The 144179-nt window shown below is 39.3% G+C and overlaps 5 protein-coding genes and 1 long non-coding RNA gene across 6 annotated transcripts in view; 1 reads left to right on the forward strand and 5 right to left on the reverse strand.

The window, feature by feature from the left end:
* Nucleotides 1–70722: 70722 nt before the first annotated feature.
* LOC139449640 (cathepsin O-like) lies at nt 70723–88159 on the reverse strand. The gene is made up of 9 exons (XM_071231117.1): nt 87936–88159; nt 86750–86852; nt 85148–85262; nt 82347–82403; nt 80434–80587; nt 78223–78338; nt 75966–76132; nt 75429–75521; nt 70723–71613 (listed from the first exon to the last, which is right to left on the reverse strand). The coding sequence occupies exons 1-9, from the start codon at nt 88098–88100 to the stop codon at nt 71573–71575; spliced, it is 1011 nt and encodes a 336-aa protein (XP_071087218.1). The 5' UTR covers nt 88101–88159; the 3' UTR covers nt 70723–71572.
* A 223-nt stretch (nt 88160–88382) lies between these two features.
* On the forward strand, nt 88383–97000 carry LOC139449901 (small ribosomal subunit protein uS3). Its single transcript, XM_071231490.1, has 6 exons — nt 88383–88431; nt 91133–91357; nt 92722–92816; nt 95293–95480; nt 96122–96320; nt 96936–97000. The coding sequence occupies exons 1-5, from the start codon at nt 88402–88404 to the stop codon at nt 96310–96312; spliced, it is 729 nt and encodes a 242-aa protein (XP_071087591.1). The 5' UTR covers nt 88383–88401; the 3' UTR covers nt 96313–96320; nt 96936–97000.
* Nucleotides 97001–99890: 2890 nt separating this feature from the next.
* On the reverse strand, nt 99891–111850 carry LOC139450563 (uncharacterized). Its single transcript, XR_011652236.1, has 4 exons — nt 111702–111850; nt 104763–104862; nt 103546–103691; nt 99891–100649 (listed from the first exon to the last, which is right to left on the reverse strand). It is a non-coding gene; the product is annotated as an uncharacterized lncRNA (long non-coding RNA).
* Nucleotides 111851–114468: 2618 nt separating this feature from the next.
* Nucleotides 114469–121260, reverse strand: LOC139450265 (uncharacterized). Its single transcript, XM_071231942.1, has 4 exons — nt 121181–121260; nt 118262–118361; nt 116344–116492; nt 114469–115714 (listed from the first exon to the last, which is right to left on the reverse strand). Exons 1-4 carry the CDS (start codon nt 121227–121229, stop codon nt 115650–115652), a joined length of 363 nt encoding a protein of 120 aa, XP_071088043.1. The 5' UTR covers nt 121230–121260; the 3' UTR covers nt 114469–115649.
* A 12111-nt stretch (nt 121261–133371) lies between these two features.
* On the reverse strand, nt 133372–139739 carry LOC139450064 (uncharacterized). Its single transcript, XM_071231702.1, has 4 exons — nt 139631–139739; nt 137772–137871; nt 135522–135658; nt 133372–133909 (listed from the first exon to the last, which is right to left on the reverse strand). Exons 1-4 carry the CDS (start codon nt 139677–139679, stop codon nt 133845–133847), a joined length of 351 nt encoding a protein of 116 aa, XP_071087803.1. The 5' UTR covers nt 139680–139739; the 3' UTR covers nt 133372–133844.
* Nucleotides 139740–142109: 2370 nt separating this feature from the next.
* Nucleotides 142110–144179, reverse strand: part of LOC139450773 (uncharacterized) — a 7278-nt gene continuing 5208 nt past the window's right edge. Inside the window, exons 3-4 of the mRNA XM_071232603.1 lie at nt 143622–143731; nt 142110–142852 (exon numbers count right to left, since the gene is read on the reverse strand). Coding sequence (XP_071088704.1) covers nt 142305–142852; nt 143622–143731 — 658 coding nt within the window. The 3' untranslated portion in view covers nt 142110–142304. The remainder of the gene's footprint in view (nt 142853–143621; nt 143732–144179) is intronic.

Below are 144179 nucleotides of genomic sequence, written 5' to 3' on the forward strand. Positions count from 1 at the left end.
AAACTCTCTCACTCACTTATAATTAAAAGCGACTTGCCATATTCATAAAAATATCTTTGCTGACAGTAAGGGTGATGGCACGATTCCGACTGTCATGAGCATCTTTTTATGATGATGATTATAGTGATGATGTTTTGATGATATCAGGTGTTTGTAAAATGGTGAACATATACTGCCCCACCGGTGGCACCCATCACAAATGCATACAAAGGTAAGTCAATTGTACACCTAAAACAAACCGGAACCATATTCTACAGAGTCAAGATAGGGAATTTATGGAAGATCATTTTTGACACTGATGCTTTAAATTTGGAAAGTATTTAAAAGTTTTGCTGAGGCATTGAATGTTGATCAAGCATGTCCTCCACCTTTGTACCATAAAACTTGAATGTTGTAACCTTGATCAAACAACTCTTGAGCAAGAATCTTATTACCATCTTTGAAATATTCATAAATCGACAGCTATAATTGTAAACGGCACATTGTACCAGATTCAGAACTCCAATTACTAAAATAAATTCAGATTCTTTATTACAGTATAAAGGCCAAAGGCCCATAATACATGCTTGATTTTATTAACATGCACTGCGCTTACGCTAATACAAAGGCAGATGTACAATCATATGCAGGAAAGTGTGGTTCATGTTTCAAATGTTACCAACAGTTGTTTAACATTGAGACATTATGTTTCATTGAACTATGAATATCACTCATCATTTAAGAGTGCAGTTCCGTGTTTATAAACTTTATGTAAATACTGACAAATATCATGAATAACATAATTATCTGATGACCTAATACTTTTGCAAGAAAGTGTGGTACATGCTGTTTAACATTATAAATAGTGTGTTTGAATGAACTATAGATATCATTGAAAATTATGTTTAAATGAACTATGAATATCACTCTTCCTTTAATAATGCAACTCTGTGTTTATAAACTTTATATAAATACTGACAAGTATCATGAATAACATTATAATTATCTGATGACATAATACTTATAAACGCCTGTAATGAGGCTGATCTAAAGTGCTTAACAATGTACATACTTCTTAAGGTATCACACTGTTTACACACAAGTAATACCTGATGTTCATCTTCAATAAATGAAATACCTTCCTTGAGACAAAAAGGGCACAATCGCCTTAAGTATTCAATATTATTATAACGTCCCGTTTCTATTGCAAGTCCATAATTACCACATCTAAATCTTGACATGGCTGTCCTGATAGATAAAGGTAGATTATAAGATAGATACCTTTCAACATTGAGTAATGACCTAAACTGCCTATAATAATATGTCTTTGAAGAACTACCTAGTTCAGCATCCCATTTTTGATGGAGATTATCAAACAATCTCTGCTTGAATGTTGAAATAAATGTATCAATATAACCCACATCCTGTGCAACCCAAATCCAAATTGAAACAGAATATGTTTTATATGTGTGACCCAATTTACTCTTCCACTCTCATCCTGTGATAACATCATGCTATAACATTGAAATTATAATCTATTGTCATTTAAATTAATAAGTTTAGTCCAATATTTAACTGCTCTTGTCATATAAATATATTGGAGAGGAATTCTTCCACATTCCCCTAGAACCATATTATTTGTAGTACTTTAAGTATCCACTTACATAACTTTATCTGTACACTTTCAACTCTCCTACAGTAATTCACACCCCATATCTCTGCACCTCAAAGAATGGGTACAACTGTAGCATCAAATATTTTAAACAAATCTTTACATGATAAATTACCAAATTTCCTGGAATATGTATAAATAGCCAATAAAGCCTTTTGTGCTTGGGTGGTAAGCGAAAGATGTGCCTTTCTCCAAACAAGTTTGGGCGTAAAAAACAGACCCAGATATCTATATGACGATACAACATCAATCTGTTTTCCCATAAAATACCACTTCTCATATGCACGCAAAGGGCCTCCATTACGAAAAACCATTATCTTTGTTTTATTCAAATTAACTTTCATACCCGTTGCATCACAAAAGTGTTCCAAGGCATATATCTTTTTTTGTAATTGTAAACACGAATCTGCCATAGATGACACATCGTCAGCAAACATCAAAACAAACATCTCTTTAAAGGAAGGTGAAACATACACACCCCTGCCACCAGTTTCTGGCATGAAGTACATTTACTTGTTTATAAAAAATAATAAAAAACTGCGGGCTTAAGGTACATCCCTGCCTCGTAACAATGTTACACCTAAAATAATTTGATAAACCACCAGAGAGTCTTACACAAGCACTTAAATTTGAATACATTGAAACTATTATCTTAAAAAAATTGCCACTAACTCCTACTTCATTTAAGCTTTTTAACAAAACGTCATGTTTAATCGAATCAAAAGCCTTTGAAAAGTCTATAAATAAACAATAAAATCTTCAATTTTTCCTATAGGCATATTTTTGGACAATAGATTGCAAACAGAAAATACTATCAATAGTGGAGCGATTAGCTCTGAAGCCAGACTGTGCTTCATTAATGACAATATGTTCGTCACACCAAAGCTTCAGTCTGGAGTTAAGAGTAGAGCAAAAAAAAACTTTACAAATAATATCTATCAAGGAGATTCCACGATAATTATCAATACAGTGTTTATCTCCTGACTTGTGAAATGCTTTCACCATAAGCACCCTGTTTTAGCCTTCTGCAACATAATTTAGCATTGTTTCCACAGTCAATTAAATTTTGTCTCATATCATTCTGGTAAACATATCTCTTAAATCTAAATTTAGATTTAAACAAGTTTCGCAACTTTCTAAATTTACTAAAGTCATCACCCTGGTCTCTATGGGCCCGAAGAGCATTAAACTTTCTATTTTTTAAATCTTCTAAATCGCTATCCCACCATGGAGGTTGATTACGTATAGGGCATCTTTTATATATTCGTTTAAACTGTTCGTTGTTGTGATATATAGGGGAATTTTCCGGAGAAATGTATAGGAATATCATAACCGTATCAGAGTTCCATGAAAGCTAAATATAAGCTACAAAACCCTTTCATTTTCATAAGACGTTCCTGCCTCCACATGTCTACCGTAAAACATTTGAAGGTTTCACTTGAAGCCTTGAATGTTGTAACCTTGATCAAACAACTTTTCAGCAAGAGTCGTATAAGTAGCACGCACCGGACCCAAACAACTAAGACCACGCTAGATTTCAGGACATGTCATGGCATAATTTTAAACATTTATCCCCTCATGTCAATCAATTAATCGAGGATACGTATACACAACCCAATCCGACTGCAGAGGACGTCATAGCGAAAGCGAAAAACATCACCTAAAAACAGTCATTACTTGATAACTACAGCGGCCGTATACTAAGCACATACATATGTTTATATTTAAAAGTAAATAATGTGTAGTTGGAGACATCCAGACAAGATCGTAGCCCAACATACATCATTCGTTGCCTTCTGGTTGATATCAACAATGCCAATCCCCACTTAAATGCCTCCTCCAACTAATCATTAGACTCGCAACGAGTCTCCAACCTTGCTGGGTAAATATGGATCTACATCCAGTCAGTGTGTTAGGATGTAGAAGTATTCTGATGAACTGAATGTTTAAGATGTGAGGTGAAATGGTTTTTAACGCCGCGTCCAATGTTATTGCACTAATATAGCGACGTGCATGCACGTGTGTGTGTGTGTGTGTGTGTGTGTGTGTGTGTGTGTGTGTGTGTGTGTGTGTGTGTGTGTGTGTGTGTGTGTGTGTCTGCTTGTTCTAGTCCGAACTGATGCCGATTTAGCCCACTGAGAAACCATGTCACAGTTTGACATGAATACCTCACTCAGACACAGTATACAGTCTTGTTTTATCCCCTTAATGCCGAGCGCCAGACAGGGTATAACAAGTACCATCTTTTAACATCTTTTAGTCGAATGTTCAAGGAAGGAAAACCATAAATAATCATAAACCATAATATGTAACCGAAACATACTTTTCGTTTCTGTTAAAACGGTACATGTCGAATTGAACAATTGTATTGGCGATCCCGTCGCCGTGATAGGATCCGCTGATATTAGGTTCGAATCCCATTCGCTCCCACTATGGTCCTTCAATCAGAGTTCGAGGCTGTCAACAAATTGGTAAACGTCTACGGCTGGGATCACTTCGAACGTTCCTATAACCAACAATTCAAGATCACTCACTCACTCTTAACAGTAATACTTGGTGTCAAGAGCTAATGAATTACGTACATTATATCACAAATGTACGCAGAAGGTTTGACCCTTTCATCGTGCTAGACGTCACATTGTATTACAGGCTAGACCTATGTGTAATAGGTCCTGTTTAATACCAATAACATTAAATACACGCCTTGGCGTCAGAAACACGAGAACAGGAATCATCTGATGTCTGAAGGTGAACTCTGTATTGTGTGATAATTTGTATTAATGGCACGCTTCACATATCATTGTATTAACTGAAGCTGTGATAAAGTTAATTGAGTTTGAGTTGAGTTGATACACGAGGTGTGTAACTTATCCAGATTTGGACAGGTGGTGTATGTTTACTCATTGATTGCATTGACACTGAAACATGCAGTAAGGTTGTTTCTAAGGCGATACGCATACATGGTACATTTGGACATATTCCACAGTTCCACGTTGATAGAAGCTGTGCTTGTCTTCTCCGGGGGAAATATCAGTAGACAGGTTGTATGTTGAATGACAGCAGAATAATAGTGAAACCGCTCTTTTCTGTGGATGAGAAATATTGTCTTCATCGGAGCCAGTGCCACGGATCTAATATTGCATCTGTTTGAAGATTAAAGACATGTTCCAGTAAGACAATAATGCATGAGTATGAAGCCGTGTCTCATGAAATATGCAATACCTGAAGATCCACAGAGGTGATAGTCTGTGGACAGGAACTGGGGTATGGTGCCATGCATAGCAAACCATGCTGCTAGTCTAAACTTGTGAGGTCGATGTGGTGTTTTTGTGTGCAAGATGGCAGAATATTAACAGAATAACAATTTCATAATCTGCATTTTTTGTCCGATTCCACGCCATATGGTAAACACCATGATTAATGGTAACACAGCAACCGATATATTGGCCGTAGTATGGTGAAAATGATGAATGTCCGGAGTCGAATATTGTTTTTGTAATTTGAAATTTATTACACGGATATTGTGAAAATTAAACTTGTAAATAAATATATTTGTGTTGAAAGGTTACATTGGCATGTAGGCGAATATTCTCATCATATACCAGACCTATATCATACTATCAAAGAAACTCCACTGAGAATGTACTAGTATCTTCCGCTCCTACCTGAGTGGTAAATATAGATCGAAGTCCAGTCAGTCTGTCAGGAGCCTGACGATTTTTATTTCTCTAGCCGTTACGCACGATAAACTCTTTCAGGGTAGCTCATGTCAAACCAATATAGACATCTGGTTCAACTCATCAACATGAACATCTGGTTCAAGCCATCAACATGAACATTTGGTTCACGTCATCAACATGAACATCTGGTTCACGTCATCAACCTGAACATTTTGTTCAAGTCATCAACATGAACATCTGGTTCAAGTCATCAACATGAATATCAGGTTCACGTCATCAACATGAACATCTGGTTCAACTCATCAACATGAACATCTGGTTCAAGTCATCAACATGAACATCTGGTTCAAGTCATCAACATGAATATCAGGTTCACGTCATCAACATGAACATCTGGTTCAAGTCATCAACATGAACATCTGGTTCACGTCATCAACATGAACATTTGGTTCAAGTCATCAACATGAATATCTGGTTCAACTCATCAACATGAACATCTGGTTCAACTCATCAACATGAACATCTGGTTCAAGTCCTCAACGTTAATATCTGGACATTTAATTTTGTCATCAGTAACCGCGTTTTACTCATATACTACCGTTCACACTACCACCAACACCCCACACTCTTCTACATGGCTTCAAATTCAAATTCGATGTACAAGCAATGTTCACAGAAAGTTTCCCACTTCCCTACATTAAATCTAGGTCACATACCAGCCACATTCTTCTGTTCACCGGACATATCCTGTTTAACCAGGCAATGATGATAACAGCATTTCATTCTCATTACAAATCTCTGCTGAACGTAAAGTCCGTTGTACGAATATAATGTATATCAATCACTAGCAGCACAGCAACCGAAGTCATATCTGTTCTGCGCCATCGCCATTTCCTGTGACATATTTAAACGTTCAGGAAATAATACTTAAACTGCTTTGATGTTTACCCTTTTCGTGAACAGCTGGTGTCATTACAGATTTTCAAATGACCTTATAATGTTCAACGCTATTTTACCTTCTATCTGTTTCATCGGATAATCGAGACTGGTTATTATCTGGCCTTGACGTTTTATCTTTAATACGAATAGTGTAACAGTGTAAACATCAGGCAGCAACTGTGATTCAGATAAATGATGCATTCATGCGTTCAGTGTAATATAACGAGGAATTGGAAGTAGATCTGACCTTTAAAGACCAAATGAAAGTGTAATGAGTCCAGAAGCCATCATCTTTCTGATAGAAGACGTGATTGTTTTGGCTTACACTGCGTGGAATTGCGAGCAAGAAAGTGCAAACCCATCAGTGCAACCTTTAGCATCAAAACGTTTCAGAGAGTCGGTCTTCATGGACGTCCGCGGAATTGTGACGTATTAATTGTCTTAAGGAGGGTGTCAATATATTTATATGAGGGTTGTTTATTGAAATGAACGCAATGCCGTTACAGAATGTGAGAAACAGGCTATCGACAGCTCGTTAAACTATTTCTTTACAGGATGGTCAGAGGCCGCAAAACGATTTCTTGTCAAGTCATTGAGTGAGTGAGTTGGTACTTGAGTTTGTGAGTGAATTGGGTTTAATGCCTCTTTGAACAGTTTTGCATTATCACGGCGTGTCAGCTTGAGGTATGGTGCTGACAGACCTAGAAATATAGTCCGCCCACAATAATAGGTCTCTGGCGTGCCCAAGGGACGCATTTTTGCACAGCGAATTGCGGTGCCTTAGACAACTGGGCCAACCATGCGGTCTAATGTTTTATCAAAGAACCAGTGATCAATAATTTAAAGTAATGATACATGTATTCATGATTTAAATTAGGACGTCCTGAACCTCTACCAAAATCATTACATATACATACACTCATCGAAAATAGAAGCGCACATGTAGACTTTTAGTATAATTATTGTACCTAATGAAATCGATATATTTAATTTAATATCATAGATACAAATATGAAATTTTGGAGTCCGATAGTCACATGTTGTCGTGGTACTGACATTGAAAACTGTTCGTTGTCAGGTCACATAAGGCCACATGGTTGCGCTGAACTCGAGTGACTGCCCCGGGCAGCAATCACGGCTCTGCATCTCCTCGGCACTGACTGGATAAATACGAATTCTGTCCTGCGGAATTTTGCGCCATTCTGCTTGTAACGCGATGGCCAGTTGTTGGAGTGTCTGCGGCGTGTTCTGACGTTGACGTATACGTCGATCGAGTTCATCCCAGGAGTGTTCGATTGGGTTAAAATCTTGGGATCTCGACGGCCAGGGCAAACCGTTGATGTTGGCATTATGAGGATAGTCTACCGTGACACGAGCTGTGTGCGGTGGAGCGTTGTCCTGTTTAAACAGCTCACTCTGGGGTTCAATGATTGGACCAAGGTGGGGTTGACGAATATGATTCATGTAGCGATTCAAATCCCTGAACCACAACCAAGTGAGATCTCGTGGTGTAGGATGTGGTCCTCCACACCATGACACTACTGCCACCGAAATTGTCGAATTCATCTACACAATTTTGGGCAAAACGCTTATTTCGACGACGATAAACACATTGTCTTCCATCTCGCCGATGAAGAAGAATCGTGATTCATCGCTAAACAGTACTCGTCTCCAGTTTCTCAAATTCCAAGGCTGTAAGGTATGGCATCAACGCAAGCGTCGCTGTCGATGGATCTGTGGCAAAAGAGGGACGATAAATGGTCTTCTTGGTCGGATTCCAGCCTCGCGAAGATGGTTCCTGACAGTCTGATCCGATATCCTTCTTAAACCAAGGATGCGTCTTGTAGTCTCCGTAGCTGTGACATTGCGATGACGTAGGTGGAACAGTCGACTGTATCGATCCTGTGCAGGGGTTGTAACTCTTGGTCGGCCGGTTCTCGGACTGTCTGCAGTGGAATTGAACTGTGCGCATCGGTCCCAAAGGCGGCAAATGGTGCTGTGGTGGACGTTGAAGTGGCGTGGAACAGACGACTGCGATTCCCCTCTTTGGATACGTTCTGTGGCGATGCAGCGATTGACAGCTCTGAGTCTCGGCATTTTCGAACTTTGTGTAGTCAGCTTCAATAAACTACATAGTACCTGTGCGTTTCTTTTTTCGAAGAGTGTATTTATTTAATCAGTCTACCTAATGTGTTTAAAGGGTAGAACAATGCACAGATATGAACATAAAGAACGAAATACAACTCTCGACAAATTGGTAGTGCTATTTTGTGAAACAAATCAAAATATCACATTTACTGTTGATCAATACTAGTTGTTGGTACACCAAAACACTATACGTAGCATTCACCAAATGTGTTTATCGGAGTGTTTCTGAAAGGTGACGACTAGATACTGGTGTTTCCTTGACATAACCTCTCACTGGAGCCTCATGATGCCCTGGGGCATCCCTCAGTTGACACTTAATATATACTTCCCATCTTAATAAGACAGGAGACTGACAAATACCAGTCAAACTGCAATTAATGGTCGACATATAGACTACCTTCCACAGTGGTGAAAGTTATTAGTTTAATATGATGCTGCTGGATCAACCGTTGTAAAGCAAGTGTGATTGTGTGCTGCAATTTGATAGGTTTAAAGATGTTACTTCTGAAATCATAACCTTTTGGTACTATTCATCATAAAGTTAAACAAATATCTGAAATTGGTTAACAAAGAAATCTGCAAAGCAATATTAATATCACTATCTTAATATTGGGCTTCGCTGTGTAGGTGGGTTTTCCCTGCATTGTGTGCAATTTTAGAATACTTTTGGCCAGTCCAAAAAAGATGACTATGTAAGTGAATTACGCTATCACATCTTGTTCGCTGGGCGTGGATCCTGTTCCATTTAGACGGAACACGGGGGAATGAAGACTCGTATCATCTTCCACTCCTGAAGCACAAGGGCTATGGTAATCGATTTAAGTTTGCATGCAGTCTAATGGGAAAGTCAATAACCATAGTACTTGCTTTGGAAAGGATCCAATTAATTGAATAAAAATGTCAATGGGGCTCTCATTGAACCCAGAAAGAACTTCTAATCCCTCAATTCAAATCAGAAAAACGCAAGTTTTTTATGAAATGGAGATGAAATGTCACTATTTGAGAGATGTAATGGAATCACTAGTTCTATCCTATGGAGTTTAGTGGATATATGGGTATGATAAGACGTCCTATCCAGTGGAGTTCAATGGGTATTTTGGTAGGATCAGACATGTGTGAAGGTAACAAGCATCACTTGCCTTGTGTCATATGCAGCAGTTTCACCCTCGCCCTGGGAGGAAGGGTTGCCCTGTGATTAAACATCCTGTTCCGATTCCCCTGTGGACACACGGGAAATAATGAATGAAGCCGTTTCACTAATTCTCCAATTTCCACACGTCCAATAAGTTCCTCTTTACCAGCCACGCCACCATACCAACATGTTTCAATGTGGACCTGGTGAGACACGGCCCTGTTTGATACACTTATGCGCAACGCTGAGTTATGCACTTTTAATGTAATCAGCAGGCACACACTAGTAGCGAGTGAGTTGGTTTAAAAGAAGCCATCGAACGATTCCAAAAGGTAGAAAGACCTTTAGTAACACCTGAAAAGTGACACAACGAAATTCGTCTAAGTCGCCTAAGGCGCCGCGATTCTCTGTGCAGAGTTGCGTCCCTTGATTGTGGGTTCGAATCCCGGTTCACCCCAATTATGTTTCTAGGTTTGTCAGCACCATACCCGTGCTCGTGGGTTTCACCGAAGTGGTAAACGTCTGAGATCTGCATCACTTCGGGCTTCCTCCCACATTAAGCTGACACGCCGTGATATAACTGGAATACTGTTAAAAGCGGCGTTAAACCCAACTCACTCACTCACTCACTCACTCAGATTAGACTCCACCATAACAATATATTGCTTTATTAGAAATGACAGTTTGTTCACAACACCTCAAAGAAGTGCTTCAAAGGACGGACATGTCACAATAGATAATTATTAATTAGGAGAATATAATGATAGTATGTGTTTTACTTGTAGAAATACATAGGATTAATGGTAAAAATATTCCATTTGCCTCTTGTCCTTAGATCCTAAACAGAACCATGTATCATTGCTAATACAAACCAAAGAAACTCTACAGCGTTTGATATAGTTTCTCTATATTGCCAGTTGTCACAAGACCACACAGTTCGTGGCTATGGCAGTACTGCAGGGGAAACCAGGAATAACGTGTTGGTGTTACTTGATGCTAAATGTCAAACATCATATTCCGGTTAGGCGTTTCAGAAGCCGAACTGTCGGATACAACAAACCTCGATGGATTTATGTAACCTGGGATGCAAATGTCATCTATCTATGTTATCCTTATAAACCAAAAAAAACATTTCCCCAGGGAGATATCGTCTGATCTTAGAGGAGTTACCTGATTGTACTTGCTCTGAATTATTTACGAGATATAGCATAAGAAAGTTCAGGGTTAGGGTTAGGGTTATCAAGCAACTTTTAATATCCTTCGGGAAATTGAGAATATGTCAAGAAACCCAAACCTTAACCCCAACCTCAACCCTAACTCTAAGCCTGGACAAGATCATGGAAATGAAGGAGGCAATATCATCATGACTGCACTGATTTGTGTGCACATGTCGCTTTTTCTAATTTCTAATTACAAGGTAACAGTGAATTAAACTATGACATTGTCAACCATTCCAGGATTCCAAAAAACAACAACCTGTCGGTATAAAATGAAATAACAAGCGCACATAAAAAAAGCATCAGCAATACATGGCCAACTAAAGCATTAATCATATTTATTCAAATGGAATAAATTGTTTGTATGCACATCAAATTAATTTTACAGTTTAGACCTTTTCATGGGTGTCTCATTTAGATTTTTTAAACTCAAAGTAGTACTCTTATACTTATCTGTCTCTTAATTACCATCCATTTAGGGTATCTTTAGTGCTTCAGTCTTCCACCATCTAAACTATTGAAAACATACCTTAGTTACTTTTGACTGAGTTAAAAATCTCCCTGTAGCCTAATAAAATAGGACTCAGTATCAGACGAATATCTACAACCGTCACGTAGCCCCAGGTCCAGCAACACATCCATGGGTGGGTGTGTAACTTTAAATAACTTCAAATGCGTATTCTGATGTGTGGGATGTACGAAACGTGTACTACACAGCAACATTATTGAACATAATTACATGTGGTGTTTGCAAGTGACGTGGTCTAATATGAAATAAGGTGAGATGAAATGGTGTGCGTGTGTGTGTGCGTGCGTGTGTGCGTGTGAAGGTTGGTGTGTGTGCTCTATTGTACTAATCCGGACAGATGCCTGTTTTGTAGTGCTTGCAAATTGACAGATGGCATGCCGCTGTTTAACATGAATAACCCATGCAGACACAGTATACAGCCGACCAGTCTTTGTTTTATCCCCATCGATTTTTAATATGAAGATTGGTTGGTTGGTTGTTTTACACCGCACTCAGCAATATTCAAGCTATATGACGGCGGTCTGTAAATAATCGACCAGACAATCCAGTGATTGATAGTATGAGCAATTGGGATCGACGACATGCTTCAAACAAGTCAGCGAGCCTGACCACCCGATCCCGTTCGTCGCCTCTTACGACAAGCATAGTCGCCTTTTACAGCAAGCATGGGTTACTGAAGACCTATTCTAACCCGGATCTTCACGGGTCTTAATATGAAGAAGGTACAGCAGTCATCAAGAAGTCAATGTTTGGTACTCTAAGACATTTTACCTTACATGTTGGAATATAATATTATTAAACCCACCACGCCAAAGAGACACGGTTACGAAAGAAAGGAAAGGATTTATACAAAATATAATTATATGTGATGTTTGTGCCAGTACCAGTACTCAAATCAAGTATGTACACTGACTCACTGAAGTCCTTTAAGTGTTGTTTTTTTCGTTTCCGGATTCTACAACAGGGATGCTTTACGATGTTGTTAGGCCTGATGTATTGTTTCTGAAGCGTAATTGCGTTTTGGCAAAGGTATTGAACCTTTAACATTTAGAAATATTGGCAATTTGAAATATTGGTAATAAAACAGGAACTGACAGGCTGTTCAAGTGTTATTATGATACATTTAAACAGGATACTACTGCAAACTCTCATTAAATGTCAAGCATGTTCTTCAAGATTTGCGCCATTAAAATGCCATCATCAAAGAAAAGCAGAAGCTTCCTAACTAAACCTTAAAAAGGAGTGGATACTCGGAAATAGTAAGTTTCTATTAATAATTGTTGGATAATAGTGAACGAATTAGGAACACATTGCAACCGGTGGTGAAATATGACAGTAAATGTTATGACCGCCAACGATGTTAACGCACGACAGGAACATTGTATCGCCAGGAACATTTATGTTTGTTGGTACCTGTTCCATAGCATGGGATGTTTGTCGTCAACATTTATCTTTCTTCTAATACTTGGTATTAACATTTATATTTCATAAACCCTACTTATTTTAAGAGTATATATATTCATTGACATTTATAAATGGCATATCATACTGAACCCTGAAATGGAACCCTAATTACTGACGGGACCATCCATTTTCCACAGACCACGTCAAAATACAGAATATACTAATAGAAAAATTTCACCCTTTTATCTTTTATCCCCTCATGTGTGACATTTAGACGACATTTCCCTTATCACTGATATAGAAATACACACTTGTAGATATCAGTGGACGGCAAAATGGAAGCGCAATGCACAAAACTTCTTGGAAAACATTCATTACACAATAAATACAGTGGAAAAACACATAGCAATTCAGCTATATAATTGATCGCGTAACATAAAATAATGTGCAGTTGAAGACACCCTGACAAGAGGTTTGCCCAACATACATCATGGGTGGCTTCTGGTTCATACCAATAATGACATTTACCACTTATGTGCCTCCTCCAACTGATCATTAGACTCGCAAACATGTCTTTAGCGAGGCAAAGACCATGTTCCGCCTTTATTACATGCCCCTTTTATTAAAGCGCAACCATCCTTGTCTCAGCATCAGCCTGTCTGATTTACATCCGATAAAGGTGATGTGTGGAAGGAAGTGTATGCTCCACATCTAATGTGACAAGTATTCTAGGACCATTCAAAATCCATGGAACGATATATGATAAAATTACAACTATTGCATAGGTAAAAGTATGATTATCGTGATATAAACATATCATAGTAGTTTATTGCATTCCCGTGTTTGTAATGAAATAAATAAATGTATAAATCGCCTGAGAAGTCTTGCAATAGTTCCCTGGTGCTATCATAAACCAATACCGAGAGAAGCTGCCATTTGCAATATTATTATTATTGTCATTGTCGTTGTTGTTGTTAATGTTGTTGTTGTTATTATCATTTATTTATTATTAAGGGGAAAATATACCCTCTCTTTTCTCTTAAAATGCTTTATGTCGAAATACCCAATACATAGATGCTTCTCTTAGCCAAGCTATGATCCGATGGCTTCATGTTCGAATCCAAGAATATGATGGTTCATTTGGTTTGTCAACGCCATATTCCTGTTCGTGGCAGGGCTAATGCTGTGCGGTGTCATGCGAAAAACACTTAATTTGTACACAATGTGTGCGAGTTGTTGGTGCTACCGATGAGGCAGGACATGCGTGTATATTTCCCACCATGCGGGGGGGGGGGGGGGGGGGGGGGGGGTCGTCTAAGGCGCCGCGATTCGCTGTGCAGAGTTGCGTCCCTTGGGCACGCCAGAAACCTATGATTGTGGGTTCGAATCCCGGTTCGCCCCGATTATGTTTCTAGGTTTGTCAGCACCATACCCGTGCCCGTGGGTTTTATCGAAGTGGTAAACGTCTGAGACCTGCATCACTTCGAGCTTTCCTCCCATATTAAGCTGGCATATAACTGGAATACTGTTAAAAGCGGCGATAAGCCCAACTCACTCACTCACTCACTCACTCCCACCATGCGAACACGTGGTGTCATTACTGATTGTCGGTGATCAGTTTATATGGTTTTCACCGCTATTTTGCCCTTTAGCACCAGATGGAATCTGTTTCGGTGGACAATCGAGACTAGTTGTTCTCTGGTATTGACATTTCATATTTCAACAAAATGGTATCACTCCTCACCAACTGTTGACGCTCACATATATTATTAATAACACAGTAATACTTTCAGAAGCTAATATGCTGCTTATATTTTTCAACAAATGTAATGGATTTGACCATCGTGTCAGACATTACGATGTATTACAGACAAGACATATGCATGAGCTGTCAAGTTCATTACCAGTAACATCGGCGAAACATCTGGGCATCAGAACACGTTGACAAGAATCATCTGATATTTTGAAGGTGAATTCTGAATTTTGTGATACACGAGGTGAGTAATGTATCTAAATTGGTAGGTGGTGTATTGTGACTCATTGACTGTAGTATGAAACAAGCTATATGTTATGAAGTTGTTATGTTATGTTATATTTCGACATATTCCACACTCCCGCGATGACAGAAGCTGTCTTATTGTGAAGGAGACTAATTGTGACGTCAGCATAGCGTAGCTACTCTTGCCTGTATTGTTTTCATCGGCGTCAGCTCTACTGATCTAATATTAACATTGTAGATATCAGCTGGGAGACGGTAGACATTATCCGAGGGTGAGTTATGCAAGATTATCACCTGATCTCTCTCCTGAAATCTATAATACTTGGACTAGTCCAGTAGAAGTGTGATTCTTGAAGCTATTCATTTCCCGAACAAATGAAGACTGAACATGAACAATGTGAAAAACCATTTACGGTATTGACAATTTGCACAATACATGCCTTCTTGGTTGGACAGAATATTGGGTTCTTGTGTCATATTACAACTGTTTCTCATATCTCTAGTTGTCCGATATCCTAGCAGTGACATACTAGAGGAGTGAGTGAGTGAATATGGTTTTACGCCGCTTTTAGCAATATTCCAGCAATATCACGGCGGGGGACACCAGAAATGGGCTTCACACATTGTACCCATGTCGGGAATCGAACCCGGGTCTTCGGCGTGACGAGCGAACGCTTTAACCACTAGGCTACCCGACCGCCCCTCAGTGACATACGAATTCAGAGAGACAGTGAATCCAGAGTAACCGCACTTCTAACTCTGTATCTCTAGGTAAGTCAATCTTCCCCACCAAACATACAGTTAGTAACGCTTCGTTATCTTGATTCCTTTGCGATGTTGTTCTGTGCATAAAGGTTCAGAGAGACAAGGAAATCTCCATAAGACTGTATGATAAGAGGGACTTCAACTTTCCAAAGGACATCTGTCCCTTTATGTCGAGCAATATAGTCGAACACCTTTAGCTTTTGGTGTCCTCATGAGTGAGTGAGTGAGTTGGGTTTAACGCCGCTTTTAACAGTATTCCAGCTATATCACAGCGTGTCAGCTTAATGTGGGAGGAAAGCCCTAAGTGATGCAGATCTCAGACGTTTACCACTTCGGTGAAACCCACGAGCACGGGTATGGTACTGACAAACCTAGAAACACAATCGGGGCGAACCAGGATTCAAACCCCAAATCATAGGTTTCTGGCATATTCAAGGGACGCAACTCTGCACAGCGTATCACGGCGCCTTAGACGACTGGGCCACCCGTGCCCCCTTTCCACAAGACCACAGAGGGGGATGTCACACTCTTTTATTTTTGACAAATATGCCACAATGCAAACATCTAGCATCAATAATATATCTGTGAGCATGTATGTTTCCAATGTGTAATAACGAGGAAATATGATGTATCCCTGACTTGAAAGTGTAATGACTTCAGGAACCATCATCTTCCTGTAAGGGGACGTAACTGTTTCCCTGCTTGTAATTACGAGCAACATAGTGTGAACCCATTTTGGCAACCTTTAAAACAAAACGTTTCCGACAGTCGGACATGAACATACGCGTAATCGTGATGTATTAATTCTGACATATGAATTTAAGTATTTATTGTAATGAATGTAATGTCACGACAAAATGTGAGGTACAATCAGCTGAATAGATTTTAATCGCCTCTTACCATGGAGCCTAAGACAGATTTAATAAAACAATTTCTGTGAGATGTGACCCGGGTCACTGAGAGCTTCAGCGCAATGACTAGCTCGTTGGCAAATTGCTTCTATATCAGTAACAAACACGTTAAGAAAGAAACGTGTCTCCTGAAATTCTCAAGTGACCAATATTTCTCAATTTCAAATATTGAAAACGTTTCCACAAATTCTTATTTTCTTAATGAATATTTCAGTGAGTTGCGATGACTGCGAATCGGCTTAGATTGTATCATGGCCTCCTTGGAAGACAAACCTCTCCTGTCACCAAGCCACATCATGGCACTGATTGGGTAAATTAACGATCACGGTGTTGGTCACTGGTTTGCATGTGTGATACCTGATTGGCAGTAGCATGATCAAATAAAACCACAGCTGCAATATTGCTAACAACAAGCCTATTAGCAACATTATTGACTGACATCAACCTGATGACTGTTCACAAGCCACGATGATATAGATGTCATGTCTCTGAGTCCTTGCCTGATCATAACTTATGGTGACCACAGGCCTTGTTAACACCTACCCGAAAACAGTCCATACACTGCGATAATATATATGTAGTTATTATTACCGCCATCTGTTCAAAAGTCGCGATGATAGTCTGTAATGGTACTCCGGACCTGAACCCCGATCCGAGGCAACGACAAGACAGCGGTAAAGATATGATGTTGATATATACTGGGTCAAATTAAAAACTTCACATTTTTAAAAGTAATCCTATATATGAAAACAACGGACAAATGTATCAGAGAAGGTAATTTTTAATCATTAATGTCCAAAGAAGGATTTTAATTAACGGTGGTAACCATAATTTGTTCCAAGCCCCTACGGTATTCGGTAATAACATCAACAGTTTAAATCATAAGTCCCCAGCACGAGAATCTGATGGCACACAAGTTCAATAGCGTGTATGGCCACCATTTGCGTTGACAACTGCCACACAACGCCTCCGCATGGACCTTGTGATGCTTGTGAACACATGATTGGGAAGACGACGCCATTGTTGCTGCAAAATGGTGCCAAGATCTTGCAAATTCTGTGGTTGGTTCTGGAGAGTGCGCAGACTTCTGCCAAGAGCATCCCAGACGAGTTCGATGAGATTGAGGTCGGGAGACCTTGACGGCCAGTCCATGACGTTAACTCCCGCATTCTGAAGGAAATTCCTTGTCAACATTGCTGTGTGGGGTCTGGCATTGTCTTGGAAGATTTAAACCGGGTCCATGTGCTGCCATAAAAGGCAGAAGTTATGGTGCCAGTACCTGGTCGTGGTAAGCAGCAGCGTTGAGGTTGCCACGGATGACAAGAAGCCTGGAACGTGCATTGCCACAGAAAGTACCCCACACCATGACGCTTCCGCTTCGAAATCTGTCATCTTCCTGAACACAACACTGGGCGTAACGTTCATGACGGCGGCGCCATACCCTCGCCCTACCATTAGCAAATCGAAGATTAAATCGGGATTCATCACAGAAGACGACTTGATTCAAATTCCTCTGAGTCCATCGTAAGAGTCGCTGTGCCCACAATTGATGTTGACGTCTGTGTAATTGAGTCAGAATCGGCCCGCAGTATGGCCGTCGTGCTTTAAGGTGAGCAGTTCTCAGACGGTTTCGAACAGTTTGCGCACTCAGTCTACCCCTAAATAGTTCATTTCTGGTTGATGTAGCCGTCAAAAATCGGTTACGGAGGTGACGTTATACAATCTGACGATCCTCTGCATGTGACGTCACACGTGGTCGGCCTGGCCGAGGGCGATCAGCGGTGGTACCCGATTGCTGTAGACGTGTCTGTATATCATAAACAGTCCGTCGACTACAACCCCTCGTCCTTGCAACTTCAGCTACGGACATTCCCGTCTGCAACATGCCGATGACACGTTCACGTTGCACATTTGAAAGGCGTGGCATGACAAATGGCCGTAAAGACTTTTGTTTCCTTGTGTTTTTCTGTTTTTGTTAATGGCTGCTCACAAGTATGGCTGAAAACACGTGCGGTATTATGGTCACATGACCAGTTGCACGTGAAAAAACACTTTTGCCACTATAGTGCTGTGCACATGATTTCTATCGATTCACCTGAACAAAAACGAATTTTATCTGAAGACAATACGTGGCCATTACTGTTTAAATACACAATAAGGGCCCACTATGATAACTGGTCAAAATTTTAGGATTGTGAAGTTTTTAATTTGGTTCAGTATATATGAAACCCCAACAGTTTTCACATCCCACGCTGCTGAGGTTGCTGCAGTAATGTACACTACAAAGTTTTATCAGGGGTGTTAATTATCGTGTCTATCCAAAACTCAAAAGTTACGTTTGAACCCGTCATGCCGAAAGGTAAGGTGTGGTTCCATAGAGTTTGCGATTGAAAGCTTGTACGATCGTTCAGGTTTCATCGAGGTTTTGCATATGTGATATGTGCATGTGTGATAGAGTCACATCTAATATTGATGGGAAATGACTACCAATCGTCACATGCCTTTTTGAGTTTGGGTCAGCGTTTAACCGATAATACTTTCAGAAGCTGTTTTGTTGAATAGTCGGATTGTTGTTTTACGCTTCAAATATTAAGCATCAAATAGTGTACGTGAAAAGGTGAACGCATCCTGTCCCTCCGATGGCATCCATCACAAACTCATGCAAAGGCAAGTGAATTGTTCGCCTGAAAACAAACCTCGAACATATGGTACAAGTCAAAAAATGGAAATGCAAAGGACATCATTTTTGTCACTGATGCGTCAAATTTGGAAAGTTTTTGACGATTTTGCTGCGGCATTGACTGTTGATCAAACGAGTCGTATGACGCTCTTTGAAATAAGCAACGTCCCACATGACCCAGCCACAGAATCTGACCGTCCGATCCGATTCAGTCGCCTCTAACGACAAGCAATTGAGGCCAAGCAAAACGCATATGTCAAACACAGAAATATTGGAAACAGAGCTTGGGATTTTGACATGTGGCGCTAGAACGCGACTACTATCACTATACCTTGCATTCAATGCATCATCGTACTGTTCCACTCAGATCTAAGTAGGTTAATCAAAAATAGAGATACCTTTGTCCTACTGAAAACAGAGAGACAGCGTTATAGTCCGCACTCATCTTAGAGAATTCTGATGCACTCCATCTCAAGTAATTCCCTCCTTACCGACATATTACTCATCATTAAGGCTCGTACATAATGTTTTGCCCTTTCTGGTGGAGCTAGCAATCGATACAGTTATCTCCGTTTCTCCTCTTCTCTTGAACAATTATGTTTGGTACCAGACTGGTGCAGGAGGCATATGATAGAAAATGACTAGATGTGGCTCCATTGTTAATGTACAATGGTCAAGATAGCGGCACACGGTTTATTCCCATTTTGTTCACATTTCAAGGAGGGGCATATTTATAACTGAGGTTTTCAATCAAGGTTACATCTTACAAGCCCTGATTCAGTGAATATATATGGTAGATATTCAGAGGTAAATACGACACGTCACTTGTCAATGATGCAACCTATGCTATGCTATGACATATAACTCGAGTTTTACGTTTTTAATTAAACTTGTGTGACCAGCGGGTCCTAATGGTATACCCGGACATGCTTAACCTTTTCAGCGAACACCTGGTGTCATCACAGATCTTTTTTTATGTTTTGAAGTTACATTATTGCTACAGAGGCACATAACAAGACACATTGACCTTTGCAGACAATAGACTGATTTTTATTTAACAAACAATAATTTGAATAATAGCGACAACAATATTTCCAGGATCATCAGAAACCACCAGCTAAAAGCAAACTCAGATAGTTGTTAGATTTCAACTATATCAAAAGCATATATCTATGAATCACTATCACTTAATGATTATACTACCTGTTCGCGAAATTGGTGATCATAATTATACTGTCCCACCGGTGGCATCCGTCACAAATACATGCAGAAGCAAGTTAATTGTTGATCTGAAAAAAACCCTGGACATCTATAAAGTTTGACAATGTCCTCCACATGTCCAGTTCTACAATAAAATATTTTGAAAGCCTTTACTAAGGCCTTGGATGTAGAAAGAGTGAGTGAATGAGTTGGGTACAATTTCGCGTTTGACAGTTATATCATTGCGTGTCAGCTCAATGTGGGATGAAACTCCGAAGTGATGCCGGTCTCAGACACAGGTCCTGACAAAAATGGAAACATAATCGGTGTGAATCAGGATTCGAAACCAGGTTTCTGACGTGCCCAAAGGACGCAACTCTACACAGCAAATTGCGATTCCTCAGACAACGTGGCCACACGTGTCCCCCATATACACGAAGATACCAATTAGCAAGAAAGGAATTGTACAAGAATCTTATGATTGTGGAAGTTAATGATGATAATACGTAATTTCAATGACAGAACAGACGATTTCATTGACAGCTATTCTCTCATGACCCACAGTACAGTAAGCACTGCAGTCAAGTGAGAAATGTGCAGCCAGGTTCTACAAACTGATCCTTCTTCGATTAAAGGCTTGATACATTGGCTCTAAGGCAGCTGAGAATATTTTCCAGGTCAAAAATAAATGACAGGATCACGATCATGATCGCTTTCGCACTTGGCAGCAATTTTCTTACTCTATGTGTACTTCATGAGATGATATCAAAGGATCTTCAAGCATATTGAACTTCTTTTTAATCTTAAATTCCTCACATCGATCACGTCTGTCATTTTGGGAGAAAAGAAGTCCAGATTGTAAGCTGTGATGATCTTTTTGTAGTGTATATTCTCTTTGGTTGAATAAACCTGATCTTCTTCATACTTTTTGTGTTTAAATCCTGATTTCTACTTGAATTTCTGTACCAACAGAGGGGCATGGGGTTATATGGTCATGAGCACGCTTCATTTCATGAAGAATTCTCTCTTAGACTTTTTTCTCTCTAGGTCTTCAGATGGCGTTGATAAAGCAAGCGCATATTTCTCTTTGAATAAATATGATACACTAATTTACGAGACATCCTTCGTGGTTAGGTAGAATTCCTTCCATGATCGTACATTTTTTGTCAGCGGAACAAATGATGTGCCTTTGCATGTGTTTGTGACGGGTGCCACCGGAGTGGCAGGGTACGCTCACCTGGTATCATCATTATTTGATAGCGATTCACAAGCACATGCTCATGATATAGTCTGAATCGTACAATCGAGATTTCTTCTGAATATGGAAAGAGTTTTGTCGCTTTTATTAACATCTCGTATGAAAACGTCTTCCTCCCGACACCTTCAGCTTTTTTTTCGTTATTCTGTCCTCTATGGACTGTCTTACTGAATACGTTAATGTTCTCGTTATCATTCAGAGAGCAAAATACTTTGAATATCGTCTCTCAATCCTTCTTAGAAATAATTTTGAGCACTTGAACTCATATTTTCCCACACAGTTGCTTTTATTCTTAGTTGTGGTACATTTTCGCCTCTGCTACCAGTGTTACACCTGATTGTCTGTGGCATCTAAGTTTGGTTCCAGTTTTCGAAATTTCCTTTTTATCATCTATTGTCTGTATTTCTATTTCATCATGCTCTGTTTCTGTATCGTCATTTCCTAAGATGACACTAAAGAATCTTTGTCTTCGCTGGATTTCCTGTCGTGTTGACATTTGAGAGTGTGAGACCCTTTTATTCAACAGAACTTTAGTCAAAGCAGCCATTTGTAAAACAGGTGTAACCACAAACATACTAGCTTCTTTAGCATTCACATGTGCTTCATCTGTCATCTGCGCTTACCAACGCTAAAACATCGTGGGGATCCAGAAGCCCTGACGTTGTTAATAGTGTTTAGTTTTGGATTAAAATATAAATATCTTTTCTGTTAATGATTCAAAGGAAAAGGCCAAAGAACTGCAGAGATGGGTATGCAGACTGTGACGGATAATGAACGATCAATTTGACAAAGAAATATATTAAGCATGGGCATTTAACTTGCTCCATGTGATGGGCAAGATTTGTGTTTTCATCATTTTTATAATCTGGTTGTATAGAGTTTAACTATAACCATAAACCGTTTCAACTAAACATACTATTAAAAATAAACATAATAAACAATAAGTACCATTAAATATTAAAGTCATTGTCAACAGACATATTAGCAACACACGTGACATCCATTGATAACACAAATGTAGTTCTTACATTCATATGTGAAATTACACTAGATCTAAATCGAACTAGTTCAGTTCGTATATCTAATCAGCAATAAACGCGACTTCTAACTTCTTGTTAACCTAATGCCTACACACTGATCTATTGAGTAATAAATTGTGTAGATAAAAGTATGTAGTCATAGTCCCTAAACTATCGAAACTTTGACACCTTGTTATGTGTTTTGGAAAAGTAAATAAAAATAGGTGGGGACGTGTTAGACGTGGGATCATAGACATATACCATTGAATCTTACAAAAGTTGTTACAAAAGTCAGCTTAAGGATAAAGCTACATTGAAGTCGAATCTACCCTACATCGACGATATAATGTAGTTCCAGAGATACACTTACGACCGAAGAAACTTTACCACTCAAATAAATAAAAGTAAAAATGTCTTCCAAACACAAAAATGATCCCTGCAGAAAGTGATACATCTCCATGGCACTTATTTTTATTTTTATTTATTTTTTTTGTAGACCAAGCGAAAAAGTGGAAAACAGGTGCCGCTTGATCAGCCGAAACTACACCTGCAATAAGGGTATGAATATATATGATACGGACGGCATGTCAGACACTCGCACTGATAAAAAAAAAACGCCACAGAAATGCCTGGACTGACACCCGAACAACGCGTGCGGGCCCTGGGAATGATACAGATGGGAACCAGGCATAACTTCATTGCTGGACCTCTTTTGGTAGCTCTCGTGTTACTGTAACTAACCTGATGCAACGTTACAAGACAGGCCGGACAGGCATCAGACAGGCCAACAACAGGCAGACTCAGGGTAACTACGCCCAATGAAGACCGGTACTTGACCGATTCCTCACAGTGATGTCATAAGCGACGAATGCCTTGGGACATGTGGTTAGTCGACAGACAGTGGCCAGGCTACTCAGGGCTCAAGGGCTTAAAGTCGTCGTCAGAGACAGAGATGGGCCCGGAGTGTACGTCGTGGTCCTGCGACGTGGTTGGCAGAGGGTCGTCTTCACTGAAACCAGGCTTCATCTGTTCAGAGCTGATGGAAGACGGCGTGTTTACCGCCGAAGGTGTGAAGGAACGGCGGTATGTTGCGGGCAGGAGGTCATGCCGTATGGCGGACATTTTGGGCCGGAGAGAACATTATCGTTGACGGTAATTTGACATCTCAGCATCACATGGATGACATTCTTCGCCCAATTGTCCTACCTTTTCGACATGTGGTGTCCTTTATCAGCGTAACAACGCCATACCCTAAACAGCTGCAATAATTGCAGCTAAAACAACGTCAACATGTTGCCGCGGCCTGCACGTTCCTCCGACTTAGAACACCTCTAGGATGTCATGGATCGTCGTGTTCGACAGCGGCCACATCCTCCAGCCACTTTTTTCGTGTCTTGTAGCAGGGGTTGGTCATAGTCGCTATTAATGTACCGTGTTGTTGCACTTGAGCGATTTCAGATGCGTGTGCCCTTCGTCCATTATGTTGAAAGCTTGCTTTTGCTACCCCACCTCAATTCGAGAAAATATCATGCCAATACCAGCTGCTGTATGACTATCAACTATACAAAATGTTGATTTCGTTTTAATACATTTTACCTCATGCATCTTTCGTTTGTGGTTTTAAAACTAGCACGATTTTTTACTATGGTAACGTTCCTTTCGACCGTCAGTTTATATATCCTAGATAATGTTAATGTTTATATCACTTACATGTATTTGAATTCATTAACTATCATAAGGGGGTACACCTGAAACCTATGATCGTGGGTTCGAATCCCGGTTCGCCCCGATTATGTTTCTAGTTTTGTCAGCCGTGCTCGTGGGTTTCACCGAAGTGGTAAACGTCTGAGACCTGCATCACTTCGGGCTTTCATCACACATGCCGCGATATAACTGGAATACTGTTAAAAGCGGCGTTAAACCCAACTCACTCACTCATTGAACTATCATAATCCGATATTGAAAGCACAGAAACGTGAGGATTTGTGATTTTCTATCTAAAATGAAATATAACGATGTCTGAAAATAACAATTTAAGACTATTCCACTCTGGGAAAAGTGTGTTCCAATTTACAGTTTACATAAGTAATGATCTGTCATGAGATACGATTTATAGAAACCAACCGAATTGTAATTGCAAATACGCCACATGCCTGTGCCATAGATGGTTCTATATCATCAAGTGAAGACCGTCCTTTAATATCTAAAGTATCAGCAAGTATGAGATGATTTGCTCTACATAGTCAACGGCCCAACAGTAAATTGGATCTTCCTTCTTCATGAGTGTTCATAAGTTCGCATGAGTGTAAAATCAAAGCATGGAGTGGCTCCATGTGACGTTGACAGATTGAGACGAGGATAAACCTCTATTAGCTCGGTTTCCTGTGACATTGACAGAGCACGTCATTTTGATTGTTTCTGCTTCTTAGTAGGTCTTCAGAAGAAAAGAAACATTTAAGCCGGTTTTTTTGGAACTTGTATTGTCAGTGCAAAGGTAATAACATTTTGAATAATAACGATCTTAGCAAATTGATATTTTGAATATCTGCATTCCCTACTTTGAACTTTAAAAGCCTCATTTATCTTCCTATGCAGATTTTGTGTTTGAAAATATTAATTTCTGTTATCGCGAAGTCTTTATCGCATTTGCTGGAAGAAGGATGTTGGTTTGCCGCTTTGTTTTGTTTAGAGACAGATAGGGAACCACAAACGTTCATTTTAAGCTGTCAAGATACAAAGTCTTATCTCCCCTAATGAGTGCATAAATCATTGTTTGATCTATTGGCTGGAACATCCTCAGAATGAGAATTGGAGTTTCTTATGATTTCTGAAAGCTGTTTAAGCCAATATTGATTGTGGTTAAACGTACTGCATTGGTTGTTAAATAGCATTCGCCGAAAAAATACTCTTAAAAATAGTTTACTTTTCTCTTGTACCATGTATAATAAATGTAACTGTATGTTACATACATAAAGAATACTAAACAAGCTCCCGTGTAATACCAATTTTATGAAACGAGTGAATAGTTGTGGTATCTGACGAGCGAAAACGAGTCAGATACCACAACTATTCACGAGTTTCATAAAATTGGTTTTACAGGGGAGCGAATTTAGTATTTTATTTATTACTTGCCATTTATAACGTTTTTAGAATTATACTGTCGAGTGTGAATAGGCTGACACCCACACGATCCACGGCATAATACAATTGAGTTTAACAGAATAATACTTCAAACACGTCAAAAGTTTAAACGTATGAATTTAATACCATACAACGGTCCACCTTTAGAATTCAGGCTTCTGTTCCGCAAAATTATCGCAGTGTAAAGGTTATCGCAACTCACATACTTTAACTTAGACCAACGACTGTCGTTGCGCTACATTAAGATCGCCTTGTGGAACGGGGCCTTGCACCTTAAGGTAAATTTGTGGAATTTTGTTGCAAGATCCTTCGGCGAAACAATGCCATATGACGTCAGCCTAGCAACAAGGTTGCTGGTGTCATCGAGTGTGCATAGGCTCCTCTCAGTGATCTATCATCTCCACACGCAATGTCGTTGAATAAGTCAAGGGATGTTGAGAGCTTTCAATATTTTTCGTGAAACGTGTTCCGAGAGTACATAAGCACGCGTTTTGGTATTACACGATGTGTAATACAGCTGTATGTTTATTAAAGGGGTGATCTCTTCACGGGCAAGTAATAAATGTAATATAGCATTTTAAGATTGACAGTGGACACCGCTTGATAAACAAGACATAATAATCATGAAATGGCAAAAACTCACAAAGAACAATTGCTGACAAGTGTGATTTGCTGTTTGGTCTCTCCTGCCACACATGGAGTGCATCTTAAGAACAGTTTGCTGGTTCATATCCACAAGGCCATAAACAATGGATTCATTGCCTCTTAAATTCTTACAGAACGCGTTCTAGCAAATGACACCATGGTTTAACACTTAAATGTTGATTTTTCCTTTGTGGAATAAGAAAATTTCACTTTAAATATGAAACTGCAACGTCAGCGAATAATCAACCTCGATTGTCTACCGAAACAGATTCCATTGAACATAAAACTTTAAGGCAAAACAAGGTTGAAAATTATATGAATAGATCGGTGAAAATAAATGATGATACCAGGTGTTGCGAAATGACAGACTATGCCATAGCAATACTATTTTCATCCAGCCCGTATTGATTACCTTGTTAAGTCAGAGGAAATAACTGATTTTCACCCTTTTCATTAATTACTACGTGTACAACATGGCTGGAAATATACATGTATTAGTCCCACACACCGGGCAGGTAGGATGAGGGTTATGCATCGATGATTACCTGGCTATAATCTGTATCAGACTGGTTATTAATATTGCAAATTGTATGTAACTGTTAAGTATTTTTAAAAACAGTAAATTAGTTCGAGTTGTTTCTGCGTTGAAAACTAGTATATAGGCTATAGTTGGCCACTCTGTATTGCAGATACGTGAAACAAAATTTCGGCAAACCTATACCAATCAAAGGACGAGTGGGGCTACACTCTACCCCCTAACTCACACACACACACACACACACACACACACACACACACACACACACACACACACTAACACTAACACTAACACTAACACTAACACTAACACACTAACACTAACACACACACACTAACACTAACACTAACACTAACACACACACTAACACTAAAAACAATGGTTTGCTTCATTGGTTTTCCTGTAACAGGTTCTATTTTGAACTAAGATTAATAAAGGTGGATACATGTGTATCTGTCCCCTGTAATTCCGACGTTCCATTTGTGAATGAAAGAAAACATTCAATCTGACGAAAATTCCACCACTGTTCACCGACGCGTTGTTGATACGTGGCACATGGGACATTCCGAACACATATAAACACGCGTAGAAACACAAAGCACGACACAGACTTCAATAAATGTAAAAATATACGAGGATAAGGAGCGATGCGGGTTACCTAGACAAATAACACGAATCTAAAATACATATATTCTGTTACAACTGGCTCCAGATGGATGTGAAAAACATCATTTCGCTCCCTCAAGACTTAAAGCAACCATTATCAATGAACCGAAAGTAGATTTATCGGCCAAATGTATGTTTTGTGACAGATGAGTGGAAGGAAATGGTGACTGCTTCTCCACTACGAAACTGAGAGGAATATTAAGAATATGTTTTTTTCAACCTACACATCCGTCTTAAAGATTAAGGGCAATGTACGCGAGGAACGCCTCGTTTACAAATGCAGAAATTCGAAATGGTCTTCATAACTGATATATACTATTTCAATATGAGTTCAATAAAAAATATATTTATTCTAAATTTAATCATCCATCATCTTTCAATATATACTCATAAAGACATTCCCTCGACTTCAAGGCTGTGATTCAGAATTCGCATTTCATGTTCATGCACGGCGCACATTTTAGAAGTTTGTGTGTTTGTTTGGAGCGTGATATAAAAAATGTGTTGTTTTTTTAATGTGAACAGAAAACAATGATTTTTGTACTCACCAGGTTCTCATAAAACACTTTTGTTTAACCGTAAAAAACGCAATGCTACGGTTTGCTGAAAATCAACGTCTCCTCGCCGTGGGAATGTTGCGAACTTGTGGCGCTGTGTCAACCAGACAGCCATATTCGGTTGGCGCATATGCGGAATCGATACCAAACTTTCACATTAAGACCTCGGACAATTCCAAGGTTGAGACTAATTAGTGGCAGATCCGTATGCAGTTGGTTGAACGAGCAAAACGTCAGACCCCGACGTCCAACGATGCGCCAAAGTTTGCTTCCACGTCACCGTCAGGCACGCCTACCTTGGTGCAGACAACATCTGATGTTCAGAAGAAAAGACTGGGACAGTATACTGTTATATCGCAGAAAAAAATAGTTCCTCAAAACAAAAGATAACTTGATCATGAGTATGCTTAAGATGTGTTACATTAACATCCTTCGTAGTTTACAAAAAAAATACAAAAATGAGATGTGCATAATATCATCATTAAATGAGATATGTCTGACGACCTCAGTAAGTCAATCACATTGACAGTGTGTAAATACAGTTACTCCTGGACCCGATTGTATCAAACTTTAATCCTACATTAACGTGGCAAATAACCCTCCATTTAGTATTGTGCAAGTAAATTAAGTCAACCTTCAGTACATTAACAGGTCCTTAAAACAATGGAGGTTTGGGGTTGCTACGAACTCATGACTTGACCAAACAATACTTAATAATATGTCTTGATACGTTGATAAAATACAATGGTCTGATCAAAAATCATTTTGTATTTTACATTGAAATATTGAAAACACGTAAAGTACATCACAACATGACCATCGTAAGTTTTCGAGTGAAGATAACTGCTACATGTCATGCCATTAGGCAGAAAACAGGCAGAAGGAATTGTGAGAAACGTATTGGGTATAGCCTAATGTAATGGCAGGTTAATTGAAGTCTTAGGCTTAAAGTATCATTGGTTAATGACCATTCAATGGCAACTTTGTACAACCTTTTTAATGCCGCATTTATCTTAAGAAAAATTAAAAATGTAGTAAACCGTTATGGTTTAATGATCCAATTAGTTGATACTGTTTTGACATAACCGTGTCAAGGGCATCAACATTATCAATGTGATGGGAGGATTTACCCTAGTTGTCAATGAACGCGCGGCGATTAGGTGTTGATTATTGATCTCTGGTCAATCATTCAAAGATTATCAATACAGAGATCTGGCACATATGCGCTGAAATTAATTCACAGCTTGCTGTACAATCTTGTTTACTGTTACTTGAAGTCTCGGCAGGGATCGTGTCGATAATTATGGTGTGCATTTCTCGATTTGTTCACTAGATTGGATCGTAGCGACGATAATGTTTGATTACGGGCAAGCAAACAAAATCTCAGACTTTTTTCAGTGTGCCAGAACCCTGAGAGCAAGATAGTACTGTCTGAATAATCAGAATCAGTGTTCCTGTATCCATTCGACCGGGGAATTCAATGGGATTTCTCCAGGGACGAAGGACTGGGACCCGTCTCTTGTCCAATGGAAAAACTGTGTATCATATAAACTTCATATCGGAAAATAAAATGTATTGAGATGAATCATTATGAATATCACATAACCCTAAAAGGAAATATATATCTTTGGTAACTGGATGAGCATTAGACGTGCGTGGTTGACAGAAAACACATTATGACGATAGAATTACTATTTGTAGGCGGATAACAAAATCAATGTAACATGATATAGACACTAAATAATATATGATTAACAAGAGAAATCCTGTAATTCGATTAACCGGTAAATCGATTCTATAACTGAATCTTGCTTATGAGATGAGACGAAACTTTGTTCATAGATTACCACGCTTTATCTAGTGTATATAACGACGGTATCATGTAGGCGCATACGATAGGTTCACACCATAGACTATAGCTGTGCGCACGATGTGAAACATGCAGGTGTGTCATTACAGGTCCTGTATGTAGTAGACCTTTCAATCGACCGTTCGGTAACGAAAGACAAGACCCGTTGTGGGCAGTAAAAAGAGGAACTTTAGTAGGTATTCAGTCGTACCTCATAATGTAGGAATGTACCAGGACGGCGACAGCAAGACACTGACTAACACAGAAAGTGAAACACGTTTACATCTGGTACCGTCGGATGCCTTTACACGCACACAGTCTCTGTGTGGCAGATATTTAGATCACTGTAGGTAGTTACCAGCGTGGCTCCTTGTAGACTTTTTTCACCAGCATTACTTTAAGGAAATATCCACATTCGCGAGCATAGCATATATAGAGAATACTACTCATTCTCGTTAGATACCATTTTTACGAAAAGAGTTGACTTTCTACGGTATCTGACCGAGCGAAAGTGAGGTCAAATACCGTGGAAAGTTCTCGAGTTTATGGATATAGCTCGATTATATAATGTCTGTAGTAGCTCTTTGCATAACTAATATATTAAGCAATGCGAATTTGATGCGTGTGACGATCTTGTTTGGTTTAATCAAGTGTGTGTAAATGTCTCTCGTTTTCATGACATTCCTTCCATTCCGCCTTGTCGATGTAAAAATGAATGACGTCTCGTGATTTTTTCATAAATGAAAAAAGTAGTTCAGGTGTGACAGATGTCACAGTTATCCAATCAAGACGAATAAAAAGAGGTCAACCTTGTACGACACACGTGTGACGTACGGATTTAGTATCTTGCCACCTGTATCTTCACCACGTGGGTAATAAAGTAAGCATATGTTGGTAGTTGTATGGCTACTATTATGATTGTCCAATCCAAACTGAAGTAGGTATCTCAGGATTGCACACGCATTGTTATTTTCGTATTCAGCAAACTGTTATTTATGGGGCTGAAATGTAGCTGATTTATGCCCAATATTTGTTATCCTCATTTAAAATAGCATATTTCGGTCTGGGAGCAAAGTGAAAAAAGAATCATTTGTACCCAGACGTTCATATGTTGCATCAATGGATCAATTTCATTACAAATGTATGGGATCTGTCAAGTGGATGGTGACTCAGGATTGATACAGAGCTAGTGAATGGCAGTACAAAGAATGTAGATGACAACAGCTTCATTCTGTACAATCTCTCTGACCAACCCCGGAGGGCATTACTTCTGTCTTGTACTTAGTTCTGGCTTGTCCAGGGAGAATAAGCTGCAGGGCCAATGGTTCATTACCAAGAAATCTGGACTTTAATCTGGACAGATCCGAGACCATCTTCAAGCAATATGGAATAAATTACCAGCTTATCTGTTCGTAATGACAGGATTACGAACCACTCAACGAATCATAACTTTACAAGGTCAATGATGGAGGGCATTGATTACTTTATTCTCTATGTAGAGACGTAATATTTACAGCAATATAGGTTTGATCGTATGACCGATGATACCTGTGTGGATCATTATATTTTATTCGTGCTTGCCCTACAGGAAGACCACAGACTACTGAATCGTCTTCGTGAGGACTTCGGTACTTGTAGTCATACTTTGGGCTGGTTCCAGTCGAACCTTTCTCAATGGCCACAGTCTGTCTTTTTGATGGTCATTTTCACGCTCCAGTGCATCTCAACTGTGACATGGATAATGTTATTTGCTCTTATACCAAGAAACTAGGAAAAGTTATTGATCAGATCTTTGCAGATGACATGCAGCTCATCAATACCATTCAGCCAAAACCTTTCCATGCGGAGAGAACAGCCATGAGTACCGGTACATGTTGCATAGAGATGATCAGCTGGATGTCTCTACAAACTATAGCTAAACATTCAGAAAACTGAGTGCATGTTTTTTGGACCACCTGCAAGAAGCACGCAGACTGGACTATTCTCCATGAATTGGAAATTCTCTGATGGACTTTTTGGTGTTGTGTTGTACACAGAGCTCTCAATGGGCAGGCCTGTTCCCCAGATAGTGTTCCTTCTACTTCAAGAAAATTGGTACACCAGGGAATCTGACATCGTCCCTGCCATTTGCCTTCTGACTGGTGCACCAAAATATATAATTAAGGCGATTCAAACTGTTTAAAGCACATCTGCTAAAATTGTCACATGTCCCCTGTATTTTGCAACTTACATTGACTTCCAGAGGATAAGCTACACAATTCGCTGTCTTGTCTACAGATGCCTATATGGTGATGGTCCAACATATTTGTGTGACCTGCTTACAAGATACACTCCTACAAGATCTCTGACACCTGAATCTTAACTCCTCTTGCTCTTGCATCAACCATTACTGTAAACTATGGTCATCAGTCCTCATTCGCCGCCGTCAGAGATCTCCTACAGTCTCCCACGTGACAGTCTTCAAGCTTTTCAATCACCTGAAAATCTTTTCACTATCGCCTTTCACCATTAACTTTTTAGCTGTGATTGCGAAAGATAGAAGTTGTTATTATTATTAATATTAATAATTGATGGCACTGGTTTATTGCACCGATAACACTATGATACATTACATCATTGTCCACATGATTGATGCAAAACGTACCTTAATAGCTGTAGTAAATACCTGATAAGATATTATGCATAATCAGTTTGAGAGCATGAAGATCAAAACACAAAAGAAGCAAAACATTGCCACAAATAACCAACATATCAAATGTCATGTATTTTATTTTGTTACGAAAGCTGACTGGGGCATTCAAAAGATGTTTAAGATGACTGTCTTGTTCCAGAGATCAAAGGAGGATATGATGTTTGACATGACGCTTGCCTCATATCTGTGAAGTCTGCTGACTCTATCAAACCGTTAAGCTAAACGGTTTAAACTTCTTAATGAGCCCTGTGATGTTATGCCCTTGGATAAATATTTTTCGAAGAAGCATCATGTGACTCAAGTCCCCAACATTTGTGAAATGTAAGCCTGATCCTGAGCTACAAAGAGAATATAAATGGACACATACAGATACAGTGTCATGACTCTTTGTTCAGAGAATCCCTGTCTATTGAATTACATCCAAACGTTATGTTATGACAATAATAAATTAGATTGACTACTTCCAATAATCTTTAGATAATGAAAATAAAACAAATTGTTCACAGGATTTGAGAACTGCACAGATGGAGATACTACGTACACCACTGCAAGTAAGACATGTTTACTTCACGTGAGAGGAGGCATTTATCCAGACAATCGATACTACATTCAATTTAAAATAAAGGATTTCCAGTTCCACAAGTGCTTGTGTTCCCAAACTAACAGGCACGGATTAGAATGAGCGCATTATCAAACTATCCCTGGGGCAAGAATCTTACTCGGTCATTGATTCTTACCTAGGAGGATCAAACTTTCTTAAGATTCTATTTCTCACAGGACCGACAACAAACTATTCTGCTGTGCGAAGGGTGATTTGATTTACTCCCTGTTTTATAAGTCATGTTCAAAGGTCAAATATTGTCTTTAATTTGTTTGATGGAGGCCATTGCAAGTAGAAACATGCAATGATACGTTTCGAAACTTCTGTTGAAAAGATTGAATCAATACTTCAATGAAATCAATTCATTACACATCGGACTGATTCAATAAGAAAACAGTGAGCAGTGCTTGGTCACTATTAAAGTGTTAACGTGAATAATGAATCTACAGGCCTTATGAATTATCCCTTTTACAATGATTTGAATGACGTTACTGTTGTCTTCGCAACACGTGATGTTAGGAATGAAAAGCATAATGCATTAAATTTCTAAAGCCTCACTTACTATATAGGCATGACCGGTGCATTCCAAAAATAAGTGTTTTAAAAACTATCGGGGGTGGAGTGTCGTATTAAAGTGAAACCTAAACAATATAATGCTTTTGTGGAGTACTTATAGCAAGTATTAACAGATCACAGTGCATTGACACCTATGCATATGTTAGGAACAGATACCCAAAGGACTAGCAAAGTTTTATTAATCTTCTAGTACAGCTATACAAATCTTGCACTCTATAGAACATTCCAGAAGTGATTTGGACAATATAAGTGGGGTAAGCGCATGCCTCTCTCCTCTCAAATTACATCAAGACCAGCGGTTGTGTCAAGATCACGTTTTCACCGTATCCGTCCTAGGCCTACTTTGGCAGCTTGACCACTGTTACTGCTAGGTGAATAATATTATCACTGACTTTATGCTATAACCACTGCTATTGTATTTCATATTTCCACTGTAATTGTACTGCCATTAAATTTTGTACTGCCACTCTATTTTGTACTGCCATTGTAATTGATGTGCAGTTATTTGTTTTGATTTGTGTATCTAGTTAATATTTTAATGCAATTGTTAATTGTATAAAATTTGGCTGTTGTTAGTTGGTTTTACACTGAATTCGTTTACGTATAAATTTCTGGGTTGACATATTGTTTCAACTTCGTCGACATGCAACACGAACTATACATTTATAGAGGACCTCCAAACTTAACGTGTTGTCGTGTAGGGATGTGACCTCGACCTTCCATTCAAACACGTTTTTCTTCTGTAAAAGACTAAGACTTCAATATTTGTGTAACGCCTCTAGCTATTGCTCCCCACAGTAACACTCCGCTCCCCGTGTGATACCTCAGTAAGCCGTTTACTCTGTCATTATCAAGCACACGCACGCTTATTTAGCAGTTTTCACTCGATACTAACTCGCTTTGGAACAATATTAAAGCGTCGAGTTCACAGAATTACATACACTGATAACGGCCAAAACACCACTGCAACGCCATTAGGTCGGCTAGGGGTAGGAATTGAATTTACCCGATAATGGATGGTTGAGAGGCCCCTGGTGATAACATACTCTGTTTGTGTGTCCATTGCCAAAGTTGGTTAAAGAAAATAGGCCGAACGCTGTGTCCGTCTAACAAGATTAACCGATGTCCGAGAAGAACGATCATGCACTACTCTGATAAGGCCATGAGGCTCCAGGCCACTCGTTACCATTCATGCGCTTGGCTAATTGCAAACATCCACAGATGGCGATGCAGTGGGGGGTGTAGATGGAGACGTGACAGGTTTGGAGTCGAGTGTTCTGGTGGATATAGGGTAACTCGTCGCAGAAATGTATGTATGTGGTATGCGACGTTTTGAGTAAATCTGACTGATTTCGATTCGCGCTTCAACCATGAAAGGATGTTAAGTTAATTCCATCGAATGTCGCTCCGAGGATCAAGATTTAGTTCAGCATGTGTAACATTCTGCATGGTAGTTTAGATGTTTCAAGGAGAAAACACCTATTATTCGTGACCTTCGTATTGTGAATTACACGAAAGGTGGGACAATGATCCTAAAACCTTCATGTTTGGAAACACTTTTGTTGAGATATAAAAATCTTATGAGATTCAACTAAACTATTCACATGTCTGACATAAAAAAACATCTTGCAATAATCTTCAAAATGCTTCCTGAAAACTTCTTAACATGAGCTTTTCACACCTTTTTTCGTACATGTCAAAATCGATTATCGGGAGTCAAGAAACACATATGTAACCTGTCACATGTATGTGCACATTGCACGTGTTCTTAGTATAATCCATCTATGATTTTCCTATGAAACTGAGAGTTCCTTTCGACCTTATTATAGCGTGCCTCTTGTGTAGTAATGTCATCGTTTGGGCCGTATTTTTTCAGTATCTATGTTTGTTATCATTGTATTCAGAACAGTTTTCGACATTTATATCAATACGACTCTCTTCCCGTTCTCACTACCGGGAGAGCTACACCTGACGAAACAGCAGCGGCATGTATTTTTAACGTGTCCCGCGAATATCAACACACTAAATTTGAGGCATATCAGGAATATATATGTTTTTTAAGCTATCATAATGTGCAGTCCACAACTTTCAGAGGGTGTGCGATAAATTAAATGAGCTACATTTAAGAAATTAGTAAAACTTGAAATAGTAACAAAGTTGTGTAAATCAGCTCTTCTGTTATTCGACGATGTGTCGTCTTCACGCGGGATGACATCAAGAAAGGATGCAGATCCCAGACGTTTAGCAATTTGATGAAACCCACTAAATGAGTATGGTGTTTTCAAATCAAGAATTGCAATCTGGTAATCGATAGAACGACAATGCGGAGGCAATGCTGCAGTTCCATAAATATCATTCAATAAACATTCAACTTTCATGTGGGGGAGACAGGAAGTGTGGGCGGATACTGGACCCACCACTGTGTCTGAAGTGTTCCTGAAGGCCTACTCAACCATGGTGTTGACCGTCGGCGGATGTCCTACTGAAATTCGTTCGTCTGGCCGTCGCAGACTGCTTCTTGGGCACGGAGTCTGAATCGCTTCCTTATTTCTTTTGACACTACATTATTGAAGTATTATTGTAATTGTATTGAGTGTATTGGTTTAATGAAGTCATTGCGAGTCAGAGCATCACATCATGGTGAATGGGTTAGATGGCAGTAGGCTGGCTGGCTGAAGATTATACAGCACGTATTTATTATTATTACCGTATTCGACGTAATATGCGCCCCACTCTAATAAGCGCTCACGGCGACCTTTGCTAATATATTGGCTAGTGAACAATCTCAATTTGCACCCCTTCCGACTGATCAATGTAGACAAGACTTATTTATTCGAATATAAAACGCACTCGTGTGTTATATGCTCCCTTAATTATGGGCAATTAAATTCTGGAAAAATATATCTGTCGTACATAAACACTTCAGACTGTCAGCATAAACCACGAAATTTATCTTTCAACCCAAACTAATATTCTAAAAAGAGCCTCCTATTTCTAATTTTGAGAACACCCTGGGCGCTTATTACGTCGATTACGGTACTTGCACGTGAAGAGATCACCAGTTTAATACACATACAGCTTTATAATACATTGTGTAATACCACAGCGCGTGCTTATGTACTGCGGGAACAAATTACACTAACAAACTCTGAAAGCTCTCAACATCACTTGGCTGATTCAACGACATTGCGTGAGGAGATGATAAATCACTAAGAAGAGCTTATGCACACTCACTGTTCCCAGCAACCCCGTTGCTAGGCTGACGTCACATGGTATTGTTTCGCCGGTGGATCTTGCAACAAAATTCCACAAATCACGTCATAGAGTATTGTGACTGATTGTTAACTTTGTGATGCAGGTCCCGTCCTAGATGACGACCGTATTGTAGAGCCACGACAGTCGTAAGTTTCTGTTATAGTATGTGAGTTACGATAACCTTAGCGCTACGATAACTTTGTGGAAAGGACGCCTGAATTCTAAAGTTGGGCCGTTGCATGGTATTAAATTAATATGTGTTAACGTTTGACGTGTGTGAAGTATTATTCTGTTAAACTCAATTGGATTACGGTGTAGGTGTTTGCCTATTCATACACGACAGTGACATTCTAAAAAAGTTATAAATGGCAAGTGAAGAATTAAATACTATACTCTCTCCCGTGTAATACCAATTTTATGAAACGTCAAATACCAGAACTATTCACTCGTTTCATAAAATTGGTATTACACGGGAGTGAGTTGAGTATTCTATATTTACCACGTAGTAGGAAGAAGGTCAGATGTGTCATTGGGATATTTGGAACTGTCGGATAGCCTAGTGGTTCACTCGTCGCCGAATCAGAGTTCGATCACCCACACGGTTACATGTAAATCCTCATAGCCCGTGACATTGCTAAATATTTCTTAAAATGGGCGTCATATTACTCACACAGTCATAAGGATACAATGCCTTGTATGCCATATGTAGTATGATTGGTGTCGTATGTATTATTAGGATATTACCCACTGTATGTCTTAGACAGTGTAATGCAGGTCTTATGTATCAGTTCATGTGTTTTATAATGAACCTTCTTTCCTTTTACTTCTCACCGAGGAAGGATGTAGCCACTTATTTTAATGTTTAAATAATATGAGAAATATTCAATATTTCAAGAACAACATTACACAAGATCTAGTTTTGTTCGGTTCAGTTTCCATTCATGTCCATCAGAGGTTTCAAATCCAAAAACAGATGATTTGACGGACGCATCATTTTTCTCGCACTCGCACAAATAATTCTATGTACAACAATAGGTAAAACAATGCGGACTTTTGGTGACGACGATATGCAGTATGGGTGGCTACACATTTTGGGTAGTATCCGAAAGGAGAAGGTATTTCAAGGCTCAGAGACAACAGAGAGTCTGTCATGTGTCGCGTTAACTTAACCTTGCAAGGCCTGTAGAAGTTTTCATTAAGAATGCCCACTTCATATTCTTAAGGATTACTTAGAATCTGTTTTACACATTTGCAATATCTATGACCCATGTGAGTAAACAATAATGCCTTCAAAGGGCATTGTTTTAACATATTCACTTCGATTAAAGGCTGTTTCCTTTATTCAGATCAACAACCCAAGTAAAACATTTGACACCCATACCATTTCAACGGTAGTGTGGAGATAAACATTCTGTGTTTTCATGTCGGTCTATGTGTTACAAGCAGATTTAATTGAATTTGGAACATAACGCGCAGTATCCAGATATATGAGGAGTCCAAAACAGAAGAATAGACAAAGAAAAATGAATTATTGTACATGTTTCACAAATGGTTAAAAAGATCGCGAACTAACTGTAGCTCTAGTTCTGCGTGAATTTCATGGTCACTGTAACTACGACCTTGGCAGAGGACAACACTTGGATTGTTAATATACTTCTTAGTAGATCTCCATCAAAGTAAAGAGACAAGTTAGGAGAGAAAAGGAGCTTGAGTTGTCAGTGCAGTGTTGCTGACATTTTGAATAATACAATATAGAATGGCTAATATAAATAGACATGTTCGTATTTATATAGAATCCTTTTAGAATCCACGTATTAGTAATTCCACTTGTCTCAAATATCATCTGTGAATATAAGAAAGCCTTTCCGTGATTTCAAAGATTATGGTTAATGGTTGAGACAGGGATTGGCTGGTACATATGCTGGACCCAGCAATATATCGCCAAAGAAAACTAATATGATTTTAAGGGAGTTTGAGTGCTTGAAGTTCTCATGAAAATACGAAAATGAAACAATGCTACATACAACTAACATATCAAATATTTCTGAAACGATATCTGACTAATAGGCTTTCATAGGCTTTTGATGTGATTTTCATTTTAGAGATCAAAGAATATTACTCTATGGAAGGGTTTTTACCACATCTATTTTAAATCTTTAAACGGGCCCCATGGCGGTACACACGTGAATAAACACCTGTCCAACGAGCTCCACGTATTGTTTGTTGAAGTCAGTATAAAGAGAACATCTTCTTTAGATTTCACCAATTATGATGCATGTTTTTTAACAGACATGGTGAAACCATCTTTCATGGCATACATCTTTGTTCAGTGCCATAGATATTGGGTTCAATGCTCTTGTTTAAGGTTTGAAACCAACAAGGTAGACTTACTTGTTTCGTAGTTCCAATATACGTGGATATGTACACTCGTGTTAGTATTGTTATTATGGACAGAAAGAATGTTACTTTGAACAGATTTCAGAACTTTATTTAAGGATAGACTTTCACTTTGTGTGAGTTCATTGGAGTGTGCACCTTCAATAAGTGAGGGCCAAACATTTTCTCTATGAAGGTCGATACTCCAATGAACTCACACAAAGTTAACGTCAATTGCTATAATTTATTTGTGTCACTATTTTGTACCTAGATCTAGATCTATACACAATATTTAGTACCATGACTTCATGTTTACACTGACAGCCATACAACAACCAGCTGAACGAGAGATGACATGAGCTTATGTATGCTCAACATGCCCTACAAGAACAAATTTTGTAGTTTCTTTACAGCACATGTATTCGAATAATATGCTCATTAGATGAGATATGACTGTTAAGAACTACATCGGTAATGCAGTCACAATGACAGCGCGCCGTAATACATTTACATCAAGTACAAGACGTCAAAATGGCCGACACGATAAACGTGACGAGAGAGATTTCTGAAGTTGTTAATAAACCTGTGTTTTAGTCAAAATTGATCAACTGGTCGATCATTGAAAGGTGATTAAAGATGTGTTAATTGGACACAAAGGTAAATTCAGAGATTGCTGTAGACTCACTATCAGCCTAGACAAGGATCGAGTCGATAATTCGATGGTTTGGGTGTGCATTTCTTCGTTTTGTTTATTATAGGTTCGGTCGCAGCGAGGATATTCGTAAACGATCATGCAGTCAAACTCTCTTACGTTTCTCAATGTACACTGAAATGCTGAGTTCAAGATCAAAGGGTCTAAATGTTCAGAAAGACCGCTTCTGTATGTATTCGTGATAGGGAATTCCCAGGAGTTTTCCCAGGAATGTGGAAGTAGTCCATCAGTGTTTACGTCATTTCAAGAACACGGTCTCCTGAAAAAAACGTATGAACATCAAATTGCGTCGTTCATATACTTATGAAAGACAATTTCGCGGTCAATGGAAAAGCTGTACATCGCGTAAACTTCAAATTAAAAAAGTATAATCTGAACTAACTACTACAAGAAATCCATAGTTAGCAAACGAGGTAGAATTTGTCCAGATAATCAATACCACATTTAATTTGAAATAAAGGATTTTCATTTTCACTGGTAAGAGACTGCTAAAGATAATAATCAGTGCATCGTTAATCTGTTCCTAAGGCAATAATCAGACTTGGAGATTGATTCTTACCTCCTGAATAACCTGGTTCTCTCGGGATTCAAAACCATTATAAACAACCAGTATCGTATTCTGATGTGTGACGAAATGATGATTTGATTCCTACCTGTTATCGGTCTTTTTTCAAGAGGACAAATGTTGTGTTGATTAGTCTGATAGAGGCTATTGCAATAATTCCATTCTCTCACTCTTGCTAAATTCTAACTCACTCTAACCTTTTCTCCTGAAAAGATTGTAACAATAGTTGAGCGAAATTAATGTAATACACATAGCTCTGGCCTGGCAAGAAGAAATAAAGATTTGATCAGTGTTTGGGATCATCAAAATGTTTATATCAAAAGCGTTTATCTCATGTTGATATGAATTAGTTTTCCACAGATTACGTGAAAATGTAAACAATGAAGAACCTTAAAAAAAGAAATCAACATTATTGAGTTGACGATATCTGACTAAGTAACAATGACGATACACCTCAGATCAATCTATGGCCTGCAGAAATTAATAATCACCAGGCCTGACATGTTAAAAGCTGTTAGGATGGTGGCGACCGCAACGTTAAATGCCTATAACCGCCCAAAACTCAAAGAACAATAACAAGACAAAGTTACAATGAATAAGGCCCATGTATATGAGGTGATCAATAGATATGTTGCTTTAGTTAATCATAGAAAAGGTATTTTTTTATTCGATTACAAAAAAGAATCAGAAACAAATGTCTTCTATTAAACATTATTAATTACCACGATTTCGACACTATGCCCTCTGATTTAAGCCAAAACCGATGTCAGAGATCAGATGATAAATGTATTTCTTAATCTTCACTTGATTTATGTATTGTCAAAGCATTACATACATTCATGTTTCAAGGTCTCTGTGGATTTTCAATTCAGTCAGATATTTACATTACTGAAACTTGTGCCATGCAAAGTATGGACAACCAGTTCAGACATCATGGCGACAACTCATAGATAAATATGTATGCGTTAGGAACAGACACTCAAAGGACAAAGCAAGCTTGGAAGTTGTATGCTTTGGTGCACGTGATGAGCTTAATGCGTTGGCAGTGTGGCAATGTTCCACATACATGTTCATGCGAATCAGGGCAGTAATTGGTCAGATGTGTAAACTCGATGGTCGTAATTGTACCTTGGGGGTAGCGAATATTTGATGATTCCTGTGCAATTTTGCTTTGAGAAATGTTTGTTCATAGAAGATATCACAAATAATTCCAGAAATGATGTCCATTAGGTTGGCTGGGGTAGGAATTGAATTTACCCGCTGATGGATGGTTGAGAGACCCCTGGTGTTAACATGCTCTGGGGTAGTTTTGCCATTTCCAAAGTTAGTGGAAGAAAATAGGCTGGACGCTGTGTCCGCCTAACAAGATTTATTGATGTCCGACGTGAACGATCATGCACTCCTCTGATATGGCCAGTGACCAAGGCCACTAGTTACTGTTGATGTTCTTACAATTGTGTAACTGCAAACATCTACATCAGGCAATGCAGGGTTAATGTATGCAGATAAAATTTGACTGATTTAGATTCGAGTTACAATTATAAAAGGATGCCTGGATGGAGAAATGGTATTTCTTGGCACTAATGGAAGTACGTTTTTAGTAATATTCCAACAATATCACAATTGCAGGACTCCACGAATGGTCTTCAAATATTGCACCTCTGTGGGGAAGTAAAGCTGGTTATGGACGTGGTGTGGGGCACAAAGGTCCGAGGTCCAAATCTACACACGAGAAGAAATTTACATCATATTATTATTATGAGAAGAATGTTGAACCTGTTTCAGCAATGTTCTCGAAGTATCAAACGACGGACGCAGCAAATGGGCTTCAAACATTGTCATGGTGCTGAACTAACGATCACGCCAACTAGAGTTTGAGTAACACCTCATTCACAGTGGAACCGACTTGTAGTTGCCAAAAGCTTTTGGTATCTAGCATGTGTACACACGCGTAAAGGTAAAACAATGAATAAATGGACAGACCAATATCATTAAGGCGCATTGGCAAAGATAAAACATATGATGTGTGAGGATTTAGTTACATCAAGCAATAAACCGAACCAAAGCATTAAGGCTGAAGTTAAAACCACACAGCATGAGATACGTCTAACAGGCGAATACAAGTTAGCAATAGTGACATTAAAGTAGTCAGTTCTAATATACAGTTGACTCGTATAACTAGCCAGAGGGTATTAACTCTACACAGGAATAAGTTGCCACGACGTCAGTCTAAATAGATTAACGCACATCGGCTCAAACTACCTGTACGTAAGCAGCTATTGTCTTCTGACGACTACGGTCTTTAAAAAAGCGCCATGAAGATGAAAGTATATTTAGCATTAAGCTTAAGTACTCGAGAGGCGATGAAGGTCAGACGTCGGAGTAGGAACCACCACATGGGTAGACTTCACCCCACGCGGCCAGCCAAGGTTCACAAGCTTAAAGTCGATACAACGGATGAACGTTTTAACTTGCTTGTATGTTGTTTAACGCCACACTCAGCAATATGCCAGCTATATGACGGCGATCTGTATATAATCGAGTCTGGACCAGACAATCCAGTGGTTGCCATTATGCGCATTGATCCACAATTGGGATACAATGACATGCATCAGCGAGCCTGACCACCCGATCCCGTTAGTCGCCTTGCACGGCAAGCATGGATTGCTGAAGACCTATTTTACCACGGATCTTCACAGGACCATTTCAACTAACATCGATAAAACCATCGTGATAAGGTTCAACGTGCACATTGAGAACATATTTTATATACAACACAGGCCCAAGTGGGTATTTAACCACCGCCTAAAACTCAAAGGAATTACACATTTAACATACTTAAGCAATTAAAATTCAAGTGGGCGTTCCCCCAGTCTAAGCCTTGACACACACATCCAACCCACATGGATAATCAAACCCGGGAGTTCATCATATCGAGTCAATGCTTCCTCACTACACCTAGATCATGACATGATTTGTGCCTTGGATTTTATAATGAAGTGAGTGGGATGAAACGTACCGTCGCATTGGCATTATTTCAGCCATATAGCCACGATAACAAGTTTATATACGCACAAGTGAGTCATGAATGTAATGTTATATTTAAAAACAAATTTGTCAAACATACTTGGGCATAGCAATATTATTCATACAGTTTTTATACAATTTAAAACACGGGCTATAAGCCACAAGTAACCAAAGCTGGGTCACCTCTCTAGGGATCATGGGGACGTGGCACCGGCTTTCTGCACGATACCCCAGCATGATTTACGTCATCGCTTTAGCCACTGGTGGCTGTGCACAATACCAGCCAATAGTAAAAATGCTCAGCAATAATGAAGGGAAACCCTTTACGCTAGGAAGGAAACCTGAGGGAAATCCTTATCGATATCAGCTTTAAAACTGTCCATGCAGCGTTCAGTAATAGTCATTTATATATTGAGTTCTCATTGTGTAGCGCTCAAACTGTCGACGTGAACGCACACATGTCTGTTTCAGTCTGACAGGAATGATCATCAAGAACCCGGACTGTGATGGAGGGTCATTGGGGAACACTTGGAGAGGTGGCTGGTGGCTGGTGGCTTGATTCGACAATGACCTCAATTAGTATGACTCTATTAATTTAGACCGACGTAAGTGGAAAATCTTACTGAAATTAGTTTACTTCTACATCTAACGAAATGTGTAGACAATGGTCTTTGTGTGCTTTGGTAGGCATTGGCCGAATACTCGCAGTTAGTGCAATCATCAGCGTCAATGGTCTGTAGTTAGCGAAGAATCAGGATTGATTCATGTGAAACATTTTGCAATATGGCTTTAAAGTGAATGTTACCACATACAAGAGATACCTATCTTTTAGTCTTTACGTTCGTATTTTGAATAAAACATAACAAAAAGAGGTAATACCTACAAGTTTGAACACAGGGGCTTGTAACAGAAAAAAATAGCAGCTACAAGATTCATGGTCTCACCCCTGTCAGTACTCTATAAAAGGAAAGGGGTGTAACGAGGCCTACTCACTAAGTTCGTTCGACATTCAACAATGTCCACTGTAAATACCTCTTTAACACTCATACATAGTCGACCTTGCCCTTGACATAGCCCGCACTAAACACAGTCCAGCCATTACTCGTAAGTTGGCAGACGATGTCGAGGACAAAAATTCTTCGTGCATATTTCTTTTAAAACCAATCAGATCGTGACTTTTTTCAGTGCGGGATATGTCAAGGCCAAGGTCGTCTATGGCGGACTGGGCACGGCAAAGGGCCGATTGAGATGAAAACATGTACGTAAATTCATTAGACCATCAGGATTATTTGTTGTGGAAAGAATGACGATGCATATGGACAGGTGCCATCGACTCAACGTGTTTGGGCGCGTGGTATTTGTGTATAGGATCCAATAAACAAAACAATCGGTAAGTTAGTCGCCTCTCACCTCAAGCATAGTCGCCTTATACGGCAAGCATGGGTTGCTGAAGACCTGTTCTACCCCGGTTCTTCACGGGTCCAAAACACATATAAAACAATACATATTAAATAAGACAATATATCGGATCATCAGAAGGTCATTGGAATACCTTCCTCCGAAGTATGTTACACTAGTTCCATGAAGAAAAAACGTAAATTATGACATTAGTGGCTTGACGTAAAAGGAACAAGGACCATTTCTATCTTCTAAAAGCAGGGTCCACTGTAGATTCCGACTCTGTCATGAGCATGTGTCTCTGAATCTACTTTAAAAATGGCAAAGATACCCGATACATCTTCTTACCCTGTGTAAATTGAATGTTAAAAGAAAAAACAAAAAAACACTGTTAGTTTCCATTATCGTAAAAGTCTTTGTTGCATTTGTTGGATGGGGGAATGTTAGTTTACCGCTTTGTTTTCATTAAAGGCAGATGGGGAAACACAAACGTTCAATTTAAACTGTCAAAACCACAGGCTCTTATCTTCACTATAGAGCGAATCAACCACCTTTTGAACTTTTGGCTAAAACATGTTAAATAGCCAGTGCAGATAAAATACTCTTTGATTATCTAACGTACAGGTAGTCAATATTCATTAGTCCTACGTTACATCCTTTTATACCGAACACATGGGTGTCTAGGTTGTCAAATTCACTATTACCTGTTTCGTGGAGTAAATGTGTGCTATATGCATAGTATTTTAAATACTGACGAAGAAAAGTGTTTGAAAACCCGACAAAACCAATTCGATAATCATAAGAAATATCTGCTAAAAACCGAGTCGCAAAAAGATGTGTGTATCCTGCGACCAGTGGCATCCGTCACAAACACACGCAAAGTCCAAATAGGGAATAACATCAAACATCATTGCAGTCACGGATACGTCAAAAGTGAAATTAAATATGTACATACCCGACGTATATTAGTATTTGAAGTTGATAGACGACCAGCACGATCTGCTGCGTTATCCCTATCCCAATCAAACCATTTGATGGACACAAATGTGACACATCCTAAGAACACGTTGCTTCGACACAAACATGACACAAACATGACACACCCTAAGAACACATTGCTTGAACACAAACATGACACATCCCAAGAACACATTGCTTCGACACAAACAGGACACACCCTAAGAACACATTGCTTGAACACAAATATGACACATCCCAAGAACACATTGCTTCAACACAAACATGACACATTCCAAGAACACATTGCTTGAACACATACATGACACATCCCAAGAACACATTGCTTGGACACAAACACGACACATCCCAAGAACACATTGCTTGAACACAAACATGACACATCCCAAGAACACATTGCTTGAACACAAACATGACACATCCCAAGAACACATTGCTTGAACACAAACATGACACATTCTAAGAACACATTGCTTGAACACAAACATGACACATCCCAAGAACACATTGCTTGAACACAAACATGACACATCCCAAGAACACATTGCTCGAACACAAACATGACACATTCCAAGAACACATTGATTGAACACAAACATGACACATTCTAAGAACACATTGCTTGAACACAAACATGACACATCCCAAGAACACATTGCTTGAACACAAACATGACACATCCCGAGAACACATTGCTTGAACACAAACATGACACATTCCAAGAACACATTGATTGAACACAAACATGACACATACCAAGAACACATTGCTTGAACACGAACATGACATATCCCGAGAACACATTGCTTGAACACAAACATGACACATACCAATAACACATTGCTTGAACACAAACATGACACATTCCAAGAACACATTGCTCGAACACAAACATGACACATCCCGAGAACACATTGCTTGAACACAAACATGACACATCCCGAGAACACATTGCTTGAACACAAACATGACAGATCCCGAGAACACATTGCTTGAACACAAACATGACACATCCCAAGAACACATTGCTCGAACACAAACATGACACATCCCGAGAACACATTGCTCGAACACGAACGTGACTCATCCCAAGAACACATTGCTTGAACACAAACATGACACATCCCAAGAACACATTGCTTGAACACAAACATGACACATCCCGAGAACACATTGCTTGAACACAAACATGACACATTCCAAGAACACATTGATTGAACACAAACATGACACATACCAAGAACACATTGCTTGAACACAAACATGACATATCCCGAGAACACATTGCTTGAACACAAACATGACACATACCAATAACACATTGCTTGAACACAAACATGACACATTCCAAGAACACATTGCTCGAACACAAACATGACACATCCCGAGAACACATTGCTTGAACACAAACATGACACATCCCGAGAACACATTGCTTGAACACAAACATGACATATCCCGAGAACACATTGCTTGAACACAAACATGACACATCCCAAGAACACATTGCTCGAACACAAACATGACACATCCCGAGAACACATTGCTCGAACACGAACATGACTCATCCCAAGAACACATTGCTTGAACACAAACATGACACATCCCAAGAACAAATTGCTTGGACACAAACATGACACTTGGACACAAACACTTTCCTGGATCATATTTTCACAGTCTTACACATATGGTAATCACCTCCCTCTACGACACTTGCAGATCTATAGTTATTCATATTACAGTGTGGTGAAATATTTAAATATTCAGTATTCCTTTGTGGTGAAAATGCTTCACCAAACTAAGCGAAATATAGTCCTCATTTAGTGGCTTATAGCTTCATCAGATATTACACAATTCATTTGAAAGGATCTCTTGATATATATTGAGGCAAACCACCTAGGACTATACAGTACGTGTACTTATAATTGTACCTGCCCTTTGTAATTCCAAAATTGCATTTCTAAATGAAAGAATTCACAGTCACGTCATCATTCATCGATGTATGATCATTCATCGTAACTGGGCTGCTCTTAACGCATATAATCATTTAAACATGTTCAGAAAGTATTAATAAAACAAGATAGAGACCTCGACTATGCATACCCCATAACGTGAGAGTTGTCTGTTTACCTTGACAAATACATGGAGCATGATTCAAGAATAGAGATTTTCTGTTACAAATATCTCCACTTAACCAGTGGTTCTGCTTATAATTACCATTGTATCGCTTAACTACCCACATAATAGAAGCAACCATTATCATCCAACGAGAAACACACATTTGAATAGAAAGAGATGGTGATTAGCAGCAATAATTGACAATATGTGGATATGAACCCGCATGACCTTCTTACAGATTAAGGGTAATGTAAAGAAAATTACACCTCATTTAGAAATACTGAATCTAGAATGACATTAATTCGTGTCACACAATCTTGAGTTATTAAGAGAATACGGGTCCATTAAATATGGTACAAAATATCCTTAGCTAAATCTTTTCATATTAATGGTTTATTTGAATAACTCCATGAACTATTGTAGAAAAGGAAATTTTGTTCCACATGATAAATCATCACTGATATGACATACAAACACAAATATCATTTGTCATTTGATGTTTAAGAGATATACGTTGAATACACAAGGTCTGTAAAAACATTAGCTCCAACTAAAATAAATTTTATTATGATTTATTATTTAAAATTTCCTATTATTCATGTTTAGATGATAAAATATGACATAAGTATATCTTCAAATGTTACGTAAACATGAATTTTGTTCTTGAATATGCCATTCACTCACTTAACCTGTATTGATGTGGATTCCTCGCGTTGATCACTCAGTCTGTTTCATAATCCTCTACCGTGGGAATGTGTGTCGCTTCTTTTTAGTGCTGACATCAATTACAGCAATTCTTGATGTTTTATTGATTAGATGTGTATTCTGGTCCACAAAATGGAGTAGAACCAATACGTTGTTGTTGTTATAACCTCACTGCACAAGCAGTGCCACTGCGTAGATAATAGTAAATGCATTATGTCGATATCATTTCTATTTGTGTGGCATTAGCGTTGGGATGCGGATAAAACATAATGTATAATATGATATTGATTCTAAATAATATTAATGTCTTTATGATTAACAAGTGTGAAGGTTTTTCTTGCAGAATGTAGTCTCTAATATCAATCGATTCTACACTGGAATGTTGCTGGTATGATGAGAAGAAAATATATTTGGAGATAGCCAAGATTATTTGGTGCATACAATAAAGGTGTTAACAAGGGACAAGTCTTAACATCGACGACAGATATGCACAGGAAGTATATTAGGTATTTGATTACCGGGCCAGTCTTTCGCAGATGTGTAATACACAGTCGACAACGAGGTAACCAGCACATTTGTATTAGACATGTATTTACCTGAACGATTTGTGGTCGGCTAACATAGCTTGTACTGTGCACTCACTGTTCAGATCGCTGACACTGCTTCAAGCAGGCGTTTGCTTTCACGCCTTAAGTATATATTCACTAATTTGGCCTGTACAAAACATTTACCATCTCAACATACAGTAGGCATCAGTATGACATTTCTGGTCATTTACCACAGCCTGCCCTACGTGCCTGATATTCACTGGCATGGGTTGTAGGCATTTTCACTTTTACAGATTGAAGTAAACATCCCCTTTAGTAGACAGTAACTTGCACAGCTTGTAGCAGACGTATAATATTTGTACATGTGTTAGCAGTCAATCACAAGAACAATTTGAGGTAGGTATTAAGTAGCATGGCTTTATCCGGCATTCCACGGTAAGGAGGGGCGAAGTCTTTTAATTGTAGTCATTTTTCTTGTTCGTCAGACAGATTAATGCTCGCTTGAATCAGTAGATATGACTTATCAGGAATATACCGTATGATTGGGGAAGACAAGATATCAAGCCAGTAAACCCCTGGTAGCAAAATAGTTGATTATCTTTGTCGAAAACAGACATGCCTATATTTCTTACGCACTGCTCATTTGAGTTGGTTCTTAAGGGAATGCACACACAGCATGGTTATTTTGTTGTTTCAGCTAACTAGAAGTATTATTGATGGGGGGACTTAAATTAACCTAATTATGTACCATTGTACCGAATCTTAGTTATCCTCATTGACAATTCCATGTGAGCGGTCAGGGAGCAAAATGTGAACATATGGATTATTTGTTTTCCCAGGACGTCCCTATGTCCGAGTTCGGGATCAATACAATTACATGTGATTGGGATCCACCAGCACAGGGCTAGTGAATGGCAGTATAACTAACTGTTGATGACAACAGCTTCATTCAACATAATCTGTCTCTCTGTGACCAACCCTGGAGAACATTACTTCTGTCTTGTACTTAGTTCTGGCTTGTCCAGGGAGAATTTGCTGCAGGGTCAATGGTTCATTACCGAGAAATCTGGACTTTAATCTGCACAGATCCGAGACCATCTTCCAACCATGTGGAATAAGTGACCTGCTTATCTGTGGATCGTTTGAACGGATGAATAGGATTTCAAACCACTCAACGGATAATAACTAAGACCAATTATGCTGGACACCGATCCTAGGGCAGATATGCACTCTATTCTGACGAGACATAATTAGAACGTATTGGCCAATAGATGTGACCGTATGACCAATGGTTTAAAGAGGTACATACTTAATCAGTTACGTCGATATTTTAAAACTAGATAAGAACGTATCTGCATCCACTGTTCAAAGGCATGTGGTTTGTATATTTGAATAAAGACAGGAATATTGTTGAGTGATTCATCTGGCAAAGCTTTATTATTTTCCTCAGTAATAAAGTTCACCTAAAAAACTCGTCATAATGGGGGCTGAAGTCGTGTACCACATTTACAACTGTGTATTCAGAAATATACCCTGGACAAATTCGTCAGCCAAACCTGTGCCTCCGCTGATCACGGCATGACGCTAATGCAGTTGGCCCTATAAAACAGTCCGCGAAACCAGTGAAATATCGCATGCTTCAGGAAAAAGATTGTGCTGTGGGTTGAAATGAGTATAAGTAGAACGTATAATTTTCCAACAATAATAATCGCCACAGTTTTACACATAGGAAGTCTTCCTTCAGAGGAACCGTTAACAAACCGCTGAATGGTGTATTTGAGTGACTCAAGTCCTGGGCTGTGGTCAGCGTATGTACATTTTTGTATTCTGTTTCTGTTTCACAAAAGGCCTGTTTCGATACACGTTGATGTGTATTCTTCATGTTAACATTTGTTCTTATAAACACAAAGTATTAAATAAATAGTTTAAAGGATTTCAGAACTGTATAGATCATGATAAACCAATGCATGAAACAAGTAGATAGTTCATGTGAGAAATAGTATTTATCCAGATAATCAATAATACCACAATCAGTTTGGAAATTCAATTAAATATATCAGTTCAAACAGTTTTTAATCAGCTCATTCTCGGTAAAAAATTTTTCTTGATCAAACTTCCTTAACTTTATATTTCTCACAGGACTGACAACGAATTAGGCGCAATCTCTATCGCAGTCTGAGAAGAGTTTCCCCTTATTATTCGTTTTCAAAACGACACCCTCGACAATCACTGTACACCCCAGTCGAGTCCAATGATTTTCTCTGGAGATCCTATACGGTTGACTGCGTTTAAAGTTATTAGATGGGTTGTATGTTTGCTCTAATATGTTAACTTACATGCAAAGGATGGAGTGATTTTCATAATTGAAATGTTGGTAGACACCACTGAAAAAAAAATCTGTTAATGTCAGATCTATGCTGGCTGACGATAATGCTGTCGATTTAATTACATTGTCTCTCCAACATTAATCAATCCCACTTGGTACATTTATGCCTTAGATACCGTTTTTAGTTTAACATGACATCTCTTCAAAAGGTTTTGTGTAGTATGTTTGAGCTGTAGAGTTAGATTTGATTGGATCACCGAGGACTACAATCTGTTTCATTGCAGCAGTTCCGTCTTTGACATATCATATGTGCAATATGAAAGATTTATTATGATTTGACATTTTCCTTTTTTAATTAAATGAATTTATTTTCGATACATATATGAGAAGTGATGAACACAAAAATCTTTCAGATCAGACTACCAGTCGATCTCAGTTATAAGCATATATAAATGAACAATGCTGAAAATAACTTGTAGTGAAAAAGATCCACCTTCATATTCTGTTGACGTATTTAACAGAGTAACATTGGAGAGCGATGTGGAATAGTCATATCAATTATCTTCCCATACGCACGATATACAGTAATGAAATTAGATATCACTAGAGCAGAAAAGCGCTAAACTGTGTCACAGTGGTCTGACAGTAACTGTATCCGCTATTTGCAAATATGAAAAATAGAGCAAAGTTTCAACGAAGCAGGTCCATGAAAATTAGATCATCAATAGATCTGCTTCATGCCATCAAACATCAATTCGCATTCCTATCAAGTGAAAGAAAATCAAAAGAATAAATGGGGGGAGCCAAAGAATGTCATAATATGAATATAGAAAATATTCAGTTTCCCCGATTCAGATACTGTTTCCTCTGGATTACGTAATGATCGATACCAGGACATGAAAGAGAAATGCATGTCGTAATTGTTGCTTGATTTTGCAAGGTATCTGTGGGTTGTCAATGTTATGAGATTTGTAATGGTAAGTATGAACAAACAGTTTATTTAAAATAACATGACTTTGTAGTTTTATGAGGGTATTTACGGTGGTCCTCGAACGAATGTGGTGAGTTGGCCTCGTTTACAGCCCTTTCCTTTTATATAGTACAGGCACTGGCACTGGGTGTGACCATATAACTTGTAGCTGAAACCTTTTATACACCCCTTTAAGTTTGAAACCACTGTTTGGAAAAACTTTATAAACTTATTAAATATAACTGAAATATTTACATGTCTGACATTTAAGAAAACCAACTTTGGTCTTGGTCTTTTAGTGTCCATAAAATGCATTGCGAATACCTGTGAAGAAAGATACTTTTTCATATATTAAATCATATTGTCCAAAAACCTTTACCTTGTAAAAAGAAACACGTTAACACATTTCATCTTTTGTATGTTTGAGTTTTCTCTGAAATTTACAGTTCTATTATGAAATACCTTGCCTTGACTGTTGTGTGGTAATGAAAGTATAAACTGTAAGCTGTCACTATCTATACCAGTTATCATTGTATTTAGAACAGGATTTGACATTAATATTAAACACGGTCCCTTCTATTGGTTGTGGGTAGTTTCACAATAAGACAGACGAGGTGTGTCTTGTGTCACGTTCAACAGCTGCAGTATGTATCTTGAAACACCCCGCGAAAATCAATACTAAATGGGCGGATCATTGAATTTCAGGCATGTCAGAATAATATGTGTCTTCGTAACATCCAAAGTACGTTAACAGCCTGGAGCCTCAAGCACTCAGGTGGGTCGAAGAATCTGGATAGACTAGAATGAAGAAATCACTAAATAGAACTTTAAATACCAATTGAGTGAGTTGAGTTTAAGCAGCTTTACGTTTCCTTTAAATCACGATGTGTCGTTAAGTTTCGCAGGCGATGGGCGTTTAACCCTTTGATGAAAACCTTGATCAGAAAAGATCATTATCAGAAGAGATCTAGGAACTCGAACCCTCGACCATTTAAAGATCGAAATAACGAGAACAAGATTTTAAGAATGCATCTTCTATTTGTGTGACAATGTACTTTCATTTGTTTCGTTTATGTTTCTTTATATCCTGTACATTGATAATAAATGAATGTGACAAAACCCTAAAAGCTAAAAGCAGAGTCGATATTACGATTCCGACATAAGCATAAGCACGTGCTTAAGAATCACTATCAAATAGTGACGGGTCTAAGTGTTTCCAAGTAATATCAGGTGATACATACGTGTAGCTGGAAACGCATATAATACCATATATATAATATAAAACAATAAATGTGATCATCAGAAGGTTAATGGAATACCTTCCTTCGAAATGTCTTACACTAGTTCCATGAAGAAAAAACGTAAAATGTGACATTAATGGCTTGGAATAATAAAACAACAAAGATCATGCCTATAATAATAAGAAATATCTTCTGAAAGCAGGTCCACTTAGGATTCCGACCGTATCATGAGCATGTGTCTCTGAATCTACTGAATAAACGGCAAAGATACCCAATACATCTTCTTCAGCTGTGTAAAGTGAATGTTCAAAGAAACAGCAAAAGTCCTGTTAGTTTTCATTGGCGAAAACGTCTTTATATGCATTTGTTGGATGGGGAATGTTAGTTTACCGCTTTGTTTTTACTAAAGGCAGATGGGGAAACACAAACGTTCAATTTATATGTCAAACTCACAGGCTCTTATCTGCAGTATAAAGAGCGAATCAATCACGTTTCGAACTTTGGGCTTAAACATCCTCACGAGGACAGCTGAAGCTCCTATAAGATTATAATAATTCCTACGTTACATCCTTTTGTACCGAAAACATGGGTGTCTGGGATATCGAATTCACTTATACTTGGAGAAATTGTGTGCTGTATGCAAAGTATTTTAAATACTGACGAAGAAAAATGTTGATAACGAGAAAACCCGACAAAACCCATTCCATACTCATAGGCAATCTTTGCTAAAAGCCGAGTCCATAGTACGATTCCGACAATCTCATCAGCATTCGTTATGATCAACTATAAAATAGTAATGATGCCAGGTGTTCGCGAAGGCAAGTCAAGTACACGCGAACATATGGTACAAGTCCAAATAGCGAATAACATCAAACATCCTTGCTGTCACGGATACGTCAAATGTGAAATAAGATATGATAAGATCCTATGTATATTTGTATTTGTATCTGCTGCGTTATCCCCTATGCAAATAAAACTATTTGTTTGGACACAGACATGACACATCCCAAGAATACTTTGCTTGGACACAAACATGACACATCCCAAGAACACTTTTCTGGCTCATATGTAGACAATATACTTGCAGCTCTATAGTTTTGCATATAACAGTATGGTAAAAGATTTAAATATTCAGTATTCCTTTCTGGAAAATATGCTTCACCTAACAGACAAACTAAGTTAAGTGTAGTCATCTTTTAGCGGCTTATATATTATAGCTTTATCAGATATTTATACAATTCAATTGAATGGATTCCTTTATATATATTGAGACAAACTACCGAGGACTATTCCTGACAACTGATCGTGTACTTGTCCCAGTCCCTTGTAATTCCAAAATTGCATTTCTAAATGACAGAATACACAATCACGTCATCATTCACCGATGTTTGTTCATACGTGGTAACTGGACTGCACTGAACACATATTATCATGTCTACGGAAATGCCTTCATGGTATTTGTAACTGGAAACATAGGATAAAGCCTGGTGACAATCACGCTATCGTTTTCAGATAAATATTCATAGCTTCATTCGTGGCAATTTCGGATGCTCTAAACACATTTAAATATGTGCAGAAAGTATTAATCAAACAAGATACAGTTCATACTGTATAACTTCGAGAGATGCCTATTTACCTTGACAAATACATGGAGCATGATTCAAGAATAGAGATTTTCTGTTACAAATATCTCCACTTAACCAGTGGTTCTGCTTATAATAACTGTAGTATCGCTTAACTTCCTACAGTATAGAAGCAACCATTATCATCTAACGAGAAACACACATTTGAATAGAAAGATATGGGGATTAGCAGCAATAATGACAATATGTTAATATCAACCCGCATGACCTTCTTAAAGAGTAAGGACACTGAATAGAAAACGACACCTCATTACATTAATTCGTGTCACACAATCCTCATTTATGAATAGAATACGGTTCCGTTAAACATGATACAAAATACCATCAGCTAAATGTTTTCATATTAATGGTTTGTATGACATAGAAACATGAGTATCATGTGTCATTTGAGTTTTATACGTTGAATACAACAACATCTATAGAAATAGCTCCAGCTAAAATAACTTTTATTATGATTCATTATTTCAAATTGCTTTTTATTTATTCATGTTAGAAGGTGAAACACGACATCAGTATCTCTTGAAATGTTAATGTAAACATGAATTTTGTTATTGAACATGCCATTCACTCACTTAATCTGTACTGATGTGGATTCCTCGCGTTGATCACTCAGTCTGTTTCATAATGCTCTACCATGGGAATGTGTGTTGCTTGTATTTAATGCTTACAGCTATTACTGCAATTCTTGACGGTTTATTGATTAGATGTGTGTTCAGATCCACAAAATGGATTGAGGGTCATATGGGACATTATCGTTTTCTCGGTGGAACTGTTATCATAACCTTACTGCACAAACAGTGCCACTGCGTAGACATAGACAATAGTAAATGCATTATGTCGATATCATTTCTATTTGTGTGGCATTAGCGTTGGGATGCGGATAAAACATAATGTGTAATATGATATTGATTCTAAATAATATCAATGTCTTTATGATTAACCAGTGTGAAGGTTTTTCTTGCAGAATGTAGTATCTAACATCAATCGATTCTACACTGGAATGTTGCTGGTATGATGAGAAGAAAATCTTTTTGGAGACAGCCAAGATTATTTGGTGTAGACAGTAAAGGTGTTAACAGGGATGGTGTCTACACATCGGCGCCAGATATGCACATGAAGTATATTAGGTATTTGATTACCAAGCCTGTTTCTTGCAGATGTGTAATACACAGTCAACAACGAGGTAACCAGCACATTTGTATTAGACATTTATTTACCTGAACGGTTTGTGGTCGGCATTAGCTGGCATGGCTTGTACTGGGCTGACAAATCTTCAAGCATGCATTTACTATCACGGCTACCAGCAGGCATTTACTATCCTGGCTACCAGCAGGCATTTACTATCACGGCTGCCAGCAGGCATTTACTATCACGGCTACCAGCAGGCATTTACTATCACGACTACCAGCAGGCATTTACGAGCAAGGCTTTTAGCAGGTATTCACCAGTCATTTACCAACACGGTTTGTATGTTCACAAGTATGGCTTATAGTATATATTCACCAGTGTGGCTTATAGTATATATTCAACAGTGTGGCTTGCAGTTACCCTCAGCAGCATGGCTTGAATGAGGCATTTACCAGCACGCCTTGTAGTAGATATTCACTAATTTGGCCTTACAAAACATGTTCCATCTCAACAAACAGTAGGCATTCACAAATATGACATTTCTGGTCATTTACCACAGCCTGCCCTACGTGCCTGATATTCACTGGCATTGGTTGTAGGCATTTTCACTTATACAGATTGTAGTAAACATCCCCTTTAGAAGGCAGTAACTAGCACAGCTTGTAGCAGACGTATAATCTTTGTACATATGTTAGCAGTCATTCACCAGAACAACTTGAGGTAGGTATTAAGTAGCTTGGCTTTATCCGGCATTCCACAATCATTTAATTGTAGTCACGATTCTTGTTGGTTAGACGGGTTAATCCTCGCTTGAATCAGTAGATATGAATTATCATGACTGTACCGTAAGATTGAGGAAGACAAGCTAACAAGCAGGCAAACCCCTGGTAGCAAAATGGTTGATTATCTGAGTCGAAAACACACACTGCTCATTTGAGTTGGTTCTTGGGGGAATGCACACATGGCATGGTTATTTTCTTGTTTCAGCTAACTAGAAGTATTATTGATGGGGGGACTTTAGTTGACCTAATTAGGTACCATTGTACCGAATCTTAGTTATCCTCATTGACAATTCCATGTGAGCGGTCAGGGAGCAAAATGTGAACATATGGATTTTTTATTTTCCCAGGACGTCCCTATGTCCGAGTTCGGAATCAATACAATTACATGTGATTGGGATCCATCAGCACAGGGCTAGTGAATGGCAGTATAACTAACTGTTGATGACAACAGCTTCATTCTGCACAATCTGTGTCTCTGTGACCACCCTGGAGAACATTACTTCTGTCTTGTACTGGTTTGTCCAGGGAGAGTGTGCTGCAGGGCCAATGGTTCATCACCGAGAAATCTGGACTTTAATCTGGACAGATCCGAGACAATCTTCCAGCCATGTGGAATAAGTGACCTGCTTATGTGTGGATCGTTCGTAACGGATGAATAAGATTTCAAACCACTCAACGGATAATAACTAAGACCAATTATGCTGGACACCGATCCTAGGGCAGATATGCACTCTATTCTGAAGAGACATAACGTGAACGTATTGGCCAATAGGTGTGATCGTATGACCAGTGGTACATGGTTTAGATCAATCTATTTTAAACATGATCAGGAAGATGTACTTAACTGAATAATTACGTCGATATTATAAAACTAGATAAGAACTAACACGAATATAGATCCACGGTTCAAAGGCATGTGGTATGTTTATTTCAACAGAGACAGGAACAGGGTTCAGTAATTCATATGGCAAAGCTTTATTATTTTCTTCAGTAATAAAGAATCGTTTACCTTATGCTCAATTGGTCGTCATAAAGGGAGCTGAGGTAGTGTACCCTATGTCAAACTCTGTACACAGAAATATACCCTAGCCAAATTCGTAAGCAAAACCTGTACCTAGCTGACCACTGCATGACGCTGAAGCGGCCGGACTGGCCTATTAAACGGTCCGCGAAACCAGTGAAGTGTCGCAGGCTTCCGGAACAAATTGTGCTGTGGGTTTAAATGAATATCACTGAAACCTCGCCACTAATCGCCACGGTTTCACACATCGGAAGTCTTAAGAGGAACCGGGGGGCAGTCGGGTAGCCTAGTGGTTAAAGCGTTCGCTCGTCACGCCGAAGACCCGGGTTCGATTTACGACATGGGAACAATGTGTGAAGCCTATTTCTGGTGTCCCCCGCCGTGTTATTGCTGGAATATTGCTAAAAACGACGTAAAACCATATTCACTCACTCACTCAGGGGAACCGTATAATGTTCGGGTGACTCAATTCCTTGGCTGTGGCCAGCATAAGACATTTTTGTTTTCTGCTTCTGTCGACATAGAAAGTCCACAATCATTTTGGAAATTCAATTAAATATTTCAGTTTAACCAGTTGTGTAACCAGACTGGAAGGCAAACATTTTAATTACCTCATACTCGATAAGTCTTTATTCTTCATCAGATTTCCTTAACTTGATGTTTCTCACACGACTGCCAACATATAAGAATACATCTCTATCGTATTTTGAGAAGAATTTCCCCTGTTGTTATTCTTTTTCATACCACCCACTCTCTAAAATCGCTGTACAAAACAGTCGAATCCATTGATTTTCTCTGGAGATCCTATAAGGTCTACTGCGTTTAAGGCTATTAGATGGGTGGCGTATATGCTCTAATATGCTAACGTTCATGCAAACTAAAGGATGAAGTGATTGAAATGTTGGTTGGCACCACTGAAAACATATCTGTTAATGCCAGATCTATGCTGACTGACGATAATGCTGTCGATGTTATAGCGTTGTGTCTCTCCAACATAAATCTATTCCACTTGGTACATTTAATGCCATTGATACCGTTTTTAGTGTGACATGACATCTCCACAAAAGGTTTTGCGTAGTATGTTTAGCTGTAGCGTTAGATTTGATTCGATCAGTTATCAAAATAGAACTGGTTTTGAAATAGTGGACTACCGAGGATTACAATCTGTTCCATCGCAGCAGTTCCGTTTTTAGCATATTATATGTGCAATGTTAAACATTTATTTTGATTTCAGATTTTCCTTTTTTTATAAGATGAATAAGTTTCAGATACATATAGTGATGAACACAAAAACATCTTTCAGATCAGACTACTAGCTGATCAAAGTTAGCATATATACATAAACATTTCTGAAAATTACTTAGTGTATTAACCCTTTTAGGTGATATGTAGATCTTTGTGGGGATTTAATCGTAATCAGTATTTAACTGAGTAACATTGGATTTGAACGATTCGGAAGAGTGTGTATGATTTACACCCAATATCAGTTATCTTCCCTTACGTATGGTATACATTAATTAAATGAAATATCACTAGATCGGAAACGCGCAGAGCTGTATTAAGGGCAGTGGCGACAGTAACGTTATCTGCTATTTGCAACCAAACCTTCAAAAATTTGAATACGAGCAAAGTTTCAACGAAGCAGGTCCATGAAAATGAGATGATTAATAGATCTGCTTTATGATATCGACCATCAAATTCTCATTCCTATTAAGTGAAAAAAAATCAGAAGAATAACTGAGGAACAGCCAATGAATATCATATTATGAATCAACAGGCCTTAGAAATGATTCAGGTTCTCCGATTTAGATACAGTATCATATGGTTTACGTCATAAACGATGCCAGGATTTAAAAGAGTAAAAGAGTAAAAATGTAATCGTTGCTTGATTTTGATTTCTCCGTGGTCTGTCAATGCAATGAGAACATTTTTAACGGTAAGTGTGAACAAACAGTTTAGACATCATGGCGACAATTCTCCTGTTACAATGCACTGACAAATGTGTGTATGCTAGGAGCAGACACCCAAAGGATTTGCTGAGAGGGGAAGTTTAATGATATTGTGCACGCAGCATAAGCCCCTGCTTTGACAGTGGACAGGACAATGCTTCATATGCATACGGACAGTAATCGCCCAACAAACTCAATTTTATTCCGTGGATAGCGGGCATTTGATTATTCATGTACATTTTTTTATATAGATAATTCCAATAATATATAGTTCTAGAAATTATGTCCATTGTTTGCAATGACAATTTAAAGTAGCCATATATACTAACGGAAAAAAGTAACAAAGTAATTTGCACTTGCATATGCATGTTAATGCATTTAGATGTTTGTCTTTTTGTTGAGAGAATAATGCTCACATTCGTCGTTTTCTATGTGAACAGCAAGCAATGATGGGACCGTATGCAACCAGTTGATAGTGCACAACATCCGGCCCCGGCGTCCAACGATATGCCAAATTATGCTTCCACGTCACCGCTAGGCAAGTTCAGAAGACAGACTGTTCACAGATGAGTACAGGTTTCATCTGGAAAGCTGTGATGGTCGTGCAAGAGTCTATAGGTGTCCAGGAGAACGTTCTAGAGACGCTTGTGTTACCAAACGTCGTCAGTTTGGGGGTCGATGAGCATTGGTATGGGTGGCGACACATGGAAGAATACAACTCATCATTGCTACCCAGACGATATCGTTGGAGATCATGTTCTACACTTTGTGCAGGGACGTAACGTCACGTCGCAGCAGGATAATGACAGTGCACATTTTGCAAGTATTGCAACAGATTTTTGGAGGCAACGTAAGATAACTGTAGTCCCATGGCCGGCAGTTTCTCCAGTCCTCTCCCCTACAGATAATGTTTGGGATGTGATGGGTCGACTCCTACGACAGGACCAGAACCAGCTGTTTACGCTAGCTTAGTTGGGCCCATTTGGTCAACATCCCACAGGCTGTTTTCAATTAACTGGTGTCTTCAATGCCTCGCCGCTGCCCCGAGCTTCTACCGTTTACAGCAACACTCCGCTCCCCATGTGATATCTTAGTATCCGGTTTGATCATATTATGGGTACTTTTGTCGCCAAGAGAAAGTCAACAGATCAACTGATTACTGATAAATATGCAAACACAAAAGGTGAGGTAAAGTTCTACTTTCAGTGTTTACATACAAACGTGAAGCGACGTTGATCTTGGATCTGGACAAATTACAGGAATATTTGCTACCATTATCAAAATAATAGTCCTATCGGGATTTGTTACCATATCTGGGCTTGTTGCCCTCTGTGGCTTGGAGTCTTTATCCCAATATAAAATAGTGGATTCGACCGCAATACTAGGCCGAAATGTTTCCTTGTTTCGTGTTGTCGCATCTGGCTACATTTGGTAAAGTTATATACTCTAGCCGTCTGCTTGATTCCCGCGAAAGGCAAGTAAAGAAATTATGTGTAGGCATATTTTGGGGTTTGTATGGTAGTTGCTCCACTCTTTTGTTTGTTTGTTTGTTTATTTGTTGTTTAACGCCGCACTCAGCAATATTCCAGCTATATGACGGAGGTCTCTTAATAATCGAGTCTGGACAAGACAATCCAGTGATTGACATCATGAGCATCGATCCACGCAATTGGGATAAGATGACATGCATTAACCAAGTCAGCGAGCCTGACCAACCGATTCCGTTAGTTTTTTTTTGCCTCTGACGACAAACACAGTCGCCTTTTACGGCAAGCTTGGGTTGCTGAAGATTTATTCTACCCCGAATCTTCACGGCTCTGCTCAACTCTTACACAGGTGGGGGCACGGGTGGCCCAGTCGTCTAAGGCGCAATTCGCTGTGCACAGTTGCGTCCCTTGGGCACGCCAGAAACCTATGATCGTGGATTCGAATCCCGGTTCGCCCCGATTATGTTTCTAGGTTTGTCAGCAACATACCTGTGCTCGTGGGTTTCACCGAAGTGGTAAACGTCCGAGACCGGCATCACTTCGGGCTTTCCTCCCACATTAACCTGACACGCCGTGATATAACTGGAATAGTGTTAAGAGCGGCGTTAAACCCAACTCACTCACTCATTCACTTACACAGGTTTTAGCTGAAACTATATTGACATTTGTCACCGACTGACTAATTACGTACCCTCTGGTTTAATTAATTAATCTTTAGCTGCCGTTTGTGAAAGATGATATGTTTTTCGAATACAGAGTTTAGTAATGGCATCTTTCATAATAGAAAGGTTATCACGCGTGTGTGAATTGAGAATTAAGAATAAACAGTGACCACGGCCACTCGTTACCATTGATGTTCTTGCAATTGGGCAACCGCAAACATCCACAAAAGGTAATGCAGGGAAAGTGTGCTCAGAGAAATGTCACTGATTTCGACTCGGTTCAGGTGGATTTATGTTAACTCGTGTCTCAAATGTATGCGTTATTCAGCGTTTTGAGTACTGATTTGGATTCCAGTTTGACTCATACTGGGATGATCGGATGGACTAATTGTTGCTCATGGCACACGTGTACGTTAGTGTTAAACAAAGGTTTTGGCAATATTCAAGAAATATTCACGATTAGAGAACTTTAAGAATGGACTTGTCCCCATGTGAGGATTTAACCTTGATATGGGATTTAGTGGGGGTGAGTAGGGATTTTCAGAAATGGGTTCCGTACATTGTACCCATGTGGAAAATCGAACCGGGTCTTCTGTGCAACGAGCTAACGCTCCCACGCAGCCTATATGTCCCATGTCATCACTTTTGTTTGGTGACCCCAATCGTGATATAGATGCAATGTTGCCTTAACGGGAAACATGTAAATGAATAGGTGAAAAATGGTGATATGGCATTAGATCATAATCATTCATTTATTCAGTCGCTAATGTGTGGCGTTTTAATTGTCAACTTGCGTGAAAGGAAAGATGGGTGTTACTTTCTGACAGGCAGGATATTCGAGAGCTCGGACTGTGATAGATGGTGGTCGGTCTACAAGGGGAAACACTCAGAGGGGTTTTGTAAGCTGGTGGCTTAATTCGATAATGACCTCCGTTACCACAACGCTATTAACTTTAAATAACCTCAGTGTAAATTCGTCTCTTAAATCAGTTTACTTCTACCCAGCCAAATGTGCAGATGTAATTTTCTCACATTACCTGATGACATTAGCTGATGACATTACCTGAGTACTTAGATTTAGTGCAATTACCAGCATCAACCCTGTCTCATTCGCTCGATGGCTAGTCCTCGGTCCGAGACTATCATTCTGCATGGCTTGGAAGATGTTACAATGTATCCGTACATATATCCAACCTATGTTATACATACCTGATAGTGTCTTGTCCCGTGTATTTGTATAAAACATTCAAAAAAGAGGTATCGATCAGTGACATTGGTAAGTCTTTGAAAAAACATTTAAAACTTGAGTTAAGGCCGGAATCCGTGAAAGAAATGAAACTGTAAACTGAGAAAATCAGCTTTGGCTTAAAACTTATTCTACCACGATCTTAGAAAATGCTTCATTCTTATTGGTCAATACCCTCCTCTGAAAGAACTAGTTTGACAGCCGCATCACCGCGGAGGCGAATATTTATAGGGGAAAGGTTTCTTTCTAGAAATCATGATATGTACAATCATAGGTTACAAAATGCTGAGTTGCGGAGTTTACTGTATCTTGAATATGTGTGTCAATATATTTTGGGGCAGAAAATACAATAGAAATCGAGAAAGAGGATGTATTTCACGTTTTGGGTACAACAGAGAGCGTCTTATCCAAATTAAATTTAGCTCAGATAAATCTACAGGTAACCAAAGTGTACATTGAAGACAATAATCCTCTAAGAAGGCCTTTTCACACATTTAAGTAATTCTTTTAAAAATGATGTGTACTGTATGTGGTATTAAAAAGGCATGCATGTTTTATACCCAATCACATTCTGATTTTTCTCCAACTATGAAATTCAATTTGAAGAGGCCGTATAATAATTTGTCTTTTGCGCAGTGATGGCGATTGTAAAACAGTTTCTATGTACGTATATTTTAAATGTCCATTGCAAATACTCCGATTTCAGACATTTATTTGTTGAATATTGTTCTCTGCCTACTTCCTCTCTGGAGAATTCCACAACACGACAAACGTGACCAACACCAGCATGTGAGGATGTACCTTGAAAGAGTCACGCGAAAATCATCCAAACCGTCAGATCAGTGAACTTCCCCTATCTGTAGAGTGACACAGCACGACAGTCTATGTGATCCTGTTCAACATCATTGTGGAAGAAAGTATCTTGAAAATCAGTTCCAAAAGATCGGATCAGTGAACTTCGGCCATATTAGGAAATTATTTTTGATTTAATTTTGACCCAGATTACCTTTACAGTCCACAGCTGTTTGCCACTGGATATGACGCTGACAAACCAAGCATCATAGCGGGGTGCATTTGGGATTCGATCCTACGACCAACAGATTCTGACACGACTAAGGGATGCAACACTGCACACCGGCGTACATGTCAACTGAAACTAGAGATTGACAGAATCAGAGAGATTCAAGTAACAACAAATAGATTCAAGGAATGGCAGAACCAAGCAGGGGTGCACAAATAAACTAGCTAATAACATCTTTCAGTGTCACAATGCAATTTCAGTCATTTATTTATTCTCTCCCGAGACGTCACTATTGGTTATAACGTACGTAACGTGAACCTTCTTCACTTAATATACCACGGACGTGACCAGGAACAAATATTATTCTATAACACAAATCCTGGCCTTGCTAAACAGATTCCTGTAAAGTCAACCACCACAACGATGTGATGTGGGTCTTCTCTGAAAGAAATTAGAAAATCGCGCAATCGGAAGTGGTGTCCGTTGGCAGCATAGATTGTATACTCCCCAGAGAGTTGAGAATGATAACTGGCATACATACGGGTCCACTGATCCGGGAACAAATATAAACCGCGTTTGACAGAGATGCTTGGACAAATGCGGTAGATACATGAACAGTCGGAGCTGTTCCTAAACATCCAACAACGAAGCAGATGTACTTCTACATGTGCTGGGGGCACGGGTGGCCCAGTCGTCTAAAGCGCCGCGATTCGCTGTGCAGAGTTGCGTCCCTTGGACACGCCAGAAACCTATGATTGTGGGTTCGAATCCCGGTTCGCCCCGATTATGTTTCTAGGGTTGTCAGCACCAGACCCGTGCTCGTGGGTTTCACCGAAGTGGTAAACGTCTGAGATCTGAATCACTTCGGGCTTTCCTCCCACATAAAGCTGACACGCCGTGATATAACTGTAATACTGTTAAAAGCGGCGTTAAACCTAACTCACTCACTCACTCACTCTACATGCGCTACGTTTGTAAAGAAACAGCACACCAGGATGCCGTTGTACAAAGAGATCTTAGCGCTAAGGTGATCGTAACTCCCATACCTTAACACTGCCTTACGACAGTCGCAGCGCGAAGGTTAAGTAAGGATAAGAATTTATGGATGAACAACTTTTTTATTACATTTAAGAGCGACGTTTCGGTGTAGGGTTCCAACACCGTTATCAAGCAAGTGATATACAGATTGTGGTTGGCAAGTATATATACAAGTACAATGTTTATACTGGAGTAGAGAAGCCTGTTATGTACACACAAGGGTAGTGATGACAATTATCGGTGAAGTCAGTGACATAAACAAAGGATGAAGTCAGTAGCGCTAATGTTGTTTGTACTGCGGCACTAGTATAACAGCGACTACCATACCCCGGTTCCTTGTTAGCCTAGAGCATGTAAAAGCAACCAGAAAAATGATTAGACCTTTGGTAACAGATGGAAATATGACATAATATTACGCATACACGTTGGTTGGTTGGTTGGTTGTTTAACGCCGCACTCAGCAATATTCCAGCTATATGACGGCGGTCTGTAAATAATGGAGTCTGGACCAGACAATCCTGTGATTGATATCATGAGCATCAATCCATGCATTTGGGATCGATGACATGCATCAACCAAGTCAGCGAGTCTGACCACCCGATCCCGTTAGTCGCCCTTTACGACAAGTACAGTCACCTTTTAAGGCAAGCAGGGGTTGCTGAAGACCTTTTCTACCCCGGACCTTCACGGGTCACGCATGCACGTACCACATGCCGTCTTGGTTCAAAATGGGTCTACCTCCACGCTCTCGCTTATTTGCCACGACAATACACTCTTACAGTTTGTTTTGCTTTAGGTGAAGAATGTTAATGATAGATGTGTTGCCCTTGTCATACAACAGCACATCAGGAAAGTAAATTCAAGCCTCGCTTCATTTCGCATTTGCCCTTTAATTTGCGACTTTGGAGGTGTGCATAAGTATGGGACAAGGTGACAGTAAAACAGAAATGTGAAGTGTAATTCCATTCAAATTGAGAAAAAAAATCAGTTTGGTTGTGTGGGAGTAAGTGTGACAGGAATACAGTGATCACGCCAGTGCTTCTCGGGGAAATGGCGTCTGCTTCTTCACACTTGATGCTGACAGTGGGCGGATGTCCTGCTGTAGTGCTGCCGTCTGGCGGCCGCGGCTGTTGCTTTTTCCAGAAGCTTGTCACAGCGAAACTATTTGCTCAGTTGACTCAAGCTGTTGTGGGTATACCTCATTGACATCATGAGATGCCCACAACAAAATACTTTATATAGCTATAGTGGGGGGACTGAGGTAACGTAGGTATAGACGTTTGTCACTGGAGATGACGCTGACAAACCAAGGATCATAACCGGAGTGCATTTGGGATTCGAACCTACGACTAACAGATTCTGACACGGCTAAGGGATGCAACGATGCACACCGGCATACAGGACATCTAAAACTAGAGATTGACAGGACCACCAGAGTGAGTGCGTGAGTGAGGTTTTACGCCGCTTTTAGCAATATTCCATCAATATCACGGCGGGGGGACACCAGAAATGGGCTTCACACATTGTACCCATGTCGGAAACCGAACACGGTTCGGCATGGCGTCCGAAGGCTTTAACCACTAGGCTACCTGACCGTACCAGGGAGAAATTCAAGAAAGAAATATATTCAAGGAATGATAAACTCAAGCAAGGATGCATAAATAAAGCAGCTAATAACATCTCAAGTTCGGTGACACACTGCAATTTCATTCATTTATTTATGTATTGTGGGTGTGCCTCAATGACACTAGATGTCAACAATAAAATAGTATACAAGTACGCAATTACTTCATGTCTAGCAATAATCCAGCCTTTGGTGTTTTCATTTCACAACTTTTGAGATACAATCGAGCATGCTCTTTCTACTAAAATTTCAAAGACCGTCTGACGACTCTTGCTCAGTTGTCTGATCAAGGTTACAACATTCAAGGCATCAGTAAAGCTTTCAAATTGTTTCATGGTAGACATTTGAAGGGCATTTACAAATTTGACGCGTCAGTGACAAAAATGAAGTAATTCCCTATTTTGACTTGTATATACAACATGTTCCCGTGTTTCTTCAGGTGAACAATTGACTTGCCTTTGCATGTGTTTGTGGCGGGTGCCACCGGTGGGGCAGGATACACTCACCTTTTCGAAAACACCTGGTATTACTACTAATTGATAGTGATTCATAAACGCATGATCATGATATATTCGGACTCTGCTTTATGCAGCGACTTCTATTGGATATGGAAAGGATGTTGCTGCTTTATTCCAAGTGAGACAAAATCCTTTCTATGGTCAAAAGATTCAGACTCTACCACGAGCGTGTGTTTGTAAATACACCCGTGTGTAGGACGCCGCAACATTAATGAGCATGTCGCACATTGTGTGAAGAATCAAGTATTTTGGTAGTTATGGAAGAATCATTAATCACAAGTAACTCCATTAGCATCTATATTTTTATTATTTTTTTGTGATCAACGTTGTCGCAGTGTGAAGTCACGTACAACGGAACGCAGTAATATGACGTCTAAAAGCTTCAATTGACCAATCATCAGGCTTGCGGACTTGATTGATGCATGTCATCGTATCCCAATTGCGTGGATCGATGCTCATTATGTCAATCACTCACCCTGAGGATCACTCACCCTCGTGCTCCGTGAAGATCCGGGGTAGAATTGGTCTTCCGTAACCCATGCTTGTCCAGATATTACTATTACACTTCCAGATATTACTAAGGAAAATTGTGTCTGACTTGGTGAACATTATAATTCTAAAATTTTCTTGTTCAGTTTTTTTTCGCGAACACGTGGGATAATCACTTTTTTATTAATATTGATTAGTATATGTAATATGAATATGATGACAAACAGACATGATCAAGTGTGATTATCAGGTCAAAAGACGCATCCAAATTAATGTCCATTGCATTCATGATCCTAAAACAAATGCATTGAAATCACTGATATTAGATACAAGAACGTTGTTTAACATCGCAGTAGTGAGTGAGTGAGTATTCCAGTTATATCGCGGCGTGTCAGTTTAATGTGGGAGGAAAGCCTGAAGGGATGCAGGTCTCAGACGTTTACCACTTTGGTGAAACCCATGAGCAGGTATGGTGCTGACAAATCTAGAAACATAATTGGGGCGAACCAGGATTCGAACCCACTATCATAGGTTTATGGCATGCCCAAGGGATGCAACTCTGCACGGCGAATCACGGCGAATCACGGCGCCTTAGATGACTGGGCCACCCGTGCCCCCCGAATCCAAAGAGTGACAGTGAGTTATGTTTAAGGCTGCATTGAACAGTACTCCAAGGACTTCAGTTATGCCACATGTCAGGTCAGCTTGGGAGGAAAGCCCTAAAGCGATGCACATCTCAGACGTTAACCACTTTGATGAAACCTACAAACAAAGTATGGTGCTGAAACATAATCGGGGCTAACCAGGATTCGAACCCACGATCATGTGTTTCTGGCGTGCCAAAAGGACGCAACTCTGCACAGAAAATTACAGGAAATAAACGACTTAGTTACGCCACCTGCCATGATGGCTCCTTCCATGATCCTCAGAGCCAACAGACACACACATACCACACATCACCATCATCACCACCACCACCACCACCACCAGCTCCAATCCCAACTTCCTGAAATCTATAACTAAGATGTCACTAAACAGAAAAGGATGACAAACAGTTTTAATCAAAAATATTTTTTAATTTACAAAAATATTTTTTAAAAATAAGATACAATCTGCAATATAATGTAATTAAGTGAATTGATTTTTTTTATCAAGAAGACATTACAGCATAAATAGACCAGAATCCTTATTTCTCATATCTTTTCGAAGCATTTTAGCATCCATGTAGAGAAAGTTGCATGCAATGTCAAAATAATATTCTGAATAAGACATGAAGCATTGACATAATTCTGGGATTAATTCTTTAGGCCTTTCTGGTTTAATGTTTTTATTCAACAATAATCCAGCTATATGGTGGCAGCTGATGCACTGTAGCTCACCAAGACCTTGCAACTCTTGCAACAACAGTTGATTGAAAGGGAGTTGGGTGTAGCCGCCTTGATCACTTTGACCAGAATTTCAGTAATATCATCTACATACACGTATATTCAAACAGTGCTGATGCGGCTCCAGGATTGTGAAAAGGGAGGGGGGCTGTGCACTACCTTAGGCTTAAAAAAATAAAAGAATTGGTTCTCAGGCAATGGTTTTTGAAAATATAGTGTGGGCGGGCGGTGTCTTTTTTTCCTTTTTTTCTTTTTTTTGGGGGGGAGGGGGAGCGGGATGTGTGTGTGTGTTCAAACTAGTAAGTAACCAATAAACAGTTGTGTACACTCAACCTGGGAAATGGCCTCCCTACATTAATGTATTCCTTGTTGAGTAAAATACTGGAATACAGTATTTGACTACAGTTGCACTTGGAATATTTAAGGTTTTTTTTGTTTTTTTAATAAAATGGAAATAAAAATGAAACGTGCAGTGAACTTTATGATGATGCAGGCGGTGCCTGAGAACCAAGACTATTATTTTCTTAGCCTAAGTCTTAAAAAAAGTATCCGGTGCACCTTTAAAACATACAACTGATACACCCTGACATGCAAGGTGTCTGCAAAATGGGAACACACACTCCCTGCACCCCACCTCTCATGATATAGGTTGTTTTCGTTTTAAGGCAATATGTACAATATCATGTTTAACTGATCCATTGACCACGAAAAAATAGTTGAAAAAAAAATAGATTTGAAATGTGTTATTCTGCATGCCACATACTGGCTGAATATCAAACTGACACAAACCCCAGATATCTGAGTAATTGTCAAAATGACATTTTCCATAATGTCAGTGACGCAGCCATGTTTGAAATTTGATTGGAATTCTGTGAACACGTTTTCAAGACCCCGTAAATGGGATCATTCATGCAGAGCTTAAGGTTTACAGCTGTAGAAGATAAAAAGGCGACATAAAAAATACAAACATTAACAATGACAACCAGACAAGCAATACTCTATATTTTTCCAGAAAAAAATTCAATGTGTTTAAGAACTATCAGTAATGAATGATGGAAACATATTCTCACATTAATCATGACCCCTCTTAAGTTTTCTAAAACTCTTTCCTGGAGACATCCAACTAGCCTAAATGTTACCTTATAATCTTCTGTTGAGTGTTAAAAGAGAGTGAGTAAGCGAGTTGGGTTTAACGCTGCTTTTAACAGTTTTACAGTTATATATCGGCGTGTCAGCTTAATGTGGGAGGAAATCCCACAGTGATTCAGATCTCAGACGTTTACCACTTTGGTGAAAGCCACGAGCACGGGTATGGTGCTGACAAACCTAGAAACATAATCGGGGCGAACCGGGATTTGAACCCACAATCATAGGTTTCTAGCGTGCCCAAGCGATGCAACTCTGCACAGCAAATCGCGGAGCCTTAGACGACTGGGCCACCAGTGCCCCCTGTTAAGAGAGAGATTCAAATGACAATAAATATTAAATATATCTTGTGCATGTTCCAGAATATGATGGAATGTGGATTTCTGAGTACACGTCGTCTTCCCAGTGCTGTGTTGGTTACGGCTGAACTGTCACTGTGGATACCCGCTCAGCCACCCCTGCAACACAATACAATGTCCTTCTTCACACACACTTCTATAAATAAAGCAACAAAACCCTTTCCATGTCCAATAGAAAATGCATAAAGCAGAGTTGATAGTACGATTCCGACCATATCATCATGAGCATGTGTTTTTGAAAGTCAAGTCACTTTTAGAAAAGCCTTCTAAGACCTTTTCAAAGCTCTTACTTAATTTATTGGGCCAAGTGCAACAAAAGCCATCACAGTGAGCTAGTGAGTTGGGTTTAACGCCGCTTTTAACAGTATTACAGTTATATCACGGCGTGTCAGCTTTATGTGGGAGGAAAGCCCAAAGTGATGCAGGTCTCAGACATTTACCACTTCAGAGAAACCCACTAGCACGGGTATAGTGCTGACAAACCTACAAACATAATCGGGCGAACCTGGATTTGAACCCACAATCATAGGTTTCTGGCTTGCCCAAGGGACACAACTCTGCACAGCGAATCGCGGTGCCTTAGACAACTGGGCAATCCGTGCCTCCAAAGTCATCAGAGAACACAATGCTGCTAAAAACTAATGATGGAAAAATATACACGTGCAGAGCCCACTTGCACAAAACAATCTCAGCGCTACGACTATTGTAAGCCTATGTTAAAGCATGGGAGTTACGATCATCTTAGCGCTAAGACTGCTTTGTCCAAGTAGGCTCAGGGAAAAAATGAGTGAGTGAGTATAGTTGTTCGCCATTTTAAACAGTATTAAAACACTATTGTGGCAGGGGACACCAGAAATGGGCTTCACACTTCGTACCCATCTGGGTAATGGAACACAGCCTACAGCGTGACCAGCAAACGCTTCAACCACTGGGCTACCTTCCCACCTCTACCGGGGCGTCGGGTAGCCTAGTAGTTAAAGCGTTCACTCGTCACTTCGAAGACCCGGGTTTGATTACTGACATGGGTACAATGTGTGAAGCCCTTTTTCGGTGTCCCCTGCAATGATATTGCTGGAATATTGCTAAAAGCAGCGTAAAACCATACTCACTCCCACCCCTACACATGAAAAAGGGTTAAATATAATATATTTCCGTATAATATAGACATTTTTGTATCATTATGATGAATTGTATCATGCATATATATCCTTGTTTTCGTTAACATGTACAAAGAATGACATATTCTTACTGATAAAACCCAAAACTTTTACTTGAGGACACTAGGTCTTTGATGGGTAATTTGGGTACTCCAGTCAGGTGGGTCCTGAGTAGGACCCGAATTCGCACAGGACTACATGGACCCGTGGTTAGTCACGTGATTTGTTGTTTAATGACAACAACAATAAATGGCTACACTACAAGTCACTAATGTTTGCATTTCTTTCTCACTTTACACACATTCCTTCTGACTTTTATTTGTTTGAGTAAAGATAAATTTTAAGTTAATGTATGCATGATCAGGTTGTTTTATACGTGTGTCAAAATTTTTTTAGCTACAGCCCCAGTGAAACAATTCCCAATCTCAAACTAACTCTTGAGACCTACAGCAGATACCCGGGTAGGGTTGGGGAATATGGGGTAGGGCTCCTCGTTTTGGGATCATGAAGTTTTGGGAAAAAGCAGCACACAATGAAGGTACAATGGTACAGGATCAGCCAGGTCACACATTGAGACTCATACGACAATTGTGGCATGCTGGGATCGACCATGCGTATGAATCCTTCTGTTTAATGCTTGATATCTTACAGGGCAGAGTAATAGTACATGCCATGTTTGTATATTTGATTTGCAATAGAATCTATCAACCAGTTCTAAAATATAAACAACAACTTAAAATAAAGACTTTAAATCTCTTGCACTATTCAGGGCATAATGAAGGCTGGCTGATTTACTGGTGAGTATGTTCCACATATACACTGAAAATAACATATTTTATGGTAGCTTCTTTCACTACTGCATCTTTCTATGAGATGCAGCCATAAAAGACTTTTTTGTTTACTTGTTGTTTAACACCGCAATCAGCAATATTCCAGCTATATGACAGCGGTCTGTAAATAATCGAGGCTGGACCAGACAACCAAGTGATTGACATCATGAGCATCGATGTATGTAGTTAGGATATAATGACATGCATCAACCAAGTCAGCGAGTTTGACCAACTGATCCTGTCAGTCGCCTCTTACGACAAGCTTAGTCCCCTTTAAGGCAAGCATGGGTTTCTGAAGACCTATTCTACCCCGGATCTTCACAGGTCATTGAAGAAATGAAGAAATCCTTTCCAATGATAGTAATCGGATGTGTACAGATGTATGAGAATAAGTGAGTGAGTGAGTATGGTTTTACGCCGCTTTTAGCAATATTCCAGCAATATCACGGTGGGGGACACCAAAAATGGGCTTCACACATTGTACCCATGTCGGGAATCGAACCCGGGTCTTCGGTGTGACGAGCGAACGCTTTAACCACTAGGCTACCCGACCGCCCCGAATGAGAATAAGACTATGTCCATTTCAGCATGTTTGGGAATAGGTAAGGTCAAATGTGTCTATAAAACTGACTTATGAGGTATTTGGGAAGAATTTTTATAATATCTGTGCATGAGCGATCTTTTACCCAAGATATATTTTCTCTTGAATTCCCAAAAATATGCCCTTTTCACTCACAGTTCTTCCCAATTTGTCATGATACAATACCATGGGGCACAATGACGTACACTCGTGTCGACCATTTGTCACAATACAAAACATATCTTGATAGTAATGTCATGATAGGATACAATGGAGCACAATGAAATACACTCGTGTCGACCATTTGTCACAATACAAAACATATCTTGATAGTAATGACATGATACGATACATAGAAACTGGAAACTTTCCATGCATGCAGGCATATTAATCAGAGGAAGGAAGAAAAGCCCAACCAAAATATATTTAGATCTTAATTAATGAAAATGTGGCCTTAGTAGACAATAGTTTCACAATTATTCTTCAAGAAGTATTACATGTGACCCCATGCATGTCGTCGTATCCCAATTGCTCTTGATGTCAGTCACTGGATTGTCTGGTCCAGACTTAAATATTTACAGACCGCTGTCATATAGGTGGAATATTGCTGAGTGCGGTGTTAAACAACAAACAAACAAACAAACATGTGACCCTAATATATACCTGTATCAGTTTACATCGCTACATGAACTTAAGGCACAGAGTATTATTATCCCAACATTCTGTGGATCGTTACACCCTCTGTCACATGTGAAAGACTGTCTACCCTGCTGATGTCCCATCAAGAATGTCAGCCATTGGGACCCGTGAAGATCCGGGGTAGAATAGATCTTCAGGAACCCATGCTTGCCATAAAAGGCAACTAATGGGATTGGGTGGTCAGGCTCGCCGACTTGGTTGATACATGTCATTGTATCCCAGTCACATGGAGCGATGCTCATGATGTCAATCACTGGATTGTCTGGTCCAGCCTTGTTTATTTACAGACCGCCGTCATATAGCTGGAATATTGCCAGGTGCAGCCTTTAACTGAAAAAAATACCCCCCAAACCCCACCTTACCAGCTTAAAGTTCATTTTAAACAGTCTCCTGATTTCCTTAAGTATATCAAGGACTTGCTTATACATGTATCATAGATGGATCGATGTTCATGAAGTCAATCAATGAATTGTCTGTTGTGCTGCATTAAACAACAAACAAACAAACAAACAAACAAAATGTCAGCCATTGTGGCCAAGTAATCCTCATTTTAGCTGTTTTTTACCACAATATTGAAGTGTTAGAAAAGCCCCACATGTTCTAGAATCGTGAATGGGTTTTCACGGAAGAAGATACTAGGTCCCTTACCACACAAGTTGTCTCCAATCTTGATGTACAGGTAGCCATTATCACCGAAGTCAGTCCCCCACGAGTTTCTCACAATGTAGAAAGGCACATCTCCTGGAATGTGTGGATCATATGTTACCAGGTACATAGAAATCATAAGTGAGTGAGTGAATGAGTGAGTTGGGTTTAACGCCACTTTTAACAGTATTCCAGTCATATCACAGTGTGTCAGCTTAATGTGGGAGGAAAGCCCGAAGTGATGCAGGTGTCAGAAGTTTACCACTTCGGTGAAACCCACGAGCACGGGTATGGTGCTGACAAACCTAGAAACATAATCGGGGTGAACAGGGATTCCAACCCACAATCATAGGTTTCTGGCGTGTTTCTGGCATGGGTTGCTGAAGACCTATTCTACCCCGGAATCTTCATGGGTCAATTATGATCTGAAAGATTAAAGGTATGCAATTTGAAAAAGATAAACGGGTTATTGCAATTGCAAGTAACTCTTATGGTAATGGTAATTTATTGCGCTCTGATGTAGTAAAATGGCAACGTTACCTCGACGGTCATAACCCACGATCTGCACAGCATGGTTGTTGACGTTGGAGCAGTGGAACTTGATGACGCCCCCGATGTAGTTGTTCCATGTAGAGGCGTCTACCGTCACAGTCAGCGGCCCAACGGCATACAGCATCTGCACCATCTCCTCCTCCTTCCCCGTGAGACTGCCATCATCAAAACAACTTCCACTACATACACCACAATTATGTACGCTTGTCAAAGTCTCAAGCCATGCAAGTCTTTTCCTGATATATGATATCTATTATATGGAAACACACTCCGCTAGTAATCTCTATTTTTATATTCCTAATAAGCCTAAATGATATCTCTAATATGGAAACACATGAGGGTAATAATCTTATTTTTATATTTCTAATATGGAAACACACAAGGGTAATAATCTGTATTTTTATATTTCTAATATGGAAACACACAAGGGTTATACTGTAATCTCTATTTTCATATTTCTAATATGGAAACACACAAGGGTAATAATCTCTATTTTTATATTTCTAATATGGAAACACACAAGGGTAATAATCTGTATTTTTATATTTCTAATATGGAAACACAAAAGGGTTATCATGGTTATAATCTCTATTTTTATATTTCTAATATGGAAACACACAAGGGTAATAATCTCTATTTTTTATATTTCTAATATGGAAACACACAAGGGTAATAATCTCTATTTTTATATTTCTAATATGGAAACACAAAAGGGTTATAATCTCTATTTTTATATTTCTAATAAGCCTAAATGATATTTCTAATATGGAAACACATGAGGGTAATAATCTCTATTTTTATATTTCTAATATGGAAACACACAAGGGTAATAATCCCTATTTTTATATTTCTAATATGGAAACACACAAGGGTTATACTGTAATCTCTATTTCCATATTTCTAATATGGAAACACACAAGGGTTATAATCTCTATTTTTATATTTCTAATATGGAAACACACAAGGGTTATGATCTCTATTTTTATATTTCTAATATGGAAACACAAAAGGGTTATAATCTCTATTTTTATATTTCTAATATGGAAACACACAAGGGTAATAATCTCTATTTTTATATTTCTAATATGGAAACACACAAGGGTTATAATCTCTATTTTTATATTTCTAATATGGAAACACACAAGGGTAATAATCTCTATTTTTATATTTCTAATATGGAAACACACAAGGGTAATAATCTCTATTTTTATATTTCTAATATGGAAACACACAAGGGTTATAATCTCTATTTTTATATTTCTAATAAGCCAAAATGATATTTATGATATGGAAACACACAAGGGTTATACTGTAATCTCTATTTTCATATTTCTAATATGGAAACACACAAGGGTTATAATCTCTATTTTTATATTTCTAATATGGAAACACACAAGGGTTATAATCTCTATTTTTATATTTCTAATATGGAAACACAAAAGGGTTATAATCTCTATTTTTTATATTTCTAATATGGAAACACACAAGGGTAATAATCTCTATTTTTATATTTCTAATATGGAAACACAAAAGGGTTATAATCTCTATTTTTTTATTTCTAATATGGACACACACAAGGGTAATAATCTCTATTTTTATATTTCTTATATGGAAACACACAAGGGTTATAATCTCTATTTTTATATTTCTAATAAGCCAAAATGATATTTATGATATGGAAACACACTCAGCTAATAATCTCATTTTTTATATTCTTTATAAGCCTAAATGATATTCATAATATGGAAAGACACAAGGGTAATAATCTCTATCATATAATATCATTCGTTTACAATGTTTTGGATGTAATTGTGCTCAGGGAAGTAATGGTAGAAAGCAGGTGTGAACAAGAAAACAGCGTCTTCACTATCCCCCACCCTGGGGCACATGAGAATTATTTTTTTCTTCATATAGTAGTGAATAAAAATTATAAAACAGAGAGCCCTATAAAGCCTCAAGAAGACATAGGCATTTAGGTTGCTTAATGTCATCAGAAAAAATGATTAAATGTGAAATTGAAACACAAAAGGTGCAACACTTATAAAAATAGAAGCAATAACATATACGCTACTCTCTATTTGACCAAGGTTATTGGTTAGCAAATATCCATAAACAGATCTGGGCCCACTTGCACAAAGCGATCTTAGCGCTAAGATGATCATAAGTCCCATACTTTAACATTGGCTTACAATAGTCGTAGCACTAAGATTGCTTTGTGCAAGAGGGCCCTGGTGTAAAATCTTACTGTTCACAGGAGTAATTGGCAACCCTCACTCCTGATGATGTGCTGTTGCCAAGGTGACAGACTTGTGTTTTGTCAACAAGGGGGTAGTCCTTCTCATAAACAATCGTCTTCTTATACTGGGAGGGAATGTGAAATGTGAATATTTAAATCTGACATTGAAAACATTTCAAATTTTCATTCAACAGATTTTCATTGTCAACACAATGAGAAACAGGGGCAACATTTGCAAAAATATATTGTCAAATGATCAAATTTCCAAACAGAAACTGTAGAAGTATAAAATTATAAAAAGTGAGAGTGTTAAGACAACAACAACAAGTACAAGTTTGACACATCCTCCCTAGGCAAGGTCATTAAATGACTGTAAAAATCCAGTTTCCACCCTTGCCGAACTAGGCTGGAATTTCTGGCCTGGACCGTAACACCACCAGTGGCTATTATGAGTTATGTCCCTTCCATGCCCCTCCTTGTGACCAATCAGATTCCACCTCTCATATCACGTGCATTTGCTTAAAACAAAAAGGCATCGCCCAGACAAGACGATCTGATTGTTAATCAAGATCTATATTGTAATAAAATGGGTCTTACCAAAAATCATGAGCATATGGATTAAGAACATTAAAGATTTGGAAAAATCTGTCCATGCCCAGTTAACGGTACACATCCTCTGTAAATCCTGCAATCAACTGAAAGCTGCATGGCAGTCGCCATGTTGTTTATGAACCAAATGACGATTTCGCTACGCAATTTTGATTGCACTATACATAGACTCATTAGTCCAGCCAAAGTTTAACTCCAAGGGTGGAAACAGGACTCTTATAATCAGATCCCTTGCCTTGGGAAGATGAGTTGGGAGGGAAACAAGCAAAAGCTGACAAAATGTGATCTTGGACTACTTTGTATATTGTATGTTGACACCAATATCTTCAGTTCAGAGTGAGTTTGGTTTAACACCGCTTTTAACAGTATTCCAGTTTTATCACAGCGTGTCAGTTTAATGTGGGAGGGAAGCCAGAGGTGATGCAGGTCTCAGACGTTTACCACTTCGGTGAAACCCACGAGCACGGGTATGGTGCTGACAAACCTAGAAACATAATCAGGGTGAACCTGGATTCAAACCCACAATCATAGGTTTCTGGCGTGCCCAAGGGACACAACTTTGCACAGTGAATCGTGGTGCCTTAGAAACCCGTGGCCCCTCAGGAACTCGTCCAGAGATTTGTAAATCCATACCAGATATTTAATCATAAACCTACTGCCACTTTTGCCTATGGTATTGTAGGCATCTTTCTGTCTCGTAATAACCTTTTGGTAGGTTTTACTTTTTCCTCGTAAGACCTCATACCGGGTATGAGGTTTTACTTTTTGATAGTAAGACCTGATGATCTGAGTAGCAGATGGTATATTGACTTGGGTTTCAAACATACAATGTCCTAAATTCGAAGACAAGAAATGAAACATTTTCATTATGGATGACGGGAATCGAACCTGCAACTTCACATATCGTGTTAAGTTTTGTAATCCACTGTTTTCCCACTGAGCCACCAGGGAAGGTAATGAGAGAATGTTCAATTTTAGATGTCATGACTTAGTTTTGTCTATGCTGCATGTGTTTTTTTCTCTTGCACACTTTGATCCCATTCCTTTATACCACGACACACTGTATTGTTTCACTATAAAATATCTCTATGTTTTCTGATTTTTTCTTTTCTTTTTTGCATTTAAACGATTTATAAGTGAGTAACACTCTTCTTCGGTTATGGTCGTGGAAGTAAGACCTCGGCAATCGGGTATCGTCGATGTAAGACCTCAGAGCTTCTCTCCTCGGTCTAACATTGCTAAATACCTCTTACCTCCTCAATTGAGTCAGCATGTCAGCTTCATGTGACAGGAAGCCCGAAGTGATGCAGGTCTTGGACGTTTACCACTTCGGTGAAACCCATGAGCACGGGTATGGTGCTGACAAACCTAGAAACATAATCGGGGCGAACCAGGATTCCAACCCACAATCATAGGTTTCTGGCGTGTCCAAGGAATGCAATTCTACACAGTGAATTACGGCGCCTTAGACGACTGGACCACCCGTGCCCCCTAACTTCCTCAACCATAACCTCGGAGTCATGCTTTATCCTTCACATAATGACATCATTCAATAACTGACTTCAAACCGCCATGAATCATTGTCTTACTGTAGATCAGAGTCTTACATACTTTTGTCATCCAGTACAGAGCAGAACAAGTGTCGCCTCCCTGGCAGCCATTGTTCTCAGAGCAGTCGATGACTTCCTGTACGGACAGGTCAGGGACAGCTTGACCAGTGGTCTTGGCGTACATGCTTTCCACTGTCTCAGTAGCACTGAAGGCCCTGGAGGGAAGACAAACAGGCAAAAATGTTTATGGAAGACTTATGGATTTCAACGTTATGTTTCTGTAGTACTGTTGATGATCACTTGCCATCTTCCTGAGGCAAGGGAGTTAACTGACTGTAAAAGTCCACTTACCACCGTTGCCGAACTAGGCTGGACTTTCCAGGCTCAATTGAGCACCACCAATGGCTATAATTACGAGTTATGTCCCTTTTATAGCCCTCCTATTGACCAATCAGATTCCACCTCTCATATCACATGCATTAGCTTCTCACAAAATGTACCGTATATATCCGCAGATAAGCCAAATTTTGAGGACCAGAAAAAAGATTCTGTAGAAAGGGGTCGGCTTATCCACGGGATACACTTTCATGATAGTATTTTTCACATCATGATCTGAATGATGGTTCAATAGATTACAACTTCCCGAAAGTTTGGAAGTTGCCACGACAACAGCCATTATTGTTATAAATTATCAATAAAGTTATTATTATACACCAATGTTGTCATTATTAAAACATTTTATGCATGTTACTATTTCAGATCATAAGTTTTCAATTGAATGTTTCAATTCAAGGTTTATCGTTCTTCATAAACTCCTCAATCTTTACATATAACAATAAAATCCACAGATACAATATATATATATATACCCGCTTATCTACGGGTCATATCATGTTCTTTCATATTTCAATGGTCAAGTTAATACCTTGGCTTATCTACGGGGTCGGCTCATCTGCGGGAATATACGGTACTAATCAATGATCAAGGTCTATATTGTAATAAAATGGGTCTTACCTTGCGAACTGCATCAAATCATGTGAGCACATTAATTAAAAACATAAAAAGATTTGAAAAATATTTGTTGACGCCCAGTTCACGGTACACATCCTTTGCAAATCCTGCGGTTGACCAAAATCTGCAGGTTGAAATCCGTCTTGTTTTCGAACTGGATGTCGATTTGGTTGTGTGATTTTGATTGGAATAACCATAGACTTGATAGTCCAGCCACAATATAAATGCCATCATACCAGGGTGGAAACTCGACTTTTACAGTCAGTTATCTCCCTTGCCTCAGAAAGATGATCACTTGCTTGAGACTACATCTTCTAAAATGCCACTTAAAGATATCAAATGCTTTTAGTTGTAAACATTAATAAATAGGTCATTGACAGATTTGGCATGTTAGCAGTAATTGGAATCAAGAAAAAACATTTTGATGAAAGTGAAAATTTGACGCTAGACAGAGCAATACCTGTTTCCAAAATAAATTGGTCACAAAATGTAAGACCTTTGAATATTTTTAAAATAACACTTTTTATGCATTTTTTTTTCTTTTATCATTTAAGGTTGTGTCAGACAATTATATGAGGAATTGTTTGATAGGCATGACAATTTAGACACAATTAATTGTGTCTATTTTGTAATTAATAGAGGTCCTTGTAGTAAAAAAGTTAGTGCTCTGATCTACAGATGATCTCTGCCAATGAGACATTTTCAACAGTACATTATTCAACTTGGAATGAAAATCATTGACACACAGGCTATGATTTGGGGTCACTTAAAACATGATAGTTTCCTTTGGGGGGATGTTTTGGGATGTCGCAGGGAGTCAAAACCAGAATATGTCATGATATGCTTGTTATTCTAATGGGATCGTGTTGGTGAACCGTCAAAATTATTCCATTCCACTCCAGGCTGGCTGTCATAACTGTCAGACATGTCCGACTGATCATGTCCAAGGTCACTGTGACCTACCAGCAGGCGCCACATGTCTTCTGATCCTTTATTGCGGAGATGATGCTCTTGTTACGCCTGCAATAAACATACAAAACTACTTGTCATCTACTACAGTTCAATGAAGCATATAAACCACCATCCTCAATTATGTACTAATATTTAACATTTAATGTATATATATTTAAATGAAAAGTGGAATCTGTCAATATACCTCAGATACGCAACTATCACAAGTTGCGTGAACTAACTTTGTATGTGACTTTGCAGTCTGTCTGTGTGTCCCCCTCGCCGAGTCGACAAGCGCACATAGCCCGGCTGTGTAATGTCATGTTGAGTGGTGTATATTAAATGCTATCGAAGTCAGAAGTCAGAAGGAGTTCAGAGTTATCAATATTAACATGGAAAAAAACTGGACCTATTCACCTTATAGCTTCATTTCAGAGGTGATGTAACCATCTCATCTCTCTTATCATAAGTGAGTATGGTTTAATGCCGCTTTTAGCAATATTCCAGCAATATCACGGCGGGGGAAACCAGAAATGGGCTTCAGACAGTATACCCACAGGGTAATCGGAACACTGGTGTTCGACGTGAGGAGCAAACGCTTTAACCACTTGGCTACCCCACCGCCCCCACCTTACATAGTACAGAAATTCTCTCGACTGTGACCTTAATTGCAATCATCAAGCTATCAAAATGCTTCTTCTGAACAAGACCTCGGCATACATGATACATCTACATTCAATGTTTTGTTTTGTTTGTTATATAACGCTACACTCAGCAATATTCCAGCTATATGACAACAGTCTGTAAATAATGGAGTCTGGACCAGACAATCCTGTGATTGACATCATGAGCATCGATCCATCTATGATACATGTATAAGCGAGTCCTTGACATACTTAAGCAAATTAGGAGACTGTTTAAAACAAACTTTAAGCTGGTAAGGTGGGGTTTGGGGGATATTTTTTTCAGTTAAAGGCTGCACCTGGCAATATTCCACCAATATGGTGACAGCCTGTAAATAAATGAGTCTGGACCAGACAATCCAATGATTGATATTGTGGGTAACGATCCACGCTGATGAGGTGCAATGATACACCATCAACCAAATCATCCAGTCTGACCACAAAGTTCATAAAGTCGCCTCTTACGACCCGCATAGGTGGGGGACTGGGGGGTAATTCTGATCCAGCATTAGCTGCATCCGCACAGGTGGAAAGATGTATTGAGAAGATGGAGGCATGTCCTGATTAGAGCTGGGACGGGTAACTCGGGTACTCGGGTTTGGTGGGTACTGAGAAGGACCCGGGTACCCACAGGACTTCCCGGACCTGTAGTTAGTCACGTGATATATTGTTTAATGACAAAAATTATTTAAAACTCTATGTTAAACTGCAAGTCACTAATGTTCACATTTCTTTCTGACAATGTACACATTCCTTCTTACTTTTATATGTTTGAATAAAGATAAAACTTAAGTCAACTTCAGTGTATGCATGACCAGATTGTTTTATTTGTGTATCTAAATACATTTTGCCAGGGCTACGGTCAAACTATTCCCAATCGGACATTATGTACTCAAATCTTGAGACCTACAGCAGGTACCCGGGTAGGGTCGGGTAATAGGGAGGTGGGTACCCGGGTAGTATATTTGGACTTGTCCCAGCCCTAGTCCTGATGATGCATAACGTTCCAGGTTGTATTTAAGATGGCTCACAATGAGACAAGTTTAGTATTCGTACATGATATTGATGTTTCTTTCAATCATGAAGGACCAATATATTTTGATTGGATTATTTTTAGGGCCATGACATTAAAACTCAAAATGATTTTGGTGTCAAATGAATCCATGTATTTATCATTATAGAATGGAAACATAATTATGATAATATGCTGGTTAATCAAGGAAGGTGAGGTGAAACAGGGTTTAACATCACCTTCAGGATTATTGCACTTATATAGCAACATGCATGGAAGTGTGTGTGTGGGTGTGCGTGTGTGCGTGTGTCTGTGTGTGTGTGTGTGTGTGTGTGTGTGTGTCTGTGTGTATGTGTGTCTGTTTGGCTGTTCGTACTAGTCTGGACTAATGTTGATTTTATAATGCTAACTCTCTGAGAAACCACGCTGCAGTTTAACATGAATACTCCACTCGGACACAGTATACTGACTCCGAGCCGACCAGTCCCCTTTTATCCCCTTAATGACAAGCCCAGACCTCCCACTCTCCAGACAGAAGCTCAACCACAAGACCACGGAGGCGGTATCATGAGGCAGTTAATCAAGGAGGAATAATACATCACTCATCAAATGATTATCACGTTCAATGCCCTGTGCCTGTCCAGTCTGCTAATAAGTCCACAACCCTGTCTGAGGCATCACTTTGGGCAGTGTAATGGAGACATACCGTATTCGACGTAATAAGCCCTCAGGGCGCTCTCAAAATTAGAAATAGGGGGCTCTTATTAAAATATTATTTTTGTGAGAAAAAAAAACAGAGTTGAAAGATGGATTTTGTGGTTTATGCTGACAGCCTGAAATGTTTATATACGAGAGATACATTTTTCCAGAATTAAATTGCCCATAATTAAGGGTGCATATAACACACAAGTGTGTATTACATGCGAATACATAAGTGTTGTGTACATTGATCAATCGGAAGGGGTGCTAATTGGTATTGTTCACTAGCCAATATATTAGCAAATATCACTGTGGGCCCTTATTACGTTGAATACGGTATTACACTGGAAAATCATGAACACCCCCATGACAACAGAAAGACATGCAGCACATTGCTATGTTTATCTATGTAATCTTACCAGTCCACATAGTCCGGAACAGCTGTCTTGAGCAGTTTCAATGAAGGCATCGCCATGTCAACCGTTATCCTATCTCCATGAAGACTGGAAGACTTCAGTCCTCTCAGGTACTGTTCTGTAAAAATAATGTTACTGTTTAGTGGAGCAAAAATCAGACATCCATCACAAGTGTTTTTCAATATCTAAAAATTCAGTTCTCAGTTAACTGCTCACAGTGATCTGTAATCTGGTGGTAACCATGGTAACGTGCTGAACATGCTCCCTGTTGTCTGAGATGGAAGATAGTATTATACTAGGCATTTTCTTTAACTACTTAACTCAAAAGCAGCTATGCTTGTAGTAATAGGCGACTAACAGGATCGGGTGGTCAGGCTCACTGACTTGGTTGAAGCATGTCATCAATCCCAATTGCGTGGATCGATGTTCATGATGTCAATCACTGGATTGTCTGGTCCAGACTCGACTATTTACAGACCACCATCATATTATAGCTGGAATATTTCTGAAAGCGGCATGAAACATCAAACAAACAAACTTGGCGCAAATGTAAGTCAATAATCGAAGGGAAGTAACTCTTACAGTCTTAGCGCTAAGGTGATCGTAACTCCCATACTTTAACATAGACTTAGGACTGTGGTAACTCTAAGATGATCGTAACTCCCTTACTTTAACATAGACTTATGACTGCGGTAACGCTAAGGTGATCATAACTGCCATACTTTAACATAGACTTAGGACTGTGGTAACCCTAAGATGATCGTAACCATGGTAACTCCCATACTTCAACATAGACTTATGACTGTGGTAACGCTAAGGTGATTTTAACTCCCACGCTTTAACATAGACTTATGATCATCATCATGAGTATTTAACACTTTTAACTGTTTGTTTGTCATTCTAGAAGTTGATGAGTAAACAAGAAAACATACAACATTATGGAAGTTCTGGTCTATTGTATTAGAGACGTTTCAATGTACTTACATCGTTCTCAAGCTGGTCGTACAACCAAGTGATGAGAGGCCTGATACATTGTGATTAACAATAACAGGTAATGGATAACAAGTAGCACACAGGTCGTTAGATGAAGCCAGATGACTGAGATGCTAAGATGCTGTGACAGGCTTGATTGGATTTGAATCAAAGGAGTCTATTGCTTTTGATGGAACAAAGTTAGGTATATTGTGTTAATAAAATTAGGGATTACCATATTCGACTTAATAAACTCCCTTATTAGAATATTATTTTGGTGAAAAAAACAGTTGAAAGATAAATTATGTGGTTTATACTGACAGCCTGAAATCTTAATATACGAGAGTATATTTTTCCAGAATTTAATTTCCCATAATAAGGGTGCATATAACACACAAGTGTGTATTATAAGCGAATAAATATGTCTTGCGTACATTGATCAATCTGAAGGGGTGTTAATTGGGATTGTTCACTAGCCAGTATATAAGCAAATATCGCTGTGGGCGCTTATTCGAGCGGGGCGCATATTACGTTGAATACGGTATAATGAAGGTGAATGTGAGATTCAACCCAGGGTCAGTGGATCCTGGCATCTGGCTATTTGAGGAACACAACTCTGAAATAAAAACTCACTTTCAAATTCTTCTTGCGTGAGGTCCGAAAACTTGTTGACTCCATAAACAACTGTTTCATTCTGGTGGGCTTTATTCAGATGAGTGTAATGTTTCAAATTATTCTGAAAAAAATCAATAAAATAGATTTCTAAATAATGTTGATAGCTGAAAAAATGAAAATAATATCTATAGTACAACATCAAAGTTTTAAAAGCTTTTTATGTTCTCTGTTCATAAGTAAGTGATTTTGTTATATCAGATTCTGTGGGTCACACTATCAGGTGTGCATGGAGAGATATTTATAAAGGCTCTGCCTGTTTATCAATCCCCTTTCACTGTACCAAGTGGAAATAAATATTGTTTAAAAAAAAAAAGACAAAAAAAGGTGTGTATGTCGAAAAAAGTGTATTTAAAATCACACACCTGACATAAATACATTAAAAAATCATTGTTAATACTATATTTAGGCTTACTGTTAATTTTTACTTCAAACATCAAACCTCTGACAGATGTCCGTCGTAATCTTTATATCATTAATGTTGAATAAGAATTGTTTGCCACACAATTGTCTTCAGTCATGAGACTTAATGCCAATTTCAAATATCGTTAGTCGGATCACAAACCTGGGAATTAAATTTTCAACCCATTACCATACTTGATTTGGCATCTAATTAACTTTTATTTCAGATAATTTAAGTTGCGTATATTCTAGCACAGGAAACTAAAGTCTAAGCTATTGTCTAGTACCATCACTTGTAATAATCAAGCATGATGTAGCAAGTCTAGGAAATTGTGGATGTTAAAGATTCATTTGTTAAACATTAATAATTCAAAGCCTCAGGTTCAGGTGCTCCTCATGTTAATATTTGTTTGGACATTTTCAAAATGTAATTTGCAATAGTTGCACTACATCTAGTCTAAACTTCCAGATTTGGATCCCAACATTTTTTCCTCATGTTATCAACAATGAATCTAAATCACATCCTTGATCACCAGGTCGATCATATCCTTGATCAAGTTTAGTTTGAAAAGCTAGAAAATATGTCTTGTAGTGTTTGGTAAAATATATGTTGATGGCTTCAATTTGGGATACAGACATATAGCCATCAGAGTAATAAAACAGAACATAAGTAAACCGTTAAGGTAGGGCTAAGTATAATCATAATAATCAAATGCATCATATTTGAAACGTAGAAATTAGAAACCTTGAAAACTTCAAATCGATGCCAGAATTCTGGTGAGTTTGCTTCATAGGTTTTCTTGTATGTTTGTATAAACTGTGTAAACTGTCCATAGTGCGTGTCGTGCAATGCAAAGGTGACTGTGCAAATCAAACACGCCGGCAAAAGAAACTGTAATTTAGCATCCATGAGTTTGATGTATCACATGATACAATTTTAACTTCCTGGTATTGTGTATGCGAAACAAAAGGTACAGATACGCCAGGAATTATTCTTCAGTATATCCTTTGATAATCTAAATGTAATTAGCAGTGACGATTCGTTTTAAAATGTATGTGTAATTCCAATACTCATGAAAGTGTTTACTTTATCATATGAGACAGTAGTTGATACCTATTTTTATCCTTTCCTTTTTAGCCCAGCAAGAGCAATTCACACTTCCGATTTGCGCGCGCACCTCTCCAACTTCCTTTTCACATTGCCAGCCAAAATGGCACATCAGGTTTCCAAGAAAAGGAAGGTTCGAACAGTATTATATACAAATCTAAGTAATTTTGTCCTCAAATAAACACAAATATTAAAACTCTGTTCATTAGTCTGTATACGTATGGGTGTTTCAGATTTGTTTCAGTTGTAAGTTATAAGATGTTAGTCGATTTGTAAAGGTGCCGTACTCCAGGGCATGGACGATATCGTGTTTACAGCAGTGCACGTCAGATTATTACACACCTGATGTCAGGTTTGATTTTATGAATGATTGGCCCTAATACAATAGTTGTCAGCTGCACAAGGGTTTTAATACCCGACTGATTGAACAAAGATCATGTATTGCCATTCGTATAATCATCGGTGTATCCTAAATTCGTGCATCCGAAGTCGGGGATCTCGCATCAATAAGAAACTACGACTTATAACTCTAATTGGATCAGAATAATCGAGTAATATTAAATATTCGCTCCTCCAATGTAGGCTTATTTAAGCCTAACCCTTACGAGAGTGAAAATATTTCATCGAATTCACATACAAGATGAAAATTGATGCAACTGATAATTTAATATTCATGTAAACAGATGGCAGATTAGCTTGAATCATTAGGATTAATTCAAATGTTGCATGCTTGTTTAGTTCATTGATATCTTTGGCAAGAGATTAAATTAAATTCCAACAAAGTTAACTGTGGACTTGTACACAGACGCCACTAAATCTCTGCACATCTGTTATTTCATATAGCACTGAGATTTGTATTTGCTGTACATGACACTTAGCTGTACTGGTTATATCTGTGGGCTATCTGCTTAAATTTTGCAAACATTTGTTAATCACACATAACAGTAGGGCTGGCTATTGATACAGATCACAGAGATCGACAATCGTTAACTAAATATTGATCAATTATTGATAAATATCAGAAGTAACTTTAAGCAAATATGAAAATAAGTCCGAAAGAAATCAACAATTTCATGCCTCTGACTGGGGACACATTTATGTATGGATTACTTTGTGGACATCTTAAATTAATAATACAGTAACGGTTGCTTTCCATCTTTGGCAATTGACATGAGTGACAATAACAAGTCCATTTCGGTAAATTTAAACTTCATTTCATTACAGTTGAGATATTATTGATGACACAGTTTTCATATAGATAATCATTTATATTTCTCCCCATCAGCGGTGATTCTGATTATCGATCTTTTTAGCCAGAGTGATTGGAGAAATGGGTAAGAGAATGACGAGCGTGGTCACTCTTTCAGTATTGATAGAAAATAGTGTAGTACTCAGTTTCTATTAAAATTGTAACAATCCTTTCAAACTTTTTATGAATTTTTTTCACATCTGACCAAGGGACAAATGATGTCAAGCTAACACCATCTTTCGACTGCAATAATTGTTGATGATACCACTCTAGCCTGATGTCCCATTTTGTCAAACTTGTGTAAACATATAAGACATTACTTGAAGTGAAATTTTAGACATTTCCAATTTTCTTCATTCATTCTCTGAAATCGCTATCTATAGTTATTACATAATATTAAAATTCTTGTACCACACGTCAACAATGGTCAACAACATGTAGATGTCAAGTATGTTTATAGTCATGAGACCATAAAAGTATGTTTCGAACTAGTCCACAGTGCTCACAAATACATTAGACTTGGGTAAATCTCTGCACATAAGTATTATATTGATAATTTCTGTACATTATTACGGAATAGTGCCTGATACTGGTTAGTTTCTGATGCACTACTTGTCATTACTGTGAGCTTTCTGCTCACCAAAAGTTAAAAATATTTGTTAGGCACAAACATGAGAGCGTGATAATGATATGACAGTGTAGGATGGCAAGGTTTCAGATTGGTTTACTTTCAGTGACATTGACTGGTTCTGATGCAAAATGTACAAAGAGGTCTTTTCAAACTTGGTAACAATATAGAAGAATGTCCTGTCAAAAGTTATACATGTATGTATTATGAAAATGTCCTGATTCCGTTTGACAAAATCACTGGGATGATCTTGATCTGGTGCCATATTTCTGTGCAGAGTCGCTTCCCTTTGATACAGGATCTGCTGATCATGAGTTCACATACCACCAGTGTGTAATTTGTCAGTGCTGTCGTTCGGGAACTACAGTACTTGACTACTTTAATTTGTGCAAGCACCTTCAGATACTATGTGACACCTGCAGATGAGGAACATTTGATAATTGGACAGATCTGGCTACCTCGAACTGTTCACTTGTTCTGTTTTCGTTTTACAGTTGATCAATTACCCAATTTCAGATCTTTCCCAATCCTGCATGATCTCAACGATCAAATCAATTACAATACATGGACAGATCTTTAAATAGCTTCGCACTTTGGAAAAAGGGACAAATGATGCAAAGCTAACACCATCTTTCGACTGCAATCATTGTTGATGATACCACTCTAGCCTGATGTCCCTTTTTTGATATGTGTTAAGTGTATCTGATAAGAAACTGACATTTTTGTCAATAAACAGTGTATTCATAGTTTAGTTGAAAGCTTTGACAACATGCAGGTCTGCTGTCTCATGGCCTGAAGCATTCTTTTACTTTTAGTCTGTAGTAAACCATGGTTGAAACTTTCTGTATGGCCTGATTTTCTCAGAACATAGATTAGTATGTTAGCAAATTTGTTAAAGGCTTCTTACTTAATAAATTAATTATTTGATTTTCATTCTTGCCAACGTTTTCTTTGTAGTTTGTGGCTGATGGAATATTCAAGGCCGAATTGAATGAGTTCCTGACTCGGGAGCTGGCCGAGGATGGCTACAGTGGCGTGGAGGTCCGTGTGACCCCAACCAGGACTGAGATCATCATCCTGGCCACCAGGACACAGAACGTGCTGGGCGAGAAGGGCAGGAGGATCCGAGAGCTCACCTCAGTGGTCCAGAAGAGGTTCAACTTCCCTGAAGGGACTGTTGAAGTAAGTTGCAGTTATACACAAGAGATTAAAACAAAAACACTGTAAGATGTTAATTGTTCGTTTGCTTGTTTGCACTCGGCAGTATTCCTGCTATATGACGGCGGTCTTTAAATAATGGAGTCTGGACCAGACAACCCAGTGATTGACAACATAAGTATCGATCCACACAATTTGGATCGATTACAGGCATTAACCAAGTCAGCGTGTCTGACCACCCGATCCTGTTAGTCGGCTCTTACGACAAGCCTAGTCGCCTTTTACGGCAAGCATGGGTTGCTGAAGACCTTCTATCCCGGGTCTTCACAGGCCAAATGTTAATTTCCACAGTGTGTGTACATTTATTGTATGCAATGAAATTGACATAAGAATTCAGGTTTAGAATTGGTCCCCATCAACATATGCTGTTTGTAAGAGGTGACCAGTGGTCAAGCTTGGGTAATTGTATGTCTTTGCACCCTGATGTTGTGGATTGTCGCTCACAATGTCAATCCCTCCATGGATTGTCTGGGATAGGTTTGATTTTTTGCGGGCCGCTGGAATGTTGGAGGGTTTGGTGAGAAACGGAAAATGACGTGTATTTCCAGACTTGGCTGATTGGTCTATAGGCAGAATGTCTTGAGCATGCCAGTCCCAGATGATTAATATGATCGTGGAAAGATTTGCAGAAACTGTAACTTACTGCAGAAATTGCAGAAAAATAACAGAATTAGCCTTATTTTATCAGTCATTTTTCTAATTTTCATTATTTTAAGCTTTTCTATCGAATTTTGCTCTCAAATGTTCATGTTTTGAACTAAGAAATATGTTCGGGTGGAAGTCTTGGGTATCAGGGATCAGGGCTCACTTTTTGCCTTGTTATCATTATGAATGGGGGTTAAATTTGGTGTGTTTTTTAGTCTCTCAAGCAAAATATGATGCCATAAACAAAGTGAAAGATGATTTCCACAGACATTTAACACAAGCAGATTTGAATTAACTGTTTCGAAAACTTTACTTGTCCCGGACATTGGCCAATGGGATTTTTTAGCCCCTGTTGCTAATGTTTCACTGAAAGATTCTTGCTATGTGTTGGTTGAATGAAGTAAGTAAATGTTGAGGGATCAGAATATAAAGTTTCTTACAAGAGAAAATGTTGTATGATGATGATACTTATTGTGCCGGGATTGGGTGGTCAAGCAAGATGATTTGGTAGATGCATGTCATCGTATCCCAATTGCGTAGATCGATGCTCATGATGTCAATCAATGGATTGTCTGGTCCAGACTCGATTATTTACAGACCGCCGTCATATAGCTGGAATATTGCTGAGTGCTGCACTAAACAACAAACAAACAAACAAAATTTATTGTGAACCTTTGTTGCAGTTGTATGCTGAGAAAGTTGCCACTCGTGGTTTGTGCGCCATTGCTCAGTGCGAGTCACTTCGATACAAGCTGATTGGAGGACTTGCCGTCAGGAGGTAAGCTACTGCAGGTTGTCATGTGGCCTTTAAAAAGGACCCCCTCCCCATTCATGCAGTGTAATATGTCTCCATTCTATGATAGTAAATACCCTAGACCTGTTGTGGCAGATAAAAAAACTAGAAATAACCATTCATTCAAGGGTGTGAAAACTTCTGTGATGTTACTGATAATGGAGATTATGACATCACTTGGAGAATGGAGATATGGTAAGGGATGGCTGCAAATTCTTTTGTCATAGTAGAATGGCGATAACAGACCCTGGATGGTAGAGGATGAGAGGAGTTAGGTTAGGGTAGATTGACAGTCCAAGAAAGTTTCATTGAAGTCCAACATGAATTTCAAATTCTATATGTCAAACATGTACTTAATGATTACCCTTGTTACACAGAGACAATGTCTTTTTTACACATTGAACCAATTGCAACATCTAAAATTGAACTGGAAATGGGTAGAGAATAAGAAGCATGGTCTCTGTGGTATGGACGGAAAATAGTGTATTTGTCAGTATCTATTAAAAGGTATGGTCCATGCTAAAGTTTTGCCACATCACGTCTGACCAAGGGACAAATGATGTAAAGCTAACACCATCTTTCGACTGCAATAATTGTTGATGATACCACTCTAGCCTGATGTCCCCTTTTTGTCAGTATGTGTTATGTGGTGAAAGGTCATGTTTCTGGAAGTGAAATTTTCCTTACTCAATCATTGTCGCCTGACCAAAATGTTAATCCCCCTTTTCATTTGGTCAACACCCCAATGTGGATGTGAAGAAAATGGTTGATCTTAATAAGAATCATTAGTTTGTCTTGTGCACTTGATTAGTTTCATGCTACCGTTTGACTTGAATATTACTGACTGCAGTGTTTAATGTTCTAAAAATAAAAAACAATGTCATCAATTTGCACCAAAATGAAAAATGTCTCATATCTTCTTTGTCAAGTTCAACCTTTTTTATGTTTTGTGTTGGCACAAAACCTGTGCTGCCATGCTCTTTGGAGTGGGTCATATTGGTAGGTGAGAATAGGATATGAATGATTCAAAGACAAACCACATTAATTTAACATAGTATGCCTTCAAGTTTGTTAAAGCTGTAGCATGAAATGTCACCCTGGACAGGCATCAATGTGAAGGAACACAGCAATTGAGGGACAAATGATGCAAAGCTAACACCATCTTTCGACTGTATTTTGTGGTGATGATAATATTCTAGCCTGATGTTCCTCAGCATTGGCTGACAAGTTACTCCAACAGGATCATAGCCGTTTGGTTTCCAGGGCCCACTTGCACAAAGCGATCATAGCAGTAAGACTATTGTAAGCCTTTGCTGAAGTATGGGAGTTACGATCATCTTGGTGCTAAGATCGCTTTGTGCAAGTGGGCCTGTGTCAGATTAGATCCCTTGTATGTCATGGATTGCGGGAGGGGGAGGTGTCAGACTTAGTGATTGGCTGAGTGCGTGTCATGACCCAATGATCATCATAATGATACAAGTGGAATATTGTTGACTGATGGAATACAACAAACATCTCCCTTCAGCACCACCATTCCTTCATTACAATGCCTTTATGGCCTTCGGTCATCGGTACATGTCCAGTGAGACAGCTTTTGTATTTTGTGTATCACTCCTATTACCAAGGACACAATTAGATCTTAACCATGTTGCAAAATGAAGATATTTCGCTTTCTGTTTAGACCTATTAGGCCCCTGATTTGAAATATACATTTTCGTGTCGAATATGTCTTGGAAATGTGTTGTGAAAGGTACATTCAATGACATTCAGTTTGTGTATGTGTGATCGGAACTCTCAGGTTGTTCACAAAAAAGAATCATATCTGTGGTACGAGATGGGAATTACTACTTAACTTCAAAACTAGAATTTCCTGTGCACTGACTAAGTTGACATTGAAACAATAAGATTCATGTTGTCACTGTACACTATGGGACAAATGATGCAAAGCTAACACCATCTTTCGACTGCACATTCATTGATGATATATCCTAGCCTGATGTCCCTTAGTTTTCTTGCATGTTCCAGTCTTATGATTCTGTTCATATTAAAGACATTTAACAATTACTTCCCATTTCCTGATGGGTACACTTAGAATTTTTTGTTTTAAACAAGGAAACATTATGACGATATTTGTGGCATAAAGCAAGTGATAAATTTACTTTCTCACAAATAAACAACATAAATAGAAGGAATATTTTACACAAATTTAATGCTTAGTGTAATTGGGAAAAAATTCAGGGATTCAGAAATTAAAACAGATATTATCAATCACCATGAAAAGAATGGGAATATACTTTCAAAATTACAACTGCTTGTGTGTACACTTAAATTCTGGCACATAAATATCTTACCAGTGCCCTGTGAACACTTATATGAAAGTACATTTGTGTCCCTGACACATGAGAGCTGTTCAGCTAGAAGACTTGTGTATCTCCTCAGGATGACCTGTTCCATGTTGTAGAGCCTGCTATGGTGTGCTGCGATTCATCATGGAGAGCGGTGCCAAGGGTTGCGAGGTTGTCGTATCTGGCAAACTGAGAGGTCAGAGAGCAAAGTCCATGAAGTTCGTTGATGGTTTGATGATCCACAGTGGTGAACCTCTGAATGATTACGTGGACACAGCTGTCAGGCACGTCCTGCTCCGACAAGGTAAGCCTAGTGTCCATCTTGACAATGGCTGTTTTCCGGGGATATGTCTAGAGCTGGAGTTGTTTTATGGAAATACAGACTATTTTTGTCCTTAGTTTTGACAAAGTTGCTGTTCTAGTTTCACATGAGGCCTTTTTCTTAAATGTTAGTGGTGCTATGAGCAGTATCACGAAGACAAGATTGACTATTGGATTTTATGTCTCTTCTTTTTGCCTATTATCATCTTTTACTGTCTAGATCATGTCAAATTGTATTTTGACCAAAGGAATGTGGAACAATCTTCAGATTTTGTGACTTAAATTTTGATAATGCCTGAAATGTCTGTGCTATCTTTGTATTCTGTAAAGCTAGCTTATATTCTGTCAACTGAGTTGGACTAGAGGCTTTGTCAGTTGCCCAGTGGGAATTCTAGGTCAGACACATTTATCATATATTGCTGATAGCTTCATTAAGCAATTTTCTCAGACAATTTCAGCACTCGCTTACATACTACAGAACAGGAGAAGTAACTCTTTTCATTGCAGACAGCAAATGGTTTTAGATTTAAAGGTTTAGGTCACTGTGCCTTTGAAGAGGCAAAAGAACACCAGTTTAGATTTGTATATGTACTTATCTCCATTATAACTCTATGTACTTTGCAGGTGTGTTGGGTATCAAGGTAAAAATCATGTTGCCCTGGGATCCAACTGGAAAGATTGGACCACGTCGCCCCCTCCCCGATCACGTCAGCATCGTTGAGCCCAAGGATGAGCCTGCCCCAGCTCAGCCTTACAGTGAGCAGAAGGGAGCTAAGCCGTCAGCAGATGCTGCTCCAGCGCCACCTATTGTGTAATAAGAAAGGTGGGTCGGCGCTTAATTTGTTTGGGGCCTAGTAGTTAAAGCATTCGCTCAGCACACCGAAGACCCGGGTTCGATTCCTGACATGGGTACAATGTGTGAAGCCGATCAGTGCTTAAAGCGGCGTAAAACGTCACTCTCTCACTCACTCACTTTATTTTCTGTAATTCAGCAAAGATCAAAGTTTCGATTTGAATCCCAGATTCATCAAGATAAAATAAGTTTTGGTCTGCCGTAACCACACGTACGCCCTCAAGTTTTAGCACTTAGGTTACAGTCTTGTAAAAAAATTCTCCCATATTAAACCGACACATTCTCATGGTAAAAAATTTCCAAATTTTCCAAATTTAGACCAAACACACAAATAAAACACCTTTGCTGGACTGCAACTACAAGTTGCACCTATCCCTGGTTGTCATTAATACAGAGATCTCCCTATTTGTGAAATGTGTACACTGTGACACTGCCTAGTTTGAGATATCCATGATAAGTAGGTTGTTGTTTCCATAATGGGCAGGATACTTATGTTTATACATGAATTAGGTATCTTATGTGACTAAATTACTCTCTGCAATATCTGGTATGTTTTAACTTTATTTTCTTTCTCCTCTTTTTCAGATGCTGTTATCACGTTGACAGTAAGACATGTAAAAAGCTCCTGTGAAAATAAATCTTGGGGATTACAGCGTCTTCCTTGTTGTCTTTTGAATATTTTAATTGTGTAGTGACTGGTAGGCTGTGCCAACTAGCTGATCGAGCTGCCTCCAGTGATGGGGGCCGCCGTTCGCTTGTCATGCTGAAGACCCGGGTTCGATTCCCGAAATGGGTACAGTGCGTGAAGCCCATTTCTGGTGTCCCCTGCCGTGATATTGCTGGAATTTTGCTAAAAGTGGCGTAAATCCATACTCACTCCAGTGATGTGGTTGCAAGATTGTTTGCTGAGATTTGACAGACACTGATGCCACAATTGGGGAATGTTTCTGACATAATTGTATGACATTAAAGGTCAAGGTCACTTATGGGTAAACAACTGTTGTATTTAGAAGTGTAAGTTTAAACTGAATATACAGTATCTTGAACCTGGAAGGACTATGTTGTAACTTCAACATATCCGACCATTTGAGATAGCGAGGTCTGAACAGATTCTGAAAAAATAACGATATTATAGAACCATTTCAATACTTTTGTTTTCGTGAGGAATTAAGAACACGGCACATGTATCCGATGACAAATGTAAATATCTATTAGGAAATGATCAATAGCAATTGACACATTATGTACAGTGTAGTCATTTTTTTCTCTAATTCAAGATAATTAGTCAAATTTATATGTATTTGTATAGTGACGCTGTTCGAATCTCTCACAATCTCAGCAGACATAATTCTGAAGTTACGTTCAGATAACAGGTTCAACTGTACAAGATCAACAAGTTCAACTTTAGTGCGGCCAGGGCAGTGGTCATCGAAGGCGCCACAATTAGCTGTGCAGAACTTGTGCCACTTGGGTATGCTTGAAACCAATAATTGTGGGGTTTGATTCCTGGTTCGCCATGGTTGTTTCTAGGTTTAGCCAAACCATACCATACTGGTGGGTTTCACCAAAGTGGTAAACGTCTGAGGCTTGTATCACTTCAGGCTTTCCTCACATTAGGCCGACAGGCAGTGATGTTATTAGAGTTGAGTTCAAAGCAGCCCTTAAGCTAAATGTCCTAATAATAAACCTTACATGATCACATTTGGTTTGGTATTTACAATGTTCCAAGGTCTTGTGAAGCATACAGGTCCTCTCACATAAATGTATAAGGACAGCGCCTGTGACACCGCAGATACGTTCAGTTTTAATGTTCCTGGCATTTCATGTCAGTGATTCAAGGTTAAGGTCATCCGACCGGAAGTGTGCATTACTTTATCCTCAAGAAAGCTACAGGCATAGGACTTAGATGTACTGCACTGGGGAAAGTTAAACTGGAAGTGTTACTAACTATGTTCACGGGACTTTGTTGTAAAGTTGACCCGATGGTTTAAGGATTAATACAGATAAATGCTGGTGTGGTCATCTGCTTTGATGAAGTCCTAATGATTCAGGATGCACGCAGAAAGGTTAAGATGATATGCCCGCTTCCGTTTTTTCAAGAAATGTAAACTTTTTTTTATCTCCCGCCGGGCCAGAATGGCCGAAGGGGGATTATGTCGTGGCGCAGTCTGTCTGTCTGTCTGTCCGTCCGTCCCACAGAGGGGACTAAGCTTGTGAAATCAACTCCTACAGTTTCCAGAGAATATCACTGACACTCTACACACAAGATGTCGACATGTTGATGATACGCATATCGCAGTCCCGTTTCATTTCGACTAATTTTGACAGAGTTACTGCCCCTGTTTCACGGAGCTTCATTTGCCTAATTGTGAGAGAGAGATACTAAGCTTGTGAAATCAACTCCTCCAGTTAAAATGTGCACATGTTTAATATATCCATATCACAGTGACGTTTCATTTCTTGTCATGTTGAGAGAGTTGCTGCCCTTGGTTTATGAAGCTCGATTTGCACAACTGTGAGGGAGGGTACTGTTTTTGTGATGTCAACTCCTATATTTTTCAGGGAATATCCCTGACGCTCTAAACACAACATGTGTTATTGGTACACATATCGCAGTCGTTATAAATTTGATTTATTTTAACAGTTACTACCCTGGTTTATGATCCTCATTTTTATCAACTGAAAGATTCTGTGAAATCCAGATAATTTTTTCGAAACAATACATTGGATGCATATATGTTGTTAATAAACATTTTACAATGATGTTCCATTGCTATCAGTTTCAAAAGAATTCACGCGGGGGATCTTGTGCTCTCAGAGCATTCTTGTTGTTGTTGGGATTAGTACATTGTCCTTGTTTGCCAACAGGAAGCTTGGGCATGGGTTGCATGCTAACCTCCACTTTTTTACGTGTATACGTCTATTCTATCACTGCTGTAAGCATCCGGCATCCTTTATACTGAGAAGTACGGCTGTGGAATAGGACTTCCTTGTCATTATTATTATCAGCATAGACAACGCTTACGCTGTGCAACAAAATGAAGATAACAATTACCCATTGGACCTTAGTATGGGTAGTAAGATGGTAATTAATACGAGATAGTTTAGCACATTCACAGCCGTGTGTGTGTGTGTGTGTGTGTGTGTGTGTTTTATTCCAGCTGTATGACTGCGGACATAAAATAACCAGACAATACGTCATTGATAGGAGGGACGATCCGCTCAGTGTTAGAGCCTGACCACCCGATTCATTTTGTCGCTTCTTTCGACCAACATACTACGTTGCTGGGGACCAATTCTGGGACACGGGTTTCGTTGTTTTGAGGTCTTGTCCTTCTTAACAAGGCATGTGTTTACAGAAAGTACACCACCATATCCTTGCTCGTAGGTTCACCCTAGTGGTGAATATCTATTCTTGGTCTTCTGCAAGTTTTCCTCCCGCAAAAAGCCGTCGAAGTGTGGTAGGACACAACTCGCTTCAATGAGGGAAGAATAAGTAGATTTTATACTTTTATATTTAAGCCATAGGAATTTGAGTATGTTCATGTACTACATGGGTGTCTCAACACAGCGATTATAAACATTCATACGTCAATACCATAGAGGTGAGAAGTTTAAGTGTCAGCATGTAAACAAATCTACAATGACACGGAGGGTCATAAAAAATGACAAGCATTAAGAGAGGACAACTTTGTAATTAATGACCCATATTCATGTTGGGGTTACGGCAGAGTTGAGATAATTTTCCGATCACATATTGATAAGATCAAGAGGTTTTATTGTACTTATTGGCCCATTTACAAGAGTACAAAGAGATAATATCCGTGAGTACAACAAAGCTATAGAGATGTGCTGCATACAATACAACAAGGATACTCGTATACACATAAGATTACAGATTTTATTTACGATTAGATGTATGTGGCAGACCCACGCCTGACAAGATTATTCACATACTGTAAGCAAAGACCAGACTTTCCTTTCAATTTCGTTTACGAATCCGCCCACTCCAAAACATTTAGAATGTGACCAGTGTTAGGAAATAGTAAACTTTTATATTTGAAATAGTATAAATGCCTTAGAAAATCGAAAAGGGAAAAAAATGTATTTGAGAGTTTCGACCTACCAACCAGAATGTTTTGGCCTAAAATCAGTAAATCCAAAGGGATAAAAGAGTCTGGACTCTGTAACGCTGTCAGTTCCCATCAGTCTCATCTATGGTCCAGGTCTGGTATCAATCAGCAGGTCCGCGAAGCGGCATGATAGGTTGCGCCTGTCAATATCCTTGGTGTGATTTACCTGTTCAAATACACCCGAAAGAATGAGGTGAGGTGAAATGGGGTTTAACGTCGCGTCCAAGATTATAGCGACGTGCATGCACGTGTGTGTGTGGCTGCTTGAACTAGACCGGACTGATGCCGATTTATAGTGCTAGCTCACTGAGATACCATGCCGCAGTTTAACATGAATACCCCACTCAGACACAGTATACTGACCCCTGAGCCGAACAGTCCTTGTTTTAGCCCATCAAGTACCATCTTTTAACGTCTTTTGGCATGACGCGGCCGGGGATCGAACTCCGGACCTTCCGCTCTCCGGGCGGACGCTCTACCACTAGACCACGGAGGCGGCCTCGAAAGGATGAGGCAGGACTTCGCAGATCAGTAACAATCGCCATCCATCGTATTTGTATGATTCCACGGTGACATGACCTTCACCAAGTGAGATGCACGTTCGGTCTACATACATTAGTACCTCTGATGAGATTGGGTGCAATTGTGTATTGCCATCTTTTCACAGCAAGGTTACATTGACCTGTCTGAAAAAACACCACCCATCACCTCTTTCACTTGAGCTACAATAAGGAAGGGGCCCCGTGCAACAAAGCGATCTTAGCGCAAAGATGATCTAACTCCCATACGTTAACATATACTTACGACAATCATAGCACTGAGATCGATTTGTGGAACGGGCGACTGGTCGATAAAACAAAACGGCTGCATAGGTGCATATATACAGGTGAGCTTCTGAAACCTGGGCCCGGTTCCACAACGCGAGCTTAGGCCTAAGACGATCGTTCTCCCATACTTTAACATAGACTAATGGCAGTCGTAGCATCGGGGTCTCTTTGTGGAACAAGGGTTAGGTCGTTAACACATGAACAATACAACAAGACAGGTGTGCTGCAGGGACCTGGGACCACTTGCACAAAGCGATCTTAGCGTTACGACTATTATAAGCCTAAATTAAAGTAGGGGGTACGAGTGGCCCAGTCGTCTAAGTCCCTTGGGTACGCCAGAAACCTGTGATTGTAGGTTTGAATCCCGGTTCGCCCCGATTACATTTCTAGGTTTGTCAGCACCATACCCGTGCTCTCGTGGGTTTCATCGATGTGGTAAACGTCTGAGACCTGCATCACTTCGGGATTTCCTCCCATAGTTTGCTGACACGCCTTGATATAATTGGAATACTATTAAAAGCGGCGTTAAAACCCAACTCCCTCACTCACCAATATGTTAAAGTATGGGAGTTACGATCATCTTAGCGCTAAGATCGCTTTGTGCTAGTGGGCCCAGGTTGTTAAAACACGTCAACAATTAAACTATATTGATACAAGAACGTATCTTAGTTTATATAACCACGTGAGCTACAGAAACTATGTGCCAGAAATTCTGGACCGCCTCCGTGGTCTTGGGGTCGAGGGAAATGTTTGGGGCTCGTTCCCGGCTGCGGTATACCAAAAGACGAGCCAAAAGGAGCCAAAACAAGGACTTGTCAACGCAGAGTCCGTATACGGTGTCTGGGTGGGGTATTCATGTTGAACTGCGGCATGGTATCTCAATTGGCTAGCACTTTAAAATCGGCATTAGTCCGGAGTTGTACAAACGGACGCACGCACGCACGCAAGCACGCACACACGCACACACGTGCTTGCACGTAACTATATAAGTGCAATAATCTTAAGCTCGACGCTAAACCCCATTCCACATCCCCTAGAAGATCTGATCGTAGTAAATATAACCCTGCATGTGTGCTACAAGAACTGCATGATCACGTAAATGTAACCACGTGAGTTACGAGAACTGATCTTAGTACATACAACGACGTGTGACACGAGACCCGATCTTAGTAAATATAACCACAGGAGTTACAATAAAGTATCTTTGTACATATAACCATGAGAGCTAGAAGAACCGATCTTAGTAAATATAACCACAGGAGTTACAATAACGTATCTTTGTACATATAACCATGAGAGCTACAAGAACGGATCTTAGTAAATATAACCACAGGAGTTACAATAACGTATCTTTGTACATATAACCATGAGAGCTACAAGAACCGATCTTAGTAAATATAACCACAGGAGTTACAATAACGTATCTTTGTACATATAACCATGCGAGCTACAAGAACCGATCTTAGTAAATATAACCACAGGAGTTACAATAACGTATCTTTGTACATATAACCATGAGAGCTACAAGAACGGATCTTAGTAAATATAACCACAGGAGTTACAATAACGTATCTTTGTACATATAACCATGAGAGCTACAAGAACCGATCTTAGTAAATATAACCACAGGAGTTACAATAACGTATCTTTGTACATATAACCATGAGAGCTACAAGAACGGATCTTAGTAAATATAACCACAGGAGTTACAATAACGTATCTTTGTACATATAACCATGAGAGCTACAAGAACCGATCTTAGTAAATATAACCACAGGAGTTACAATAACGTATCTTTGTACATATAACCATGAGAGCTACAAGAACTGATCTTAGTAAATATAACCACAGGAGTTACAATAACGTATCTTTGTACATATAACCATGAGAGCTACAAGAACTGATCTGGCCCGTGAAGATCCGTGGTAGAATAGGTTTTCAGCAACCCATGCTTGCCGTAAGAGGCGACAAACAGAATCGGCTGGTCAGGCTTGCAGATTTGTTTGGTGCACGTCATCGTATCCCAATTGCACGGATCGATGCTCATGATGTCAATCACTGAAATGTCTGGTCCAGACCGCCGTCATTTTGCTGGAATATTGCTGAGTGCGGCTTAAAACAACAAACAAACAAACAAACAACAACGGATTTTTGGACATACAGCCATGGGCGAGTGAAAATGATTCAACTATGATTTAAGAAATGCACGTCAAATGTATAATATTACGAAAGTACCTTAAGACGCAACAGTTAATGCGGGTTTTTTTCTCCTTGTGGACGTGGTTGTGGTACCCTCATCACCGCCTAGACACACCTTACAGACGGTGCCGGCGCAGCCGAGAACGAAGACGATGCAGCCAACGATGATTCCGGCTGCAGCCCTGATAACATAAAAAAGATGTTCCGTCGTATGAAAAGGGGAAGCAATTGCAAGGTCTAAATACCGAAAATTTATTTCGGCTTGTTTCTCCAACGTAAGGGGGGCCCAGTCGTCTAAGGCGCCGCGATTCGCTGTGAAGAGTTGCGTCCCTTGTGCACGACAGAAACCTATGATTGTGGGTTCGATTCCCGGTTCGCCCGATTATGTTTCTAGGTTTGTCAGCACTATACCCGTGCTCGTGGGTTTCACCGAAGTGGTAAACGTCTGAGACATGCATCACTTCGGGCTTTCCTCCCACATTAAGCTGACACGCCTTGATATAACTTGAATACTGTTAAAAGGGGCGTTAAACCCAACTCACTCACTCTCCAACGTAAGGATCAGGAACGTGACGTATATTGTCCTCTTTTATAGCGGTGAGGTGAAATGGGGTTTAGCGTCGTGTGTGTGTGTGTGTGTGTGTGTGTGTGATGCCGATTTATAGTACTAGCTCCGAGCCGACCAGTCCTTGTTTTATCCCCTAAATGCCGAGCGCTAGACAAGGTAACTACAAGTACCATCTTTTAACGTCTTTTTGGCATGACGCGGCCAGGGATCGAACTCCGGACATTTCGCTCTCCGGGCGGACGCTCTACCACTAGACAAAGGGTTAGTATACCTTTAGGCGACTAACGGGATCGGGTGGTCGGGCACTCAGCCATATTCCAGCTATATGACGGCGGTCTGTAAATAATCGAGTCTGGACCAGAAATCCAGTGATTGATATCATGAGCATCGATCCACGCAATTGGGATCGATGACCTGCATCAACCAAGTCAGCGAGTCTGACCACCCGATTGGTGGATAAGGATATATCGGGGTGGGGTAGGGTGATGGATGAGGATATATCTGGGTGGGGTCGGGTGATGGATGAGGATATATCGGGGTGGGGTTGGGTGATGGATGAGGATATATCGGGGTGGGGTTGGGTGATGGATGAGGATGGGTGTATTGGAGTATTTCCGGTATTAAATAACGCGATACGGTACCTGCACGCAGTATTAGATCAGTTGATCTGCATTAAAATACGTACCCATTACTGACACAACAGTAAATCAAACGTGTATCAGTGCAGCATCCGAAAATACAAAAGAAGCTTTTATGAGCACCGACGCATGTTTCCGCTGCCGTTCCTGTACCAAATAGAACTTGAATAATACAATCTGTTCCTGTACTGAATAGAACTTGAATAATACAATCTGTTCCTATACTAAATAGAACTTGAATAATACAATCTGTTCCTGTACTAAATAGAACTTGAATAATACAATCTGTTCCTGTACTAAATAGAACTTGAATAATACAATCTGTTCCTGTACCAAATAGAATCTGAATAATACAATCTGTTCCTGTACCAAATAGAACTTGAATAATACAATCTGTTCCTGTACCAAATAGAACTTGAATAATACAATCTGTTGCTGTACTAAATAGAACTTGAATAATACAATCTGTTCCTGTACCAAATAGAATCTGAATAATACAATCTGTTCCTGTACCAAATAGAACTTGAATAATACAATCTGTTTCCGTGGACTCATAGTATTTATAAACATACACAAGTGGTTATTGTTTTACGCCGCATTCAGCAATATTCCAGCTGTGTGACGGCGGTCTTAAAATAATCGAATCTGGACCAGACAATCCAGTGATTGACGTCATTAGCATCGTTCAACGCAATTTTGATTCGACGATATGCATCAAGCACGTCTGCAAGCCTGACCACCTGATCCCGTTAGATGCCTCTAACAACAGGCATGGGATGCTGAAGACCAATTCTAACCCGGATCTTCACGGGTCCAATGCATCAGTGATTATACCAAAGAAGACATTTGAACAAAATCATTGACGTCATTACATAAAACATTCAGCATCAATTAAGGCTCTTGTCAACGCAGAATATACTGCCATAGATCATTGCTCTGCTTCCAATCAAATAATAAACAAAAACACATCCCAACATTCAAGATTTAACACACTGCATTTTTCCCTAGCATGTCAAACTTTTGTACTGTCATTGTCATAAAGAATATTTCACAAGCATGTGTGTCATACTGATTTTATGAAACGAGCTTCAGAATTCTTGTATTTCCCGAGCGAGAGAGACGGCAATACATGAATTCTTTCACGAGTTTTGCAAAATCAGTACGACACACATGAGAGTGTAACACTTTCTTTATTACCTATGCGTTATTTCTTAATCCTTTTGAGCTCCTCATTAAAAAATGCACTTATCACGACCGCCGCCTGCATTGGCATTCCCACCGTCATACTGGTTGTTAACAAGTTGTGACAATTTTTGTCTTATGAACATGCACAGAGGACCAACGTATGCAAATTATTGAATCGTGAGTTGTAGGAAATACATGCTCTATTTTCATGCGACAAAGTTCATGTCTATTTCCAGGCGCAGCCAATGAAAACGTAAATCAAAATCACGTGACATTTTCACGTCAATTTGTAAACCAAAATGGCGACTACGATTCATGCCGGTAATTTCTGCTTTTCGGTTTCCAAAGTGTCGGCGCTCAATAAAGGACCCATGAAAAGTAGGTACGTAGATTTACCCAACAAATTAGAATCTATAAGGTCTCATTCTCTAAGTTCAACTTTTCACGTTGTTATTTGAAACGGCAGGCTGTGTCCGTTCATTGTAGGTTAGGTCCAGAATACTTTTCTAAAACTCAAAATACATCACGCACACTTCACAGTTTTGGATTCTCTGGGAAAGTATCTATTATGTGATGTAATTAACAGTTATTTTAGGCAAAACATTAGCAAAGTTAACGACATCTGAAAATAATGTTAAACGAAAACATCCCATTTTCGCATTTTATTCATTCCTTTTCTCAGTGAAATTACGTATTCGAATAGTGAGTGAGTGCGTGAGTATAGTTTTATGGGCGTAAAAGGCAAAATTGCGGTGAAAATTATAAGAATGTATCACTGAAAATCAGTGATGGCACCAGGTGTTCACGAAAACGGAGGGTATATTGTGTTGACACTAAGTTTCCTTGTACAAATAAACATATTAACTTCAATCTATCTCAAATATGTAATAGTAATTAATAATCCAAAGCTTCCGCCATGAACTTAGTGAGTGAGTGAGTATGGTTTTACGCCGCTTTTAGCAACATACCAGCAATATCACGGCGGGGGACACCAGAAATGGGCTTCCCACATTGTACCCATGTCGGGAATCGAACCCGGGTCTTAGGCGTGACGAGCGAGCGCTTTAACCACTAGGCTACCCGACCGCCCCTATTTATTCGAATAACGGATATCTACATGGAAAGTTCAATTGGAATAATTTCGCGTGTCTGTGGTTTGTCAAAACACAAATGATAATTCCGAAAAGATTCCAATAACCCTATATTCGTTTTAGAAATTAAATTTTAAATTGTTTAAGGCACAAATACAAACGATCCAAATAAAATCAACTGAAATAATAAAATGTGGAACCAAATCCTGTGCTCTGAAACCAGTTGGCTTGCGGATACTCTTTTGAAAATATAAACACACCACATCCAGTTTTACATGTTAACATTTTCTATTTCAAGAGATCCAGTAGTCAATGGATCCCGTGGACCCCAGGCTTTTCCCGAGCTCCATGTTTACATTTTCAACCAAAACCGAGGAGGTGTGGTTTATCCAACTTATGAATCATCTAAAATGCAAGAAATACTAAAAAAACGTCGAGGTACCTTAAAAATTGAGACAATACATCGTGACGCCGTATTGCAGGAATTCGATCAAAGCGTGCGAGAGAAAAAACACGTGCAGCATGGACCAGCTGGAGTCATGACATGTCAAATTACATGAACAGCCCCGATGGCTCATAGGGAAAACAGTAAAACAGTGGGTTACAAAACGAAGTGTGAGGTTGCGGGTTCTATTCACGTATAAGCATTTTCATGTAAAAACTGAATATTTTGTTCATATCAAGAGACCAGTTTAAATAAACGTCAATAGGAAAACCTGGTTATTACGATTGAAATATAAAACATGATAGCAGGTTTATAAGTGACCCATTTCAAAACCTAGGTTTAGAAGATGAGCCTGTTATTAGGTTTTTCCCGAGGTTTTCAGAAACCCAATGCAATATTGGCTTACACGGTGATAGGTTTATAGTATTATTTTCAATGCCATAATAAAAACTGAATTTCCGGATATACGGGTAAATTTATTTAGTAATTATTTCGTTTTGAATGAAAATCGTCCGGGAACCGAGGTTTCCGGATATCTGAAGTCCATATAAACGAGGCACGACTGTATATGAAATTATTGAGGATCTGTTGTCTGTCATCTTCCCGAGGCAAGAGCGTCCACAGGCCTTTTTATCAAAGTCTTGTTTCCACCCTTGCCACATTAAGCTCTTTTTCCTGTGCTACATATGATTGGACTATTGCACATATCGATAGTCCAATCAGTGAACGTTTCACAAAATCAACATCCACGACTGGTACACCTTCGTATAAAATGGCGTTACCGCTGCCTGTCTTTGTTGACACGATTATGTTTTTGTCATCTTTAAACCCCCCAACGATTGCCTTATATGTTTTTGTGTCAGGGATGAAATCCTGAATGTTTTCGTTATCTGATCGACTAGGTCGTCGCCTATGGTGGTCGCCATCTTTGTGAAGCTATACGAGATAAGAACAGCGATCTGATTGGATATCGCGTTTTCATTACAAGGGGCACTACTCGTCGACCCAAGAAAAGTGGCCTTGCTGTGGCAAGGGTAGAGTGAGTGAGTCGGGTTTAACGCCGCTTTTAACAGTATTTCAGTTATATCGCGGCTTGTCAGCTTAATGTGGGAGGAAAGCCCGAAGTGATGCAGGTCTCAGACGTTTACCACTTCGGTGAAACCCACGAGCACGGGTATGGTGCTGACAAACCTAGAAACATAATCGGGGCGAAACGGGATTCGAACCCACAATCATAGGTTTCTAGCGTACCCAAGGGACGCAACTCTGCACAGCGAATCGCGGCGCCTTAGACGACTGGGCCCCCGTGCTGAACTACTGATATAGGCTACTGGACACGCTTGCCTCGGGTAGATGCTGTTTGTTTGAACATAGACATTCGTCGTGTCATGTAACGCATATCATTCTTTTTATTTAGACCAAATCCTGACATTCATATTTCTGCATCTGAATATGAAAAACACACATTGGGGTTATATTTAAGCGGAACAAGGAGGAATGAAACTTGTGTGTTTTCGTAACGGTGAATATTGTATATTGGGGTTGAACATATGTCTGTAAGTAACATATGATTTCTACGAAATAGCTTATAAAATTACCTTGTTGACAAGGGAACATCAGCAATTCGCTGTGCAGAGTTGCTTCCCTTTTCACGCCATAAACCTATGATTGTGGGATCGCATCCCGGTTCGCCCCGATTATGTTTCTAGGTTTGTCAGCACCATACCTGTAAACGTATGTGACCTGCTTCATTTTCGGCATTCCTCCCACATTAAGCTGACACGCCGTGATATAACTAGAAGGCCACCAAAATTGGCTTTAAACCTAACTCACTCACTCCTTGTAGACAATAAGTGAGTGAGTATGGTTTTACGCCGATTTTAGCAAAAGTCCAGCAATATCGGGGGTGACTGGAAAATGGGCTTCACAAATTGTACCCATGTGGGGAATCGAACCCGGGTTTACATGGTATATTATTTTGTGCAGTTCAATTATATAAAATACTATTACAATCAATGATACGCGGCTTGACTGCTCATCCAAAATTATAGTGGACACTTCTCTGACCAAAAAGGTCTTCCACAGCGCTTGATAACAGATGACAGAAAAAGTTGCCCAAAGGGTCGTTTCCATTTCAATGTAAATGAAATTAAATATGCCTTTAAGCAAGATGGTCAGCGAGCACATAGTGCAAGCTGGTTAAAATACAATAGTTTCAACATACCAACGACGAAGAGAAACAGGAAAGCGACAATACTTAAACGGAACGCTCGCGGTACGTATGATAAGCACATACTGATAAATTCCGTTATCATGTGTATAATACAATTAGTAACATTAAGTAGTATATATTTCTATTTTCACTATTCCTGTTAAATGCTGTCATTTTGTACACATAGAAAACTGAATTGAAAATAATTGAAAAATGTGCCTAAAATAATTGAATCTCATGTGACATTTCATTTAGAAACAGTTAATGAGTGAACACCGCTTTGAACAGAATTTCAGTAACATTCATTTATATCACGGCGTGTCAGCTTATGTGGGAGGAAATCCCGAAGTAAGGCATGTCTCAGACGTGTACCCCATTTGGTGAGACCCGTGCATCGGGGCGAACCGGGATGCAAACCCACAATCATAGGTCTCGAGGAACGCAGCTCAGCTAATTGCGGCGCCTGGGACGACTGGCCCGACTTTCGAGAAATACACGAGTTGATAAAGAAAAAAGATAGGGATGTCGAAACAATGTGATCACGATGCGTATTAATGTAAATGATATGTGGGGGTGGAGTTGTCGCAATTAATTATGATTGATGGATAACATATCTTAATATCTTAACCTTGAACAGGCTGACTACAATCGGTGTCAGAGTTCACACATATCTATCGGAACTACACCCCCCTATACTCGTACCACTGTAAAAGTCAAACAGTCCAGGTGAACAACTTAGAATCGAGGAGACAAAATGATGATATGTATTTAAAACATGACTAAGTTCATGGGGGGCGGTCGGTAAGCCTTGTGGTTAAAGCGTTCGCTCGTCACGCCGAAGAACCGGGTTCGATTCCCGACATGGGTACAGTGTGTGAAGGCCCTTTCTGGTGTCCTCCGCCGTGATATTGCTGGAATATTGCTAAAAGCGGCGTAAAACCAAACTCACTCACAAAGTTCATGGCGTACTATTACATATTTGAGATAGAAGATTGAAGTTAATATGTTCATTTGTTCAAGGAGACTTAGTGTCAACACAATATACCCTCCGTTTTCGTGAACGTCTTGTGTCATCACTGATTTTCAGTGATACATTCTTATAATTTTCACCGCAATTTTGCCTTTTACGCCCATTGGAATCTGTTTCGTCTGAGAATAGAGCCTAGTTATTATCTGGCGATGACATTTTCTATATAATAGTTCCCAAAGTGATATTCTCACTTTTTCACAGTTTAGATTTACTTTCTTCACATGACATAACTAATACAACATTCTTTGAATGACTCTCCAAACGTAAAACAATGACTCGAGGTTGCATGTAGAAGCCCCAGTATCAATACGCAAAGGCTGTCTTCCAAAGGCCGTGCACATTAGGGGCTGGGACGAGTCCAATTTTACTACCCGGGTACCCACCCCCCTATTACTCGACCCTACCCGGGTATCCAATATAGGTCTCAAGAGATACAAAATGTCCGATTGGGAATATTTTTTTTTACCACAGCACTTGCAAAACGTATTAAGATACATGTATTAAACGGTCTGGTCATGCATACACCGAATATGACTTAAGTTACATCTTTATTCAACCACATGAAAAATAAGAAGGAATGGGTGCATAGTCAGAAAGAAATGCGAACACTAGTGACTTGTAGTGTAACCATAGAGTTCTAGATATTTTTTGTCATTAAACAATATATCACATGACTTACCACGGGTCCGATAGTCCTGGGGGTATCCGGGTCCTACTGAGGGCCAACCCGACCCGGGTACCCGAGCTACCCGACCCAGTCCTAGCGTACATTATGCCAGATGACAAAGAAGATGCCGAAATGATTGACCTTTCCATTAAATGTAAACTAGAAACCAAGTGTCCAGGTATGGTTTATCTAGATTTAAGTCCCTTAAATGTCAGCAAAGGTTTGAAGAATATACAGTCATACCAATACGTATTTTATAAATACAACGAGAGCGCTTTCTTAAACACTGATTGATTAGGTTAAACAGGTACGCCTCTATTCATATGTAGATCCGAATAATACACCGTTATACGTACCAGCAATTAAGAGAGTCAGGAAAGCTGCCACAACGCTCCAAACCTTCATATTTACGCGACACTGCAAGGTAGCAGGATGGACACAATTTTTTATGGATAACAACTTCTTTAATACTGTGAAAGGCGACGTTCCGGTATAGATCCTTATACCGTTGTCAAGCAAGACTGGTGATGTCACAATAACTCATGATATCGTATCTAAACTTTGAACATCCCAACACCACCCGATATCAGACTACACGCATAACAAAATTAATATCACAATGGCATGCAAATATGCTATTTTTTGTAATATATACGTGATATGTAATACATATACGAATGGTTTGATATCAACACATGAGGGTATCATGTGTCGAAATGAGCGGGTGAACATGCATACAGGTCATGTGGCAATAAATATTGCTTAATATTTGAGTGTTCATGTGGTGTTGTGTTCGCGTAAATGTGGCTCGGGGATCACGAGAATGGCTGTGAAAGTCGGTTTCAGATGTACATTTTGACATGTACACTTGACATGTACACGTGAATGTGACTGTTTCATCGTGTAATTGTGGATGTGACTGTTTTATCGTGTAATTGTTGATGTGACTGTTTTATCATGTACATGCGAATGTGGCTGTTTTATCATGTACATGCGAATGTGGCTGTTTTATCATGTACATGCGAACGTGTCTGTTTTATCATGTACATGCAGACCTGTCTGTTTTACCATGTGCATGTGAATGTGACCGTATTAGCATGTTCCTTTGAATGTGTCTCTTTTATCACGTAAATGTGACAGTTTTATCATGTGCATGCGAATGCGTTTTCACATATGCATGTGACTGTTAAATTTGTGCTCATACGAATGGGACTTCTTTTAATTATCATGTGCATGTGAATGGTATTGTTTTAAAATGTGAATATGACTGTTTTAGCATGTGCATGTGGATGTGACTGTTTTCGCATGTGAATATGACTGGTTTAGCATGTGCATGTGAATGTGATCGCTTAAGCATGTGAATATGACTTTTATCATGTGCATGTGGATGTGACTGTTTTCGCATGTGAATATGACTTTTAACATGTGCATGTGAATATGACTTTTATCATGTGCATGTGGATGTGACTGTTTTCGCATGTGAATATGACTTTTAACATGTGCATGTGAATATGACTTTTATCATGTGCATGTGGATGTGACTGTTTTCGCATGTGAATATGACTTTTAACATGTGCATGTGGATATGACTTTTAACATGTGCATGTGGATATGACTTTTATCATGTGCATGTGCTACCCGACCGCCCCACAAGCATGAGAAGAGTATAAGGACTATCAGAAAGTTCTGAATGCAGCTGCTGGTCAACACAGTCAGTTGGTCTCCGTCTGAACGTATGGTAAACTATGCCGGCACATCCAACCCCATCTTCCCGAGGCAAGAGCGTCCACAAGCCTTTTTATCAAAGTCTTCTTTCCACCCTTGCCACATCAAGGCCACTTTCCTGTGCTAAATATGATTGGATTATGGCACATATCGATAGTCCATTCAGAGAACGTTTCACAAAATCAGCATCCATGATTGGTACACCTTGGTATGAAAGTCATTTACCGCTGCCTATCTTTGTTGACACGAATATGTTGTTGTCATCTTTAACCCCCAATACCGACGTGCATGCATATGTGTATGTGCGGAGGTGTGGGCGTATGTGTGTGGGGTGTGTGTCGATTTTATAGTGCTTGCCCGCTGAAATACCATGCCTCAATTCAACAGTAATACCCTACTTAGACACAGTATACTGACTCCGAGCCGGAGTCCTTGTTTTAGCCCCTTAATGCCCAGCCTCAGGCAGTGAAACAACAATTACCATCTCGTAACATATTTTGGTATGACGCGGCCTATGGTCGAACACTGATCTTCCGCTCTCCGGGCAGATGCTTCTTCCACTAGATCACGGATGCGGTCTATGTACATTTAAAAGACATACTACGGTAATGATGTGGAAAGATACATTCGCTCAAAAGATCAGTAGTTAGGCTGCATAAAAATATGTATGAATTTCTCGGGATGACGATGGTGGGACTTTTTAAAATCGAAAACAACAGGGATGAGGGAGGAACTCTTTACCTTTTCACCCACCAAAAATACCAAAAAAACACAACTGGTCACACACAGGTTCTTTAATACAATGCCAATTGTCAAGCATTGGACAGACCGCCTCCGTGGTCTAGTGGTAGAGCGTCCGCCCGGAGAGCAGAAGGTCCGGGGTTCGAACCCAAACCGCGTCATACAAAAATACGTTAAAAGATGGTACTTGTTGTTACCCTGTCTGGCGTTCGGCATTAAGGGGCTAAAACAAGGACTGGTCGGCTCGGAGTCAGTATATTGTGTCTGAGTGGGGTATTCATGTTAAACTGCGGCATGATATCTCAGTGAGCTGGCACTATAAATCGGCATCAGTCCGGACTAGTTCAAGCAGCCACACACATACACACACGTGCATGCACGTCGCTTTATAAGTGCAATAATCTTAGACGCGACGTTTAACCCAATTTCACCTCACCTCACATCTCGTGGTATATCAGGTGAACGGTTGCGTTGCATGTGTTTGTAACGGTTGGGGCAAGATACATTTGCCGTTTCGCGAACACCTGGTGTCACCAGTCACTATTTACAATCAACGAATCAATATTCTTGGCACTTTTCAAGTTAGAGGGGACGGAGTCCCATAGATGTGGATTGCCACTGAAAAAGCTCGTTTTGCCAAAGTTGTTTTAATGTCTGGTACAATAATTCGCTGTTCCTGTTCTGAGCTCAGAATGTTGAAAGAGATCTCTGATCATTGATCGTAGAGTAAGTCAAGCACAAACCTTCTGAACGACACTCTATTTTATTTGTAGCGAATTCCGATACAGGAGTTAAATTCTTATTTATATACGCAAAAGACTTATGATCATTGGCTTTTCGACAGAATATAATTGTTGCAATTGCTATTTAATGTTTCGTTCGATTTGCTGCATCTTAGATTAGGCGTGAACAAAAAGTATCAACGTGTTAGAAAAGTGTGTGTTTAAATTGTTCATACAGATCTGCTTTTCACGTGAACATGAGTGTACACATCTAATTAAGTCGCATCACAATTATTATTAACAGTAATGCTCCTTGCCTCATGATGTAGACCAGGAATATGTTAACCATTACCAGGCGTTGTATTAGAAATATATGTTAACAACTGACAGAGTAACCAATTAACACAAGCTGTGTCAGAAATGTGTTAACCATAAACAGAAGTTGTGTCACAAATATCCTAACTATTAATAGAAGTTGTGTCAGAAATGTGTTAGGCATTAACAGAAGTTGTGTCAGAAATGTGTTAGGCATTAACAGAAGTTGTGTCAGAAATGTGTTAGGCATTAACAGAAGTTGTGTCAGAAATGTATGCTAACAATTAACAGAAGTTGTGTCAGAAATGTGTTAAACTATAAACAGAAGATGTGTCACAAATATCCTAACTAATGCCAGACGTTTTCATCATATAGCATATATACATCATGTTCTAGTACAAGCAGCCACACACACACACACACACACACACACACAAACACAACACACACACACACACACGTGCAAGCGCGTCGCTATATAAGTGCAATAATCTGTAAGTGCAATAATAATGTTCTGTATCCAAATAATTCTGAACGCACATTTTTTCAGTAATCCTAATTTCTACTGCAAAGTAGTCTTATCAAAACTTGCAATGAAATTGACGATTCGCGGAGAACTGTTTCCAGCGAAAATATATCTCAATCATACCACCTTGATTTGTAACCAGGACCGACAGAATAAAATAATCTTAAATTTGATGTAATCACCCACAGCTGACATCGTGTGTTTTGAAAAAAGTCTCAATTTTTGTCACGGGATCATTTCAGATGCAGTTGGTTCCTGGTATGCATATGGTCAGATTAGTAAATATTGGGTGCCGAGGAATACGGTGGTGGTTGTTCCCCATAGCCTAGGTTTGATTGACCTGAAAAAGATAGAACAGGGCTTTTCATATTAGTTGCCATCAACCTTTTTGTAAAGTTATTTTATATGTAAAAATCACATCAGACAAGCTGAGCTTCACGGCCGATCTACACATGTCAATACACAGGACAAGGTAAGATGTGTCACCTTTACATCGGCACAGGTCTAGGTGAGCTATGTCATCAATACATCAGCACAGGACAAGGTGAGCTTTGTCATCTATACATCAGCACAGGACGAGGTGAGCTATGTCATCTCTATATCGGCACATGACGCTACACGAAGGCGGTTTGTAAATAATCGAGTCTGGACCAGACAATCCAGTGATTGATATCATGAGTATCGATCCACGCAGTTGGATACGATTACATGCATCAACCAAGTCAGCGAGCCTGACCACCCGATCCCGTTAGTCATCTCTTACAACAAGCACAGTCGCCTTTTACGTCAAGCATGGGTTGCTGAAGACCTATTCTACCCCGGATCTTCACGGGTCTGTAGGTTAGTGAGTATTCAAGATGTATAGCAAAAGCAGATGAGTATAACGGAAATTAGCGAAGTATATGGAACCAGCTGAGATATGGGCCTGACCCCGCAGCACACATTTATAAATTATAGTTATTTCAGTACCTGAAGCTGTGGTGCATTGCACAACGCTAACTCCGGGCTGCGATACCACTGTTCCTGCGAATCTCACGTTGGTCATTCTTCGTCGTATGCAGAGGGCCACTGCACAAACGACGAAAATCAAGATGACCACGATAATGCCGGCTCCACCTCTGAAAACAAGAGAATACGAAGTTAGAGATACCATTTGGTGTGGTGTCTTTTTAGTTGCCCTAAACGGTGTCATATTAGGTCAGCAGAAAAAATATTGGGCTAACCCTAACCCTAACCCTAACCCTAACCCTAACCTAACCCTGTGAGCCTCGCCCAATATGTTTCTGCTTATCTAAATATGACACTGTATACAGCAACTACAAAACACCATAACGAATTTATTGTGCCTAAAAGTTTCCACTATTTGGTATCTATATCGCGCATGTCCTGCCAAATTGAGTGAGTGGGTGAGTTTGGTTTTACGCCGTTTTTAATAGTGTTGCAGATATATCACGGCGTGTCAGCTTAATGTGGGAGGAAAGACCCAAGTGATGCAGGTCTCAGACATTTACCGCTTCGATGAAACCAAAGAGCACAGGTATGGTGCTGACAAACCTAGAAACATAATTGGGGAGAATCGAGATTCGAACCCACAATCATAGGTTTCTGCCGTAATATAACTGGAATACTGTTAAAAGCGGCGTTAATCCCAACTCACTCACGCACTCATATCATCAATGAATTGCAAGTATTACCAGATGTTTGTGTTTTAGTCAACCAATTTGAGACTTGCTCATGTTCAAACGCTCCCTGTATTCTCTAATATCAGCCTTTTTTGACACATTCTACCATACCCATACATTTAAATGTAATGTTTCTATGAGTTCAGGGGCGGTCGGGTAGCCTAGTGGTTAAAGCGTTCGCTCGTCACGCCGAAGACCCGGGTTCGATTCCCGACATGGGTACAATGTGTGAAGCCCATTTCTGGAGTCCCCCGCCGTGATATTGCTGGAATATTGCTAAAAGCGGCGTAAAACCAAACTCACTCACTCACTCTATGAGTTCAAGACACGCCAGGCTCCAAAGGAATAAAGTTCTTTCATATGAACACAACCTATGACATTCACAACGTTTTCTACAAGGTCTGCTAATTTCTGCAATCATGCCGACTCCATGGTCCATGTAAGGGTTCCTTGACTTTTATCACAGTTAAAATGTCAGCAGTCATCCTGCTTTATCGAATGGATAATTCCTATAGCATCAGTTACAAAAATTCAATCTCAGATAAAAATCTTAATTCAATAACTTTTCGGAGTCTTTCCGAAGATGCGTCCAAAACTCCAAATATTCCATCTGATAAAAAACAACTTTTCAGTATGAAACTATTTCCACCACGGTGGAAATAGTTTTCTGTATTTTCATTTTAGTTTTTGACATTTTCGCTTTTGTTTTTGATATTTTCATTTTAGTTTTTGACATTTTCGTTTTTGTTTTTGACATTTTCATTTTAGTTTTTTTTGACATTTTCGTTTCACTTTTCAGCGATTAAAAATCTTCTTTACACATGATTTATCACATATTCGTAAGACAAATCGTGTTAATTTGCAAAAGGTTACGATAAAAGTTAGTGAAATATCAAAATATGGAAAAAACAGACTCCATGTCCCTTATGGGCCACCGTAGATTACAGTTTATTTCTGTCAATATAGCTGCAATTATCATATTTCTACGCTGAAAATAAACAGCATATTTATCATAGGTAATACGATATGAAATGTAAGAGTCATCTTGCCGGTTTATAATGGTCAACAACTTCTGAAAGTCTCTCATGAATTAAGATTTAATTATTAATTATTAGTTTCTATGTATCCGTCCTGGGAGTTTCCCTCCTGGTATTTATACAGCGGCACAATTGGTTTCATCATTTGTTCTGTGTAAGCATACGTACCCATTACTGAGACAACAGTACACATATAATGCGTCAGAACAGCATCCAAACGAGCAGTAGATGTGCTCATTTGCCCCGTAGCATATTTCTGCTGCCGTTCCTGTACCAAATAAAATTCAGATAATATCGACACTGTTTCCAAAACCATATGAACACAATAAGCACTTAATACAACAATACATAAAAAAAACGCAGACAGATGCTTATCATTTTAGCCTCGATGTACTCTGAACAGCACATGCTCGTTTTTTCAAACAATTACCCCAACATCACCGCAGCACGCAACAGAGATGGAGACGGTATCATTTTCAACACAGGTATTCACCGTCAATTCCAGCAGCAGAAACTGCTCCTTTGTCATATTTGAAGAGGCACGGGTGGTCCGTTCGATTAAGGCGCCACCATTTTCTGGCAGAGTTGCGTCCCTTATGCGTAATGATTCTATGACCTTGGGTTTTACCAAAGTTGTAAACGTCGAAGACCTGCATCACATCGGACCTTGAGCTAACATGACGGAATGCTATTCACAGCGGCACTGAACCTATCCTCGCTGCACATATTGTAGATTAATTACAGAAGTTGTTCACAGCAATAATTAACAGGCAAATTTCAATATCAGATATTGTATAGAGAATCTCGCCCGAGTGTCTTTTGATATCAAACATACCAACACGAGTTGATAAAAGTGGAATAAACTCCGAGTGTTGATATATTTGTATCAAAAGACACAAGGGTGAGATTTTATTTATCATCTAACATCATTCTTCCAACTTTTTGAGTTTGTAGACTGTAATAAGAGGCGACTAACGGGATCGGGTGGTCAGGCTCGCTGACTTGCTTGGTGCATGTCATCGTATCCCAATTGCGTAGAACGATGTTCATGATGTCAGTCGCTGTATTGTCTGGTCCAGATTCCATTATTTACAGACCGCCGTCATATAGCTGGAATATTGCTGAATGCGGCGTTAAACAAACAAACAAACAACCAAAGACATTGGGGCAACCGAAGCCTTATCATGCCTCTTCCTTTGACATGTGAATTACTTGAAGCCCGGGTCAAACTGGAATGAAGAACTCCAGTGTGTATGCAGAACTAACTGCCATTAACATTTTCCACGTGGATTGTCTCTACACGAAAAGTATGTCTGTCGTAGCTCTGACTTGGTGCATAGTCACAGATAGACACCTTAAATAGACTCTGATAAAGCTGTGAACTGTATACCCCTTAACACCAAGTAATGTGAGGCTGCACGTGTATATCATCATGTACAGACCAGATGTAAACTGGTCACCATTTCAGCCCTACATTATCTCACAGTGACGTTGTTGTATGGGACTGTCTGGCGAGAGAGGGTAACCACATGACCTTGACGCAAATCAGTAGTATCAGTAAACATTAACTGCGTCGGTGATCCAACTCTCGTATGGCCGCCATCTTGGTTCGCTCTTCAATCTCATTTTTTGCTGTTTTATTTAAAGTTTTTCTGTTAAACCTGTTTTCCGCTCCGAACCACTCGTGGGAGTCTCCAAAAATTTTCAAGTCATTTATTTTTTTTATAAATGTCCAAGTAACTATCTGAATTGGATCAGATACAAACTAATCGCCTCTGTTTTTTGGGGAAGTGTACAAACTTTTGACGTAAGATTCGCTCTATTTTTGCTCCCGCGTTCTGATTGATCGACAAAATGTCCGCACCATCAATCCAAATAATCCAAATCAACATACAGTCCAACAGACTAAACTAGGCCAACGGCTTCATTATTAATAAAGTATAGCCAGCAGGGGTTCAGCCACAACTTACTTGAAAATCAGAAGTCTTGTTGGAGAAAAGCTGATACTAGTATTCAATATACACGCTAAATGCTTAAAAAATGTGTTTTTAATTATTATTTTCATAGCATAATCACAAAAGTGAAGTGGGTACTAGTTATCCAACTTAAAACACTCCCTCCATGCAAGTGTTTCATAAGGTGAGGTGAGGTGAGGTGAGGTGAGGTGAAATTGGGTTTAAGGTCGCGTCCAAGATTATTGCACATATATAGCGACGTGCATGTACGTGTGTGTGTGGCTGCTTGTACTAGTCCGGACTGATGCCGATTTTCAGTGCCAGCTCACTGAGATACCATGCCGCTGTTTAACATGAATACCGCACTCAGACACAGTATACTGACTCCGAGCCGACCAGTCCTTGTTTTAGCCCCTTAATGCCGAGCGCAAAACAGGGTAACACCAAGTACTATCTTTTAACGTCTTTTGGTATGACGCGGCTGGCAATCGAACCCCGGACCTTCGGCTCTCCGGGCGGACGCTCTACCACTAGACCACGGAGGCGGTAAATGTTTAATAAAGTATTGTAGACAGAAAACTTCAAAATTGGTCAGATAGTAAAAGACTGATGTAATGAATTGTCCAATGACCTTCTAATATTGAACTCATTCATATGTCATGTATATGCGAGGTAGACGTTGTTGTTTCCATATGTAGGTACCCAATAGGTATCCATGCATATAATATTAAATTAAATTATCACATTCATTTTACTGTCTTGCTTCATTGAAACATTGTTTGATAATATTAAAGAAAATCCGACTTAAAAGCTTGCCACAACAGAAAGGCTACAGAGAAAAGTAAGCAGAATTGCGTCCTGACTTCAATCGGATCTAAATAATGCAATTCTTAATACCCATTAAAGTATTCTCGTGAATAATTATGTTACATATGTATATAGCAGGGCGAAAAGACAGGTGAAATAGTGATTAATGAAACATGTATCTATGCATATCTATATACGCACTATCAACGAAGAGAGAAAAGAAATCAGCCAATGTACTCTGTACAACATCGTTAAAACAACTAAATGTTTAAATACTGCTTTTGATAGAAAAATAATTGTATCAAAGCTACATATTTAGACGTACCAGCAACAAAGAGAGAAAGGATAACTGCTGCAATACTTCCAGCCTTCATGTTGACAGGACGCGGGGTTGTATTACATGCACTGATCTGATTACATGATTACATATCTGATCGGACGTATAGATTACAAAGGTAACTCTGTTGGAGTACATGTATGGCACAACACCATCCTTGATGTTCACTGTAAGCAGTGCGGTATTGTATTCACTGTAGCTATTACTTTACCTCCGCTGTATAAGGTTACAACTAAAGAGGATTACGTTAAATGCCAAGGCTTGTGAATATGGGAAGCATTATTTTTCAAAATTTTATATATATATGTTTACTCAAGCCCTTGTGGAATCGTTGGGGTAATGTCCATATGACAGTCGGTTTGATGTCAAGTATATTCAAAAGGTAACGTCTGTGCCCATGAGGGGGCGGGGGTGGTCCAGTTGTCTATGGCGCCGCGATTCGCTGTGCAGAGTTGCGTCCCTTGGAGACGCCAGAAACCTATGATTGTGGGTTCGAATCCCGGTTCGCCCCGATTATGTTTCTAGATTTGTCAGCACCATACCCGTGCTCGTGGGTTTCACCGAAGTGGCAAGCGTCTGAGACCTGCATCACTTCGGGCTTTCCTCCCACATTAAGCTGACACGCCGTGATATAATTAGAAGGCTGCAAAAAGTGGCTTTAAACCTAACTCACTCACTCCTTGTAGACAGTAAGTGAGTGAGACCTGGCGTTTAGCCCAACTCACTCACTCACTCTATGCTCATGATAGCATCTACATATGGGAGCGGTTATTGCAACAGTCGCGCGAACACGTAGGTTTGTTCACGATGACATGTACTTGTGACAGTGTATGTGATATAGTCACGTGGACGTGTCTGTTATATGTACATGTGAAAGCTGATGTAGCATGGGCATTTCTGTAAGTGTTGGAAATAGTGAAAAATCTGACGGTTCCAAACCTGGTGAAAATGGATGATGTTCCATGAGTTCAAAGCCACATTCATGCATTGCTGCCATGGCGACAATAGACTAGGATAATATTGGGCATTATTATACTGGCAGTGGCCTTTTGGGAGGTAGTCGACCATTAGTATTCCTTTGTAATCCTAGAAAATCGCCGTGCAGCTCATGGAACAAACCTTGCCTCTTTGGCTGTTGTTTAGTCTCTGGCTGATAGAGACCGCCTCCGTGGTCTAGTGGTAGAGCGTCCGCCCGGAGAGCGGAAGGTCCGGGGTTCGATCCCCGGCCGCGTCATACCAAAAGACGTTAAAAGATGGTTCTTGTTGTTAACCTGTCCGGCGCTCGGCATTAAGGGGCTAAAACAAGGACTGGTCGGCTCGGAGTCAGTATACTGTGTCTGAGTGGGGTATTCATGTTAAACTGCGGCATGGTATCTCAGTGAGCTAGCACTATAAATCGGCATCGGTCCGGACCAGTACAAGCAGCAAAACACACGTGCATGCACGTCGCTATATACGTGCCATAATCTTGGACGCGACTTTAAACCCAATTTCACCTCACCTCACCTCTGGCTGATAGTGGTTACCCAGGATAAACAAAAATCATTTGTGGTCTTCCGACTTGACATTTCACGAGACATGATGAACCTGGAGCGGTTCCGATCTGGAGTGGGAAACTTGGAACCCAGCGTGCTGAAGCCTTTGTTTGGCCCGGCCCATTCGTCATGATGTTCTCACCTCTCTCACGAGAGATGACTTCTGTATTGGCAATGTGATGTGTGGCGTGTGACAAGATCATTCATAATCATATCGTGTATTTTAACAAATAAATTCTTAGTTGTGGCAGTTGACGAACTTCCTCATCTTCGAGGCTTTCTTCCCCGCTGGAACTCATAGTTACAGTAGCAAAACAGGGAACATCATCCCCTAAGGATGTCGTTGGTTTGGTTTGGTTTGGCTTGGTGTGGTTTGGTTTGGTTTGGTTTGGTTTGGTGTTTTACGCCGAACTCAGCATTATTCCAACTATATGCTTATCATTACATCTTACCATGTGAGGTTAATCATTCATATCCATATCAGAACAGTAAGTTGAACTACATGGGCTTAGCCGAAAATACAACCACATAACTACCTGTCTATATTTAACCAGGTGAGCTCAAAGGACATTACCCTTGTTCGGGTTTATGTAAACGGTACATAAAATCAGATGACGGATCTGGTCATAGCCATGTCATCTTTACTACCTTACCGGAACATGGGGGACGGGTGGCCCAGTCGTATGGTACACGTCTAAGACCTGCATCACTTCAAGCTTTTCTCCCTAATTAAGCTGACACGCCGCAATATGACTGGACTAGCGTTAAAAGCGGCTTTAAACCCAACTCACTCACTCACTCACTTTACCAGAACATACATAAAGAGTGACCTGCATATATCAGGCCGTAGACGTATCAATAATACAGATATATCAGAACAAATAAATATGCGTTACGGGGATCTGGTCTTAAACGCGTTAGCAGTATAACACAACCACCACATGGACTAGGTGAGCTACATGTACTATGATCTGTTCGTAAACAGGCCAACACTACAACTATATCAGTGCATATCAACAGGCGAGCTTCACTGATCTGACCAGAAGTGTGGTAGCCTAGCTTTGCTGTCATAAGGTTGATGCCCTAGTAATTAAGTTACTACTGCTGATTAATGTGATCAGTGTGATTCACAGGTGGCCCAGTCGTCTAAGGCGCCGCGATTCGCTGTGCAGAGTTGCGTCCCTTGGGCACGCCAGAAACCTAAGATTGTGGGTTCGAATCCCGGTTCTCCCCGATTATGTTTCTATGTTTGTCAGCACCACACCCGTGCACGTGGGTTTCACCGAAGTGGTAAATGTCTGAGACCTGCATCACTTCGGGCTTTCCTCCCACATTAAGCTGACACGCCGTGATATAACTTGAATACTGTTAAATGCGGCTTTAAACCCAACTCACTCACTAACTCAATAAAATGGACATCGAATCAGCAAAGATTCAGCTATAAACTGACAGCAGGAAATGACAAGTTTAATATCCAGGTGAGCTACAATGACCTGACAGCAGGACATATGACCTGACGATGTGGTACCTGACGATGTTACTGCACAACCCCTACTGGGATTCTCCGTCTGTAGATGTAACGTCGTAGGAAGAAGCCGACTATGCTGAGAATGAAGATGATGATGCCCACGATGATGCCGGCTCCAGCTCTGATAATAGGAGAATATACATGTATGTTACGTCGGATTATTAAGTATAAATACATATTTTATATACTAGTATCAACCTATTTTAGCAAGTATTACCAGATGTTTGTATTTCAGTATTTTCATCTTGAGATTTGCTCATGCTCAAACGCTCCTTGAAACCTTCAAAACCAGCTTTTTGGCCACACTCAGCAACGCCTTTACGCTTAAATTTAGAGCAGGGGTGGTCGGGTAGGCTCTTGGTTAAATCGTGTGCCCGTCACGCCGAAGATCCGGGTTTGATTCCCGACATGGGTGCAATGAAGCCCCTTTCTGGTGTCTCCCGCCGTCATACTGCTGGCTAAAAGCAGCATAAAACCATACTCACTCACTGACTTAAATGTACTGATACTATCAGTTTAAGACATGTTAGTTTTGAAATGAAATTTTCATTCATATGAACATAAGTTGTCTTCCGTAACGTTTTCAGCAAGTTCTAGATCTGCTCATTTCTTAAAAGACCTAACTGTATAGGTCAAAAGGGGCTAAAACAAGGACTGGTTGGCTCGGAGTCAGTATACTGTGTCTGAGTGGGGTATTCATGTTAAACTGCGACATGGTGTCTCATGATCAGTGAGCTACCACTATAAATCGGCATCAGTTCGGACAAGTGCAAGCAGCCACACACACAAACACACACACACACACACACACACACACACACACACACACACACACACAGAGAGAGAGACAGACCATTGACTTACCCATTACCCATTACTCAAACAGCAGTAAACATACAACGTTTCTTAACAACATCCGAAAATACAGGTGATTATAAGTGCACTGATCTTGGACGCGACGTTAAACCCAATTTGTCAATGGAATATCTATCGTACGTGAAACGAGATGAAATTCAAGAGCGTGCCCGTTCCATTCAATTCTTTTTGGTGTTATTGTCTTGTCCGACAGTACTTTCACGATATAGTTATATAATTATCTATAAGATAAAATACGCATGCCCGCGCTGATTTCTTTCTGGCATTAACATCGACGCACAATGTTCGCTCATTATTTTCTGTATAACACTACATACCCATTACTGACACAACAGTACACAAATAATGTGTCACTGCAGCATCCGAACATGCAGTAGATGTTCTCAGTTGCGCCGTAGCATGTTTCCGCTGCCGTTCCTGTACCAAAGAACATTCAGATAATATAGACACTGTTGCCAAAACCATATGAACATACATAAGCACTTGATACAACAATACATCACAAAAACACAGACAGATGCTGATCAGTTTAGCCTCAATGTACTCTGAACAGTATTGGTATTGTCAACACGATTCCAACAACAAATCACTAACGTGAATCCTGGTAAACAATGCGTATTGCATGAAACATTGGAGTTTACCCAGATGTGATACGTCTCCATATTCCGAAATAAATCTGCTTGTATCTATTATGTTTCCTCTATAGAGTTCTTAGAAACTTATTATCTCCTACGTAGGACTTAGTATCTTCTACGTAGGACTTACTATCTCCTACGTAGGACTTACAATCTCCTATGTAGGACTTAGTATGGCCTAGAATCACTATCTCCGACGTACGACTTACCATCTACGTACGACTTACGACGTAGGACTTACTATCTCCTACCTAGGACTTATCTCCCACGTAGCACTTAGTATCTTCTACGTAGGACTTACTATCTTCTAGTAGGACTTAGTATATCCTACGTAGGACTTAGTATGGCCTAGAATCACTATCTCCGACGTACGACTTACCATCTACGTACGACTTACGACGTAGGACTTACTATCGACTACGTAGGACTTATCTCCCACGTAGCACTTAGTATCTCCTACGTAGGACTTACTATCTCCTAGTAGGACTTAGTATATCCTACGTAGGACTTACTATCTCTTACGTAGGACTTATCTCCCACGTAGCACTTAGTATCTTCTACGTAGGACTTACTATCTTCTAGTAGGACTTAGTATATCCTACGTAGGACTTACTATCTCCTACGTAGGACTTAGTATGGCCTAGAATCACTATCTCCTACGTACGACTTACCATCTAAATACGACTTACGGCGTAGGACTTACTATCTCCTACGTAGGACGTATCTCCTACGTAGCACTTAGTTTCTCCTACGTAGGACCTGCTATCTCCTACGTAGGAGATAATAATTCCTATGTAGGAGATAAAAAAAAAGCTCACTCACTCACTCACAAGTTTCAGTAAATGCGCTGTCGTGTAACTGGATTTTCTGGTCCATCACTGTGCGACGTAACAAACAATTATGTTTTTATACATATTGTGTGAGTGGCGGGTTCTAACCGACAGTGCAGGACATGCGTACGTTTTTCGCGAACCTATGGAGTTATTACTTATTTTCAGTTTTCCATTCATATAACTTTACATTTTAAGCCCAATGGAATCAGTTTCGGCGGCTTAGCTAATTATTAGATACAGTTTCATATTACAGTACACTTCAGGGTAAAGTTTACACTGTAGAAGTATCATGTAATATGAAACTGTATCCTCAAGAACTTCCAAGAAACTGCAATGAGACATATCTTAGTCTATCAAACAATCACTCAATCACCCTCTCCCAGTTCATATGACACACTGATATATTGCAAACGTACACTTGATTATACTTATCTTACTTTAATGTACACCCTAAATTGACTGACCTTTTGATAATTCGGATCTTATTCCAGAATATTAATAATATAATAATATTAATAATATTAATTTGTCCTCAGGCTTTAACAATAATACCCTGATAAAGTTCACTTGGATAAGCTCTCGACACAGGGACAGAACACAGATTATGTTAAAGTGTCAACATGGAGATAAAATGATGTACAGTTGACGTCCTACCTCCATGTTTCATGCCAAAACTTTATATCAAATAACATCATTCATCACCTAAATATTGATTGCTGTCAATATGCTAAGGAGATGAATATTATGTCTTTTCAGACTGGACTTGCTGGCGTTATTGAGTATTCAATGCCTGGAAATTTCGTTTAGAACCAACAGCAGTAGTGATGTCAAACACAACTAAATCACTGTCAGATTAGACACTTAAGGGATGCGATATGAGAAGGACCGTTTTAGTTAATCTCACAGTATGAGATGTGATCCTATGATGAAATCAAGTTCATTATGCGCAATTGATGTATTGTGAAGCTGTTAAATAACTTTCATAACAAATTCTCCGTGGGTCAAAATGTAGCTTAATACTCCGTCCACGACAAGTTTTAATTGACTGTAGGCTCTTGGCACATAATCTTAAAAGCACCAGTTCGCATGTCTCAAAGTTGACGGATTCAACTTTCCAGACCTTGCTATGATAGACCCGTAAAACAGCTATCTTGATACACCCTCTTGAATCCGGATGTACCTTATGACCTTCGTACTTCGTACTTCAAGTCATTTATCCATATCGAGCTACACATTTGTATTATCGTGTTTAACCCAGATACACTGGCCACCAGTAACGCCCCTGCATTATCTCTTGGTGAGAAAGCGTAACTTCAGTCCCGTCGCAAGTCGGTTATGTCAGTAAATACACAGTGTCACAAGTGTATAACGCGACATTACGTTTCTAACCCGAAGCAAAAGATGGGCATTATCATTGAATCCAAAATCTGAAACAAAATCTGAGCGATCAATATTATCAATACTTCTTTGCAAGCCTATTTGCTTTGGATGCTAAATACGTTTGAGCTTTGCTCCATATCAGCTTTGGTGTAAAACAATTCCCAAATATCTTTTGAAAATAGTTAGGGATACCATTATAATGCCATTTTGTATTAGCACGTACTGGCCTCCATTTCTAAAACTGTAACTTTGATCTTCTTTGTTTACTCGCATACATGTCAGTACAAACAAATTCAAAAACATTTATCTTATTCTGTGGCGAGGTGAACTGGGTCTTAACGTCGCGTCCAAGATTATTGCACTTATATAGCGACGTGCATGCACGTGTGTGTGTGGCTGCTTGTGCTATAGCTATTTCGGACCAATGCCGATTTTATAGTGCTAGCCCACTAAGATATCATGTCGCAGTTTAACATGAATACTCTACTTAGACACAGTATACGGACTCCGAGCCGACATTCCTTGTTTTAGCCCCTTAATGCCGAGCGCCAGACAGGGTAACAACAAGTACCATCTTTTAACGTCTTTTGGTATGACGCGGTCGAGGATCGAACCCCGAACCTTCCGCTCTCAGGTTGTTAAATGTGAATAAATTGAGGAAATAATATTGTAAACCTTCCAGATATCCCAACTTTGATTTAATAGAACATCATGTGTCAGTGTGTCAAACAATTTGGAGAAATATTTGAAGTCGTCCGTTCCCTAACATGAGTACTTGTGAAGTACAACTTGCGGTGTAAACATGTAATGCGTTGTTAAATAGTTTGTTCCAAAGCCAGTTTGAGCCTCACTTATTATGTTGTTTAATTCACACCATCTTTGAAGCCTTATTTAAAACAGAAGTGAACATTTTGCATAAAGTATCATTGAGATATACGGCTGTAATTATTTTATTACCCACAGAGTTCATAAAAATCGTATGTGCACAAGTGCAAATGTCACTTCCTGCTCACCAGTGCTTTGTTTCCGTCATCCGGACGGCATTGTTGGCGTCATTCGAATGTCCTTGTGACGTAATGACGGAATGACGTCACACTTGAAACGACAAAGCTGAAGACAAATTCGACAAATTTCGTGGACAGGGTGAACAGTGCATTTTTTGATAAGGGGATCTAAAAGGGATGAGCAATACTGGGTAAGAAAGAAATTATTATTTTCGAAACTCGTGTAAGAATTCTTGTACAGTAGAACACGGATATAACGAACACGGATATGGCGAACAAACGGACACAACGAACTGTTAAAAAAATCCCGATTTATCTCCTATATAATATCTTATAAAATTTACGTATATAACGAACTCTCTACAGTGAACTAACGGATACAGCGAACTGATATCTGACAAGCCTATCTATCACTTATTAGTGACCATATTACCATTTATGTATTACCCGCGCTCTCGCTCGGGAAGTACACGAATTCTGACACTCGTTTCGTAAGGCCAGTATGACACACATGCACGTTTAACAATATCTATGTATCATGTCTATTACCAGATTCAAATATAGTGAGTGAGTGAATGAGTGAATATGGTTTTACGCCGCTTTTGGCAATATTCCAGCAATATCACGGCGGGGGACACCAGGAATGGGCTTCACACATTGTACCCATGTCGGGAATCGAACCCGGATCTTCGACGTGACGAGCGAACGCTTTAACCACTAGGCTACCCAGCCGCCCCGATTCAAATATAGGATATATTTTCTATATTACCAAGTAACTTATTTTACTAGTTAAAGTTTTGACGACAATTTAAGATATGGCTACTCCTCTGTGATTGATCAGTGGACTTATTCAGGTGAGTAGAAAGAACAGTCAAACAGCAGCTGTATAATTAATAAATATATCGGCAGGGCTCAACCACATCACATTTGAAAATCTCAAACAGACCCCGTACCACAATGGCACTTACTTATGTATGTAAAATGTGTGAATGGCACCTGGGCCCACTTGCACAAAGCGATCTTAGCGCTAAGATGATCTTAATTCCCATGCTTTAACATACACTTACAATAGTCGTAGCGCTAAGATCGTTTTGTGCAAGTGGGCCCTGTTGTCATCAGTGACATTTAGCGATCCATTTATAAAATTTTCACCGCTGTTTTGGCTTTTACTCCAAATTGAATCAGATTCAGTGGATTATCAAGACTGGTTATTTGCTGCCGTTGAAGTTTTGTATTTAATATTAAGCTAAATGTTGGACATTTAGGACATTTGCAACGTGGAACTCTTTAGAGACCACTGCGGAAATCAATTCGATTTTTTTATGTAATGCATTCAGAACAACGCACATGTGAAGAAGAAATAGAACGGACCGGAGATACTGTCATGTATATTATGACTTTAATGTTTCTGTCTATTTTAATTAAATAAAAAATAAAAAAGACGCTTCTCTGGCATAAAAGCATTCCACTGCACAAATGTAACGACGCAAGATGCCCAAAAATAGAAGACTTACTGTTCAGACTTAATTCGGATCAAAATAAGACATTCCTAACGCCCATTAACGTCTCTCAATGAATACTGATGATGCATATAGCAGGGTGAGTGGACAGATGAACAATTATTAGTTTATTTATGGCATCATTTTCTGTGCATCTGTGCATCTTAATACATACCAACAACGAACAGAGAGAGGAAAGCGGCCAATATACTTCCAACCGTCATGGTAACAGGACGTAGACTAGTAAATTGTATTCAGTCATCTAATCTTGCTAGTATAAAGATAAATATGTCGAAATAGATCATAGTACGATATTCAATATCTAACCCCTTGTCTATGATAAAGATAGAGATAATGAAATGGGCCATGGATAAGTGAACGGTTATGACAATAAAATGCGACAATTGCCATGCATTTTCCTCCACAAGTTCATGTTGTACCCTGGTTCCAGCATGAAATAAACCAATAGAAACGTTTGTTACACTCGCTGGACATTAACAGTCTAGAATTGAATCCTGGAGGCATTGTGTCAGGTCAGAATAGAACATTACTGGTGCATTTTAAGCTTGAAAATACATTTTCGTATTTGATAAGTTTTTCTCTATACGGTTCAACTTAATGCTGAATATTCAACTGAAAATGTTGAAAAAAATTCATTACGTTTTCATTAACAGGCAAATAAAATAAGTGTGCCACAGATACTGATATTATTACGTTGTATTTAGAAAAAAGTAAGATTTTCTTATTTACGGATTTCCAAAACGAAATGGGGACACTCAGTGGGGCGGTTTAGGCTTAAATTGTGCACTTTGGGTTAAAGGCACCAAAATTGGCACACTTATACACTGAACCATTCCAATTTTTTTAAAATGGATCCACCTCAGCAGAGCCCCCTGATGGTAGAAAATCCAAGATGGCCGCCAACATGGTTAAATTCTCTGATGATATCAATATATACTCGATATATCATACTTATCTGATCCATTTATACATATATCCTAAGTAATGCATGAATTGCAGAAGAGCTGTATATAATTCAAATATAGTTTGCAGCGCCCCCTGGTGATAGAAAATCCAAGATGGCCGCCATCACGGATGACATCTCTAATGATATCAATCTATACTCAATATATCATAGTTGTCTGGCCAATTTATACAAATTATCATTGTAATGTACATCAATCATGTATATTATTCAAATCTAGTACGCAGCACTCCCTGCTGGTGATGAAAGTCCAAGATGGCCGCCAACATGGTTGAAATCTCTAATGACTTTAATCTGTACTCATTATATCATAATTATCTGGTCAATTCTTACAATTTATCACAGTATTTCAGGATTTATTGCAACAAGGCTTTAAATAATTCGAATCTGGTACGCAGCGCCCCCTGTTGATGACGAAAATCCAAGATGGCCTCCATTGTTTTAGTTTTCAGAAAGTGTCTATTTCTACAGCAGATATAGGTATCAATTGACATCTTTGGACTTGATAAGTTGATAAGTTTTGAAGTGTATGATATAAGTGTATGATCTATTCGTATGATGGCTCGACATATTATTTTATAAATGGTTTACTGAGAAATATTCTACCTAAGTTTGTTTAATATGTCGTGTTCTAGAGAACATTTTTTTCCTGAATAAAGTGAACTGTATCCATTATAATAGATCACCCCCAAATCAGTCGTGATCATGCGGGAATGGATCCTTATATTAAAAACAGGAATGTATGCATAAGTATTATTGACATTATTTCCATGAACCTATGATATCAACTAACTTAAGTATGACCAGGAATATCGGTTCAATGTATGTGTTTACGATTCCATAATTCATTTACAATGGGCACTGTCCTTCAATGTATCACATAGCACAGTACTCAAGACCGGCAGTGTAGAGTTTACAAAGCTTTACAAGACTTCGTTAAGGTGTAGTGTTACATGTAGTTTATAACTTTGTTTATTTCCTTGTGCCTGACCAAGTGTTGTCCACTTTGGTTTCCATATATTACTCTCCCAGATTCTGTAGTGTAGGACGTTTGTCACGCACATGGCCCTATACATGCATTGGTGCTGTCTCAGAGCTACCTCTTTGGGGTGAAATGTTGTCAACTGTCCGAGATCTTCATGAAGAAAGATTTTGCCTTTCATTGACCTTCCAAATAAACCCGTGAGAACGACACACCGCTCCAGAATCTGCATTGTGTTGTCCAAGATATCTGCTGATGATGGGAAAGCAATGGTGACTTCAGGAAATACTTGACACGTATCCCAAGCATATAAACCGGTGAAGGCATGACCACCTGATCGCGTTGGTCGCCTCTTACGACAAGCATAGTCGCCTTTCATGGTGCGCACAGGTTGCTGAAGACCTATTCTACCCCGAACCTTCACAGGTTTGTCAACGATGTAAGGTAATGAGGTTATGAGGTGACTAATAGTCTGTGATAGTTGTGACCCTAAGCCATGCCAGGATCTCATCATTGTTGGTGTCAATCCAGATTCGCCCAGATTATGATCCTTGGATCACCACCGTAAATGTGTTCGTCGGTTCAACCAAACTGGTTAACGTTAACTATCAAAATTAAAGATAGTAGTTAGTTGTAGAAAGTGGAATAATCATTATAATTGATGTTGAGTGTTTCAAGGTAGCTGTTTGACAATCGTCTAAAATCTCAAACAAGATGATGTGGACACGAGATGTAAAACTTGTTCCACTGAAGTCATATGCACAGTGACAGCTCACTACCAAACAACATGAAATAAGAGGGCATCTGTAACGTAGTAACCTGGAGAGAAAAATGTGGAAACCAAATGTGTCCATTTATATGCAAACACATTCAGAACAACACTTCACAGAAATAATTAGAAATAATAATATGTTAGTTTATTTAACATAAATCTTTATTCAATTTCATGCTGAAAATACATCAAAACATACTTTTACACAGTTACAGATAATATTGAAAGAGATTTTCTACATACAATATTTTGTTAAGTTGTTTCTCACCAGAAACATGCCATTTTGTATTGATCACAATTTCAACGCTTTGCCTCCTGCAGTAAGTATCATATCGAGGCACTGCGATCTACTTGCATCTAACTTAATTGACGTTATCATTTTCTGGTGAGTTATTTAAAGTGAAAAAACAATTCAATCTCACAACCTTGAACTGTAAGGGAAAACCTTTTTAAAAATTTAATTCAAATTTTGTTAATAACACCCATTGTTGTCACAGGATGTCTTTAAAGACATATATAGTTCATTCAAAATTTCGGAAAATCCTTCGATCTTTCGTAATGCAATAGGCATTTCTCCAACCGTCAAACATATGCTGGTGGTATGGACTGGGGGAATATGCTGATCAGTAGGCCTTTGGCGCCACAGCATATGGAGGAGGCGCTTGGCCATACCCTAGGTTAGATTGAGCTGAAAAAAGAGAAAGAACATTACTTTAGATATTATCAACCTGTCGTACGTCGAGCGACACGCTGTCTGTATGTCATGTTAACAATAATATCAGAACAGCCAGGTGAGCTTCAGTGACACAACCTCACTACTTTTAACCAGGACATACTAACCAAGGGATGGGCCTTATCATACGCTTATCATCTGTACCACTTTATCAAACAATCAATCACCGTGTGCTCATACACACGTCAACTGTACAACTATTTAATGCATATAACCACTCATGAGAACTCCTGTCGAGAAGGGGGCGGTCGGGTAGCCTAGTGGTTAAAGCGTTCGCTCGTCACGCCGAAGACCCGGGTTCGATTCCCGACATGGGTACAATGTGTGAAGCCCATTTCTGGTGTCCCCCGCCGTGCTATTGATGGAATATTGCTAAAAGCGGCGTAAAACCTCACTCACTCACACCTGTCGAGAAGCATTACACAAGACACAATGTTTGCAGTTGATGCTAGAGTGAACAGGTTATGTTGACAGCACAATGATGTGCAATATATTGATATATAGACGACATTACAAGTTTCACCACGCCTATAAGTTTTATGAGGAACTGTAACATATGTTACATATGGATTACACTCAGTAAAGTACAAATTGTAGTACAATTTAGTGTGGAGTAAAACCCGGTTTACGAACCCACACTCAGAATACAGCACCTTATCGCTAGCAAGTCAGCGACCTAATCACAAGCATGGAAGCCCGATAACTGGTTGTCTAGATCACGTGCTTTGTGCATGAAGTGTTTGATAAACATTTCTTAGAAGTTGACGGATGACAAAGTAGACACTATTTATGGAAAAACAACTGTATTTTACTGTAATAGAGACGTTTCGGTATAGATCCTTATACCGTTGTCAAGCAACGTGAACTGTCGTGCAGATTTTGGTCGATTGCAGGATTTGCAAAGCATGTGCACCGCCAACTCATTGTCAACAGATATTTTCCAAACCTTTTCATGTTATTAATCAAAGTGCTAGCGTGATTTGATGCACTTCGCGATGTAATCCCCGTTTTATCACAATATAGATATTTTTTATCGATCAGATCATCTTGACTGGGCGCCGCCATTATGTTTGTAACAAATGCAAGTGATGGAATCGGATTGGTCCATAGGAGAGGCTTAGAAGGGACGTAACTCGTAATAAATACTGGTGGCGCTACAACCGAGACCAGGAATTCCAGCCTAGTTCGGCAAGGGTGGAAACTGGACTTTTATAGGCAGTTAACTCTCTTGCCTCGGGAAGATGGAGATGGACACACACCGTACTGAACTGTTTGGTTGGGCTGAAATCTGAAATGTCTTGTCCCATGTGATTTTCTCACCATATGGCACATGGTTGTGTTGGCACGGCATCCGGACTATTGGTGTCAAACATCAATAAGCACTAGGAATTGTGTTGTAAGATGGTGTGTTTGCATCTGTGATCGATTTCGTTGACCAATATTTATGAAGAAAATATACTGAGTGCACGACTTTCCGTTTTTGGCTGAGTATATTTAACCTGATGAGCTAAAAGACAGGTTTAGCTCACCTTGCAGCAGTTCATATAACCGTGATTTATGTCAGTACCTGTCGATGTTTGCACAACTGATACCCCAGGTGACCCATGGACATGTGTTGTTCTCGCAACGTAGCGACGTCGGCATATGAGGCCCGCAATGCCGGCAAAGAAGACGATTACTCCAATGATGATGCCGATTCCAGCTCTGGAAAAATAAAAAATGTATTCTCCTTTAAGACGTATACCCAGGTCTGCTCCTTCGTATTTTCATATCAACTGTTCATGGCATATTATTCACACAATGCTGCGATACAAAATTAGCAAGATCAATCATGATAGGTTTAAAGTTTGCTAAAATAAAAATTATTCATGTTCATGTGGTATTCCCAGTTCTTATATCCTATGTAAGCTATAGATATAAAACAAAGAAGGGTATTGTCTGATAGTTATTATACTATAATCAAGTATTAATCAAAGAAAGAATTGTCTGATTATTATCTTAATATTGGGATCAGTAAGTATGTACTTCTCTTTGAAGTAAATTGCACAGCAGCATCGTCGCTTCTAAGCTGTTACACGTATACATTCCTTCATTAACCGGGTGCAGGGGTGACCAAATCGCTTAAAGTTTCAGAGTTGCGTCCCTTAAGTGTACCAGGAACCTATGATCATGGCTTGGAACCTAGATACTACTTGATCATGTTTCTAGGTCAGTCATCAGTGCCAGTGTCAATGGGTTTCACCAAAGAGGGAAATGGCTAAAGTCTGCATCACTTCTGGCTTCATCAACCGTTTATACCTCCTCCCGGTTTTCTTCGAAATATTTCAACCAAAAGTTGTCCTGTGTTATCAAAGGAAAATTCCCCCGAAACCTCCATGTGTTGTGTTTAAGGAGTGACAGCATTCTTTCGGGCGACTGTAGTTAATCTGTCATTCATTCTATTATGTCTTTATTTATTATATTCACAGTCTCAGTGGTCAAACAGAGAGAGCGTTTACCCGGAGAGAGGAAGGATGGTGTTTCGATTCCCGGCTGCGTCATACCAAAAGCGTTATAAGATGGTTGTGTTAACTATCTTTTTATCACCGACTGTTCTAACATACATCAGCTAAATCATGGCCGTAAATATTTCACAACATCACTAGGGCCGACATTCCAGCTAAGTTACGGAAACAAATATTCCAGATAATTCACAGCGGCCAACATTCCAGCTTGATCACAACAACAAATATTCCAGCTAAATCACGGCATTTAATATTCCAGCTAAATCACGGCAGTGAATATTCCAGTTAAATCAAGGCAGTGAAAAACCCAGCTACATCACGGCAGTAAATAATCCAGTTAAATCATGGCAACACATATTCCAGCTAAATCACGGCAGTGAATATTCCAGTTAAATCACGGCAGTGAAAAATCCAGCTAAATCACGGCAGTTAATATTCCAGCTAAATCACGGCAGTGAATATTCCAGCTAAATCACGGCAGTGAAAAATCCAGCTAAATCACGGCAGTTAATATTCCAGCTAAATCACGGCAGTTCATATTCCAGATAAATCACGGCAGTAAATATTCCAGCTAAATCACGGCAGTGAAAAATCCAGCTAAATCACGGCAGTTAATATTCCAGCTAAATCACGGCAGTTCATATTCCAGCTAAATCACGGCAACAAATTAAATATTCCAGCTAAATCACGACAATGAATACTCCAGGTAATCACGGCAATGAATATTCCAGCTAAATCACGGCAGTAAATATTCCAGCTAAGTCACAGCAACAAATATTCCAGCTAAATCACGGCAATGAATAATCCAGGTAATCACGGCAATGAATAATCCAGCTAAATCACGGCAGTAAATATTCCAGCTAAATCACGGCAGTAAATATTCCAGCTAAATCACGGCAACACGTATTCCAGCTAAATCACGACAGTAAATATTCCAGCTATGTCACGGCAACACGTATTCCAGCTAAATCACGGCAGTAAATATTCCAGCTAAGTCACGGCAGTAAATATTCCAGCTAAATCACGGAAACACGTATTCCAGCTAAATCACGGCAGTGAATATTCCAGCTAAATCACAGCAGTAAATATTCCAGCTAAATCACGGCAGTAAATATTCCAGCTAAATCACGACAGTAAATATTCCAGGTAAATCACGACAGTAAATATTCCAGCTAAATCACGACAGTAAATATTCCAGCTAAATCACGACAGTAAATATTCCAGCTAAATCACGACAGTAAATATTCCAGGTAAATCTCGGCAACACATAATCCATGGTACAGGTTTTTAACCTTAGGTATAATCATACGTACCCATTACTCAGACAACAATATATTAGAAATGTGTCCGAGCAGCATCCGAACATGCAATAGATGCTTGTGTAAGCACCTTGGCATGTCTCAGCTGCCGTTCCTGAAAAATAAAACCCCCAGATAATTTACAGACAGACAGACAGTTTATTCAGTATTATAGGCATCAAGGTCCATAGTACAATGCAGATTGGATATTACCATTGTCACGTGATGTACATGATCAGATTTTAAATCAAGTTACACATTCCTCATTTTAAAGACATGTTTTAAGAATACAGAAACAGCATTGATCATATCAGGATTTTCAGAGTTAAGCAGATTTATTATTAAATGACGGTCTTTAAAAGTACCTTGCAACATGGGGAGAAATTTAAACCTTAAATGGGAATACGTTTCACATAGAAGTAAGACATGGTATTCATCCTCTACTTCTCCGGATGGACAATTTGTACAAATAGAGTTCACAATATCACCGTCTTTGGACCTGCGACATATATTTACATTAAAATTATGCAATGAAATTCTAAGTTTACAATAAGCTCTGATCATGTTATCATTTAAACAGGTTAAATATCTTTCAGTTTGTAACAATGATTTTACTTTGCTGTAATTGCTGAGATAAAGTGATTCAGAAATACTTTGGTGCCACTGTTGACAAAATATATCCTTCAGTCTTTGCTTAAATGAATATAAAAATAACTGGATTTTTAATAATTTTAGCACACTTTCGAGTGACTTGGTTGCAAGACGTCACTAAAGTTCTATAAAACACTAGCAACAATATATAAGTGATACCATTAACATGGACGTAATCAGTTTTACGACGACGAATGTAGTTGTGCAGATTTGTGCTCCTTAGTTGTGCAAGGATCTGCTGATCGAGGGTTCGAATCACAGATTAATATGGATTGCGGCTTACAAAAATCAAACAAACACTTTCTCTGTCTGGACTTGCATAATCAGAAACACACACACTTCCATATAAAAGAGGATGCTATTCAAATGGACCTATCACGAGTGGAACTGGAAACGGTTCCTGTATGTGTCAGGTGAGTTACAAGGGTATTAGCATTACCCTGTTGTCATCATTAAACTAAATACATCAATCTGTATAAGGTTACACACGTATGTTATATCATGTAACAGCCAGATAGCCATATCACAAGAAACTCCCTCCGCATTGTTCTACCAGTGACGCCCCTTATGGCGATGTTAACACTGTCAGTGGAGTCAACTGGCATGAGGAGAGACTCGTTGTGATGTTATTAAGACTGTCACACTAATAACATTTATATATCAATATAACAAGGCAAGGCTTTACCTTAATGCATATTTGACAGTTAGCACTGTTTGTGTGCTCATATATGAAAGGCAGTTGAAATATAACTATTTTGATGTTTGGTTTTTTTTAATCGAGGACGAAGAATGCTATCATTTATTTAAGATATATAATTATGATATTATATTACAACCATTATTACGATGGAATCATTAAGTAGTTGCCCCGATACATTATTTTCAGTTCAGTATTATATTCATTTTACATCATTATTATTAATCATCAATAAGCATGTTCAAGTGCTCAAACAAAATAACAGGAGACATTTTTCTAACGTAAATATCTCCCACAAAAAATAAAAATGCCCCGAATAACGTTTTGTTTCTGATCCATAAACTCTAAACAGCAAACTACGTTTTCAGATGTAAGATATACAAGTACCAATCCCCTTTGATAATACATATATGGCGGGTGGGATAGCCAACTCTACGAATGATAGATATACCTAAAAGTTAAAACAAATGTTGTCTGCATGGTGTTCAAATATTATATTGTGTACAAGATGCATATTTAGACATACCAGCAACGAAGAGTGAGAGGAAAGCGACCACAACACTTTCAGCCTTCATGGTCACAGGATGTGGAATAGACGATATGCGCTGGTAATCTTCTTGTCACTCAGGTCGAAGTATTAATACGTTATCTTACTGATGACTAACTGTAAATAGATACGTGTGAGCTACGCTCATACCATGCGACAGTGGCCATGCTGAGCAATACATAATCTAATGTGACTTCAACTCATATAGGTCACAGGGGTGCGGTGGGATAGGTTAGCGGTCAAAGCGTTCCCTCGTCACACTGAAGAGCCGTTTTGAGCTCCGAAACGTCGTTACAAAGAATAAAGAAGTTGTTAGTCTTATCCATAAAAAGTGTATGTATAATTCATGTCCAGTTCATTCCTCAGAATCTTCTCAGCTGTCCAATGAGTGCTGCCTTCCGTATTGGCTATGTGACAAATGGCGATTCGTCCATCATCCATTATCATGTTTTATCAACATTTTTCATAGTGCTGATATCATATTCGAGGCTCTCTCTTCTCTTCTTTAACTCCACTGCCTCTTAACAGTAGAAATGGAAAGAACATGATCCTCGCCATGCCCGCATATGACTGGCTGTTGAGAAACGTCCTTTCAGTTGGAGATATTTGATGACATCGCGATTGTTCATTTTGTCCACTTTCAGGAACAGAATGCTTGCAGAAATATGATGCCTGTTGTGTATTTGGCTCAATAAGCTTGTAAAATGGAAAGTATTGTACTTAATTAATATATGTAAAATGTAATGTGTATTACAATCAATCTTCATAGTTAGACAGAGAACTTGTGAGCCTCCCCTCGCATATTGTGATAATTACTATCGTTATTATATACGGAACATGTTACTGAATGCGTGTGAAAATTATTCATGATTCCGAGTTTTAGAAATGAAAGTTAATAGTATGTTATTGCTACACATTACACACCTATGCTGAGAGACGTCATGATTGTACTTCCTTGGTGTACAAGGTGTACTAAATATATGATACAATATAGATATTGGGGATGTGGTGTCTTAATTAATGAAACATGATATATACAAATACAAACAATACATGTTACATAATTTTTTTATTTATTTACTCTGTATAAAAAAAATAATTTTACACCCAGTATTTACACAGATAACACAGTCACAAGTTAAACTATTAGCTAGTGCTGGTGAACATGCTTAAATATATACACGGGTATTCGGAAAATAACATTGACAATGTTAAATTTCAGGCAAGTGGTCATCCTGATCTTGAAATTATGGATTTAGGAGATTTAACGAACGAATTAATGTCTTCCATAGTTTCCTTCAAATATCACAACACAGTTGCACGCTACGCAGTTGAAGGCTTTATATGGGTATTATGAAATGTTGTACACGGATATTTATATCTATCAGTTGACGTTATCTGAGCCGTCTAACTCACACTGAAGTCCAGTAAATATTATTGTAAGGTATTCAATTTAATGTCTATCAATATTTTGTTCACTGGAATTCGGTTGCCGGCCCACAATAAGATACCAGCATGAATTGTTTCAATAAACTCTGTTTAACGAGAATTTCAACGTAAGATACTCTCATAGAGGATGCATGGTTCAAATGGGGGTTTTCCTATCATAACCCACCTGAATTTCTCTTGAGTGAATATTGGAGGTATTAATACAAAAGTAATGTTGCTTTTCCGAACTAATGGGAAATGTGCACGATGCCCTATTAGGATAATAAATTAACGCGACCATATTCAACTGTTACCATATTCAGAAAAAAACCTCTGCAAAAGCAGAGTCGATTGTACAATTTTTTCCGACTTTATCATGAGCATGCGTTTATGAATCACTATCACACAGTGATGGCACAAGGTGTTATAACATAAGACACGTTAGTAGACGTTCTATATCTTGCCATTGATACCCTTGTCATACAGCTTTGGAAAACCGAATGACTAGAATGTCACACGCGATTAGTATAAAAGGAGGCTTCATAAACTGTGGGTTCGCTTGTTAAAAACCAAAAGCATTCTTCAGTATTCTGTTGCTTGGACAATTAGAAAGCAGATTGCTCAGAAACATTGGACCATACTATGTTACATTTTAAATCGATGTGGGGTGACCTTTTCGAATTGTTAACCCAGAAACGAAGAAAGAATCATATTTCGATAGTTTCTTGGCTTTGGTCTGTAGTTGTAACCCTTGAAAATGGATATCATCTTTCCTAATTGGCAATTGCCAGGATGATTTTGGCGATTTGAGTTTACATTCAATAAACAAGCTATCTACGAAACAAGAATACTGCTCATAACAGTTTTTCACTATAAATAGCATTTGTAGCTGGAGTTTTACTTTCAGACATATTTTGTATATGTTAGAATATGGTTTTTACCTATTTACACATCTATTTTTAATAAAACATTGTCGATGTGTCACTTGTGCTGATGGCATTTGCAGTTTAGTCTCTAAGGTATAGCTTGAAGTTTTCATTAAAATGATGGTTTTATGAGACGGCTTTGAATGGTCCTAGATCGATGCTGCAACTCCCTACTTTCGGCTGGGCACGACCTCGGTTGTCATTGGACTCTGGCTCCGCCTGGAGTTGGTTGGGAGATCTTTCCCCTTTGTTGCTTTAATTTTCGGCCCTGGATTTGGTCAGTGACTGGCTGGGATATTTTATTGATTTGACGCTTGGTCCAGAATCTGTTCTGTGTTTGTCTGGGAGCTCTTGCGATCTGTTTGTGGGTTGTGGACTGGGGTCTTGGTCTGTCCACCTTTTTCTGTTTGTTTGTTCGACTGATTCTGAGTCCGCCCTGTGATTGGTCGAGAGGGCCTTCCACGTGTTGGTTGGGTTAACACTGGGATCTGAGTCAGTCCCGACAATGGCTCAGATGTTCTTCCACTTGTTCCTTCATCAGACACTTGATTCTGAGGCCGCCCTGTGTTGGGATGGGAGCTGCTTCCACCTCGTTGATCAAACACTGGGAGCTTGGTCTGTCCGAATGAATTGTAGGCCCGTGTTCCTTGTCGTTGAGGAGACCTTCGATCCTGATTCGACCCCGGTGTTGGTTGAAAACCCCTTGTACTAGCTTGTTGGTAAAATCTTTGCTGGAAGACATCGGACGTATTGTTCTGTGGATAGGTTACGATGGTCGCGCCAGATGGCATTCCTGGAGGGGTGTCATATGATCCATGTGGATGTGAATACCACATTGTTTGGTAATCTGAAATATTCGAAAAGACCATGGTAAAGAAGCAAGAAAATCTCTCCACAAAGCAGTGTTTATATATCCTCTGGTTACCGTAGTATCCATAATTGAAACAACAGTGACACAAACTAAGGATAAATCATAACCTCTTTCTGGGAGGCAATATATTTGATCACGCCCCGTAGATATTCAGAGTTTGAATAGGTCCAAAGCAATCTGTTATTGTCGGAAGAGGCGATTTAATGCATCGGTTGGTCAGTCTTGGTCGATTGCGCGTCATCGTATCCCGAGGGCGTGCGATTGTTGCTCATGATATCAATCACTGGATTGTCTGGCTTATATTTGATAGTTTACATGCAGTTGGAATATTACAGAATGCGGAGTTAAACAACAAAGAAACAAACGTTTTGAAAGGAATAGCATTGCCAAACGCCCTACTCTGACTGGAAGTGTGACTAGCAAATTATGCAAATTAAAATCGTTTCCAAATTCACCTTATAACGATAACGTCATTAAACCAGAACATCATACCATGCTGCTATTTATAGGTAGATACAGTGTTACAAGGGTGACCAGGGTGGACAACATGGTACGCAACAATGCAGAGAATATACATATTGAACTTTGAATTTGATTGGCACCAATAGGCCTTCTTTGTGGCCAAGGACATCACCTCTCTCATCTCCATCGTTTGTCACTATGTCGACATGACATGGAACAGATTTCGATTGAACTAGAAATGTTACGCTTGTGTAAAGCTGACCTCCACTACACATATACATACATGCTCCCGGTATCGCCATGTAGGTGGGACGTCGTCGACAGGTATGAATGCAGGCAACGATGCTGGATGCGATCAGCATGACCCCGACCATGATGAGGAAGAACCCAAACCTGTACGATAGAGTGGGTGGAAATAAGTAGCCGTATTCAATATGAGTGAGTGAGTGAGTTGGGTTTAACGCCGCTTTTAACAGTATTCCCGTTATATGTCAGCTTAATGTGGGAGGAAAGCACGAAGTGATGTAGGTCCCAGACGTTTACCACTTCGGTGAAACACACGAGCACGGGTATGGTGCTGACAAACCTAGAAACATAATCGGGGTGAACCGGGATTCGAACCCACAATCATAGGTTTCTGGCGTGCCCAAGGGACGCAACTCTGCACAGCGAATCGCGGCGCCTTAGACGACTGGGCCACCCGTGTCCCCCTTCTCAATATGAGGATATCCAACAGAAACAACCAATCATTACTACTGCTATGTTTGAGAATAATACAGAAACGAAGATGTTAGTCAAATATCTGAAATCAAATTTTTTCAATGTTTCCTGTTTTTTGTGT

Source organism: Haliotis cracherodii, unplaced genomic scaffold (assembly GCF_022045235.1).
Source record: "Haliotis cracherodii isolate W230 unplaced genomic scaffold, xgHalCrac1.p SCAF_8, whole genome shotgun sequence".
NCBI classification, from domain to species: domain Eukaryota; kingdom Metazoa; phylum Mollusca; class Gastropoda; order Lepetellida; family Haliotidae; genus Haliotis; species Haliotis cracherodii.

Bases quoted from the DNA above. Each gene is read 5' to 3' on its own strand.
- LOC139449640 (XM_071231117.1), bottom strand. From the start codon at position 88,100: ATGGATGCTAAATTACAGTTTCTTTTGCCGGCGTGTTTGATTTGCACA. The intron at 76,133-78,222 runs GTAAGATTTTAC...TGATGATGGCAG, and splicing joins GCCAATTACTCCTGTGAACA to TCTCACGGGGAAGGAGGAGG. The intron at 71,614-75,428 runs GTAAGGGACCTA...ATTGTGTTGCAG, and splicing joins GATTGGAGACAACTTGTGTG to GGGTGGCTGAGCGGGTATCC.
- LOC139450265 (XM_071231942.1), bottom strand. From the start codon at position 121,229: ATGAAGGCTGGAAGTATTGCAGCAGTTATCCTTTCTCTCTTTGTTGCT. The intron at 118,362-121,180 runs GTACGTCTAAAT...TATTTGGTACAG, and splicing joins CCTTTCTCTCTTTGTTGCTG to GAACGGCAGCAGAAATATGC. The intron at 115,715-116,343 runs GTACTGAAATAA...TATCTTTTTCAG, and splicing joins GCAATGCACCACAGCTTCAG to GTCAATCAAACCTAGGCTAT.
- LOC139449901 (XM_071231490.1), top strand. From the start codon at position 88,402: ATGGCACATCAGGTTTCCAAGAAAAGGAAG. The intron at 92,817-95,292 runs GTAAGCTACTGC...TCCATGTTGTAG, and splicing joins GGAGGACTTGCCGTCAGGAG to AGCCTGCTATGGTGTGCTGC. The intron at 95,481-96,121 runs GTAAGCCTAGTG...TGTACTTTGCAG, and splicing joins GCACGTCCTGCTCCGACAAG to GTGTGTTGGGTATCAAGGTA.
- LOC139450064 (XM_071231702.1), bottom strand. From the start codon at position 139,679: ATGAAGGCTGAAAGTGTTGTGGTCGCTTTCCTCTCACTCTTCGTTGCT. The intron at 137,872-139,630 runs GTATGTCTAAAT...TTTATTTTTCAG, and splicing joins CCTCTCACTCTTCGTTGCTG to GAACGGCAGCTGAGACATGC. The intron at 135,659-137,771 runs GTACGTATGATT...TTATTTTTCCAG, and splicing joins TATTGTTGTCTGAGTAATGG to AGCTGGAATCGGCATCATCA.